General features: G+C 51.6%; 4 protein-coding genes, 1 long non-coding RNA gene and 1 other non-coding gene across 11 annotated transcripts; 3 read left to right on the forward strand and 3 right to left on the reverse strand.

Moving 5' to 3' along the window:
* The first annotated feature begins 23,295 nt into the window (after nucleotides 1–23,295).
* SERHL2 (serine hydrolase like 2) lies at nucleotides 23,296–44,661 on the forward strand. 3 transcript variants are annotated; one of them, XM_020876970.2, is made up of 12 exons: nucleotides 23,301–23,463; nucleotides 24,267–24,416; nucleotides 24,534–24,647; nucleotides 24,981–25,022; nucleotides 25,426–25,445; nucleotides 25,862–25,936; nucleotides 27,578–27,687; nucleotides 28,078–28,157; nucleotides 34,191–34,225; nucleotides 41,384–41,466; nucleotides 43,364–43,460; nucleotides 44,219–44,661. In XM_020876970.2, the coding sequence occupies exons 1-12, from the start codon at nucleotides 23,460–23,462 to the stop codon at nucleotides 44,336–44,338; spliced, it is 930 nt and encodes a 309-aa protein (XP_020732629.2). In that variant the 5' UTR covers nucleotides 23,301–23,459; the 3' UTR covers nucleotides 44,339–44,661. The 3 variants fall into 3 exon arrangements, with proteins under 3 accessions (XP_020732628.2, XP_020732630.2, XP_020732629.2); XM_020876969.2 differs by lacking the exons at nucleotides 43,364–43,460; nucleotides 44,219–44,661 and adding an exon at nucleotides 41,801–43,320 and having other exon boundaries at nucleotides 23,296–23,463; XM_020876971.2 differs by lacking the exons at nucleotides 24,267–24,416; nucleotides 43,364–43,460; nucleotides 44,219–44,661 and adding an exon at nucleotides 41,801–43,320 and having other exon boundaries at nucleotides 23,296–23,463.
* Nucleotides 43,656–52,118, reverse strand: RRP7A (ribosomal RNA processing 7 homolog A). Its single transcript, XM_020876972.2, has 7 exons — nucleotides 52,008–52,118; nucleotides 49,947–50,089; nucleotides 47,478–47,603; nucleotides 46,661–46,778; nucleotides 46,303–46,400; nucleotides 45,819–46,017; nucleotides 43,656–45,112 (listed from the first exon to the last, which is right to left on the reverse strand). Exons 1-7 carry the CDS (start codon nucleotides 52,078–52,080, stop codon nucleotides 45,027–45,029), a joined length of 843 nt encoding a protein of 280 aa, XP_020732631.2. The 5' UTR covers nucleotides 52,081–52,118; the 3' UTR covers nucleotides 43,656–45,026.
* A 3,232-nt stretch (nucleotides 52,119–55,350) lies between these two features.
* POLDIP3 (DNA polymerase delta interacting protein 3) lies at nucleotides 55,351–76,112 on the reverse strand. Of its 2 annotated transcripts, XM_020876992.2 has the most exons (9): nucleotides 75,961–76,112; nucleotides 65,807–66,197; nucleotides 64,968–65,054; nucleotides 63,921–64,016; nucleotides 61,952–62,131; nucleotides 61,274–61,351; nucleotides 59,631–59,760; nucleotides 58,512–58,578; nucleotides 55,351–57,604 (listed from the first exon to the last, which is right to left on the reverse strand). In XM_020876992.2, exons 1-9 carry the CDS (start codon nucleotides 76,017–76,019, stop codon nucleotides 57,427–57,429), a joined length of 1,266 nt encoding a protein of 421 aa, XP_020732651.1. In that variant the 5' UTR covers nucleotides 76,020–76,112; the 3' UTR covers nucleotides 55,351–57,426. The 2 variants fall into 2 exon arrangements, with proteins under 2 accessions (XP_020732651.1, XP_070309556.1); XM_070453455.1 differs by lacking the exon at nucleotides 61,952–62,131.
* Nucleotides 76,113–76,185: 73 nt separating this feature from the next.
* Nucleotides 76,186–79,364, forward strand: LOC139030566 (uncharacterized). 2 transcript variants are annotated; one of them, XR_011482947.1, is made up of 3 exons: nucleotides 76,186–76,391; nucleotides 78,568–78,978; nucleotides 79,093–79,364. It is a non-coding gene; the product is annotated as an uncharacterized lncRNA (long non-coding RNA). The 2 variants fall into 2 exon arrangements; XR_011482946.1 differs by lacking the exon at nucleotides 79,093–79,364 and having other exon boundaries at nucleotides 78,568–79,021.
* On the forward strand, nucleotides 76,402–76,551 carry LOC139030726 (U12 minor spliceosomal RNA). The gene has a single exon (XR_011483131.1). It is a non-coding gene; the product is annotated as a U12 minor spliceosomal RNA (small nuclear RNA).
* CYB5R3 (cytochrome b5 reductase 3) lies at nucleotides 79,302–102,273 on the reverse strand. Of its 2 annotated transcripts, XM_070453456.1 has the most exons (9): nucleotides 102,167–102,273; nucleotides 92,773–92,904; nucleotides 89,325–89,397; nucleotides 88,848–88,954; nucleotides 86,544–86,673; nucleotides 86,008–86,091; nucleotides 85,717–85,802; nucleotides 83,852–83,951; nucleotides 79,302–80,427 (listed from the first exon to the last, which is right to left on the reverse strand). In XM_070453456.1, exons 1-9 carry the CDS (start codon nucleotides 102,185–102,187, stop codon nucleotides 80,255–80,257), a joined length of 906 nt encoding a protein of 301 aa, XP_070309557.1. In that variant the 5' UTR covers nucleotides 102,188–102,273; the 3' UTR covers nucleotides 79,302–80,254. The 2 variants fall into 2 exon arrangements, with proteins under 2 accessions (XP_070309557.1, XP_070309558.1); XM_070453457.1 differs by lacking the exon at nucleotides 92,773–92,904 and having other exon boundaries at nucleotides 102,167–102,202.
* Between the last annotated feature and the right edge of the window lie 21,254 nt (nucleotides 102,274–123,527).

Genomic DNA, 123,527 nt, shown 5'->3' on the forward strand with positions numbered 1-123,527 from the left:
CTGCAGGATGTCTCAGCAGCTAGCGCTGGTCCGTTCCCAGCTTTCGGGTCTTTTCCACTTGCAAATGAACCGCGCCATAAATCCTAGCACAGATAAAGGCATGATTTTCTCAGCAGGGGGATGCGGAACGCTTGGAGACCTATATAATAAGCCTCGATCGGCACCAAGCACTTTCTCTCCCTGTTCGTCCTTGCTGCGCTTTCAGAGGAACAGGGAGGCCCGGCTCTCGCCCGGTTCCAAAGAGACGCTCTGAGACTGCCTCAGGGGCGGGGGTGCCGCTCTGGCACCATCGGAGACAGTGGAATAACTTTGAAATGTCTCTTCCCCCGTGCGCTGCCAAGCAGAAGCCTCAGAACCCTTCTGGGAATTCACTGTACGAGGGAAGAAAACGAGGCCGGGCGGTCGGAGCCACGTGCTCCCCTCTTGGCTCAGCTTCGCCCCGCCCCCGCCCAAGGTCGGTGGCCGCCGCCCGAGGTCTCCGAGGCCGCGCCCGTTCCCAGCGGCTGCGTAGTTGCGGACGCGCTCCTAAACGCAGTCGCTCTCCTCAAAGTCTCACGGCCCCTTCGCTTTTGAAAGCGTCGCTGTTCCTTCCCATTGGTTGAACCGCCCGCCGCAGAGGACGACCGGACAGCTAAGCCCCGGAGAGCCGTCTTCCCTCTTCTTTCTCCCTCTGGACGGACCCGCACCGGTGGCGCAAGCAGAGGACCTGCCCGAGCGATGGGTCGCTACTCTCCGCAAGTCGTTCCCAAGGGAACACCAATTTCCCACGCCTTAAAAATTCCCCTTAGGAAAAAAAATTGTAAAGTCACCGAAGAGTCCAGCCTGCCGGAACGTCAGCGATGGAGAGCTTGAAGTTACGAGCTCTGAACGTACTGCTAACCCCGCAGAGTCCCTCTGATCCCTGCGGGTCAGGAATCCGTGCTGCTCCTAGCGCGGGTGACAGCCGTGTGTGGCAGTTTGGCCCATTTGGCCCACTTGAGGGGAAAGGCCAGTCTGGGTCAGGGAAAGTTATGAATTAGAGCAAGTGTAATAAAAAGTACGCCTTTTAAATGATCTGTTTACAATCTTTATTTATAATTATTCATGCATACTGTAAAGAAAGGGCTTATTAAGGGAAATTTGGGGCAGGCCCCCATCAGTCATACTTGCATGTTTTGGTTTTTGCTATAAATACAGTTGAGGATGTCCCTGATGGTCCAGTGGCTAAGACTCCACACTTCCAAAGCAGGGGGCCTGGATTCGATCCCTGGGCAGGGAACTAGATCCCATATGCTGCAGCTGAGACGCGGCACAGCCAAATAAATAAAAATAAATAAATAAATGTTTAAAAAAACAAACACAGTTGAGGACCAAAGTAAATCATTTATCTTCTGTCACTATGCAGGAGGAATGAAGATGCAGTATTTATCGCCAAAACACTCAAGTAAAGAGAGCTTTTCTTTCATTCACTAAACTTATAAAACAGTATAATAAAACCAATAATATTTAAATTAAAATATAATAAAATATCTGTGAAAACCAGGACCAACTGATCAATTTTTAAAAAAAATCAATATTAGGCTATTTAGAAGCCAATATATCTTTCAGAATATAAAGTTCCTAACACCAGACAATTCATTTTAACCATGACCTTTGACCAGCTCTTACTAAATGTGCTTTGCAGCTAGGACTTTCTAAGAATGTTTAGAACTGGACCTCACTGTTATTCAGAGTTCTTCAGAAAAGTTCACTGAGTCAAAAATTAATTCTGAATTAAGACCAGGACTCTTACCAAGACTAAATTTGAGCTCCCCCCTCAAGTTACAAAATATTTATTAAATGTCTTTAAGGGAAAATCATTAAGTCCACTGAATTATGCATCACAGACAAAACGATATTTGTTTGTTTGTTATTTAAAACATATTCACACACAAAAGGAACATTTTCCAGAATGCTTATGCCTAATAATTGTGCAATTACATTAAATGTGGGCTCAACTGTATAAAATTGTTACCTTCAAAAGACATTTTGGATAAAGATTATGGAATAAGTCATCCCTCAATACCTAACTATCTCCATGGTGCGTTTCTGGTCCCTTTATTTTCTGTGTGGGAAGTTCTTTGGTCAACACCCACTTCACAGACCAAAGGCCTGGAGCAGCAGAGGTCACACTGAGCCCAAGACAGAACTAATCATGAGCTCGTGAGCTGCTCTCTCCCACCGAGAAGCCACAGTCCTCGAGAGCTCCACATCTACCCACTTGTCTGTCTGTAGGACGGCAGATTCTAGATAAGCATGTGAGGTCAGTCATTTCATTCGTGAGCAACTCTTTGTGACCCTGTGGATTATAGCCCGCCAGGCTCCTCTGTCCATGGGATTCCCCAGGCAAGAATACTGGAGTGGGTTGCCATGCCCTCCTCCAGGGGATCTTCCCGACCCAGGGGTCGAACTCAGGTCTCCCGCACTGCAGGCGGATTCTTTACAGTCTGAGCCTCCAGGGAAGCCCAGCAACACTGGAGTCTGTAGTCCATTCCTTCTCCAGGCGAACTTCCAGGCCCAGGAATTGAACTGGGATCTCCGGTGCTGCAGCCGGATCTTTACCAGCTGAGCTACCCGGGAGTAACTAAATGCAAACTTTAAAAAAAATCTGATTTAATGTTTAAAAATGGCAACCCCCTCCAGTATTCTAGACTGGGAAATCCCATGGAGAGAGGAGCCTGGTGGGCTACAATCCATGGGGTCGCAAAGAGTCAGCCACGACTGAGCAACTGAGCACAATAATATCCCATAGAACTACTATTGTATGAAATACAGTTTGGGAAATCATGTTTTCATATAAATCCAATGAGTTTCAAGACTATGAAAATTTCTTCCTTTTCCTCCAAAGTTTAAAAAATCAAGAATACAGTGGGCATGGGACTTCCTAGGTGGTCCAGTGGTTAAGAATCTGCCTTGAGATGCAGGGGATGTGGGTGCCATCCCTGGTCAGGGAACTAAGATGCTGCATGCCGTGGAGCAACCAAGCCTGCTCACTGCAGCTACCGAAGCCTGCACACTCTGGAGCTGTTGTGCTACAACTAGAGAGTCCGTGGGCTACAAGGAAAGATCCTGCTGATGCAACAAAGACCCAACAGTTCAGTTCAGTTCAGTCACTCAGTTGTGTCCACCTCTTTGCGACCCCATGGATTGCAGCACACCAGGCCTCCCTGTCCATCACCAACTCCCAGAGCTTCCTCAAACTCATGTCCATTGAGTTGGTGATGCCATCCAACCATCTCATCCTCTGTCGTCCCCTTCTCTTCCCACGTTCAATCTTTCCCAGCATCAGAGTCTTTTCCAATGAGTTAGTTCTTCACATCAGGTGGCCAAAGTATTGGAGTTTCAGTTTCAGCATCAGTCCTTCCAATGATTATTCAGGACTGATTTCCGTTAGGATTGACTGGTTTGATCTCCTTTCAGTTCATGGGACTCTCAAGAGTCTTCTCCAACACCACAGTTCAAAAGCAACAATTCTTCAGCGCTCAGCTTTCTTTATAGTCCCAACTTTCACATGGAAGAATGCTCAAACTACCGCACAATTGCACTCATCTCACACGTTAGTAAAGTAATGCTCAAAATTCTCCAAGCCAGGCTTCAGCATTTTGTGAACCGTGCATTTCCAGATGTTCAAGCTGGTTTTAGAAAAGGCAGAGGAACCAGAGATCAAATTGCCAACATCCGCTGGATCATCGAAAAAGCAAGAGAGTTTCAGAAAAACATCTATTTCTGCTTTATGGACTATGCCAAAGCCTTTGACTATGTGGATCGCAATTAACTGTGGAAAACTCTGAAGGAGATGGGAATACCAGACCACCTGACCTGTCTCTTGAGAAACCTGTATGCAGTTAAGGAAGCAACAGTTAGAACTGGACATGGAACAACAGACTGGTTCCAAATAGGGAAAGGAGCACGTCAAGGCTGTATATTGTCACCCTGCTTATTTAACTTATATGCAGAGTACATCATGAGGCATGCTGGGCTAGAGGAAGCACAAGATGAAATCAAGATTGCTGGAAGAAATATCAATAACCTCAGATATGCAGATGACACCACCCTCATGGCAGAAAGTGAAGAAGAATTAAGGAGCCTCTTGATCAAAGTGAAAGAAGAGTGTGAAAAAGTTGGCTTAAAGCTCAACATTCAGAAAACTAAGATCATGGCATCCGGTCCCATCACTTCATGGCAAATAGATGGGCAAACAGTGGAAACAGTGTCAGACTTTATTTTTCTGGGCTCCAAAGTCACTGCATATGGTGACTGCAGCCATGAAATTAAAAGACGCTTACTCCTTGGAAGGAAAGTTATGACCAACCTAGACAGCATATTAAAAAGAAGAGACATTACTTTGTCAACAAAGGTCCGTCTACTCAAGGCTATGGTTTTTCCGGTAGTCATGTATGACTGTGAGAGCTGGACTATAAAGAAAGCTGAGCGCCGAAGAATTGAAGCTTTTGAACTGCAGTGTTGGAGAAGACTCTTGAGAGTCCCCTGGACTGCAAGAAGATCCAACCTAGTCCATCCTAAAGGAGATCAGTCCTGGGTGTTCATTGGAAGGACTGATGTTGAAGCTGAAACTCCAATACTTTGGCCACCTGATGTGAAGAGCTGATTCATTTGAAAAGACCCTGATGCTGGGAAAGATTGAGGACAGGAGAATGGGGGATGACAGAGGATGAGATGGCTGGATGGCATCACTGACTCAATGGACATGGGTTTGGGTAGACTCCAGCAGTTGGTGATGGACAGGGAGGCCTGGTGTGCTGCGGTTCATGGGGTCGCAAAGAGTCGGACACGACTGAGTGACTGAACTGAACTTTCACATCCATACATGACTACTGGAAAAGCCACAGCTTTGACTAGGTGGACTTTTGTCAGCAAAGTAACGTCTCTGGTTTTTAATATGCTGTCTAGGTTGGTCATAGCTTTTCTTCCAAGGAGCCTAGCGTCTTTTAATTTCATGACTGCAGTCACCATCTGCAGTGGTTTTGGAGCCCAAGAAAATAAAGTCTGTCACTGTTTCCCATCTATTTGCCATGAAGCAATAGGACTTGATGCCATGATCTTTGCTTTTTGAATGATGAGTTTTAAGCCAGCTTTTTGGTTCTCATCTTCCACTTTCATCAAGAGGCTCTTCATGACCCCTACCATAGTTTGTTCAAACAACAGGGAGGGAACACAGCCCCACCCATCAACAGAAAATTGGATTAAAATTGAGCATGGCCCCGCCCATCAGAACAAGATCCAGTTTCCCCCTGGCAGTCAGTCTCTCCCGTCAGGAAGCTTCTATAAGCCTCTTATCCTTATCTGTCTGAGGACAGACAGAATGAAAATCACAATCACAGGAAACGAATCAAACTGATCACATGGACCACAGCCTTGTTTAACTCAAAGAAAATACGAGCCGTGTCGTGTAGGGTCACCCAAGATGATATAAACAAGTAAAGATGATAAAATAAAGATGATATGAAAATAAATAAAGTCCTTCTTTATGTGTGTGTATATATATATAAAGAATACAGTGGACATAGTCTAGAAGAAAATCTTACAGGCTGAAGTTAGGATGTGTGCATGCTAAGTTGCTTTAGTTGTGTCCGACTCTTTTTTGACCCCATAGACTGTAGCCCACCAGGGTCCTCTGTCCATGGGATTTTCCAGGCAAGAACACTGGAGTGGATTGCCAAGCCCTCCTCCAGGGGATCTTCCTGACCCAGGGATCAAACACAAGTCTCCTGCACTGGCAGGTGGCTTCTTTACCACTAGTGCCATCTGGGAAGCCCCTGAAGTCAGGAGGTCCTGGCAAATCATTTGATTTCTTGTCTCCAGGTCTTGATCTCTTGCTCCCCAAGGCCCAGGTTTCAGCTCACACCAAGATCTGTGACCTGACCTTACACCTCATACCGTGGGCCTCCTCTGCAGCTACAAGGCTGCTCCACATGGGCTCAACACATTTTTGCTAAATGAATCAATGACGCTAAAAATACAAATGATGTGGCGCTGTTGGGAGGAAATAGGAACAGGCATCTCCGTTTAAAGCACTATCAGGAAAGAGGACATTTATTGGGCTTTTAACTTAATCTGGCTTTCCTATCTTTTACCTATGCATTAATATATGTTGTAATTTCCTACTGGGGCTGACTTGCAGAGCTTGCCAGGAGCCAAGAAGAGAGGAATAGTGGGAGGTGAAAAACCCGTACGGTTATCTGTGTGCTTCTACTGACACCAAAGGTTTATCATGAAACTGACACTCCCAGCGCAGTCTCACTTCAGATTGTCGAGTAGACATCTGCTCTTTTTGTGCAAGAAAGGCTCATGAGGACCTGTCAGTAATGGGAAAACGAGATACACCAACTACTGACTGAGTCTTAAATGCAAGTTTTTCCTCTCTCTGTCTGACCTGTGCCTAATTTTGCAGGTATGTATTAGCAGTCAGTTGCTGGTAGCCTCATCCTGCTTAAGTGCCCCTTCTAGGATGCCCCGGCCAGCCTCCTTTTGTTTTTCTTTTTTCCTTTTTTCTTCTTTTTTCAGTGATGGCTGTAGTTTTGGAAGGAAAGGTTGATGATCCTAAATAGATGGTCCTGGTCTTGTCCCTACTTCAGTCCCTAAGGAGGGCTTGTGGCTCAACTTTTAGCAAAATTAACCCCTTTTTCCCTGTATAGCTTTTGAAAAGGCAAGACGGGGATTTTGTGGCTGTTGATGTGTGTGTGTGTATGTGTGCTGTGTGCTTAGAGTCTTTGCAACCCTATGGACTATATGGTCCACCAGGCTTGTCTGTCCATGAGATTTTCCAGGCAAGAATGCTGGAGTGGGTTGCCATTTCCTACTCCAGGTGTTCTTCCTGACCCAGGGATCGAACCCGCATCTCTTTCATCTCCTGCAATGGCAGGCAGACACTGCGCTATCTGGAAAGCCCCAGGTGGCTGCTGGTATGTCTTTCTAATACATACCTGCAAAATTAGACATGTGCTGCAGTTGGAGGCATGTTAACAAGATTTTAGGGACTTCCCTGGTGGCCCAGTGGTTCAGACTCACAGCTTCCACTTCTGGGGTCATAGTTCGACCTCTGATCAGGGAACTAAGATCCCACAAGCCATGCAGTGCAGAAAAAAAAAAAAGATTTTACATTTTAGAGAGTAAAATTCATCCCCAGTCCTACTACACAGTAATCCAGAGCCCTTCCCCAGACATGACAAGCTGCTGTCGAATTTCTTCAAACACCAAGAATCACGTGGAACCTGGCCACGCCTTCAGCTTGCAGGATACCTCACATCAGTGTCCTTGACCCCCTTTCCCTCTCCTAAAAAATCAGCCTCCATTTTTACCTCTGAGGAATGCTAGTTAGTTCATGGTCCAGGAGTCACACAGGCAATCACCCTCGGGGCCCCGGAGGTCTTGGTGAGGAACTAGACTTCACTCTGAGTGACGGGGAAGCTGGTGAAAGATTAAGAGGTGAGGCATAGCTGGCCTCACTTACATTTTAAAAGGATCATTTCATTTCCTCTGGAGACTATTTCCCTAGTACAAGGATGAGAGGATGGCTTGGATCAGAATAGGTGGTGTTGGGTGGAGGAAGAAATGGACCGACTCTGGATTAATTCTGAAGATAAAGTCAGTGGGATTTGCTGATGAACTAGAACACTTTCGCCCAGTTTTTAAATCCTTGCTACTGCCTTATCTACTGTGCCAGGTAGATAAAGTTCTGCTTCCTATGCATTACTCAAGTCAAGACCCATTTTCCTGCCCAAATGTTAAGTGGTCAGGGCAGCCCCGTTGGCTGCCTAGAGACTAGAGACTAGATAGGGACTTCCTCGGTGGTCCAGTGCTTAAGACTCCCACTTCCAGTGCAGGGGCCACGAGTTCAATCCCTGGTTGGAGAACTAAGGTCCCACATGCTGCATGGCACAGCCAAATTTTTAAAAAATAAAATAAAACCCTAGCGGGATGGCCACAATGGAAACACCCATCCAAAGATAAATTATGGTACACCCAGACTCTGAAAACTGACAAAATTGTTAAAAAGAAGGAGGTAGAAATATACAGGCTGATGGGAAAAATGTCTGCCACAGAGACACTGTCAGTAAATGAATAAAGTGCATGAAAATACGTATGTTTTCTATTTTTATTTAAAAAGCATGATCTAGGAGAAAGAAATGGCAACCACTCCAGTATTCTTGCCTGGAAAAGTTCATGGACAGAGGAGCCTGGCAGGCTGCAGTCCATGGGGTTGCATGACTGAGAATGCATGCATGAGGGTGGAAGGAGATGGGTTGGTAGTAATAAATTGGTAGAACTAAAAAAATAAATAAAAATAAAATAAAAAGCATGTGCATGAGCCTAGAACAGAGAGCTGGGAGGATGCATACCACTGTGATCGGTAACTCCCCCAGGTGTAGGAGGGCAGAGGGCGAAAAGGAACATATATACTGCGTTGGTTGCTTTTTTTTTTTAACAATTACTGTGTTCTTTTTATAGTAAAAAATGAGATCTTCCCCCCCTCAACAGGTCCTGTCCAGCTCTTGCAGGAGCTGGAGAAACATCTCTTCCCCTCCCCATACCCTCCACTTCTCGTTATCTCTCCCAATGCCTTGCTCCCTTAGTCCTGCCAGGCAATGCCCTGCCAAGCAATGCCCCTCCAGGCTGCTTCTGGCTCCCGGCTTTTGGCTTCATGCCCTGGACTCCATTAAAGCCTCTTTTCCATCTGGCAGTGCCCACAGTCTGCCATCTGGGGACGGCCCTCACCCCCCAATCCTATCCCACCAGGCTAACCTGACCACCCACTGCTCCTGGGCCCCCTTCTCTAACCTGGCCCCCATGGCCATGTACTGGAAGGTCTAAGACACTGACTCGCTTTGAAGCGCTTCTCTGCTGGGAAACTTCCAAGGTTTCCATTGCCTGTGAAATAAAATCCAAGCGCTCTGGCAGGGCAATAAAGGCCCTTTGCAAAACTTGGCGCAATGTCCCTGCCCACTTGGGGCCATTCTCCTGACTGCCATAACCCAAGCTCAAGTCACACCAAACTGCTCAGGGTTCCAAACATGCCACACCCTGCAGGCCCTGTGGTCCTTATACCTTTGCTCAAGGAGCCTGGGATCAGCTCTGCCCTGGTCTCTATCCTCCACCCGCCCCCTACTGATCCCAGGAAAACAAATGTGTAACTGTCAAAGCCTGTGTAAAAGTCCCCTCCTCCTGGAAGCATTCTCAATCTTACCTTAGTCCTGCAGGAATAGTTACCCTCTGCCTGCTCTGTATGCTGCAGCATTTTGTACATTATAAGGTCAGTCATAGCTCAGGAATCCAAAAAAAAAAAAAATAGCCTGTGGGTCAAATCTGGCCTGCCACTGATTTTTGTATGGCCTGCAAACCAAGTGTGTCTTTTACATTGTAAATGGTGAACAAAAATCAGAAGAAGAACATTTCATGACATATGAAAATTATATGAAATTTAAATTTCAGTCTATAAGTAAATTTGATTGGAACAAAGCCACACTTCTCTACTTAGTTAATGCATGTCCATGGTTGCTTTCCATGCTAAAATGATAGAACTGAATAGACTGTATGACTGCAAAGCCTGACATATTTACTAGCTGGCTATTTTTTGTGCTCTCACCTCATGGCATGTGGGATCTTAAGTTCTCCAACCAAGGATTGAAACCACCTGCCCCAGCAGTGGAAGCATGGAGTCTAAACCACTGGACCACCAAGGGAGTCCCTACCTGGCTTTTTATAGAAAAATTTGCCAACCCCTGGACTGCTCTGTTTATGTATTTATATGTCAATTTTCAATAAGACATTAAACTCATAAAAACAAGAATATGTTGTACTTCCTCGTCTATCAAAAAGATAGCCCTTAATACTACATCCAGCATGTAGCAGAATTTCAGTATTTAGTGAGCAAACGCCTAGCTGTGCTCTCAAAAGGGAGAATATACCAGGTTCCTTATCCATGGAGGAAATGTTACCATAAAACAAAGATTGATGCCAGGTGTCACTGGGATCAGTGGTTAACATTATTTTCATGAAGTGGAGAGAAAATAAAACATGTCAACATCTTGATTCCATTCACAATTATTACAGATTAAGGAAAAAAACAAAGACATAAAACAACAAAAGCAAAGTTGCTTTTCAAGAAAGACTCCCAGGCTCTGTTCATTCCACTGATCTTATTATCCTAACGCAGGCTCTTTTAGTAGGGACTGTAATTATCTAAGACTTTGCTTCAGATACACAGGGCCTCTCCATTTCCTCTCTCGTCACATCCAAAAAGCTGATTAGTTTTCAAAGTTCCCCATAATTTGGTCCTACCCCAACCCATCCAACCCCAAATAGGAATTCTCTCCCCACAAGCAAATTGGGCTCTGTTCTCCCCAAATACCCGTCTCCTGCCAAGGCTATCAACTGAACTCTAAGCATTCTTGAAGACCTACCTCAAGCCCACTCCTCCTTTCTGGAAGATTCTGACTCCTCTAGGTTTCCAGGACATGTATTAAAAACAAAGCAATTACCTGGTTAACATCAAAGTATCCACAAACAATAAATGCTGGAGAGGGTGTGGAGAGAAGGGAAATCTCCTACACTGTTGGTGGGAATGTAAATCGGTACAGCCCCTATGGAGAACAGTATAGAGGTTCTAAACACAGAGCTATCATACGACCCTGCAATTCCACTCCTGGACAAACATCCAGAGGAAAACATATTCTGAAACGATACATGCACCTCAATGTTCACGGCAGCACTGTTAACAACAGCCAAGACATGGAAGCTACCTTAAGTCCGTCGACAGAGGAATGGATAAAGAAGATGCGTGTGTGTGTACAGAATGGAGTATTGTTCAGCAATTAAAGAGAATGGAATAATGCCATTTGCAGCAACATGAACGGACCCAGAGAATGTCACATGAGTGAAGTAAGTGAGACAGAGAAGGAGAAATATTGAAGGATATCCCTTAGAAGTGAAATATAAGAGGAAATGATACACATGAACTTACGAAACAGAGAGAGACTCACAAACTTAGAGAACAATTTTATGGTTGTTGGGGAGAAGGATCGGGGGCAGAGATAGTTGGAGAGTTTGGGATGGACGTGTACACACTGCTACACTTAAAATGGGTTACCAACAAGGACCTACTGTACAGCACATGGAACTCTGCTCAATGCCATGTGGCAGCCTGGGGAGGGGAGTCTTGGGGAGAATGGGTACCTGTGTGTGGATGGCTCAGTCCCTTCGCTGTTCACCTGGAACCATCACAAACTATCAGTTTGCTAACTGGCTATACCTCAACACAAAATAAAAAGTAAACAAAACAATTACTTGTCCTAGAACTCCTGGCACTTAATAGAGTCTGGAAAATCAGTGGCCACAATGGAATTACATATATTTTATATAGTATTATGTACACTGTGTTATATACAATATACTGTATATTCTCTGTGACAGAAAACTTCATGTCACTGTGTTTGTGTATCCTGCATGGGTCAAGACTCTCAGCAAATCCTTGAAGGTTTTTTGAGTTGGGGAGATCAAAAGAGGAGTAGCTGAGATTAAACAAGAACCCCAAAACTGTAATACGTGGAAAACTAAATTCTTTTTTTTTTAAAGTAAATTTTCTAATAGAAAACAACATACGAAGCTAGTGGCAAGTTAGTGGGATCAGCTTGAGGTTCAGGGAATAGGTACATGCCCTCCATTCAGGACGCTCTCTTGTGCCAAAAGAAAGTGTCACACAAGTCTCCAGGCCGGGATGGAAACACGTCCCGCCCGAGAAGGGGTTCTAGAAGGAGGGAGAACGGGGTTTGGAGGGCACGGTGAGGATGAGACACTGTTCTTGTGTGTGTGGGTGTCTCTCTGTCTCTCTCAGAAGCAAATTCGCTCCTGGAAACCATCCAAAGGGCGGGAGGCGGCCGGTACTGGGCGGCAAGAGAATCACATTGAGTCAAGCTTCACTTGGTGGAAAGCGTTTTCCCACCGCCCATCCTGGCCCACAGGATCAGTTAAATACTTGTGTTTCCTCACAACACGGGGGGCTTGGATAAACTTTTCTGGAGCCCACCTGAGAGCCTCTGAGCATCTACTGAAGGGCCACCTTCAACCGAGACTTCCCACAGTCTAAACGGAGACTGAGCTACAGCCTCACCAGACGTGGGAACACCCTGAGACCAGAACAGGAGCCAAGGGTAAAATCAGTAAAAAATTTTACCACCGTGGTAAAATCAGCGGGCGCTCGTCAATGCGCGTGGGTTCGCCCACCACAGGGATCAGAGACAGGATCCAGCCTCTGAGTGCTCCAGCGCACTGTGATGGCGAGATGAATGAGACGGGAGCCAGGCACTTCACGGACCCTCAGTCCCTGTCGAAAGAGAAAAGCCGGAAGGGCTGGGTGGAGCGCCCGTCTCCACCCTGGGGCGCTAGGGAGGGGGCAACCAGACGGGCAGAGTGGGGGAGACTCAGAGACAGGAGGCGGCGCCGAGGCCAAACTTGGCCTCCCTTGAGACGCTGTCCGGGGCCTGCCCTGCTATGCTGGAGGCCAAAATAATTACCACCCTGACCTCCCACAAACTATGTTCCATTTAGTAAACATTAATTTAGGGAAGCCCAGCACTCGCAGCAAGAAAGCAGCCTATGCTTATTGGGAGGAACCACTGTATCGTCATAGCAACCACGGGTTATGCCACCAGTCCCTTTCAACTGAAAGCCTCTTGTCTTAGGTTGGGTGCCCTGGGAAACAGAGCCGGAGTCTCTTACTGGTGCATTCAGAAAGCTAATTGAGCAGCCTCGCAGGAACTGGCCTTTGAGCAAATCAGACAGGCTGGGCAGAAGTTGAACTCTGATGCAGCTGGGAGTCGTTGTTATGTTAGCCTGCCAGGCTCCTCTGTCCATGGAGTTCTCCAGGCAAGAATACTGGAGTGGGTCGCCATGCCCTTCTCCAGGAGATCTTCCCAACCCGGGGATCGAACCTAGGTCTCCCTCTTTGCAGGCAGATTCTTTACCATTTGAGCTACCCGGGAAGCCCTGCTGGGAGCCTCATCTAATTCCACAGGGAGCTCAAGAGCTGGGATGGACTTTCAGAGTGGTCCTGAATCGAGGTAGGGAGCCAAGCTTTTGTACCCCAGCATGAACTGGACGTTAGCAGATGACTACTCCAGGGAGGTCATATCCTTGGGCATGGCAGGTCCTTTCAGTGAAGGGTGCGTCTCAGGGGAGAGCTCAGCTGTGAGCTCTCACAGCTGATGGCTGGAGGAACCCCGGAGGCCTCAGGCCTCGGAGGATGCCAGGCGGGGCACCCAGCACCCCGTCCACTTCTTAAGGGCAGCCTGCTTCCTTCTCTGTTCTCTGCATGTCGGAGTTTTCTTTTCCTGCTCCTGAGGTTGCAAGGATAGATGATAGTCACACCATAGCTCCTAATTTTTCAAAAATGTGTTCCATTCTGAAGACAAGCCTAGACTAAGGCTAGAATATCAAACCCAATTACAGATTTGCGGGGCAGAGGCCTTGGCTCAACTTGGGTCAGGCTGCCCACCCAGTAATTAGCCATGGTCTAATTAGAGTCCAAGATTAGAGTTAGAGGTTAGGGTCCAAGATTCCAACAAGGCTGCCCAGGACCCACCCTGGCGACTGTGTGCATGGGAGGCGGACAGATCTCCCCAACGGAGAATTCTTGTGAATTAGGCATCCATCCAGAGGTAACCACAGCAATGAGTAGGAGCTTCTAGACTGAAGTAACAACATATGCCAAGGCATGGGAGAGTGGAGAGTATGCCATTTCCAAGAGTTCATGCATTTATTCATTTGACAAACATTTACTGAGCACCTGCTATGTACCAGATGTAATTACAGGCTAGAAATACAACTGCGAAGAAACTGGGAAACTGACAACAGAGACGTTAAGCAGCCCTCTCCAGAGCACTTCCCAGCAGTGCTGAATGTAGAACCTACTAGAATAATTCCCCGAGATGTTTCAGTGAAATGTTGATGTATAAAGTAGCAGAGGCCAAACTGACCTTTATCATGGTTGTTGAGCAAAAAGAAAGAAAATCCCACTTCTTCGTTACATGGTAGCAGTTGAAGCATTCTAGTTTGTGTTGCTCTGGTTGCTTAATAAACCATGAAGAGCCTACTTCATTTGACTGTGGAGATCGTGGTGGGCAGGATGCAGGACTCGGGGCACAGGCGTGCCCTGAACCTGGCTGGGGGATGCCAAAACATTAGAACTCTGAGACCACTGCTTCATTTTACAGCAAGAAAATGTGTCCCACACCTGACTTAGAGGAACTAAATGCAGTTGGACTCCCTGTTCTGTGCTCCTTCCATGCCCCAGGGAAGATTTCTTGCTCCTGGGCTCACCTGTCTGACTCTGGCAATTGACAATGGCAGCTGACAATCTGTCAGCCCTCCTCCCTCCCATCCCTCTCCCCAAGCTCTGCCCTGCGGCTTGAGGATAGTGATATTATTGAATGCTGACCCCGTGCCATACATTGGGCTCGAAGCCTTCTCTGTCTTATCTAGTCTACCCTACGAATCAGGTGTTAGAGATTTGCTGGCTTGCTTATCTTCTTTTCCCCTACCTCTTGATAAGACAATCGATTTAATAAAAGATAACCCATACTATCTGAATTTGTATAACAAGAACTTATTCTTCTTGTGATTAAAAAGGTAAAGCAGTTATTCACATGCAAGACCATATATGAGCCTAAGCTGTAATGACATTTTGAAGAAGCAAGGACAACCTAGAATGCAGTTTTCTTAACTGTAACCTTTGGTAAAAAAGAGAAGTCCAAAGTGAGAGGATCTCTGACTGTCTGTCAGGATTGTATTTCCTGGGCAACAGCAAAGATCTGTAGGTAATGCAGTCCTAGGCAACTCAAGCATCTCTGGGTAATGCCTGGCTGATAGCAAGGGTCTCTGGGTAATGCCCGGGTGGCAGCAAGGGTCTCTGGGTAATGCCCGGGTGGCAGCAAGGGTCTCTGGGTACTGTCTGGGTGGCAGCAAGGGTCTCTGGGTCATTTAGTCCTGGGAAATGCAAGGGTCTCTGTGGCAAGTGTTTCTGGGTAACAGCAAGTGTCTACAGGTAATGCAGTCTGTTGCTGATACTGTGATGACACAAATGCCCTGACATGGCTTCGTTTAAACACCCAGAATGTGTTTCTGGCGCATTTGGCTACACCCCCTCTTCCCTGTGGAAGGACTCTATTTGGATCAGCCCCTCACCCATTTTACACTTGTTCACTGTAAGGGTGGGTAATGGGAAGCCTTCTGGAGACATGGCCTCACTGCAGAGGCCCACATGGGCTATCACCCTGTCCCAAAATAAGTGAGCGGGCTCCAGAACAAGAGACGCCTGTGCCTTGTGTATCTAAAACCCCTGTGGGCTTCCTCCAGCTGTGGCCGCCCGAGCTGTGCTTCGCTGGCTGCTCTGGTTGCAGAGCGCGGTCTCCAGGGCACGAGGGCTCAGCAGCTGTGCTGTGCGCTTAGCTGCCATAAGGTGTGCGGAATCCTCAGGGGATCAGGGCAGGCAGATTCTTAACCACTGGACCCCCGGGGAAGACCCTCAAGCTCCTTAAGTTAATCGCATCTGCAAGATCTTTTTGCCATGTAAAGTAACACAACCACAGGCTCCAGATATTAGGACGCAAACATCTTCAGGAGGTTTTTCTTCCTACTACAATGTACTTTATAGATTTTCTTTTTTTGAACTCCTTGTAAAGTGTATTACACTGTCATTCGCTTTTGTGTCTTGCTTCTTTCGCTCACCATTACGTTTGTAACATTCATCCATGGTAATGTGTGTAGCATTTGTCATTGCTATATTGTAGTTCCTCAAATTCATACACCACAATTTATTCATTCATATTCACTGATGGCCACTTAGACCATTCGGCTTTTGAATTTCACAAGCAGTACTATTTGTACACATGCGTCTCCATGGTCAGAATCCTTAGAGTTATCCTGATTCCACCTCTTCCGTCTCCTTCCCACTCTCAACACCCCCAGCCTGCCTGTACTGCCTCCCCATCTAACCCCGCCTGTCATCACCGACTGAGGGCCTCCTGACACGTCTCTCTGCTCTGGCTCCCGGCACAGGGTCTGGGGAAAATCTCCTGCCCACAAAACGTTTCTTTGATGAATCTGAAAACAGAAGTGTTGGGGGCAGATGAACCTTAAGACCCCCTCCAGTTAGACATTCTGGGATAAAGAAAGCAGCTTCCCTTTCTCACCTGAGGCAACAGGAAGACCCTGGTAGTGACAAGGCAGTGCAGTTGGACCACTCTTTGAGCTACCGAGATCTTCTTACTCCTAAGGGTCAGGAGCCTCCACAAGACCCTCCAGCGATGGTTTGCAGACCTCCCCAGCAAACAAAGGGTTAAGGTGGACTCCAGCCTGGCAAGTGGTTGCATACTTTGACTATCACTCCAGAAGGGTGAGTGTGGAAGGAGAGTTAGTTTCACTGAGTCAAGGTCTATTGGTCTGGAAAAAAAAAAAAAACTGTTGGTTTGGATGAGCTCTATTTTATGACTTCTTAATTAATTAATTTTTACAGTAGGTCCTTGTTGGTTATTTTAAATAAGCAGGGACCTCCCTGGTGGATCCGTGGCTGAGAATCTACCTTCCCATGCAGGGTACATGGGTTCAATCCTTGGATGGGGAACTAAGATTCCACAGGACAACTAAGCCCATGTGTCACAAATTGGAGAGAACCCCCTGAATGCTGCAGCTAGAGAAAGCCCAGAAGACTCAAAATAATAATAATAATTAATAAATGTAGCAACATGTCTGTTTTGTGACTTTAAGTTCTAAATGAAATGAAGTGGAACCCGTCCAACATAATAATAAATAAATAAATAGAGCAACATGACTATTTTGTGACTTTTAAGGTCTAAATGAAATGAAGTGAAAATCCCCAATATTAATAATAATAATAAAAATAACAATGTGACTATTTTGTGACTTTTCAAGTCTAAATGGCATGAAGTAAAAAAAATAAATAAACCAAAATAATAATAAATAAATAGAGCAACATGCCTATTTGTAATTTTTAAGGTCTAAATGAAATGAAGATTCCCAATAATAATAATAATAAAAATAACAATGTGACTATTTTGTGACTTTTCAAGTATAAATGGCATGAAGTAAAAAAAATAAACCAAAATAATAATAAATAAATAGAGCAACATGCCTATTTGTAATTTTTAAGGTCTAAATGAAATGAAGATTCCCAATAATAATAATAATAATAATAAATATAGCAATGTATCTATTTTGTGACTTTTCAAGTCTAAGTGAAATGAAGTAAAAAAAAAAACCCAACAAAATAATAAGAAATAAATACAGCAACATGTCTATTTGTAATGTTTAAGGTCTAAATAAAAGGAAATGAAGATCCCCAATAATAATAAAGAAATACAGCAATGTCTATTTTTGGGACTTTCAAGGTCTAAATGAAATGAAGTGAAAACCCAAAGTCCCTGGGCCAAAAGACCTAAAAGGGAAGCTGCGGGTCTTTCGCAGGAGGAACTGGCTGTTTAGTCCCTCAAAGAAGGGGTTTTGTTTGTGGAGGAGAAGCAGAGGGCAGGGCCATCTCCCTCCGTCTCATCAGTCACCTCCGGGCTCTAAGGACACGGGTCAGACCTGGCCTCCGGGCAGAAGTGGGAGGGGAGGCGGAACAGCTGGCCTGGCAGAGAATGCTGAGGTCACTGTGGTTCAGGCCAGGAGGACAGGGCCGGCCCGCAGCCAGCTTGGGCTGAGGACAGCAGGGCACAGACAGCTCTTGTGACTGCGTGGGGTGCAGTGCCAGAGTGCATGGCCAGCCTCGGGGCTGGGTCAGCTGCCCTCGGCCACCTTACTCACCCTGAGGCTGCTTACCCACGGCTGGGCACCCCACCGGGACCCGGCACTCTGGTCCATCAAGCCCCCCTCGCTGAGACCCCAGCACACCAGCTCCCCAGGCCGACCAGCCTGGGCCACTGCCTGTCACTGTTTCAGTTGGCTCTGGTATACCCCCTGTCCCCTAAGTCACCATCTAAGTCCTGAATCCAGGCCCCAACCAAAGAGGATCTGCTCTCCCGAAGCCTCCGGAGTGCGTATCCACTCAGTCCTGCCCTCCCTGTCTGTAGGGGTTGGTGGGGTGGTGGGGGAGAGGGCAGGGGTCTGTCCTGAGGCTGAGCCCTAGCGGGTCACCCTCGGTCAGGGCCCTAGCAACTGGGCATGCGTTTGTGTACAGTGGGACATCTCTAACGGTGTGAAACTAAACTGACCCACAGTGGACTGCGAATAAGATACTAGCAACATCCCCCAGAGCCTGACCCATAAAATTGGACACCAGAGGCCCCGAAAATCCTGGAGCTTCCCATGGGCACTGCATCTGAGAAGCTAAAAAGAAAAGTACAATTCTTCAGGGGCCCTTGCTTCCTGAGGTTATGCACCATTCCTTATTGTTTCCTGTGTTAATTCGTTCAACAAACAAATCCTCAAACTCTTTTCATGTGCCACAGCTGTTCTAGTAACCTACTGCCGTGTAACCGTCTGCACCAAGACAGTGACAAAGGCTTTGCTGGGGATGACTCAAAACTAGAAGAGTAAAAGAAGACTGACCGATTCAACCGATGAATACACTCATAAGTCAAATGGAAGACATTTGGGGAAAACATATGCAACTCACATCACAGAGAAAGAACTAATCTCTCTAATAGTTGAGTTCTAAGAATCTGGGAAAAAGTAGAGAAAGGACATTTAAAAACACAAATGGCCCTGAGGTTCATAAAAAAAAAATCAAGCCCACTTAAACCAAGAGAGAAATTCTAATTATAAGCACCCTGCAATTCAAAAGCTGGCAACTGGCCTCCTCTGTCAAGGCCAGAGGGGAGCAGGCAGGCTTGTCCAGCACAGGTGCAGTGCAGCATGGGACAGTCTGGCAATGTGGAAACATCTAGCAACATCATGGGAAAAGTGGGAAAGATTTGCCAACATGTACATTAAAAAAAAAAAACACACACTGAGGAATACTAAGAAATTAATAGAAGTTTCCTGAATTGAGTGGTAAGAGCGGGTTGGCCAAGGATGGGGTAAAAACAAGATACTCCACTGCATACCTTCTAGGGTGTTCCTTCTTTGAACAACAGGAGTGCCTTGTCGCTTCAAAAAACTTAAATACACATAACTCAATGAGATGGAAAATGCACAATGTCAAATTGTATAGGACATAGCTAAAATCATCTTTAGAAGTGTAAAGCTCTAGGGGATTTCCCTGGTGGTCCAGTGGTTAAGATGCCATGCTTCCACTTTTAGGGGCATGGGTTTGATCCCTGGTCAGGAACTAAGATTCTGTATGCCTTGAGACGCAACTCCCCCCACCCAAAAAAACAAAAAAACGCTTAAAGCTTTAAATTTGGTGAATAGGATACAAGGAAACAAATTTTTTTAAGTTAAAGCAAGTTGGAACAGAGCAAAACAGGCTTGTTAATAAAGGCTGACAACATTTCACAGTGCAACATACTTGCTATTCCCTTATGCATTTAATCATATCTAAATTATAAATCAAGGGTTCTTGTCAGGTTTTTGGTTTTTTAGTGGAACTCTTAAGTTTGGGTATAATTTTAATTCACAGAAAAAACTGCAGAGATAGTACAGAATTTCTTCTATGTCCTTCACCTAGCTCCCTGTGATGTAAACACCTCGAATAACCATGATACAAAGGCAGAAATTAACATTAGGATGTTACTATGAACTAAACTGTAGATTTCAGAGTTTTCTGGTTTTTCCAAGAATGTCCCTTTCCTGTTGCAGGATCCGATCCAGGATACCACACTACATTTACTGTCAGAGATTGCCTTTATTTCGTAAACTTAACCAGGGGAAATTTCCCCTTGCTGATGGACTAGGAACTCCTGGGAACATTTCTGCCTCTTTTAATACCTTCCCGCCTCTCTGGATGTGGACAGCATTCTAACCTGAGGAATGTAACCAAGGTAGTAAGGACACAAGACCTTAAGAATTACTCCCTGACTTCCCCCACTCTGGGCTGTTGCTTTTGTGAGTCCAGGGGGACAGGCTGGGAGGAAATGTTCTTTGTAATTCTCAGCCAATTCAATTGGCAAACGTTGATTGAGCTTCTACTGTGTGCAAGGTGCTCTGGTAGATGCTAAAACGGGAAAACAGAGTTGAGTAAGACCTTTTCTAATTTTAGAAGCTGACATCTAGGGAGTGGACCCAGTTGAATACAACACCATACAGGGGGTGAGAGGTGGTACACCCGCAGCAAAAACAAGAGGGGGGAGATATGCGTCTCACCTGCAAGGACTGAAGAGGGCTTCCTGGAGCAGGTGACTTTCGAACCATGCTTTGAAAGAAGGGTAGGATTTCAATGGCAAGGCAAAAGGGAAGAGTATGCTGGACTGAAGAAATGGGGTAAGCAAAGGCACAGCAGTGAGATAATGTGGGCACAAATAGAGAACCCATAGCCCGGGGTTCCTGGAGCTGGATGTGTGCCCCAAAAGGCAGGAAGACAGGGGACTTCCCTGGTGGTCCAGTGGCTAAGACTCCGGACTCCCAATGAACTCAAGGGGCCTGAGTTCAATCCCTGGTCAGGGAATTAGATCCCAAGTGCTGCAACCAAGAGTCTGCACGCTGCAACAGAAAGATCCTGCATGCCAGCACTTCCCTGGTGTTCCAGTGGTTAAGAATCTGCCCTACAATGCAGGGGACACCAGTTTGATCCCTGGTCTGGGAAGATCCCACGTGTCTCTGGGCAGCAACTGAGGCCGTGTGCCACAACTGGTGAGCCTGTGCTCTGGTACCCAGGAACTGCAACTGCCGCAGCTACTAAAGCCCATGAAGCTGGAGCCTGTGCTCCCCAGTAAGACAAACAATGCAGTGAGAAGCCTCCGCATCACAACTAGAGTGCAGTCCCCACTCTCTGCAACTAGAGCAAGCCCGTGCCCAGCAACTAAGACCCAGCACAGTAAAAAAAAAAAAAGGATCCTGCATGCCACAATTAAGACACAGCACAGTCAAATAAGTAAACATTAAAAAGAAGAAGGGAAGGCGGGCCTCAGGGACAGTCTCCAGTGCTAGGCGGGAGATCTACCTCCCTCCAGCCGGCAGTGATGCCAAAGGTCAGAGCTGCGGCCATAAAGCAGGGGGAGCTGGTGGTGGCAGGACGTGTGAGTTGGAACATGGGGCCTGGACAAAGGAACATGGGGCCTTGTCTTCTTGGGGTGATGGGCACCCAGCCCAGGGGGTCACTGGAATGGGAGGGGTCACAGGCAGGCAGTGAAAGGGTGCTGTGGATCCGGGTCAACATGTGAATGTGAGGATGAGGAAGAGGATGGGGTGGGGTGACTGAGGGGAGCTGACAGAGTTGAGGCAGCGGATGAGGTCTGTGCGGGAAGGGCCGACTGGACTGAGGGGAGCAGAGGGGTGCGTGCATGCTCAGTCGCTTCAGTTACATCTAAACCTTTGGGACCCCATGGACTGCAGACCACCAGGCTCCTCTGTCCATGGGATTCTCCAAGCAAGAATACTGGAGTGGGTTGCCATGCCCTCCTCCAGGGGATCTTCCCGACCTGGGGATCGAACTTGTGTCTGCCTGCGTCTCCTGCATCGCGGGCCGATTCTTTACCCACTGAGCCACCTGGACTAAGAGAATTTGAGGTCAATGTGCTAGCTAGAAAAGTCCCCACTCAGAGGTCAGGCTGGAGCCTGGTGCCAGGTATAAATGTGGCATCATCCATGACAAAGAGCTGGCACTCAGGGCAGTGGAGGAAGGAGACTCTTCACAGGGGCCATGTCCCTCTCCATGGCTTCTATACCTCAGGGTCTGTGACCCCTGCTTAACTCGTCCAGGAGGCCACAGCATTTCTATAACATATGGACACCACCGTGCATGTACCCACTGAGAGATGGTCTTGTCAACCCCAGCTCCCAGCTGACCCCCACCACTTATTAAGGTCCAACCTCCTTAGCTCCACACTCGGCCCCATCCTCACTTTTATGCACACTGTCCAGCCACCAACACCTTTTCCTGCACTGTGACCCGCTGCCAGCATGTCCCCCACCAGCTCTGTCTTCAGAGCCTGGGTCTCTGATCTCCTCCCATACACACACACACACACACACACACACACACACACAGACACACAAACACACACACACACACAAACACACATACACACACACACACACACACACACACACACACACACACACCCCAGGGAGAATTCACGGTACAGGTCTCTCTCTAGCCCTCAGCTGGCTGGATTCTGGGCTCCAGTTAGGGGCTCTGCTGGGCCATGACCCCTCAGGGTCCTAGGCTTTCCAACTAGCAAATGGTGTTAAACAAAGAGGAAGTATTCCCCCTTATTTGTCCTAGACCTGTCACTTTCAGAGGCTCAAAGGATGCAGTTTCGTGCCTTTATTATAGGATTTGGTACCCCAAATATCCCCTTCATGACTTGGAGTTCTTGATCCTCTCCAAGCTCAATGTCATTGTCTATAATCCTTCCTCACCTGGGGGGTTCCTCCATGTTTCCAATTTACACATTCATTGGTTCACTGGTACAACCAATACTAAGGCTGGCTCCTGCCAGACACTTTGAAGACCCCAGAACACCGTGAGAACACAATGGAGGCAGTCCCGCCTTCCAGGAGAACGTTAAGCCACTAAATAAAGAGCCTCCCCACCTTTAGCCCTCCAGTGGGGGTCCGTGAGGACCCAGGGGTGCCCCGATCGCTGGGGCAGCTTCCTGGGCCTTCTCCAGCTCCTGCTCCCGCGCAGGGGTAAGGGTGGTAAGGCATGGCGATAGCGCAAGGATGTGGTCCCATCACCCCCGTGTCAGGGAGAGCTGGATCTGTTACCGGCTACACGGCCCTGGTGCAGCCCAAGATTTTGGAGGTCGTTTGGCTACAGCCCGCGGGCTCCCCAGCCGCTCTGCTCGCAGCTAAGCGCTCAGCCCCCGGTGGGCGCGTGTGGGCTTCCCACGGCAAGGACGATCGGTGGTGACCAGGTCTCGGCAGGAATCCAGCCAGCCCGCCGGAAGTCCTGCACGTGGGGCGGGGGCGGGGCCGACCATTGGTGGGCGGGGCCAAGGGCGGAGGGAAACGGCCGCTGGTGGGCGGGGCGGGGCCGGGCCGGGCCAGGTCATTGGTGAGCGCGGGGGCACTGGTGGGCGGGCTGTGGGAATCTGTCAGTGGTGGGCGGGGCCGAGGGCGGGGCGGGGCAGGCCTTTGGTGGACGGGACTGAGGGCGAGGTGGGAGAACAGACGCTGGTGGGCGGGGGCGGAGCGGGACGGACAGGCCATTTATGGGCGGGGCCGAGGGCAGGTTTGGGGCGAGGACAAATGCTGGTGGGCGGGGCGGGGCCGGCCCCCGAGTAGCCAGAGCCAGAAAGCAGGTGTCTGTTGCCCGGCGCGAGACTTAACTGGAGTGACGGCCTCCGTGAGACCTTGGGACGCGAACGATGGGTGAGGCTCCGCAATCCCGGGCTCCCTAGACCGGAGTGGGATGGGCGAGGCCACCGACCTGCTTGGGACCGCGGAAGCGGGGTGGGCATGCTGCCCTCCCGGCGGTAGCGCGTCCTCGGTCTGCAGCCTGCGGAGCAGGCCCAGCCCCACCGGCGCGAGGGTGGGGCCCCGAGAACGGGTCGCACGTGGTCTCTCAGGATTCCGGGAGCCCCAAGCTAGAGAAGCAAGCTCGCGGGGGCTCTGGGGGCACGCGTGTCTCAGGCCTGGCCAGGAGCGCCTGCGGGTGAAAAGGTCAGCCCTGGCGATGGAGGATGCAGCAGGACCCGAGCGGGCCCGTGCCCCGGGGGTCAGGGCAAGGGGCCTGGGGTCGCGCTGCCCGCTCTGGATCTGCGCTCCACCTGATTGCCTTTGTGTGACCTAGGGCGTGGACTGCACCTCCCTGTGCCTCAGTTTTGGGGTTTGGAAAAAGAGGGCGAGAGTGCTCCAACTTACTGTGAAGATGTGGGGAGATGGGCCACCCCATCGGGCCTTCCGCGAAGACTTAGAAAACCTTGGCCATTGCTTATTACTCTGTTTACTCCAGTTTTACAGGAAAGAAAACTGGCTCAAGAGGTTTTAGTAACTTGCCCCAGGTCGCACAGCCATAAGTTACAGAGCCCAGGCCTAGCTAACCCCCACCCCCAACTTATTCTAGAAAATTCTACGGTGAAACCCTCCCAAGGTTTTTCTTCACCCAGTAGACCCATCTTGCCTCTCCCTCCTCCAGGTAGCCCCACACCCACATCTGGCTCCCTTTATTTCAGGTCTCATCTCAGAGCTGAAGCTTGCTGTTCCTTGGGGCCACATTGCGGCCAAAGCCTGGGGCTCCCATCAAGCCGCCCCTGTTCTCTGCCTTCACGGCTGGCTGGACAATGCCAACTCCTTTGACAGACTCATCCCTCTTCTCCCGAAGGGTAGGCCTGGGGGCTGAAGGGAAGCCAATGGGGTGAGGCAGCAGGTCTGTAGGAGAATCAGGAGTGGGGGAGATGGCTGACCTGGATGCACCCCCTCACCCTCTCCCTCTGTCTCAGACTTTCATTATGTTGCCATGGACTTCGGGGGTCATGGGCTCTCATCCCACTACAGCCAAGGTTTCCCATATTACCATCAAAATTTTGTGAGTGAGGTCCGGAGAGTTGCAGCAGGTAAGCAAGAGACAGAGCCTGTGTGTTTGTCTGTAGGGGTTGGGGGTGGGGTGGAGTAGGGAACTGGGGAGGTGCTCTGCAAGTGGGGTGTTTTGGCCAGGAAGCAACGCTGGCCTGAGAGTGCTTTAGGGTCTGGCCCCAATTCTGCCAGCAACTCATGGGTGACTTTGCGCAAGCTGGAGAAAGCTCGCTTTTTCCCATGAGTTCCAACCCCTCGGTGGCCCTGGGGGCCCTTTCAGGGGGTTTCCTGAGTGGCATCCCAGGGCACAGGGACTGCGAGGCTGAGGGCAGGGGAGGCTGGGCCCACCCCGACCTGGCTCCATGTGTTTTCAGCCCTGAAATGGAACCGGTTTTCCCTCCTGGGCCACAGTTTTGGTGAGTACACTTTGCCAGGATGTGACTGGTCTCAAGCTGTGGGGCTGAGAGGGAGAGGACTAGTACACAGGTACCTTTCTCCTGCACCCCTGGGAACTGCAAGGAGACATAAAGGAGTTCGTTAGACACTGACCTATGGGCACCATGCCCAGTGGCCTCAGGCAACTGGATGGATGGCCGTTGTCTCCTGATTTGAGAAGGGAAAGAGAGTCAGGTCTGATGCAGGGGCCACGTGGCCCCAGAGAGGGAGCCTCAAGTTTGATGGTGAATGCAGAGCCCTGCCTGCTGGTGGGAGACAGGAGCTGGGGGCTCTGGCTGCGGGGAGGTCCACCTCTGGGAAGGAGTCTTGGTAGGACTCTGGGAGAGCTGGGGAGTATTCACCAACTACTCTTTTGTCCCCCAGGTGGCACTGTGGGTGGAATGGTGAGTAGATGGCTTTGCAGTGACCACCTCTGGCCTCTCCTCCCAGTGGGATGGGGAGAGGAGGAAGGGGTAGTGAGTTTCAGGCAGCCCATTAGTGGTTTGTGCCAGCTTCCTTTGGAAGGACCCATGATAATCAGTATTGTAAGGACATTCCTGATGGAGTTAAGTGTTTCCACACTGCCCATCCCCTCTGTCGCAGAGAACCCTGGAGAATCCAGCTGTCACCGGGGTTGATGCTGGGTGTGGACTGTCGGGGGAGGGGAGAGAAAGGTGCCCTGAAAGGGTAGGAGATTCCCGGTGGCCTAGTGGTCAGTACCCTGTCCCCACCCAAGCGCCAGTGTCCCCAGGGGACAGTCTGAGTCCTTCTCCTCCTTCCTCTCCTCTTCATGCTTCCTTTTTTCCGTGTCACATCATAGTTTTCCTGTATCTTCCCCGAGATGGTGGACAAACTCATCTTGCTGGAGGCCTTACCAGTTGTCCTGGACACGAATGTAAGGACGGGTCTTGCGCACCCCGTGTCGCTGGGTACCTGGGTCCCAGGTAGTGTCTTCAGCCCTGCCCCCCTTGGCGGATACCAGGGAGGCAGGAGGAGGTGGCAGACGGTGGATAAGAGAGCTCAGGGTCCCCCCCCGCCCCCGAGGGCAGGGTTGTGCTACCTATTCCCTCGGAGTGGGCAGCAAACAGGGTCACAGGCCTGTGTCATCCTCGGAGGCCCTGCTTGTGGCTTGGAGTCTGCAGAAGGCCAGGTTGATCACAACGGCAGGGGTGGGAGAGGGGAGGAGCAGTGGGCTGAGGAAACCCTAGTTTAATGGGCCCACCTGTACTTAAGTGCCCTCGAGGTGTGCACGCACCGCACAACTGCACACAGGAGGCCTGAGTATGGACTGATGGGCAAAATGTTGACCCCTCTTGCCAGCACCACCAGTGACGACCACCAGGGCTGTCTCTGTATCTGAGTCCTGGCTCTGCTATTTTCCTGCTTTGTGACTCTGGGCAGATCACTTTGCCTCTCTGGGCCTCAGTTTCCTCACCTGTAAAATGAGGAGGTTGGACTAGGGCAGGGGTCCGCAGCCTCTGGGACCTGATGCCAGATGATCTGAGGTGGAGCTGCGGTGGTAATAACAGACATAAAGTGCACAGCACGTGTGAAGCGCTTGACTCATTCCGACACCAGCTCCCCCCCCCGCCCTGGTCCGAGGAAAACTTGTCTTCCCTGAAAACTGGTCCCTGGTACCAGGAAGATTGAGGTTCCCTGGACTAGACGATGAGGAGGCACCCTCCAGCTCTGACCGGAGTCTTTCTGTTCCCGAGGGCTTAGCCTCACACAGCTCCTTCCTCAGTTTCAGTTTTCTTGTCCATAAGATGCCCACAGATTCCTTAAGGGCAAGAATCACAGCTGTCTCTTTACCACCACATGCCCAGTTCCGGCACACAGTAAGTGCTCAATAAGTGTGTTGCGTGAGTGGAGAGCTCGTGGGTTACAGTGAGGATCTCCGAGACCGTGGTAACCTCCACTCTGGCATCCGTGTTGGTTTCACCCACTGAGCTGACAAACCGTGCCCGGGGTGGGGGGAAGGAGGGGCTTCCTCAGGAGTTTCTGGTGACTCTTGGCTCCTCCCTGTCTCCTGCCTCTTCCGGGGGTGGAGGGGGGTGTCGCTTCCCATTGCTGCTCCAGGCAGTGGACCTTGGACGAGGCCAGGCTGTGCTGAGAGTGAGCTGGGCTGGAAATGCCCAGCTACGCCCCGCTGTACTCCCCCAGGCTGTACCCGCTCAGCCAGTTCCTCTCCACCAGGTCGCATGAGAGTGTCAGTTAGAGCAGACGAAACTGCCACTCGATTGGACCCTAATAGTGCACCTTCGCAAAGCACTAGGCGGTTACCAGACTCTCCCTTCCCCTCCGTCTTCAGCCCGACCCCTCCAGCTCTCCCGGGCTGCAGGCTGGGCTGGGTGGCTGTGACCGAGGCGGACCACTTGCTCCGGGTCACAGGGCTGACCGGCAGGGGCTGATCCGGTGCCCTGCCTCTCTCAGGTTCAGAGTCTTCTCAGGCTAAGAGGGTGTGCCGCTGAGTGGAGGGTGGGGCTGGGCGAGGTCCTGGGTCCCGGCCCGCCCAGCAGAACCCATGGGCATTTAGGAGATGGACAACTTGCTGACCTACAAGCGGAGGGCCATAGAGCATGTGCTGCAGGTGGAGGCCTCCAGGAAGCCTGCGCAGGTGGTCAGCCCGGAAGAGATGCTGCAGTGGTGAGTGGCGGGTGGGACCACTGGGCTCAGAGACCTGGGGGAGCTATGGACCACTGCGGGGCCTGAAGGAAGCTCCAGCTCCTAGTCCCAAATCTGCAGCAAGCCGCTTTCTCGTGCGCTCACCTGGCGCTCCTTAGCCACCCCAGCTGGGCCTTTGTCTGCCCTCATTCACCCGACACTGTGGCCGTGCCCTTCGCCCCACCCCTCCACCAGCTCTCTGCCATGCCTGGCACCCACACACACACAGACACAGACACTCACACAACACTGAGGCAAACATCCCCACTGGTACAGGCGCGTGTCCTTGGCGAGTGGCCTTTCCCCACCCTCCTCTCCTTTCGCCTGGCCCCCCACCCCCACCCCAGGCATCCAGTGTCCCCTCTTCCCCAGGTTCCTGAAAAACAACAGCCACGTGGGCGAGGCGTGTGGGAAGCATCTCCTGCAGAGAGGAACCACACAGGTGGCCACGGGTAAGGGACTCGCTCTTCAAGCCTGTCGCTTATGGGCACTGTCCTTTCTGAGGAATGACAGTGGGTAAGCTTTAGTGCTGCTTGCTCTGGACCAGGCGTGATCCTAAGTGCTTTGCAAAAGTACCTCCTTTAATACTCCTACTGACTTATGCGTCCTAAGTTGCTTCAGTCATGTCTGATTCTTTGCAACCCCGTGAACTATAGCCCACCAGGCTCCTCTGTCTGTGGGGTTCTCCAGGCAAGAATACTGGAGTGGGTTGCCATGCCCACTGCCCTATACTCATCCCATTTAAAGCAGGAGAAACGGAGACTCGGAAGGGCCAAGCAGCTTGTGCTAGGTCAGATGGCTGCCACACATCCCGGAAAGCCACATCCTGTGGGGAACTTGGTCAGGGGTCTGGGAGCTCATTGTCGAGGCACAGTGCTGTCCTGCCGACCAGGAATAAACCTGTGCCCCCTGCAGTGGAAGCGTGGTGCCTTAACCACCGAACTGCCAGGGAAGTGCCTGCAGTGCTGCAGTTTTCCTCAGAAGTTGCCAGCCCAACTTAGGTCAAGGGGAATATACCTGAGGGGTCTGCAGCCTGGTCTTGTCTCAGTCACCATCTCTGTCCCTCCCTGCAAATCCATCATGGAGAAGGGAGGCGGAAGGCAGAGGCCTATGGGCTCCAGCTCCCCTGATGGCAGAAGTGGGCTAATCTGGAATAAGATAGGGCACCTGGCGAGGCTGGGGAAGCCGATTAGGGCAGCCCGGGGTCATGTGAGATGGTGAGCAGATGCTGAGCCAGGTGTCAAGGGGGTGGGAGCAGAGGAGAGAGGCATCCTGGGCAGTGGGCAGGCGGCTGGATGGCTGTGTTGGGACAAGCCCCTCCACAGTAGTGTGCCCCTTTGAGGCCCGGGGTTAACCTAAAAGCAGACCAAGCAGCCTCCCAGACCCAACCAGTCAAAGTGACCCTGGGGAGCTGGTGTTCCAGGCTCCTCCTGAGTCCTGACTCCCTGACAGCCCCCCACTGCATTCTGGAGCAGGTCACACCCCCATCATCCAACCCAACCCCCCAGGATGTGTGTTTCTTTCCTAGGGCTGCTGATACAAAGCCCCACAGACGGCACAGCCTACACAGCAGACGTTTATTCTTACAGTTTGAGGCCAGAAGCCAAGATCAGAGTGTTGGCAGGGCTGTGACAGGCCGTCGGAGCCTCTCTCCTGGCTTCTGGTGGCCTCAGGCATTCCTTGGCCCGTGTGTGGCCTCGTCTCTCCCCAAGTCTTCCCAGAGCCTGAGATGAGAGCACTCTAGGAAAAAAAAAAACAGTGTAAGAGGGCCAGAGTTGGGGCCGAGCTTGTCCTTTGCTTTCTTCAATAGAAGGGCCTGGGTGGACCTCGTGGAGAAGGTGACCTCTGAACCCAGTGATGCAGGGAAACCTCCAGGAAAGGCTTGAGGCAGGAGCTTGATTGGGCTTCTGGGAAAAGCAGGAGGCAGCAAGCAGGGTGAGGAGGGAGGCCAGCTCCGATTTTATCTGCCTCTTATCTGCGTTCCTGCCACAGCCCTGGCCCAGGTCTAGAAACAAGCTCAGTTGGCGTGGGGTGGGGAGAGTCCTGCTCGGGGTGGTTTTCATGACCACGGACAGCCCCGGGCGCACTCGGCCGCTGCAGCTCTGACTTGGTCACTAGCTGGGCTGCCCTGGGGCTGCAAGCGTGATTTGCTCTGACTTGTGCACTTGAAGCACAAAAATTTGACCTGAGGGGCATTTTGAATAGGTCGCTTGTATTTAGAATAGAAAGATTGTGTGTGAAAATGGAGAGTTCCAGTTTCTTTTTGTTCATTTATTTGACTATGCCAGGTCTTAGTTGAGGCACGCTGGATGTTTAGTTGTGGCATGAGAACTCTTAGCTGTGGAGTGTGGGATCTAGTTCCCCAACCGAGGATCAAACTGGGGCTCCCTGGCGTTGGGAGCAGAGTCTTAGCCGCTGGGCCATCAGGGACGTTTTCTTTTGAAAAGCGGAAAGACCTGACGACACCTTCCGCATAGGCAACAGCAGCTGGACGGAGACCCCGCTATGTGCTGGTGGGCGCAGCACCCACTCTGCCCAGCTCCTATGGGTGTTTGAGTCTGTGACCTTGGCAGGTCCCAGCAGAGAAAGGGAGTGGTGCGCCGCCTTCCCAACACCTCCTGCGAGCTCTCCAAACGCAGAGATTTCTATGCGGCTTTACCCCACAGGCACGCATCACTGATTGTTAATTCAGCCTCTGCTGCTGCTGCCGCTGCTAGGTCGCTTCAGTCGTGTCCGACTCTGTGCAACATAGACGGCAGCCCACCAGGCTCCGCCGTCCCTGGGATTCTCCTGGCAAGAACACTGGAGTGGGCTGCCATTTCCTTCTCCAATGCAGGAAAGTGAAAAGTGAAAGTGAAGTCTCTCAGTCGTGTCAGACTCTTAGCGACCCCATGGACGGCAGCCCACCAGGCTCCTCTGTCCATGGGATTTTCCAGGCAAGAGTACTGGAGTGGGGTGCCATCGCCTTCTCTAATTCAGCCTCTAGTCCCTCTCTTTTCCCCGAAGGACCAGGGTGGGGCTAAAAGTTCCAACTCCTAATCATGGCTTGATCTTCCTGGTAACCAGCCCCTATCCTAAAGCCTTCCAAGAACCACCCAGGATCACCCCATTTGAACAAAAGACCCGGCTATTGCCCAGGAAATCCCAAGAGATTTAGGAGTTCTGTGTCAGAGACCAAGTGTTGGGACAAAGGATGCCCCTAGCATTTCTCCCGCTTTAGGAAGTGACAGTTTTTAGGAGCTCTGGCCAGGAGCCAAAGAGCAGGACTAAAAACTGTGTTGTATTATATCACCATGGCACAGTCTCAATCTGTTGGCTGTTGCAGGAAAGGGGGGAGTCTAGGGTTCTCATAACGCCTCCTGCCTTCAAAATTATTTTCTTATGAAATGTACATTTCATGCAACTTTCCAGGGATTTCTAAACCCTTGGGGGTGGGGGGGCGTCCCTCACAAGTCAGGGACTGGGCCAGCCTGAGGGGTTCCAGCCGTCAGGCTGAGCTCAACCTCAACCCTCCCTGGTTTCTTCCCAGTAAAACAGATGCTGGCGTCTGCCTCTGTGTGGTTGTTGAGGGAATTAAATGAGGTGAATTGGCACAAAGCCCTGCTCAGGGCTGCTGGCACGTGGTGACTGTGGGATCGGACTCTCACTGAGAGAACACCACACACCAGTCTCTTTCACAACCAGGGATGCTGGGGCCACTTGCTCTTGGACCTGGTACTTGGACTCCGTATTTAAGTGACATCTGCTGTGGCCCACTGGTCTGAGAAACACTGTTCCTGCCCTCACAAAGGTCACTGTCAGAGGAGAGGCAGGCAGAAAAGCAGACAGGTGGAGTGCCCAGGCGGGGCGGGTGTCAGCTGGCAGTGAGGCTTGGAAGAGATGGAAACGACCTCAGGGAGGGACAGGGCCTCAGGGCAGAGAAAACCGCACTGTGGCGTCCCCGGTATCTTGGAGGTCACCCCAACCCCAAGATAAACGCCCCCCTTTTAAGTCTTTTCACATCCTCTGAGCAGCAGAAGCTCAGGCTTGGAGGAGGGAGGAGGGCAGAGAGCCTGGAGGCCAGGGGACCCAGGGGTCAGCTCCAGTCCTGCACACGCAGCGGAGTCGGTCATCTGTGCAGGGAGGTCGTGGCCGGAGCTGAAGGCGGCCCAGAGGCCTTGGCCATGGCTACATCAGACAGCGATGATTTAGTAGCGCAGTGACCAGAGAGTCTTCCAATTACATGCTCCTTCTAAGTATTTTGAGTCACGCATGCCCAAGAACCCCTACCAACAACTAGCTGTGGGACTGCCCTGGTGGGCCAGTGGTTAAGAATCCGCCTGCCAATCAGGGGACACGGGTTCCATCCCTGATCCTGGTAGACTCCACTTGACGAGGGGCAACGGAGCCTGTGAGCCCGCGCTCCTCATCAAGAGAAGCCACGGCAGTGAGAAGCCCACACCACCGCGAAGGGCAGCCCCCGCATCCAGAGAAAGTCAAGTGCACGACGTAGACCCAGCGCAGGCAAAAATCCTTTTGAAAAGTCAGCTGTGGACAGACAAAGAGACCAAATCCCCTTGTCCTCGTGGAAGCTGTGACCTAGTGGAGGAAAGAAACACAGAGGGTAGATGACAGAACACGTTAGAAATTTCTGGGAAGAAGGGAGAGAAATAAATCATCTGCGGTCATGTGTGCAGGGAGGTCAGGTGTGAAGAAAGGTCTCGGAGGCCTGGCTGGGAGCGTGGTGTTTGCGCAAAGGCGTGTGCGAAGGAGACAGCCTTGCTTCTCTCAGGCAGCACGTCTGTGGGGTGACCCATGTCACTGCATTCTCTCCCCTACTCAGGCCCTGCACTATTTAGATCAGGCTGCCTCCAGGCTCTGAGATTCTGTACCCTCCCTGACACCCTAAAGCCCTTTCTTTTTTTTTTTATTTATTTATTTTTATTTTTATTTTAGTATGAAAGAACACATGAAAAAGTGTTTTATTGGTATTAGAGGGTAGTTTTAATATAAGCTAAATACAAATGATTGTTAGATACTCAGTCACTTATCTTGCTGAACAATACGCCAAGATCAACCTTGAAGCATTTATACAAATGAAAATGTTTTCATTTTTAGAATGTCCTCAATTAACGCTAAGGACTCCCTGTACAAATGCAAAAACTTGAACTTATCAATGATCCTTCAAAGTGTTGCACTACTAATAACTGAGCAGTAAAAAAACAAAAAATCTGATTTTAAAATTAAATAGCTCCAGGTAAAAGTATGTAATTTCCCACATCTATTATCTTTGTATTCTTCACAGAGTTCCAAGGCAAAGATTGCTTTTAGCTTTATGCCCTACCAGAGAGGATGACCCATGTGGCTGGCTTATCACGGCCTCTTATCCTTCTTTCCTGAGAGATACTTCACTTCTTTGGGGGGGCGGGGCATAGGAATCAGTTTCCATGGAATTGGGTTATAAAAGGCTGGTTCTGGATAAGAATTCCCACTGTAAATACCTGTTCATTTTTTTTCTGAACCCATTCTTTGTGCTTTTCTTCAGCAGTTATCTTTCTCTTTTTATGTTCTTCCACTTCTTTCTTTTTTTTTCCAGCTGTTGATTTAATTCCTATTGGTCTTGGAGAGTCTCCTAGGCAGGCATGAGGTGGCTGTGGCTCACCCTGGGGACGTGGACACTTGTGACAGAATAGCTGGGAGTGGGCTGATGGCGGCTGCCGTCTTGACTCCTGCAGCCCTTTCTTGAGGGGACATTGCCCAGGCAGGAATTGCTGGGTCATATGTCACTGTTCTAGACTGTGCTTAGTTGCTCAGTTGTGACGGACTCTTTGCAACCCTATGGCCTGTAGCCCACCAGGCTCCTCTGTCCATGAGAATCTCCAGGCAAGAATACTGGAGTAAGTTGCCATTTCCTCCTCCAAGTAAGTTGCCAAGATCTTCCGGGGGATCTTCCCCACCCAGGGATCGAACGCAGGCCTTCCGAATTGCAGACAGATTCTTTACTGTCTGAGCCACACAGGGGATAGGTGGCCCCCATAGAGACCGTGGCAGAGAACCCAGATGGAGCTGGGACCACCCAGGCCTCCCTCCGACACATAACCTTTCTTTTTTGGCTCAATTTCTAACAAGTGATGATGTTCTTCTTAGCTCTTTGGTACTTCTTAGGACATAAAGATCCCACTGAACATTTCGGGGTTCCCAGAGATGAGATTGTGACGCCAGGTGGGTAGTTGTTCCCACCACCAGCACCGTCACTGTGTACTCCCTCCAGGATGGCCTGGAGGCACCTGCATGGACCACTCCAGTCCATGGCAGGGTAGCTATGGGCAAGCTCTGCTCTGAGGAAGCCCGAGAGGGTGCGCAGGGTGGTCCCTGCGAGCCCAGACTGAAGAGGAGATGAGCCCTGGCTGGAAGGACCCAGGGTCCCCGGGGAACCGAGCTGTGTCTCCACCCGCCTCCACTCTCGACCAGCGAGGCTGAGTCCACGTGTCTGTGCTTCCTTTCAGGTGTGTCGCTGAACAGAGATCGGAGGATCATTTTGGTGAGTGCTACTGTCTTCCCAACCCTTCACAGTGCCTGTCAACCTCTTTCCTTTTCTATGGTGGTAAGAGATATGTATGTATGTATACAGCATGATAAATAACCGTTTGCAAACCGTGCATAAGTGCCCTGCTCAGTGGCATTAAATGCGTTCATGACGTCGTGCAGTTGTCACCGCCCCAAAATTGTTCAGTTCAGTCGCTTAGCCGTGTCCGACTCTTTGCGACCCCATGAACCGCAGCACGCCAGGCCTCCCTGTCCATCACCAACTCTCAGAGTTCACCCAAACCCATGTCCATTGAGTCGGTGATGCCATCCAACCATCTCATCCTCTGTCGTTCCCTTCTCTTCCTGCCTTCAATCTTTCCCACCATCAGGGTCTTTTCCAATGAGTCAGCTCTTTGCATCAGGTGGCCAAAGTATTGGAGTTTCAGCTTCAACATCAGTCCTTCCAATGAGCACCCAGAACTGATCTCCTTTAGGATGGACTGGTTGGAGCTCCTTGTAGTCCAAGGGACTCTCAAGAGTCTTCTCCAACACCACAGTTCAAAAGCATCAATCATCATCCCCAATAAAACCTCTGTACCCACTAAACACCAACTCCCCCATCCTCCTCCCCCAGCCCCTGGAAAACACCAGACTGTTTTCTGTCTCTCTCAGTTGACTCCTCTAGGTGCCTCATATAAGTGGGATCACACAATGTGTGACTTTTTGTGTCCAGCTTCTTTCACTTAGATAAATGTTTTCAAGGTTCCCTGGCATTATAGCATGTGTCGTAATTTCATTCCTTTTGTGTCTGAGTAATATCGATTCATGGGGTCGCAAAGAGTCAGACACGACTGAGCGACTGAACTGAACATGGACATGGGCCTCCCTTGGTGGCTTAGCAGTACAGAATCCCCCTGCCAATGCAGGAGACATGGATTCGATCCCTGGGTCGGGAAGATTCCCTGGAGAAGGGAATGGCATTTTTGCTTGGGAAATGCCAGTGGACAGAGGAGCTTGGTGGGCTACAGTCCATGGGATCTTTGCCTGGGAAAGATTTTTTTTTGCCTGGGAAATCCTGTGGGTAGAGGAGCTTGGTGGGCTACAGTCTATATGGGATTGAAAAAAGTCACCACCACTTAGCAGCTAAACAACAATAAAAAATACGGATATACCATTCATCCATGAAGGCAAGGCTTGCTGTTAGAAAGACACTCTACAAAAAAAAAAAAAAAGAAAGACACTCTACACAGACACACACAGACACTGTACACAGACAAACTCTTGTTCTAGGGCTTTTTTTTTTTATTTTAACTGTTCAGGTGTTTACATGTTGTTTAGTCGCGAAGTCATGTCTGCTGCTTTGGGACCCCATGGACTGTAGCCCACCAGGCTCCTCTGTGCATGGGATATTCCAGGCAAGAATACTGGAGTGGGTTGCCAAATGGTGACAAATGCTTAGATGGGTTTGGAATGACTGGAAGGGCAGTAGGAGTTTTGGGGCAAGCCAACCGGCAGCTGGGGAAAGGCATGATCAGAAGTCCCTTAGGACAGGTGGGCCCCAGGAGGGGGTGGAGAAGGGAAGGATGCTCAGGTACTTGTGACCACACAGGTGAGGCCTTGGAGTTGGTTCTGGGCATCTGAGGGGGGTTCCTGCTGGAGGGTTTGAAGACTAAAAGAGGAGAGAGAGAGGGACTGGTTAACAAGAGGCCTTAGAGGACTTCCCTGGCGGTCCAGTGGTTATGACTCTGCACTTGAGGGCTCAGGTTTGAGGCCTCGCTGGGGAAGTTCTGCATGTGGCAGGGTGTGGCCAAAAAACAAGCAAACCAAAGGCCTCAGAAACCGGCAGGCGGTCTGGAGGCCTGCAGGTGTGTGACAGGCGTACTCTAAAAACTCAGTCATCTTCACCAGAGAGGCTGTGTGACCTTGGGCAAGGCACTTACCCTCTCTGAGCCTAAGTTGTCTTGTGTGCAGAAAGAAAATGCATTCACTCGTTTATTCACTCATGCAGCCAGTTGGTGAGCCGCCAGGCGGTGTCAGCCCCTCTGCATGCCTTCCTGGGCTTAGCTGGTGGGAAGACTAGCTAAGGCCACGTGCTGAGTGACCAGGCGCTGTGTTGTCACTTCCGGCGCTCGCAGACATGCTTTTTCTGCAACTGTGTAAAAGAGTAAAATGCTCTACACTGTGAGACGCTCGCACTAGAGGAGGGACGTTCTGGCCCCAGGGAGCCCGCTGAGAGCTGTCCGCCCAGGCCCAGGCATGGACGTGAGGCCTGAACCAGGGCATCAGCCAAGGGGATGGGAGTGTTCGAATTTTGGTTTTGATCCAGCTGTAATTTGTTCTCAAGCATGGAGGGGTTGTTGCTTGTTGTTTAGTCACTCAGTTGAGTCCAACTCATGGACTGTAGCCCGCCAGGCTCCTCTGTCCATAGGGTTTCCCAGGCAGGAATATTGGAGTGGGTTGCTATTTCCTCCTCTAGCAGATCTTCCCAACCCAGGGATCAAACCCAGGTCTCCTACATTGGCAGGCAGGTTCTTTACTGCTGAGACACTGGGGAAGTCCATGGAGGATAAGGGATCCATTTTCATTTCTTTCCCAGAGGAACACCAGTGGGTCCACCGCCAGTTAATCTGGGCTGACCCCACCGCGGGGTTCACTCTCTGTGGCTTGTCTTCTGAGTGCCCGTCCTTGGCGGGTGAGGTAGAGCTTACGGCTTGATCCTAATCATCAGGGTCCTGGAGGCCCTGATGGAGAAGCCTTCCTCCAGGGAGAGTCTCCTGGCTGGCCCCCCGGGCCCGAGTCAGGCCACTGCCCCAGCTGTCCCCCTCCCAGAGCGCAGTTTGGGTTTTTTCCCTTAATTCTGTAGTAGTGCTACCCTTGCCAGTGTATCATTTTTTAGAATATCGATTCACTTTCTTATTTATCTGGCTGCATCGGTTCTTGGCTGCAGCACAAGGAGCCCTCACAGTGTCCTGTGGGCTCCGTCGTTGGGGTGCACGGGCTGAGCTGCTCTGCTGCGTGTCGAGTCTTCGTTTCCCCACCCGGGGTCCAACCTGCATCACCTGCGTTGCAGGGCGGATTCTTAACCGCTGGACCACAGGGAAGTCGGTTTGTTTGTTTTTGAGAGCATTTGGAAATGCCCTTCCAGCCTCGGGGACTGTGCCCACCGTCCCACAGCTGTTCTGCAGGGGGAGCCGTGGTCATCACAGGGCCCAAGAGTGAGTGAGGGCCACCCACAGATGCGAAAACTCCCCTTGGGGCAGAAACTAAATCACCGAAGAGACAAATTCCAGGATGGGCCTGTCCCTGCTCTGTACGTCCCGTCGATCTCTTTGTCCACATCAAGTCACACGTTCTAATTCCCGTTTCTTTCTAATACGTTTTGATAGTAGAACTAGTCCACTCTCCTTGTTCTTTCACACATTTTCTTGCTTTTTCTTGCATAGTCTCCCTTCTGAATGAAGTTTAGAGCCATCAACTTCTGTTAAAAATTATATTGGGATGAGTTTGTGGAATACTTCAGGAATTTAATTATGAAAGTTATGAATGAGGATTTCCCAACTTATAATAAAGGCACCACTTCAGTTCAGTGGGGGGCGGGCAGTGGGTTATCTAGATGGAAAAGTATGACCCTAGGTCCCTGCCTCACACAATATACAAAAAATTAATTCACCATGGATCATAGATCAAATATGAAGAGTGAAACAGTAATGTTCTAGAAGAAAAATTAGGGAGTGGCTTCATGACCTTGAGGTAGACAAATATGTTTTAAGTAGAACAATACACATACACAGACCATGAATCAATGAAAATGTTGATAAATACAGCTTTATTAAAGTTGAGAATTTCTAGGGACTTCCCTGGTGGTCCAGTGGCTAAGACTCTGCATTCCCAATGCAAGGGGCCCAGGTTCGTTCCCTGGTCGGGAACTAGATCCCACATGCTTCAACTAAAGAGCCGGCATGTTGCAACAAAAACCTGGCACAGACAAATAAATAGTTAAAAAAATAAAATAAAATAAATAAAATTTAGAATTTCTATTCATCAAAATAGAATATATTAAAAAAAAAAAAAAAAGGGACTTCTCTGGTGGCTAAGACTTCATTCTCCCAATGCAGGGGTGCTGGGTTTGATGCCTGGTCAGGGAACTGGATCTCACATGCTGCAACTAAGACCCAGTGCGGTCAAATAAATAAACACAAATAAATATTTTTTAAAAAAACAGAATATTAATGAAAAAGGGGACTTCCCTCATGGTCCAGTGGCTAAGACTCTGTGCCCCCAATGCAGAGGGCCCAGGTTCGATCCCTGGTCAGGGAACTAGAGCCCACAACTAAGACACGACAGAGCCAAATAAATAAATATTTAAATACACAGGTTTGCTGATGGACTCTATCTGAAATATGTAAGGAACTCCTAAAAATTAATTAAGATTAGAGGCTGACAACCTCATTTTTAAAAACTGGTGAAAGATTTGAACAGACCCTTTCTGAAAGAGGCCATCCAGATGGCCGATGAGCACATGAACGGTGCTGGATGCCGTCAGTTTTTAGGGCAACGCCAATCAAAGCCCCAGGGAGAGACCTCCACACCCGCCCCAGAGCAGCGAAACCGAAGTCCTGACAGTAAATACCAAGTCTCGGGGATGTGGAGAAAGCAGAACTGTCCCACACTGTGGAAGGATAAGGTGATGTAGCCATTTAGGAAAACCGGCAGTTAACCACTAAAGGAAAATATATGCGAATTCTGTGCCCAGCAACCTCGATCCTAGATATACATCCGGCAACGCTGCATGTTGTGTGCTTCAAAAGACATGGCAACTTGATTCTTAGTAGCCCCAAAGTGGAGATCACTCAAATGTCTACCAACAATAGAATGAATAAACTGTCACACATTCATATGTGAAAAACACACATACAGACCAAAAGAAGCCCAAACCCAAAAAGAACACTGTGACTCCATGTATATGAAGTTCGAACAGCGGCAAAATTGATGTAGGGAGCCGGAGGTCAGAACAGGTGGTGTCCTTGGAGAAGACCCCCAGAGGGATTCGGCTGGCTGCTGAGCAGTTCCAGCCTCCATCTGGGTCACAGTTACATCCTTACGTGACACATGTATCCATGCGTCAGAGGCCATGATGAGGTAACACTCAGGTCTGTGGACTTCACTTTAAGTTACACTTGAAGTGATTGTTATTGTTGAGTTGCTAAGTTGTCCGACTCTTTTGCAGCCCCATGGACTATAGCCCATCAGGCTCCTCTGTCCATGGGATTTTTCAGGCAAGAATTCTGGAGTGGGTTGCCATTTCCTTCTCCAGGTGATCTTCCCATCCCAGGGATCAAACCCACTGAATCTCCTGCATTGGCAGGTGGATTCTTTACTGCTGAGCCACATGGGAAGACCACACTTGAATTATGAAAGAAAAATGTAGATCAAGGAGTGGAAGCAGACTAGGAAAAGAAGGTCAAAGGAGAGATGGAGAAGAAAAGAAAAAAGAAGCCAGAAGGAGATAAGATGTGCCCAGCAGCTATCCTCAAAGGCTTTTTGGAGCCTTCATATTGTTGCCTTTGAGGAAAGCACTGCACAAACCCAGATCTGTGTTGTTTTCACGTCTGGAGACGTGCATGGAGGTGATATCCTCAACGTCTGCCTTGGGGACCTGCCTGTAATTCTGTTGAGTGCCTGCCTGGGACGTCAAGCCAGAGGGTCCCAGTCCTGGTGGGAGAAGCAAGATTAAAATGAGGCTGAGAGACGGAGCACCAAAGAACTGATACTTTTGAGCTGTGGTGTTGGAGAAGACTCGTGAGAGTCCGTTGGATTGCAAGGAGACCCAACCAGTCCATCCTAAAGGACATCAGTCCTGAATATTCATTGGAAGGACTGATGCTGAAGCTGAAACTCCAATATTTTGGCTACCTGATGTGAAGAACTGACTGACTAGAAAAGACCCTGATGCTGGGAAGGATTGAAAGCAGGAGGAGAAGGGGACGACAGAGGATGAGATGGCTGGATGGCATCACCGACTCAATGGACATGAGTTTGGGTAAACTCCGGGAGTTGGTGATGGACAGGAAGGCCTGGTGTGCTGCGGTCCATGGGGTTGCAAAGTGTCGGACAGGACTGAGTGACTGAGCTGACTGAGAGACTGGGGGAACGGGGCGGGGCAGGCGGCAGGATTCCGCCGCCATCTTCTGTCACCGTTTGTTGCTTAGTCCCCAAGTCGAGTCCAGCTCTTTTGTGACCCCAATGGACTGTATATAGCCCGCCAGGCCTCTCTGCCCGTGGAATTCTCCAGGCAAGAATACTGGAGTGGGTTGCCATTTCCCTCTCCAGGGGATCTTTCCAACCCAGGGAAGGGACCCACATCTCCTGCCTCGGCAGATGAATTCCTTACCGCTGAGCCACCTGGGGAGCCAGTCAGCTGCTGACTGTGACACAGTTGCTCTGCCTTTCTGATCCTCCGGGGAGGAGATAAAAGCATGGAGTCATCATAAAAAATAGTCAACATAGTTGACATTATTTTTTCATACTAAGTCCTTAAAATCCCCAGTGGCTCAGATGATAAAGCATCTGCCTGCAATGCGGGAGACCAGGGTTCAATCCCTGGGTTGGGAAGATCTCCTAGAGAAGGAAATGGCAACCCACTCCAGTATTCTTGCCTGGAAAATCCCATGGACAGAGGAGCATGGTAAGCTACAGTCCATGGGGTCACAAAGAGTCGGACACGACTGAACGGCTTCACTTCACTTTCATACTAAGTCTTTAAAATCCAGTGAGACAGCACGTCTCAGGCTGGACGAGCCCCATGCCAAGCCCTCAGTAGCCACGGATGGTTACCGTGTCACGCCTCAGTCCTAAAACCTCAGCCCGAAGTGGCCCAGGTCACTTCTCTGCATGTAGTTTCACGGCCACACCTGGCTGAGGGGGGCCTGGACATGTCGTCTGCCTAGGCAGCCATGAGCCCAGGAGGACGGAGAATGATGATGGGGACAAGAGTCTGCAGTCTGAGGGAGGTGAAGCCTCTGTTGAGGTGGTGATGTGGCTAGGCAGGGGGCTTGGTCCTGGTTGGGTGCCCGAGGGGGGTGTCCGCTGCTCCCAAGAGAGCTGGGTTTCCACCCACAGCAGCGCCTGGGGCCTCATGGCGAAAATTCACTGGGGTTTTTTGTCTCTGCAGCCAGAGTACTGCTTGGATATCATCAGCAGGGAGCTGCTTGTGCAGTATATCAAAAATCTGCAGGCCCGCATCCTGTTAGTCAAGTAAGTCGGGACCAAGAGCCCCAGACAGACCTGAGTTTCAGGAATGCCCAGGTCTCCTGGTATAAGACCACACTGCCATCTTTCCTGGGAGCCGCCCCATGGGTCACTGGTGTGTGGAAGGCAGGCGAGGGGAGGGGGGACGGGAGGAGGGCTCTAGGGGTGGGCAGGGACGGCACCACACCTTTCCACAGGTGTCTGTGTCTGGGGGACAGAGGGACCGGCAGTCAGTACTGCCTGGCCCCGTCCTCCCAAACCCTCCAGCCACACCAGGCCCCGTGCATCCCCAAGCCAGCCCCACGCCTCCATCTGCTGTCCTTTCCTCTCCCATCCTCAGCCAGAGGCCATCTGCTGCCTCCGGGCTCCACAGCCCATTGAACATCCTTTCTGGGGGGGCTCAGGTGCCACCCCCGCTCCACTGCATTCATCCTGGACCTGGGACCTGGCAGGAACCGTGCCTTCCAGGGACACGTCTGCTGAGCACAGGGGTTCAGAAGGCAGGGACTCACGGGGGCAAATCCCAACCCCAGGGAGGGACGCTGCACACCCTCTGGGACATCTAGACTTCACAAGTGAGTGACGAGCGCTGCTGAGGGTATGGAGGAGCTAAACTAGAACCCTGCCAGGCTGCTGTGCATTGTAAAACGGCGCAGCCATTTTGGCAAGGTCTGGCAGTTCTTCAAGCCCTGGAATCACCATGTGACCCAGCAGTTCCACTCCTCAGTGTGATCCCAGCGTCTGTCCACACCACAGGGAGTGCTGGTGGCTCACAGCGGTGTCCTTCGTGACAGAATGAACCGAGTGTCGGAGGCAACTCCGATGCCCTTCAGCTCACTGACAAGCAAATAGGCTCCATCCACACGATGGACTGTTTTCAGCAATAAGATGGAGTGACGCAGTGACACTGCAACAGGGAGGAACCTTGAAAACATTAGACTCATTGAAAGAAGCCGGTCAGGAAAGTCCACATACTGTGTGATCCCATTCACTTGCAAGTCCACATCCAGCATGTGCTCAGTCGTGTCCAACTCTTTGCGACCCTGTGGACTGTAGCCCTCCAGGCTCCTCTGTCCACAGCCATTTCCCAGGCAAGGATACTGGAGTGGGTTGCCTTTTCCTCCTCCAGGGGATCTTCCCAACCCAGGGATCAAACCTACATCTCCTGCCTCTCCTGCCTCACAGGCAAATTCTTTATCGCTTGAGTCATTGGGGAAATGTAGAGGCAAGGCCAGCTGGTGGTTGTGTAAGACCTGGAGCTGTGTGCGCAAACTACAGGTTTAGGATTTTGTTGAGGTGACGGTGGTAGTGATGGTTGTGGTTAATTGCTTAAGTCATGTCCGATTGTTGTGACCCTGTGGACTGTAGCCCACCAGGCTCCTCTGTCCATGGGATTTCCCAGGCAAGGATACTGGAGTGGGCTGCCATTTCCTCCTCCAGGGGATCTTCCTGACCTAGGAACTGGACCTCCTGCATTGCAGGATCCCCTATGGTTCAGTTGAGATGATAAATTGGATCTAAAATTGACTGTAGTGATGGTTGCTCACCTCTGAATGTACCAAAATCCATGGAACTGTACATTTTAAATGGGTGAAATTAACTCAATAAAGCTGTTAAAAAAAGAGAAAGCATACACTCGGAAGCCTGTTCAGATCCTGGCTCCACCCTTCAGTGGCTGTGACCCTGGGAAGGTCCCAAGATGAATCTTGTGCAGGCCTTACTGAGCTGAGGGCCAGTGGGGACTGAGTGCCTCAGCCCTGAACTAAATCTGGGCTCGAAGGGCCGGGAGGTGGGAAGGTCAGAGGGATGCCTGGGCTTGGGCTGGTCTCAGAGCCTAGAGCCCAGGGCGGAGGCAGGGCATGCAGGGATTGGTCCCAGGTGAACCTCCCTTCTCATCTTCCAGAGCAACCGAAGGATATTATGCTGTGAGGAGAGAGAATGATGCCAACAGGGAGTCCATAATGTTCGTGACCAGCTCACTTAAGTCTGTCCTGAAAGAGGTGGGTGTCCAGGGCTCAGGGCAGCTGGGGTCGGGAGGGGCTGCCAGGCTGCCCTGGGCTCCACCTCTCCATCTCTTTTCTCACACTGGGACCCCTGCTCTGGGCCCAGGTCGAACAGGTAACCCCAGGAGCTACCAGGCCTCATGTTCCACTGTGGTCCCTGGAATCACACATAACTCAGCACAGAAAGCAGGCTTTTCATTGGCAGAATCTCCTGGTTTTATTGTCCTCCCGTAATCCTGGGCCACACCCAACTGAGTGTTGCTACAATTTCCTAGGGTCTCATGGGAACATGAGTTGGAGGGCTGGGATGGGCGCTGTGACTCTGATGTTTGCCTGGGCTCCTGGGAGCACCTGGCATTTTAGGAGCATCACCCACCACAGACAGCTGACCCTGGGGCCTCAGCAGACGGCCAGGCAGCGTCCAGCGTCTTCCTTCCTGCCCTGTGGGCCTTTCTCCCGGGCAGGCTGGAAAGGCTCTGCTTGCTCTTTCTTCAAGTGAATATTAGCTGATGACCAGACCCAGGACTGGACTGCTGGCCCCTCCCCAGCTGAGCTCTACAACCTCAGCTCGGAGTGGCCTAGAACCCTAGGGCTGGGCACTTCCCTCCCAGGAAGGCCTTTCCCACCGGCTCAGAGCCAGGCCCGACTACCCCCTCCCCTGACTGACGAGGGCCGGCAAAGCTGTGGACACACAGAACCGCTGGGAGGCGGCCCTCCACTGGGTCACCTCATCCCACGTCCCCTCCCCTCCCCAGAGGTTCCAGTACGTGGAAGTCCCGGGCAATCACTACGTCCACATGAACCAACCCCAGCTCGTGGCTGATGTCATCAGCTCCTTTTTACAGAGCAAGGAGAGGAGCCCCGCCCCCCTGTAGCCCGGGGCCTGGGGCCACAGCCACCTGCTTCAGCACTGGACTCCCAGCTCCCGAGCCCAGGCCAGCGTGCTGGGGACCAGGGCCCTGGTCCCGAAGACCAGCACGGCCAGAGCGAGCGCTATGGCAGAGCTGGGGGTGGGGGTGCAGAGGGGTGTAAGATTCTGACTGCAATATCTGTGACTTCCGGAGGCGGGGAGAGGGGACGGTGTCTGTTTTGTGACTGGGCAGCAGGTGTGTATGTGGCCTGGGATAGCCCAGCTGGCTTTTGTAGTCCTTTCTTGCCACCCAGCTGGATGAAAAATAAAAACGTTCTTGTATTCTCACTGCTTGTGAGGCCGTCTCACTGCCCACAGGGGCTTCTCCATCAGGAGGAAGGGGCGAACACAGCGGACAGTCAGCCCGGAGACGAGAGTTCGGAGCCAGGCCAGGGACGGGACCAAGAACAGGGAAGGGGCTAGCTCCAGGCCAGGGGCTTCTGGAGGCCAAGTCCTCGCTCCAGGCCCCAGGACGGCCGAAGCACACGGGAGCCGATGGGCGACTCTGTCCTTCACCCCACCCCGTGGGCTCAGGTCTCTGGGGTTTCACACGGGCCCCTCGGCCTGGCACAGCCATTGAGACAGGTATTCCAGGACCCCGGGTCCAGCCGGGCACCACCTGGCTCCTCGGGGCCCGTGGGGGCGGGCAAGGCTCAGTAGGGTCGGAACTTGCGCTGGGCCCGCATCAGCTCGATTCTCTGCTTGTCCTCCTCGAACTTCTTGCGCAGCTGCGCGAGATCTGGGGAGAGGGCAGGAGGGGATACAGGGCCGGGGTCAGACAGCAGGCCGGGTGGGAGCTATGCCCCACGGCCCCCACTTGAAAGGACAGCGGCTCTTGCCCTCAGCCCCCACTCCCCACTGGGTGGGCGTTCAGCACGGCCTCCCCCATCGCCCCTGTGCTGGGAAACGGGATGGATGCTACCAGGAAATGGAACTGGGCCGTAACCCAGTCAGAGGGCACAGGCTGAAGTGGAGAAGATGGCATGCCTGAGGTTTCAGACAAACTTTATCAGGTCAACGGGGCTTCCCTGGTGGCCCAAGGATTAAGAATCCACCTTGCAATGTTGGGGACTCGAGTTCAATCCCTGGTCTGGGGACTCAGATCCCACACGCAACATGGCCATTAAGCCCTCATGCCACAACTACCCGAGTCCAGGCACCTCAACTAGAGACCCACGCATCACAATTAAGAGCCTGCTCACTGCAATTAAGACCCAACAAAGACAAATAATTAAAAGAAAAAAAAACACCTGTTATCCCCCCTACCCCCAACAGGCACCCCAAGGTGAAGCAAGGCTTTGGGGGTGCTGGGAGACCCCCGGGACCCCTCTCCCAGCCTAACAGACTAGGGAGCTCTGCGTGGCTGGGGCTGGCAGAGTGGCCACAAGACCACAGCGAGGCACGCAGGCAGGGGGGTGAAGGACAGGGCCCTGGGGCGCCCTTACGCTCCATCTTGGTCTCGCGGTGCTGCCAGGCATAGAAGTTGAGCAGCTCCTTGCGGGCGCGCTTCCGCCTTTCCCGCTCCAGCACCCGCAGGCTGGCTGCCTCCGTCCTTGGGAGCACTGGCCGGCGGCCCCGGCGGGTCACCTTCACCCAGCCCTCGTCGTCCGGAACGCCTTCCTCCTCCTTGGCCTTGGCCTCCTCCTGCAGGGAACAGGGCCCGGTGACGGGCGGGCTCCTGGGAGCCACCCTGCGGCCCCAGGAGCCCCTCGCTGCCTCCTCTCGGCTCTCTTCTCCCACGCCTGGCACCACCCTGGCACCTCGGGCCCCGGCTGCTCCCTCTGCGCCCAGCACCATGTGCCCTCACGCCGCTCCCCTACAGCCCTGACCGCCCGCCCCACCAGAGACCATTTCCCCTGAGAGGACGGTTTCAGACTGGATGTTACCAGCTGGGGGCCCAGCCAGCCACCGCCCATGCGGAAGCCCCACCTCCGCTATCTTCCGGTCGTAAGTCTCCATGAAGGCGTCCACCTCCACCCTCAGGGCCTCGGGGTCCGGCACTGAGTCCGTGTAGTCTCGGATCCACTCTGAGGAAGAAGGGGCGAGGAAGATGGGGATTCCTAGGCCCGTCGCTCAGGGGCCCCCAGGACATGGCAGCCGGGCAGGGTCTCCTCGCCCAGCTGCCAGGATGCTGACGGGTGGGCCCGGGTTCGCGGCTGAGGAAGAGTCCGGGGCGGCGAGCGGGTGCCCTCACCCCTGCCCACCCTGAGGGCCTCCCACCCCCACCCTCGGGGCCAGGCCGCACGGGCAGGCGCTGCCCTCCCCGCCCCAGGGCCCCGGTACTGACTGAGGACGCCGCTCCTCACAGGGTGGCTCTCAGTGGAGACCAGCAGGGGGCCCTTCAGGGCCAGGGTGGCCGACACGCCGCCGGGCTTCTGGAACAGCACGTAGGCCACCTGGAAGCCCTGCAGGAGGAGAGGTGTCAGCGGCCGGAGGCTTCCCCAGGGGCGCCTCACCCCAGGGCCCCCCTACCCGCCATCAGCCTGACTTTGTCGCAGGACCAGGGGGAGAAGGGCTGTTCTTACCCGGGGGTGGGGCACCCACACTCCTAGCTACACAACTTCTGCTAAGAGTGACCCGATGCCACGTCTTCACCAGGGAGTGCTGGACCCTGGGGGTCCCTGTTCCACTTGTGGGAGGGACTCAGGGGAGGGTGTGCTCTCCCGGGGCCAGGGGTGGACGGACAGATGGGGCAGGGGGCGCCCGCTAGTGCAAAGTCCCCTCAACAGGAGGAGGTGTGGGCTGCCGGAAGCAGAGAAGGGAGACCAGGGTGACCGAGCCTAAGGAAGAATCGACTTCCGCGGGGTGAAGCCAGCGATGGGGGTGCTTCGGGAGGTCCCTCTGGCAGGAAGCTGAGATATCTCTGAGCTTCTCCCCAAGACAAATGCAAAGAGCCGGATGGGAAGCTCCAGGCCGTGGCAAATCCCGGTGGAGGCCGCTCAGCTGACAGGCCTCCTAGACCACACAGGTCTGGACGGGCCTGACCACAGGCAACCCCTGAAGTGCCGCGGCCACCCCGGACGCCACGTTCCCCCACACGCTGGGGACGCCGCTCGGGTCCCACCCACACCCTCACTGGCCCGGCCCGGGTCCTGCAGGCTTACGGGAACTGGTTTGGGGTGAAAGAACTTCGATGGGGGCTCCTTTGGGCTCTCAGCAAGCTCCGGCTTCTCCTGTAACTCCACCGACTGGACGGGCCCGCAGGGGGACAGGAGGCGGGACAGGCACTCCTGCCGGGTGGAGAAAAGTGCAGAGTGAGCCTCCTGCCACACCGGAGCCTCGGAGTCCAGCCTGGGGGGGGCGCGCATAGAGGGCCTGGGCACGCCACCCCCTCCTCAACACTGAGGTCACAACCCCAGACCCCCACGGCCTGAGGGGACCACCTTTTTTTTTTTTTAAATTAGTTGGAGGCTAATTACTTTACAATATTTTAGTGGTTTTTGCCATACATTGACATGAGTCAGCCATGGATTTACATGTGTTCCCCATCCCGATCCCCTCTCCCACCTCTCTCCATCCCATCCCTCTGGGTCTTCCCAGTGCACCAGCCCCGAGCACTTGTCTCATGCATCCAACCTGGGCTGGTGATCTGTTTCACCCTTGATAACAAACACGTTTCGATGCTGTTCTCGCCAAACATCCCACCCTTGCCTTCTCCCAGAGTCCAGAAGTCTGTTCTGTACATCTGTGTCTCTTTTTCTGTTTTGCATATAGGGTTATCGTTACCATCTTTCTAAATCCCATATATATGCGTTAGTATGGGACTACCTTTTTTGACTTTGTGTTCAAAGCTGTGGGTAAAAAGGGACTCGTGAGGGAGGAGACAGAGGGGAGACAGAATTCAGGTATAATTTTTTGGCTTTACCACCGGACCCTGCTGGAGCATGTGCCTAGGGTATGCTCTGTCTGTTCCAGAAAGGGACTGCTCCCTTTGAAAGACCATCTGGCTGAAAGTTCTCTCTTCCCCTGTCAATTTCTCTGAAGGATCTCCAAAGAAGGAGTGGGTTCTCAACTTTTCTTTTTCCCACTATTACAAGAATGCATGCATGCTAAGTCACTTCAGTCGTGTCTGACTCTTTGCGACCTCATGGACTGTAGCCCACCAGGCTCCTCTGTCCATGGGATTCTCCAGGCAAGAATACTGGAGTGGGTTGCCATTTCCTACTCCAGGGGACCTTCCCGACCCAGGGATCGAACCTGAGTCTCTAAAAGAATAGGTGGGGATGTTTTTAGTCGTATTCTGATTTTATAAGACAACCAATTAAGTTTTACTACCTGAATCAGCCATTTAGAAATAACTACACCTACCCTGCTGGAATCAGGATGGTGGCTACCCTTGGCAGGAGGAAGGGGCGCAGGGGGATTTCTGGGCCGTGGGTGATGCTGTGTTCCAGTCTGGGCGCTGATGACACAGACTGGCTCAATCTGTGAAGTGCTCGAGCGCTACACTTGGGCTCAGGTGCTTCTCTGTTCATACACTAGTCTCAGGAAACGTTAAAGACGACATCCTCCCCTCTCACTGTTTCTCTCTTTAGCTGCAGAGGAATCTTTTAGAAATTAATATTTCTTTTCTGAAAAAAAATTCATCGAAAATCCAGCAATTCCTTTAGTTTCTTTTCTGTAAACTAAAGAAATACTTTTGTGAAGGAAAAAAAAAAAGTAATAGACATGTCTGCACAGTAGTGCATGGTTGCTAAGTCACCTTAGTCATATTCAACTTTTTGCAACCGTATGGACTGTAGCCCACCAGGCTCCTCTGTCCATGGAATTCTCCAGACTAGGATACTGGAGTCGGTGCCATGTCCTCCTCCAGGGGATCTTCCTGGAGGGATTGAACCCTCGTCTCTTATGTCTCCTGCACTGGCAGATGGGTTCTTTAACACTAGCGCCTCCTGGGAAATCTCTGCACAGTAGACTCAGAGGTAATTTTATTTTCTCCTGCTTTTCTTATTTTGTTACTATGGACACGTATCAATTTAAAAACAAAAGAATGTTTATGTTGTCAGACTTCACACAAGTAGTTAGCACAACCTTCACAATACTCAAGAAAAAATGTTTGAGAACAAGTGTCTGCCTGGAAGAGGGCCTGACAACCCACTCCAGTATTCTTGCCTGGAGAATTCCAAGGACAGAGGAGCCTGGAGGGCTACTGTCCACGGGGTTGCAGAGTAGGACACGACTGAACAACTAACACTTTCACGTGTCTCTGTCTTTGGGTGGAATTATGCTTGGCAGACATAGTTATGCAACAACTGCTTTAGGCAACAGAACACTTCAGCTGTACTATAACACTACCTGCAATGGACATGTATCAATTTTATAATCAGGGGAAAAAACATGTAACTCAAGCAATTCTGGGTAACGTATAAAAAGCTATGGGCTCCCTAGAGAATTATATTTAAAAAAGCACACCTTTAAAAAGCCAACTTCCTGTCACAAGAGATGCAGACTTCGTGACACCGCCCCTCGGGGCTTCAGGTAGCTGCTTGCCTCTCACCACTGAGGACTGAGGGGTGGGGGGCCCACAGGTGCCCCTGCCCCAGGCCCAGGTTCCCTCCCAGACACCCAGTTACCTCTGTGCAGTATGGGGGCACGTTGAGGACAAAAAGGGTCCGCTTCTGAGGCCAGGAAGACCTGGTGCCTCCTCGAACCTTGTGCTCTCTCACATAGAGGTAATGAGAAGACTGCTGCTTTTCAGAGAATTTTATCGGAATGGCTGGAAGGAACACGGGGACGGGGAGGGATGACACAGGAGTCAGGTTCAGGCTGTCCCTTTCTAGTCCTGTGTGCCTGTCTGTCCGTCCACCCACCCATCCATCCTTCACTGAGCTCTTCTCCTAGGCAAGGCCTGTGCAAGATGCTTGTGCAGGCTACGCGGCGGAACGAACATCATCTGCGCAGGAGGGGCTCCAATGCCGGCAATAGAGAGAATGTAAATGGGATGTGAAAGAAGAGAGTTCAAACTCTGCTGCTCTGGGGGTAAACCTCAAATCCTTACCACGGTCCCCCGTGTAGCCTCTCTTCACCCCATCTTCCCCTCTCCAACCCACATGCATCCTCTCTGTTGCTCCAATCAGCCAGGGCCTCACCCATGCTGTTCTGAAACATCAACCCGCCTCCTTCCATCCATTGTCAGGTTTTCACTTCCTCAGGAGAACCTTACATACCAGGTTAGATCTATCTGCTTTGTGCCTTCTTAACATCTCTCTCGGTCTCTAAGTCCCTTGGTGTGTGATGATTTGGATAATCGCTAGCATTCCCATAAACTTTAATCCTCAGAAAAGCTAAGGACTGTTCTTTCTTTCTCACCACCTTCTTTAGGGCACAGAGAGGATCCAGAGGATCCAGGTGCAAGCCCTGCACTCAGGAAGCTCACGTGGTAAAGTGAGAAGACAGAACAAGTCAGCATGTAACAAGGTGGTATCAAATAGGAAGGAAACACAGAGTGAAGTAGAGCGGGCTGATGGGGGGCAGAGGCCTTTCGGGACCACCTCTTTGGGGAAGTAACATTAAAGCTTCCACCAGGGGCTTCCCTCTTGGCTCAGTGGTGAAGAATACACCTGCCAACGCAGGAGACTCAGGTTGGATCCCGGATCTGGGAAGATGCCACATGCCACAGCGCAACGAAGCCTGTGCACCACAACTACTGACTCTGTGCTCTAGAGCCCGGGAGCGGCAACTGCTGAAGCCTGCATGCCCTACCTAGATAGAGCCCATGCTCCACAAAAGAAACCACTGCAATGAGAAGCGCATTGCAACCAGAGAGCAGCCCCACTCCTGGCAACTAGAGAAAAGCCCGAGCAGCAACCAAGACCCCGCACAGCCAAAAATAAACAAACAGAATTCCAAACAGGAAGGAAACACACAGAGTGAAGTAGTGCAGGGTAATGGGTGACACAGGCCTTTAGACAGGCATCTATCAGGACCACCTCTTTGAGGAAATAACATAAAAGCTTCGACTGAAATGACACGAAGCCCTGTAACAGGGCAGAGCTGTCTGAGGAACTCAGAGGAAAAAGACAATAAGTACAAAAACTCTGTGGGAGTAAACAGCTTGTTGTCTTGGAGAAAACAGAAAGACAGAGCTGTAGGTTAGCTAGAACCAGGATAGGACAGATGTGAAGTCTGGATTTTGTTTTACGTGCTAACTTTAGTCACTGAACAGGGTTCTGCGGGGATGGGCGTGTGAGGCAAGATCTGAGTTAAGTCTGACTTTAGAAAGAACATTCTGGCACCTGGGTGAAAAACAGAAGGCAGGAGAACCAGTGAGGAGGGCACATAACAGGCGAGGTGAGCGCTGAGGGGGCTGGACCAGGAATTGCAACGAGGGGCTAATAAGTGGATGGGTGTATCTCGGCGGGGCGGAGAATGTAGACGGACACAGGTTCGCCCTGGAAAGTGTAGCGGCGGGTTCACTCAAGGAAAGCGTTGGCCAAACTAGGGTCGTCCCGAGCCAAGTGAAGCCAGACGGTAAGGGGGACCGCGTGAGCTGAGGGGGCCGGGGCTTCAGAACCTTCTGGGGCTCACGTCCAAGCGTGCGACTGCTCCTCGAGGTCCTGAGCCTCTGCCGACCCCTCAGCCTCTTCCTGGAGCAGCCTGGCCGCTCCCCGGCCTCGCGCCCCGCACCCCCTCACCTGAGTAGCCGGGCAGGATTGGAACCCCGGACTCAGACTCCCGCGCCACACGCTTTCTTCTGCGCGCCACCATCTTGCCGACCGGAAGCTGCGGGGGATGCTGGGAGTTGTAGTTGGTAGCCGTTTCCGTGACGACGGCGCCGCCTGGGGCCCCGCCCTCTCGGTTCCAGGCCCGCCTCTTGCAGTCCGTATTACCCAGCCTGTCCACTCCCGCGGTCCTCCCAGGGCCCAACCTTCAGTTCAGTCCAGTTCAGTCGCTCAGTCGTGTCCGACTCTTTGCGACTCGATGGTCTGCAGCACGCCAGGTCTCTCTGTCCATCACCAACCTTCATATGCTTGGAATGAAGAATTAAAGTACATACAGTATGTATATGTAAAACAATACATAAATATGTAAACATTATTTTATGTAAATATTATGTAAATATATATTTTTAAAAGTTACCACAGTATACTGTTATTTTATCAGTGTTGTTATTTCTAACTGCAGAAACATTCCTTCTCTAGATATCCCTTAGCCCTTTCCCATTTATAATTGTTTTAAATATTTCCTTTACATTCATTGAGAACATGTTATTATTTTTGCTAACCACTAGGCCACCAGAGAACTCCCAACAGTCGTTATTTCTTCGACTTTTACTTTTCTCTTTCTGGGACTCATGATACAGATTTTAGACTTTTTGTTACAGTACCATAGGCCCTCAAAGTCCTTCATTATTTTTAAGTCTGTTTTTCCTTATTGTTCAGATTGGGTAGTTTCTGTTGTTTTGGCTTCAAGTTCAGATTCTTCTCCATTGCTTTTGGGGCGGGGGGGGGGGGGGGTCAGGAGGGGGAGAATGGTACTTGTACTTCTCAACTTTATTTGTCTGCCCTGTGCGGCTTGTAGGATCTTAGTTCCCTAAGCAGAAATCAAGTCCATGGCTCCAGCAGTGAGGGCAAAGTCCTAACCACTGGACCACCAGGGGATTTGGTGTATTTTTCAACTTGAAATGGTTCTTCTCTACCTTTGAAACCAACTTGAAATGGTTTTCCATTTCTTTACTTCAATTGTTTGAAGTTCAAATATTTCTTCAATTGTTTCCTTATCAGTAACTTAACATCTCTGTCATCATGGAGTTAACATCCATTGTCTTTTCTCCTTCAGGGTGAAATTTTCCTGATCTTGATCAGACTCTTGACTGAAACAGGCATTAAGAAAGCTCTGGGTCTTATTTAAATGTTACAGCACACCTCCTCTAATGGGCACAGAAAGGAACTGCTTCATTACTATCAGGTTATGGGTGGCAGTGAGCTGCATCATCCCACCACCCTCTGCTAATACCCTGGTTGGGAGGACCTGGGGTGGGGGGGGCAGCTCCCATTTCTCCTCCTGTGGCCTCCACTGACACCAGCCCCGTTTGGCCTTCTCTGACTCCACTCCTGCACATTTGGGGGTGCCCCCAATACAGCCTACTGAGCGAGGACACATGTCTAGGACTCAACTTGTCATTTACCAATGAAGGTGAGGCTCCAGTTTTTCCTGTGGTGTTTCACTACTAGTTTTGTCTTGTTAAGCTATCCCTTTTCGGGTCCTCACTTGGGTTTTTTGGTTGGTCTGCTTATTCAGCACCCAGCTTGGCACATATGAAACAAAAAGGAAACCCAGGGAACTCAATGCTGGTCATGCACTGGGGCCCCAGCCAGTCTTTTTTCTCTCCACCTTTCAGTCTTATGTTTTACATAAAATATCCAAAGTTGTATTTAGTGGAAAGGATAGGGATAAAATACTTCGATTCCATCTTCCCATAAAAGAATGTAAAATAGTGCAGCCACTGTGGAATTCAAAATGGTTAAGTCTTCAAAAAATTAAAAATAGAACTGCCACATGATCCAGCAATTCCTCTTCTGGGTATACACCCAAAGAGTTGAAAACAGAGTCTTGAAGAGATATTTGTACATTCACGTTCATAGCATTATTCACAATCGCTAAAACATGGAAGCAACCCAAGTGTCCACCAGATGGATAAGCAAAATATGGTATATGCACATAGCGGAGTATTATTCAGCCTTAAAAAGAAATGACACATGCTACAACATGGATGAACCTTGAGGACATTATGCTAAGTCGAAGTTCAGTTCAGTTGCTCAGTCATGTCCCAACTCTTTACAACTCCATGGACAGGGAAGCCTGGAGCACGCCAGGCTTCCCTGTCCATCACCAGCTCCCGGAGCTTTCTCAAACTCATGTCCATCAAGTTGATGATGCCATCCAATCATCTCATCCTCTGTTGTCCCCTTCTCCTCCCAATTTCAATCTTTCCCAGCACCAGGGTCTTTTCAAATGAATCAGTTTCTTCACATCAGATGGCCCAAGTATTGGAGTTTCAGCTTCAACATCAGTCCTTCCAATGAATACTAAGGACTGATTTCCTTTAGGATGGACTGGTTGGATCTCCGCGCAGTCCAAGGGACTCTCAAGAGTCTTCTCCAATACCACAGTTCAAAAGCATCAGTTCTTCGGCGCTCAGCTTTATGGTCCAACTCTCACATCCATACATGACTATTGGAAAAACCATTGCTTTGACTATACGGACCTTTGTTGGCAAAGTAATGATTCTGCTTTTTAATATGCTGTCTAGGTTTGTCATAGCTTTTCTTCCAAGGAGCAAGCGTCTTTTAAATTTCATAGCTGCAGTCACCATCTGCAGTGATTTTGGAGCCCAAGAAAATAAAGTCACAGAAAGACAAATATTCTATGATTCCACCTTCATGAGTAGTTAAAATCATGAAGACAGGATGTAGACGAGTAGTTGCCAGGGGCTGGGGTTTGAAGGAAACAGTTTCAGCTCCACAAGATGAAAAAGCTCTGGAGATGGATGGTGGTGGTGGTTGTACAACTCTGAATGTATTTAACATCACTGAACTGTAAACTTAAAAGTAGTTAACATGATAAACTTTATATTTTAACACAAAATAAAAAAACCTACCAACAACTCATTTTTTTCTAGTGCATAGTTGATCTAAGAGGTAAATTTTACCCATAAGTGTAACTTCAACACATAGACTCCCCTGTTCCCTATGAATAGACCTAACTATGTTCGAATTGACCATGCTTACACTCAGTGAGGCACTTTAGGGCCAGGAGGTACTAAGTTCTTATGCTAGGTCTTTCCCAGACATTCATGCTCATATTCTCTCAACTGTGGAGACCAAAGTTCAAAGAGTCCTGTGAGGAACTGTCTGAAGGTCATAGCTGGTGAGCAGCAAAGCAGAGGCAAATCTGTTTTCTGGTGCCAAATTCCAAGAGGCCCCTTAACATAATTTTTTTTTTTTAACATAATTTTTAAGAAATGACAGCTCAAAGTAGGAATAACAAATGTTTATTCAGAAATGGGTAAGTAACACATAATCTCCTCCATCCCTTAATGCCTCTTCCTCTCCTTTTGGAAAAAAAAAAAAAAAGAGACAGACGGGGAATGCAGGGGAGTGGGAGGTGGCGAGGGACCCAAGGACTGGCCCACCACCGTCTCTTCTGTTTCCCATGACGACACCTGCGGAACAGGGGGCAACACTGGCCGGCAATGGACCCCATGGCTACCCACAGGACAAGGTCTAGAGGGCCAGTGGGAGGATAAAGGCATACAGGCAACGTAGTTAACTTCCCTACTGAACGCAGAGTCCAAACAGTGATCTGACTGTCTCCAGACCCGAGAAGCCAGCTCCTAGTGTCTTATGGACACTCTCTGGGGTCAAGAAAGGGAAAGTGTAGGAGGAATGTCTTCTAGCTGATGAAGAGAACTTAGTTTGCACCCATTCAAAGAGGGAGAAGGGAACAAAAGCAGCCTTCTTCAAAGTACTGGAAAGTGGACCACCATCAGGCACGTTCCCTGGACTTCCCAGGCCTGGGCAACCTCAGAGCTGGAGGACTGAGCTGAGTTCAAACCCTAGGTCGTTGCTACTTGATCTAACTCTGTGGAAATGTGAGTTTCCAGGTTTTCTTCACGGGACTGGCCCCAAGTAGGCCACGAGAGACTCTGTCTCAGGCCCCCCTTACACTTTCTAGGCTTGTGCCTTTCACATTATTTACTTACAGAATCTTGCTCCCCAAGACTTGCCAGCTCTGTTAAGCTGGATTCCCTCTACAGTTCCACCAAACCAGCAAGAAACTGAGGATGAACGCCCCTGGAATAATGCTGTCCTGGTGTATTCAGGGATGCCCCTTTGGTTCTAGAGTTGTGCCCCCAATGCCTGGAACCACGCTGAGGGAACAACCTGTCCACTTGCCTGAAAGGCTGCTCTGCTCTCTCAACTCCTCCCCAATGCCCCCTGCTCCCCTCCCACCTGTCAAGGCAGGAAAATGCCCCCCTGGTCAGGATGGATGGGTTGCTCACAGTAGTGGAGACAGTGCCCCCTGGTGGCTGCTGGGCATTTGCCACCTCTCAGCATCCCTGACTATCGCATGAACCGGAGGCCAGGAAAAAAACATGTTGGAGCAAGCCATCTCCTATTCAAATAACCCCCAAGGTCCTCAGTGTCACAGAACAGGAGGCAGACCCTTTGAAAACCCAACTAGCAGAGAGCTGGCATTTGCACCAAAACCAAGTGTGACAAGTGCTAGGCTGGGTGAGAAATGGGGGACTAACAAGGCAGCCCCGCCCAGCAGTGACACTCAGAAGGTCAAGAGAGCTGGGCTGGGCCACTCGGCACAACTCAGGGGAAGGGGAAATGTGAGCTCGAGAATTTACTCTGGGTCAAGTGAGACAGTAGGGTGCCCCAAACCAAGAGCTAGGGTACAGTCTTCCTAGCAGAGCAGTAGCCTCACCCTGCCCTTGCCACAGGGCTCTCTCCAGAAAGCATTGGTCTGAAGCCAACTGCGGGGAGAGGACAAGGAGCCCGTGACCTGATCCCCACCTAGGCCATCTCCACTGACCAGTAGAGTGAGTGGCAGAGCTTTTGAGCCAATGTGGTTCCTATTAGGATGGCAGGGGCTTCCATCCCCTACTTTGTTTGAAAAGTTTTAAAAAGAGAAAGGGGAGTCAAACTCTCACCCTGAAGAAAGCAGTATCCTTCAAACAGCCCCTGCCCTGCATTCTATGGGGCCACAAGAAGGCCAGCCAGAGAATTTAGGGCACCATTTCCAGATTTTAAAAAATCTATCTGGGGCTGAGTTTAGGGGGAAACTTTCTGAACAACACAAGTCTACCTTGGTGATGAGGTGGAGAGAGAAGAAACGTACTACAGGAAATGTTAACATACAGAAGAGCACAAGGCAGAACACAACACAGAAAGGCGGGTACCGTCCAGCGAGGAGGCTTTCTACCCCCAGTGACCCTTCCTGCACTCGGGGGCCCCCAGCCAATGGCCCATTGGTCACAACCTTTGTTTAGGGAAACAGAGCCACCCTCCTCTGCCCCCGTGTCTGGCTGTCTCGCTCCCCCGCTCAAAGTTTGATTTTGAATTCTGTGGGCTGTGTGGTCACAGAGGCCCCTGATGACTTGAAAAGCGCCTTCAGGATGGTGTCAGGATCCACTTCGGCTGGAGGGTTGGATGAGGCAGCAGAATTCACTCTGCGAGGCAGCTCACTCTCCTTTTTCACTGAGGGGCTATCACTCAGCCGTCTGTAGAGACCAGAGAAGAGTCAAAATCCTCGTCGGGTCCCCTTTCAGTGAAGGGTCCCACCATTAGCTGGAGATCTGTTATAAGCTAGGCACCAAACATAATGCTTTCCATACCCTTTTACCCCATTTCTTATAGCAAACTTAACCATTCTTTAAATTTGCTAAGAAAGTCAAGATGCAGCCTACTAAGATCTGGAGTTTTAAGTTTAAGCCTCAAGAATAGCCAAACACACAGCATATCACACATTCTGAAAAGTCCAGTAGATTTTACTGGGTCTAGCCCAGTGGTTCCCAAATCCACTAGGTCATAAAACCCTCATTTTTCAGAATACAACTTAATCCTGGAACACAGTTTAAGAAACTTATTTAAACCACACAATTCAATATTGAGGGTTCAAGCTGCAGTCTTTATTCTCCCTGAGTCTCTGTCTCCTCCTCAAAAGGACCTTCTTTTACATATCAGTCTAGACATTTTCTGCATCTCAGGCTTCAAGAAGTCCTCAGTCCTGGGCCAGGCATGTACACTGGGTGTGTAACAAAACAAGGGGGAGCACCCAACACAGTCCCCATCAGAGTCAATCATGAGGAGGTGGGTTTTCTGCTCATCTGACGATGCACACCCAATCGTGCCAACAGGGACACAACCAGCCTGCTCTCTACTTTCTAAATTATAAGTCAGGGAATGAGGTTAAGTTAGCCCCTGTGGGGTCAATCTCCTGAAGAAATGATGTAACAACCCACTCTGTACAAATTTAAGTTTCCTAGTCGGCTGCCTGCTCTCAGAGCAGAGGAAATGGAATGGAGCTGTGATGCAGGCATTTCACCCCTCTGAACAGAGATGATCATGCCCAGTAAGCAAGCAGCAAAGCCCCACATGGCCCCCAGCACCTCTGCCTTTGGAACTTACAGCAGGATGGGCTGGTCTGAGGTGATAACGTTCCCATTCATGTGGAGGTTGCACTTCATTGGTTGCCCTGAAAAACCAAAAAAGAAAAAGCTCTGCCATGAGCCCTCAGCTCCTCACATGGAAGGAAAGGGACTGCCACTTTCATTACCAGGAGGCAAAGCACCCACCGCTGGCAGCTCTGTTTCACAGCCAGTGCTGGGGCTGTCAGGTCTCAGCAAAGCCCAGAGACAATGAGGGTTATGAGGCCCACGAAACTCTGGTAATGACAGTGTCAAGAAGCAAACTGGCAAAAGACCCTTCTTCATGCAAGAGGAGACCAGAATCAAAGTAAGGGAGAAAGTAAACACAGCATGAAACAACCCAAACTGGTTGTGAAACAAGTAGAAAGGGGAAATGTTCATGGTACAAAATTAAGTGAAAAAAAATTCCAAAGTGTATATTCAGATTTCTACTTTGTCCATGAAAGATTAACCTCACAAGTACCAGACTCTCACTTTGCATTTTATGTAGTAAGTATAACAATAACAGCACAAAAAAGGGGAAAGTGGGAATAGAGCCTTATTAGAGTAACATTTCTAAACTTCACTGTAGCTACATTAATATTAATCTGAAATAGACTCTGATAACCTACAATATATACTATAAATCCTTGAGCAACTGTTAAGAAAAGTGACTCAAAAAATACAGTGGAAAAAATCATTAAAGGAACTAAAATGCTACACTAAAAAATACTTATATAATGCAAAAAAGGCCACATAAAATGTAAATGGATTAAATAATACAATCAAAAGGCTGTGATAACCAACAAGGATCTACTGCATAGCATAGCACAGGGAACTTCTCAGTATTCTGTAATGACCTTTAAGGGATAAGAATCTGAAAAAAAGATATATATAACTGAATCACTGTGCTGTACATCTGAAACTAACACAGCATTGTAAATCAACCACACTTCAACTAAAAATAAAACATCACTGCTTGTTTTTAGTACACAGGAGGCCCTGGAGAGTTTAAGGCACTAGGATGTCCACCCACTCGTCCCAGAAGAGGGCTTCTCCCGAAGGCCTGCTGTGTGTGGCAAAGAGCATCGAGGTGAGGAGGCTGCTTTCTCTGACTTACCATCCAGACACCGGTTATTATACTTCTTATATGCGGTGATGGCATCGTCCTTCTTCACAAACACCACCTCTGCTACCCCAGGATGGACCAGTCGAGCTCGCTTCAGGGCTCCACAAACACAAAAAAGCTCCTATGAAGAGCAAGAGGGCTTGAGTTGGGGAAGAATTTCACGCGGTCGTCCTCCCTGCCTGCAATTCACATACTTCAGACAGGGCTCTGGGTTGACAGGTGGCTTCACTCTGATTGAACATGCCAAGCAGCCAAGATTTCAGGAAGGCTCCATGTCAGGTAGTATTCCTGGGACATCCAGAGGCCTCAACCTGGGGCCAGATGAGGGAACGAGTTGTGCTGGGCTCATAAGCCTAGGATCCCTATGATTCCAAGTCAACTCCAAAGTCCTCCTGCCTCAGTGCCCACTTCCTTAACAAGGATAATGGAATATGGAATTGCTGTCAAGAGTGCTGTGTCATGAAAATGGATGGACATGTAGGCTCCACTGGATGTCCACATGGATGTACAAACAGTGACTAATATATCACCCGGGAATCAGTCAGAAACACAAATTCCACAGTTCAATGCAGGGTGACCAATCATCCTGGTTGGCTAGATTGAGGGGTTTCAACTGAAACCATTTTCAAGGCAGTGCTTTGTACACGTGTCGTCATCATCCTTTACTCCAATTCCTCATTTCTCAGATGAAGAGACTGAAGTCAGAGAGGGAACACAGCATGGATACAGACTGCAAAGGCTAACAACCATACCATTTCTTCACCTGCAACTGCCTTCACAAGGTTGTAATGAGGACAAAGAGAAGATTTGTGAAAAGGTCGTTGAAATGATTTCCAACGATAAAAGGGAAAATGGTACATATCAAAACCAAGACACAAAACTGAATACTAAGTATGATCCTAATTTTATTATTGTCTTTAAAGATCTACTTTAGGCTATGCTGTGCAGCATGTGGGATCTTAGTTTTCCAAGCAGGGACTGAACCCAGGCCCCAGCAGTGAAAATTCCGAGTCCTAATCACTGGCCACCAGGGAATTCCCCTGGCTCTAGTTTACAGGCTATGAGGAAAAGGAGTTAACGTATCTGGCCTGTCTGCTCTCCCTTGGAAGGACTGCTTCCAAGGTTGACCCTTAGCTCGTGTCTGGGATCTTGGATTCTGGGAGGGCTCTCATCACTGTAACCAGTAAGAGTGGTACCCTGTGCCTAAACTGTGCCAACAATGTGGTTCATGCCAAACACTTGACTTCCTTCTGTGTGTGGAATTTTGGTATGTGGCAGAGGGTGCATATGTGATTAGTCCCTGAGAAAAACTCTGGGGACTGAGTCTGTAATGAGATTCCCTGGTTTTACACATGTCTTTACAACTGATTGTTGGGGGAGTAAGTACATTCTGTGTGACTCCCCTAGGAGAGGACTCCAGAAGTTTGAGTCTGCTTTCCTCTAGCTTTTCATCCACAAGTTGTCTCCCTCTGCTGATTTTGCTTTGTATTCTGTAATGCATCTCAGCCCTGACACAACTCTATGCTAAGTCCTGTGAGTCCTCTTAGACAATCAGCTAACCTGGAGGTGGTCTTGGGGACCCTTGGAACAGAAGTGGCTTGAGATCTGAAATTCTGGCAGGCCACAGTACTCACAACAATGTCCTCCTCGGTGACTCGAGGGTGCAGATTATTCACGGTCATCTTGGTGCCTTCCAAAGGACTGAGGACAGGCTGCCACAGATAGAAGAACATTACCAGAAGTTACCAGACAACAGAACGTTACCAGAGAACCGCTGTGCTCGAACAGCAGAACTCACTTCGGCAAACGACCAGGAAGGCCCAGAGGAAACCTCTATGGAGGGTTTCCTATCACAGCTGGGCCCCTCTAATCATGTCCCCGTCACCTTATGCTACAGAATGGAACCTCTCATGTTTCCCAAATATTCCAGGCCCTTTCAGGCCTGAACCTCTGCACAGAATGCCACTCATGTTTCAAGACCCATCTGGCTCAGATGCACCTTCTCCTTAAAGCCTTCCTCTATTTCCCCAGCGGAATGAGATGTTCTTCCATCAGTGCTCTGGCAGCCCTCTGCTGTCCCACAGACACAGTGCTCTGTCTGCAGCTCTGTTCTCCCTACTTGCTTGCCTGTGGGCTCTCTGAGGGCGGGGGCTACTGGATCTTGGTTTGCTCATTTGTAAAACACGGGTGGCAACACCTACCTCACAGATGCAGAGGTCCTCCCATTGAGGACCCAACGGGATGCACACTGCCCACCCAGCTCAGGCTAACTCTAGACTAGTGTGAACACTTCTCCTTCGCCTTCACCTCACCTCTGCAGGCGGCAGCTCTTTGGGGGGCTCCTCCTTGTTCACTAATGTCCGGGACATGTTGGTCAAGGCTTTTGTCCGAACAGAGGAGGAGAGAGCAGGAGCAGTGTACGCATCATTCTGAACCACTTTGGTGAGAGGAAGGGCCTTGGACATGGAGAGCTTGGAACTGCTCACCCCGGCCTAAACAAAGAGGCAGACAGGAATCTGAGAAGCCAGGGACCCAGATACCCTAGGGGACTGACGATCCCCAATCTCAAGGCCTCCTACCTCCCCAGTTCCATTACTGATCTAAAGCCAGAAAGGTATCAGCTGCCAGGGAAGGGACAGAAGAGAAAAGCAGACTGTACACGTGCTCACAGAAGCCACGTTCCAGTGTCAGGAGCACTTGGCAAGGAGCATCCCGGCAGTTCCCGAACAGGAGCCACAGTTCAGCCATACCATTTAGAATTGGTTTTACAGTTTGGAAGTTAGTCAGAGTCCAAAAGCTTGGAGACAAGTTCATTCCCAGATATGCTTCTATCACCATGGGCTGGATGGGACTAGGAAGTCACTCTTAAGAAGGACCAGACCCCAGCTTTTTGGTCCCTGTTCTGGTCATATAGAGGAACCACAAGTAGCTCACCTTTGCAACTCCCAGACGGTCAGGTGCATGCTAGCAGAGTCAGCACGTGCAAACCAACAGAAACCGTTCCCTCCTTCCCTCCCCTGCTACCCTTAACTGGGCAAGTGATCCCTTAGAAATATAAACCAGCACACCGCCTGGTTTTAATGTGTCTGGAGAAAAAAAATGCATGAGGCAGAAGTGGTTAGTGGTCTGGTTGACTGAGGACAGTGTCTACCAGCCACTGATTCATGGAGAAAGAAGGAATGCAGCGGCCAGAGAGACAGATGATGGAACAGGGTTAATTCACCAACCCAGGTGACTCAGTGTGGACCCCACACTTCTCAAGCTGTTTCCTGAGTCTCAAGACCCAGCAGAATGCAGTGGTTAAAACGTGGCCTGGGAGCCAGATTGCTGAGGCTTAAATCCTAGATCCACTACTTACAAGCTGAGCAGATTTACTTAACCTCTCTGTGTCTAACTCCTAGTCCATAAAATAGGGGTAGTAACAGTTCTCATCTCACAGGGTGGGGAGAAAGGGAACTCTTAAATAAGTTAATATAAACAGATTTTTCCAATTAGGGTTAGCCACTAACTGAGTTAGCTGACAGCCCGCCTGGTAACAGACACAAGCACTCTAATGACTAGAAAGGCTCAGCCCCTTTGTAACAAACTGGCATCATTCAGCTTCATATTTCAAAGTTAAAAGCTTCAAGGGTAACCGGAAATTGGTCCACATATTCAGTGCAGTGGCTAAAACTGAGTCTTTGGGTGCCTGAAGACCAAAGGCACTTAGCTTGGGTACCCACTCGCTTCCTATGTGTGATTTGGTCGCATGCACTGAGCCGAGCAGTGCAGAGTTCCCTGATGTTCCCAGATATACCGCTTTCTTTCCCTCTCTGCATGGCAGAACATCCATCAAACTTTCCCTCCACGCAGGCAGCACCTGGTGGAGCTTTCAGGAAAGGTTCAGTTTATTCTTGCTAACACACCAACCAAGGGAATCCAGATTCAAGAATGGGGCCAGAGCTGATGACCACAGAAGAAAGGGAACCAGCAGAATGTCCTGCCCTAAAGGAAATAAAATGTGATTCTGTCCTGTGGGATCACTCACATTTCCCTGAAGTCTCCAAACACAGCAATTGGGAACTAGAGCCTGCACTTCACTGTCTGTCGGGTCTTGAACAAGTCTGTAGACATGCTAAGCCTCAGTATTCATAAAAACCAGGGGTTGGATTAGTTCCGGTTCTGATAATCTTAGGACCCAAATGAGGAAATATTTCCGAATTGAAAGATCCTACTCTCCATCACGTCTCCCATGTACCTGATCAGACATATAGAGTGTAAGAAGAATGTAAGATAACATACCATGTGGTGGAGAAAGCTGCTTGAGGCTGCAAATTTCATCTGTTTAGTAGGAATGGGAGCTATAACATCGTCGTCATCATCCAGATCATATAAATTCTGAAAATAAAGAAATACATGCTAATGTAGCATGCAGGCTCTCAGCAGACATTTGGAGTAAGGACAGCAGGGAGATGAGAGCTGGAATTAAGTGAGGTGGAGGGAGAAGTGGGTACATATGGAGTGCCTGGGCAAACTGGCCTGGGTGACTGTAGCTCAGTTCTGGCAGGCTCCCTGCCCATGAGAGCCGAATGCAAATGCTATGAAATTTCAGGTACATCAGAAGTACCTTTCTACAAGTGGGCAATATCTATTACGATCCCTAAAATGCCTGTTTATATCCTTTGGTTAGAAAGTCTGTGCTGGGCAATCTGGTCTATAGAAATAAACTCAAACTGTAGAAAGAGCTTTATCCTCCAAGATGTTCAGAGAAGGATGTCTAACAGTGAAAATTACAGGAAAATAGTTGAAATTAACTAAATGTCTATTCAATGGATCAAGCAGTTATTAAAATGTTTACAGTAAATGTGCATTACAGAAAAATGCTTGAGTTATAAAGTGAAAATAGAACAATATCAAACTGGATAATTACATAATCACAACTACAACTATGCATTAAATAAATAATAATCTCTCTCTCTCACACACACACACAAGAAAAACATAGGAAGAATTCAGGGCAGAATTTCAACAGGGCTCGTTATGGAGAGCCACAGCGTAAGAACTACCCCCACCCACCGCTCAATCTTTCTGTTTTGCTAATTTTCTACAGTAAACACACACTACTTTTACTTTAAAAAAATAAAAAGATTTTCAAGTTGCCTCTCTGCTTCCATGCATTTAAGAAATTTCTTCTTAAAACTCATAAACTGCAAAACATGTCAACCTCCAACTCTTCAAATTGGAACCCTGGGCCAGGCCTCAGTTAATCCACTTGGAAGACCACATCAAAACACACACTTGTGTGCAGTCTCTCTCTCTCTCTCACACACACACACACACACACCCCACCTGTTTGGCCTGGTGGTTATTGACGACATTGATCCTCATTCCAGCAGGATGAGCATGAATTGGTGCCATGGCCTTCTGCTGTGGAACCTAGAAACACCCAGTGGTCACAATCCATCCCACTTGGCCTACATGCGTTCTCTACAAGTAGGGGATAAATGAACTTTAAATATGGTGGGCACTCAGTTTTGGTCTGTGGGAAAAGGCCCTACAGAGTGCTTCATTCGCAAAGCAGGAAAGCGACAGGAAGACTCACCATCCCAGAGATCATGTAACAATGCACCTGCAGGGCTCAATGAACCTGGCTTAATAAATGTTCACTGCTTCAGTAGTTCCTATTACCAAAGTTGCTGTGAAGATTAGATGGTACTGTTTCCACTCCCTTTGGGGCAATGGCTCTGCAGGTGGCCAGGACCCTGCACTAAGAGCCAGGTCTGACCGGGCTTCCATCCTGTTGCTTCCACTGACCAGCTGTGTAGCTGCACACAATGATTCACATCTTTGAGACTGAGATTCTTCTATTATAAACTGTGGTAATAACTGGGGTTGCATGAGGAATAAATATTCAGTGCCTGCACATAGCACTAGCTCAACAAATATCTGTCCTCTCTTCTCTTCCCTCTACCACTAATTCACCTGGAAAGTCACTTAATTTCTCTGGACAAATCCCCACCACCCCGCCCATTTTCTTTTACATGAAAACTGAGACGATATCTTGCCTCCACATATGGTTACTCTTCAAACAGTTGGGGGGACTGTCATTTTGCTTAAACACACCTGGCCTCTGCCTGATTCCAGTTGTTACTGGTTTAGAGGAGTTTTTGGCAGGAGTCTCAACCTACCTGGATGGTTTTAGTGAGTTTCAGAGCAGGGGTCACTGCTCCAATGGGTGGGCTCATGAAGGCAGCAGGGGAATTCCGCTTCAAGCTGATTTTCTCCCGGGCATCAGCGACCTGGTGGGGCTTCTGGGGCACTGTGCTCTGTTGCTTGCGCGAGTTCAGCATCTCTCTGGCATCCTGCACTTTCCCTTTGATCCGGAACCGAGCATCTTTCTGCAAAAGCTTTTCCCTGGCATCCTTGACTCCCAGCTTGAGGCGGGCATCTGAGAGACCAATTTTCTGCCGGGCATCAAACCTTTGCTGGAAGGTGGCTGTGCGTGCTGGCTGGCTAAGAAGGCTCTGTTGGATCCCAACACGAGATCGGACACCTCCCACTCCTGGTCTGGCATTGAGCCTGCAAATAAAAACTGCAATATTAAGAAGATCTGGATATCAACAGTAGCCTGTGGTAGTAGTAGAGTTGTGGTAATACTGGGAACAAAGGAGGTCCTGGAGAAACCAGAAAGCTGCTTCTACTTAGAGGAAACAATTAAGTCTATACAGAGACTTCCTTCATAGTTTTATGCCTTTTAAGTCTGCATGGTAAACAAAGTAAGGGAGGAGGGCCTGGTGGTTTCTATTATTAGGCAAGACTGCTTTACACCCCAGACCAGGTGTTTTGAGACAGTATCATGGACAATAACCTCTAGATAATACCAAATAAAAAAGGCATATTTCCCAGATATCATAACCCCACACAGCCAAAGAGTAACTTCAGTTTCTAAAATTCTTTCATATCCTTGCTCTCCATCAGCCCTCTCAACACCCTGTGAAGCGAGCAGTATTATGCCCACTTTACAGTGGAAGACACAGGCCTAGAGAGGTTCAATGGTCAACAAAGGGTGTCCAGCTGGCCTATGACAGTCTCGTGCCTCCAGGGCAGGTAGACACCCCCAATGGGCTGGGACCAAGAAAGTCAACACAGGGGTCTGTCTCGGAGTCTGATGTCTAATAAAGCCATAAAGACTTGGAAGAAAAGAAAAATAATCACTCTGTCTGAACTGTTTCTATTCATAACATTGTGACTTCAAATGTGTAGGTTTTTCCCTCATGCCAACCAATTCTCCAACTCTCGAGACACGAACTGGGTGTCTGACAGCCCAATTCTGACACTGCCTACCTAGAGCTGGCACAGACTCCACCGGTTAAAGGCTCAGTCCCACAAGGCGGCCCTCACTTCAGAGAACAATTTCAAGTCCTAGGCTTCCTATTCATTTGACAACAGGTTATAAAATGGAGGGTTCACAGGACCTTCCCTCCAAGTTAGATAATTTGCTAGGGTAGCTCACAGGACTCCAGAAAACACTTTATTTATTATTATTACCAATTTATTACAAACAATACAACTCAAGAACAGCCAAATAGAAGAGATGTATAAGGCATGGTATGGAGAAAAGGTATGCTAACACCACCCTCCTGGTACATGGATGTGTTCACCAACCCAAAATTTCTTCAAACTCAACTGTATAAGGGTTTCTATGGAGTCCATTACCTAGCATAATTGATCAAATGACTGGCCACAGATGATAATCGCTTAATCTCTAGATCCTCTTTTTTCCCTGGAGGTCCAGGGCAAAGAGTGGGGGTTGCAAGTGGGGTTGCAAGTTCCAACAAGCTAAGCAGGTCTCCATCTTTCTGGAGGCCAGCCTCTGTCCTGAAGCGATCAAGGGGCCCACTGAGAGCTGCCTCGTTAGAACAAAAGATACTCCTAACAACCTTACCACTCAGGAAATTCCAAGGGTTTCAGAAACTGTCTGCCAGGGACAAAGACCAAATATATATTTTTATTACACTCTGAAACAACAAAAACATCAAGTTCAGAAACTTAAAATTGAAAAGGAACAAAACTCCATTACACAAGCCCCATTCTCCTCTGGGGCTCCTTGCTGGCTCTTCAGTGATGTGAGAGGAAACAGAAGAGCCCTTCAAGTCCAACCCTTAAAGTCCTCCCTGGGGTCTGTGGGCTTCTGCTTTGCCCCACCGCCCGCCCCACCACAAAGCCTCCAGCTACACAGACGCTCCCTCCTGCAGCAGGTGCCCTGCCTGGGGAACACAGACTCCCACGGCAGCATCTGGTTTTTGGGAAACCTTCTCTGATCCTTCCAGGACAGCCCTCCTTTGTGCCTATTATCATGACCGTTTGTGTTGTTTTTTTTTTCTCTCCCCACCCTGGAATGGGAGGGAAGGGGCAGATGGGGATCACTCCTGTTTTCAGAGCCCCGTGCTTTGTTAAGTGTTGCTAAGACCTGGCTCAGCATCAGAAACGTCTAAGGAGCTTCTTAAAATACAACTCTCTTTTAAAAAAAAAAAAAGCAAGAAGGAAACAAAAAGATACAGCTCTCCAAACCCCACTGCAGAGCTACTGAGTCCAAACGTGAGTAAAGGCCTGGGCACGTGCACGCTTTACTCCACAGGTGACCCTGGAGTACAGCAGGGCTGAGAATCTCTGACCTGGGGTTTATGTCAAACTGCTGAATAAACAAGTTCCTGTATCATGTCCCACATCATAGCCCACGCCTCCCAGGAGGCATTCTTCATCACTGGCAAGCCTCTGAGCTCTCCTACTGCTTCATTCTTCCTCAGCTGGAAGCTGGACTGAGACTGTTTCTCAGCTCTTCTGCTAACAGCAGGAGCACACCCAAAGGTAAGTCTTCCTAGCACCAGTAAAAGAAAATCTGGACCTTCAAATTATCCTAAGCACAGCGGAAAAATACCTGCTGCCTCTGCGAGGCCAGAGCCAGACCTAAGTCAGTGATGCACAGTACCATTTTTCTTTGAAAACTGACAAATTTAGGATTTAAGTACTTTCCAGTGGGTTTACACAAAAAACAGGTGGGAGAGTGGAAGCGGTCATTTATAGAATCAATCACATTAGGCTGAAGGTGGGTGGGACTGCTTGTGCATCCCTGCTCTATTTTCCCATGTAGTCTCTGGGAGACTGAGGTGCTAGAAAAAGCAAGGCCCAAAGGAATGAGGTGTTTAGGGAGACCAGTAAACACAATCAGGGAGAGGGAAACAGCTGTGTGCAGCAGGAGCATCTATTCATCCCTGAACTGGGCTACCCTAGGCTTTGTAGCCGGTGAAGCCACAGGAAATAGTGAGGCTGTGCTCTGTGGTGACCACAGAAACCTGTAGCTACAGAGGGGCCCATGGTATTTACGGAGAAACTTCGTAACAAAGCCTTGTCCCCAGGACCAACTGGCAGGTAAGGCCTCCACTAAGGTTTGCTTGTTGTTGTTTTTTTTTTTTTTTTAATGCTTTCAACTCCCTGTATCTGTTGATGATGCCCATCAAAGAAAAGCAACAGGCTGTAGGTTCAGACCAGGGGCTACTACTGAAAGTCTACTCATAAAATGGGGGAAAAGATTTAGATCAACATTTACAGGCACATCCAGATGAAACCCGAGTTAGTGGAAAGCATTCCAGATGAAATTCCTCACTCATCAAGCACTGGAACCCTCTGAAGGCAGAGGCCTTGGGTACCAAAAGGAGCACAGTGAGGAACAGGACGCCAAACTACGGGGTGGGGTGGGGTGGAGCGGATGGGACATACAGAGCAATAAATAATCAGCATGCTCCCACTCTAGGAGAGGAAGGACCACGGTCTGTGGGCGGACTTCCAAGATTTCTGGAAAGAGTAGTGTCAAAGGACATCCTAGGCAGACCAAATATGGAAAGCATCCCCAACAGCCCAGGGCTTGCAGCTTCTTTGCTCTTGGAGCCCTCAAAGCACTGGACAAAGCTTCTATCAAAGCACTTACCATGCAGCATCACAATGATTTGTTTACAAGCCTGCAACTCCCACAGGACTAAGAGCTTCTGAGGGTAGATCCTAGGTATCCTCCTCCACATCAATACTGCCCCAGGGGAATGACAAAGGCTCTAAGAGCTCTGTCGGGGACCCCACAGGGCTTCTATTTTACCTTCTCCTTTTAGGCTCGCCATCTCTGAGATTATCTGCCATCAGTTCCATCTTAGAAGGGAGAAACCAAATCAAAGAGCACAGTCTTTTCAATAACAGATTTCAAGCTTCCCTCTTTCCTACTCCAAGCCTCAGGGGAGTTCAGATGGGAGAAAGGATGGCTGCCCTGGAAGGGATTCTCCTAGAGAAGACTGCCTCTGCAAAGGCAGTCTTCCACCAGTCCTCAACAACTGGCCCAGTGCCCTAGGATCCTGGCCACCAATTGCTCTCTCAGCTGAGAGAGGGCACCCGCAGAGCCATGACACATAGGCCCCTCTGGCCCTTACCCCAAAAATGGACCCACAAGGATCTTGCAAAACTGCAGGAGCTTCAGGAAAGGCCTTCTAGAAGAGAAAGCAGCTGGTCTCTGACTGAGTGGACATTACAAAGGGAACCAAGCTACATAAACACTGACAATGAAGGCATCACTGATGACCAGGTCCACCACACAGGAGGGGTCAGACACATCCACATTCAAATGTCAGCAGGTCCTGAATGAAAATTTCCTATCTTCATATGTCTTCTCCCATCACCAGGGTACCCCTACCAAAGGCTCCTATATTTATAACTATAGGAAGTGAGCTGATCTTATCATGTAATACACCATGATCGTCAGTTCAGTTCAGTTGCTCAGTCGTGTCCCACTCTTTGCGACCCCATGGACTGCAGCACGCCAGGCCTCCCTGTTCATCACCAGCTCCTGGAGCTTGCTCAAACCCATGTTCACTGAGTTGGTGATGCTATCCAACCATCTCATCCTCTGTTGTCTCCTTTTCTCCTGCCTTCAATCTTTCCCAGCATAAGGGTCTTTTCCAATGAGTCAGTTCTTCACATCAGGTGGCCAAATGATCTTACCATAGGGTAAAACTGGGCAAATCTAGACCCTATGGCATAAACTATGCTTTCAAAAAAATCTAGTTACCCAATTTCACCATTCAATCAATTAAGCATTACTGCCAAAAAAAGAAACAAAGGAAAAGAGAAACCTATTGAAAGCAACTATTTTGAATAATTAAAGGAACAATGAGATTGTTGAAAACAAAATTCATATCCCTGGACAAAAAATGAGGAGAGGGGCAGATTCAAAAGTTTTCTGGTTCATTCCAATTGGGTCTGAACAGTACACCTCCGAAGTAGGAGGAGCAAGGGAGATTAGGTTTCTGCAGCCTTAATTTACTCATATTCCTCAACAATTTCCCTTCTCTGATAAGCTGTAATGGCTGTTTGAAATGTCAGTACCAAGAATTCACAGGAGTTTATGCTTGATAAGCAATGTCTACTATGGGCACATAAGGGGCAACTGGCTACCACAGTTTATGAAAAGATTTTACAATGAAGGCACTCTCAACTAATCATTTTGAGCACTTAACTGCAGATTTATAAACTTTGACATACCTCCTTTAACCCTCACAACTCTGAGAATTAGATTATTATCCACATTTTATAGATGGGGAAACTGAGATTCAAGTAGAGTAACATTTCAAATCATAGAGCTATAATGTGATTTGAACTTCACTATACCTAATTAAGGGTTTCTTTGGTGGCTCAGTCAGTAAAGAATCTGCCTACAATGCAGGAGATACTAATTTGATCCCTGGGCCCCCTGGAAAAGGAAATGGCAACTCACTCCAGTATTCTTGCCTGGGAAATCCAATGGACAGAGGAGCCTGGTGGGCTACAGTCCAGGGGGTCCCAAGAGTCGGACATAGCTTAGCGACAAAACCACAACCACCACTACCACCACCACACCTAGTTAAAATACCAATAAATCAAGCATGGGTCAAAAACAAAGAACAAAACTAGAAAAGTTAAGGAAGGGTGAATACTATCCTCAAACGAAGAAAAAAATGAAGACTCCAATTACATCCAGGGACACAGTGCACCCTCTAGTGACCAGAGGGTGAACACACACACTAAGGATGGTGGACTCACCAGAGACCCACACACCATACTGCTTGTCTGGCAAGAAAAACCACCATGATGGTCCACGCTGGTATTTTATCTACTTGAACAGCACAAAAGGTAAATTTTCAGGAGGGAGGTGATACAGTTGTGGATGTAGGAGCCTAAGTAAGCTACTTTCCCTCAATTACATATATTCGGTTCCCTGGTTACATCACTTCTTTCAACTCCTTTCATGAGCAGCTTTAGGGGGTTTCAGTGTTCAGGATTTTTCTAATCACTGCTCCTCTCCCTGCATGAGAAGTCAGCTATTCATCCCAGCAGGCAGCGGTACTGCTTATATGGCAGGCATTAGTCATCAGGAACTTTTCAAATAAACACTCCTGCTAGGAGCAGGTCTCTAATAAAACATAGAGCCAATTCTGTTCCCCTCCTGGCTCCAATAACTGATAAGCACTCCCTAAAAAAAGTGCAACCCCCCAGTGGAACCCCCAGTCTGTCTCCCACTGACTGCAGTCTCCCTTCCCACTGCAGACTATCTGATGTTCCTGAACACATTCTGGGTTTTTGGCCTCAGTAAATGTTTGGGAGGGGGAGAGAGGAAGGTTTTGAGCAAATCTCTTTACTGCCCTGCCTCATGATACCTGTAACAGTGCAACTCTGCACTGCTTCCAGGCACTCACCAGGTCCTAGGAAGAGTGGTGTGGGCAAGAGAGCAGACACTTACTGGAGCCTGAGCCCTCTTCCTCAGAAACCCCCTCCACTGGAACCTGGCAGACACATGACCAGGGAAGGTCTGTCTGGGGCTAGGAATGCCTCACCCTCTTGGATCTGCCTGTGGAGGGCACAATGGCCCCTGGCTCTGGACAGATGTACAGTCCAAAGGATTTGGAGGGACCCTAAATTGTTCAAAGTGGGTTTTAACCCATGGGGTCTCTAGAATGTGTGTGTTGAGGTCATCTTAGAAAATAGAGTTTAGTTCTAACAATTACTGAGGGTCAATTCTGAACTATGTGCTTTAGAAACACAAGAAAAAACAAGGCAGGACCCCCTTACCTTTATGCAAATGTTTCATTTTAAATTACAATTCTTCCCTTCCAAGCTAATGTAACAACTCATTTCCCTCCTCTTTATTTTAGGTCTAATTTCTTTTACCTTATTTCAATAAGGAAACCAGCAGACTACTGGGAGCAGTGCCCTGGTCTGAACTGGAAAATTCCCTAACCTCCTCTCCCCACAGCTTCAAGGATTCTCCACATATATATCTAGCTCAGAGCCACTCACCTCCAGCACACTCTAGGCCCAACTTCCCCGCTAAGACTGCCTGTCACCATCTACCTGCATGGAAGCAGTGACAGCTATCCTCCGAGGGCTGAACTAAGCAAACCAAAGAGGAGGGTGCCTTGACTAACCAATTACATCCAAAGGAAGAAACTGACAAGAGAGGCAGGCCCACACTGCAGCTGGCGCCCAGTGCTACCGGAGACTCATCTATGGGTCTTGAACAACCAAAATCACTAGAGATATGCTGTGTGAGAGGAAGGATAGCACCTCACCACAGCCTGGATGAAGTATTATAAAATAATTCCCCACTTTCTCGAATCTCCTATTAATCAAAGAACTTTCTGGTGATTGATTAAGGGCTAAATAATAATGATGTTACATATGACACCTTTCTTGACTTACACTGTACAATGAACACAAAACAGAATGGTTGTTCTGAAGAACAAGCACATTCCACGACTTTTGAGAAGGGGGTTATTTACACTTGCAGAGGCTCAGTCCTTTGCTATTTCCTTTAAGAAGAGGAAAGAAGTTTTCTGAGATAGTCACGGGCTCTTCCTAAACTATTAAGCACAAAGTTCTCTCTGCAACATCCCTACACTACACCAAGGTGCCAGTAAGGAGATTTCTTCTAAGAAGCAAGTAGAACGGCATTTTTTTACTGTAGGAAATGCCATTTGTTCAGACCTTTCACAGTTCTTGACAAGAACCCTAACCCCCTCACCCCCTATCTAGTTTTTCTCTGTTGGCTGTGCAAGCAAAATGGAGTTTCCAGTAAGTTTAATCCAAACCCAGCATGTGGTCCAGTTTCTTTCACACTGTCTCTTGGCCTGCATTTCCCCCAATTCAATCTTCACATAATAGCAATGCAATATTCTCACACTGAAGACTGGATATTACTTCTTTCCCTAAAAGCCTTCATTAACAATAATGATGAGAGCTAACATCTACTGGGCACTTAGTACCGATTAGATGCTTTCTGAAGTACTTTAGATACATTAATTCACTTAGTCCTGACAATACCCAGTAAATATTATCCATGTTTTACAGATAAGAAAAGAGAGGCATGGCAAGGTTAAGTAACTTTCATATGGCAAGTGGGATTGAAACTTGGCAGTCTGACTCTAGGACCCCAATGCTTACTTATTATGTCCCCTAGAGGAGGGATTTGGGCTTCTACTCCTTTAAAGCCATCCGCTGAACACTTACTATCTGACACAAACTTTAAAACATACACTCTTAGGGACCAGGTCTGCCTAGCTGCAGAGTCTCCACTCTTGTCATGGATCCACACATCCTCCCTTCCCTGCAGTCCCATCCAAGGCCTAACACAAGACACTGCACACATCAACATCAACTGCAGGTACAGACTGCCTGCAGTCAGGAACTATGGGGAGAGTCTGCAGGAAGCCCAGGTCCTGGGAAGCTGGCTTCCTCAGCAACTGTCCAGCAAACCTGTGAAACTTGGATGGGCTTAGAAGTGACCAGAGGACCCAGTACCAATTACATGCCAGTTACTAGAGGGCAGACCTAAAAGAGGGCTTCCCAGGTGGCGCAGTGGTAAAAAATCTGCTGGCCAATGCAGGGGACACAAGAGATGCGAGTTCAATCCCTGGGAGGGGAAGAAGCCCTGGAGAAGGAAGTGGCAACACACTCCAATACTCTTGCCTGGAAAATCCCACGGACCAGAGGAGCCTGGCAGGATATAGTCTATGGGGTCGCCAAGAATCGCACACGACACAACCACAAGGATAGAGGAAATTAATGATGCGTGCCTATTATGAACCAGAAACCTCGTGAAGGGCTGGCTGGGGAATTAGGCGGGGGCGGGAGCAGTTGTGGTGGATGTGTGTGTGCAGGTTGAGGGTGAGGGATACCTTACACAATGAAAAGAATCAATTTTCCAGCCACGGGCACACAGGCGGTATTAATAAACATCTGCCGGGTGAACGACTGTCTGAGAAAACATCCTTCTTTACAGCCTGGCTTCTCCACAAGGACATCTGAACTAATCTAACGCGTGCTAGAAAACCACTGGCCCAGGTTTCCCATCTCTTTCACACAGATGAACTGGAGCCCCTGTTGAGTCTGGAAATGACTACCATTATTTTGAGTGTCCAGAGGAAGTTTGGGTCACAGAACTGCAAACCAGCTCCGCGACTCTTTACCCCGACACTGAACAGGGTTCTCAGAGTCATCAAGAAACGGCCGGCCTCCAGCCCCATCCCGCCAGTTTGTCTTGCCCAAGCCTGAGGCCAACTCTCAGAGCGCACTCGGCCCCGCTCTGAGCTCTCCGCGGCCGTGGGCCAATTCCACCTCAAGCCCCTCATTTGGAAAACATTAATAGCTGGCTGACAGGACTGCGAGCCGGCGGCAAAGCGACCCCCGAGAACCTGAAATGCTTCACAAAAGGCCGCGAGTGTGAACAGCGGGGAGCCGGGAGAAGAATTTGAAAATTTTAAAGGTCTGGCTTTGAGTCGCGGTTTCGGTAGGAATTCAGACCCGGAGTCTGAGCAAGTCACTTCCCCGAGAAACTCCAGTCGTCCTAACTCGAAGGCCGCGCTGAGACCCTGGCGCCGCGCCCGTCTACTCAGAGGAGGAGGGGGGTGCGCCGGGGAGACCCTCAGGACCCCAGGCAGGCCGCGGGGCAACGTGTCCCGTCCGCGGCCGCAGCTCCGCCCTCGGCGGGCCGCCCCTCGGGCCGCTCGCACAAGCCCAGCAGCCCTACCCCTTCATCAGCGGCGGCCCCACCAGCCTCCTCCGGCCAGCCGGAGGGACTGCGCCTGCAGCCAGTGGGGAGTCGGGCGACCTGGCCCGAGGCGGCGACGGCGGCCGGGCCAATGAGGAGCGCGGCTGAGGTAGGGGGCGGGCGCAGACCGGCCCTCCGCGTAGCTCCCGGGCCGCTCCCTCCTCCGCCCCAAGCCCCGCTAAGACCAGGACCCCGAAACCCGAAGGGGAAAAGGCCACTCACCGCCCCTTCGCTGCAGCTCCTCGCTTTCGGATGAGCTCATCCAGAGAGATGTCGGCCATCTTGCACCGCCGAGCGAGCCGAGAGCAGCTTAGGTTCCCTCAACCTTCGAGCCCGCCCCTTCGGCCGCTGTGGAGCGACTAGCGGCTTCCGGCGTTCGGTAGATGAACTCTCGCGACAGTTCAGACTGAGAAAGGAACCGGAAGGGGCGGGGCTCTCCCCGTGAACCTTTGCGAACCGGTTGCTTATCTGCATATTGTGGCCCTGCCGTTCCCCCTCTCTCACAACAAAAAAATAGTAAAATGAAAAGCGACACAAAACAATGAAATGAATAAGGCAACCTTCACCGAACAAAGTGCGGCCTTCAACGTTCCACTTTTATACTCACCGTATTGCTAATGAGAATGGGATTCATTACCTAGGAAGTAAGACAGGTACGTCTTTATGCCTTAAACTTATGAGTAAGGAAAATAACGATTCGGGGTGACGCCCGAATCCTCACTGCTAATGTGAGACGAATTTTTGAGCGGGTAAAGGTTGCCCCTAAGGTGACCCGCCTACTTTGCGGGATGCCTGGGAGTCGCGATCTGCCCGTCCCCCTTTTACTTTAAAAAATAGAACAGTTTGGGTGTGTATAATACGGGATTAAAGTCGAAAGTAATCATTGTGGTATGTTTGTTACGGATTAAGTTTACAGCGGCCAATTTGCTCCTGTTTTTAAAAGGCGATTGCGTGGGCAGCTGACATTTTTAACGTTAGCTATTTGTGTTTGAGTACAGCGCATGGGGTCAGGGGTCAAACAGCTGCCAGTCTCATGTGTCACACTTCCAGGCTGTATAATCTTCAGAAGCCAGCCGTTTTTCTTCATGTGTATGTTTGTACCTGTGTCTTGCTGGTCTGTAGTGTGAAAGGGGGGCAAACAACACAGGCTTTTGCGACTTAAGTGGGCAACATGTGGAACTACCTTTTCATTGAACCTCCTGCACTGACCCTGGCATGAGATGGGTATTCAGTCGTATCTGAGGAGTTAATGAAACCTGGGTTCCTTGTGGCTCAGACGGTAAAGAATCTGCGTATAATGCCAGAGACGCGGGTTCAGTTCAGTCTCTGTTTGGGTTGGGAAGCCCCCGTGGAGGAGGGAGAGCAAGGCAACCCACTCTAGCATTCTTGCCCGGAGAATCTCAAGGACAGAGGAGCCTGGTGGGCCGCAGTCCATGGAGTCGCAGAGTCGGACACGACTGAGACATTAACACACACAATCAATGGAAAATACAGGCAATGCCTTGAGCACAGTGCCAAGCACGGATTAAGTACCCTATGAGTCACTACTGTTAATCTTTTCTAAGTCCTGCCAGTGGAGTTAGTTACTCTTGACAGAGCACCACAACACAATAAAAAATCCGGCATCGGAAGGTCACTGGAAAAACGAGCTGGTGAAGCCGGAGGGGGTCTGAGATTGGGCTTCAGACGGAGGGGGAAAATCCAGGTCGCCTCTGCACTGCCGAAACTGGATGCCGGCCCCCTAAACTACTACAGTAGGGTCCTTAACTGATACCGTATCTGTGACAGTGAGCAGGATGGCCCTCCACCAGGGAGATTTCGCAACTCGGGTCGCACTTGGCGGCTCCGGCGGCGGGGATCTGGTCACGTGAAGGGTGCACGGGGTGGGGCGTCCCGCTGGCCCTCCCATGCCCCAGACGTTTGGGGCCGGAGGCGCCGGTTACGATTCTCTGGGCCGGGGTTTCTCTCCGTTTCTTGTACGAACACGCAGGACTTTTTGTCCGGTGAGAATACACATGGATTGCCAGCAGTGCAACTGCGCTGTAGCCAAAGGTACTGGGTCCTGCCTTCCTGGGAGACTAAGCAAGGATTGGGCCTGGGCCTGGGAGAACTGCATCGGGGAGGCAGAGCCCGGGAGGCGAGACTGCGCTGGGCGGAGCCCCTGTGTCTGGGCACAGGCCGGTGCTTCCTCCGGGGCCTGCGCCCAGCACTGACATGCTGAAATGTGCATCACTTTATACATTCCTTTCTTTTCTTATGGCCCAAGGGCATGTGAGATCTTCGTTCCCCGACCAGAGATGAAACTTGTTACCCGCTGCAGTGGAAGCACTAAGTCTTAACCTGGATCGCCTCCTTTGCTTTTTTTTTTTTTTTTTGCTTTTATAATATAGTTGGAGCTTTGCGTTTATTTCTTAAAAATTCTGTATGGGTAGGTGATATCTATCACCCTGTGAATTCACCTCAGGTGAGTAAAGGGGCTGTTAAAAGTGGAAGTTGCTCAGTCGGGGTCGGACTCTTTGCAACCCCATGGACTATAGCCTGCCAGTCTCCTCTGTCCAAGGGATTCTCCAGGCAGGAATACTGGAGTGAGTTGCCATGCCTTTCTCCAGGGGATCTTCCTGACCCAGGGATCAAACCCAGGTCTCCTGCGTTGCAGGCAGATTCTTTACCTGGACCCTCAATGAAGGAACTCCCTTCTCTACCTGTAGCCTCCACAGGACACCTGCCTCACCTCGGGCCACCCCCCCCACCCTGAAAGCCACTCACTGCCCTCAGCCTCAGTCTCTCTGTGGGAGAGGGGGGCTACTAACTTCTTTCTACTTCTTTCAGGGTGTCCAGAGGAGAGTGTACAATGGAAAAGATGGGTCACATGGGGTTGTCTGAAGTTAGGACGGGGGACACCTTCTGACACGGCGGAGATGATCTGTGCAAGACTGGGTGTGACAGATGCTGAACTCCCAGTGTCCACACTGTTTTCCAGGAGTCTATCCTAAAAGAAACCACCAGAGAGGAGGCTGAAGATAGCCACTCTTATTGACAAATCCACAAACTGGAAGCAGCCCAACTGTCCAACAGCAGGGATCTGCTACCAAAAAGCCATGATCCAGCAGGCCTATGGCAAGTTTCTGACCACAGAGGGAAAGCATACCTGCCATTAGGGCAAGCAGCGGCCGCACAGTGGACTGTGTGGTTTCATCTAAGTTCTAAGTGTTTGCCTCTGGATGTCCGCTATTTTCCTGGGTATAGTTTTTATTTTTCCTGCATATATATTTTTTCCTGTGAATATTTCTTTTCCTGTGTATATTTTTCTGTACTCTCCACAAATTTTCTTTCTCTTTTTTGGCCATGCTGCAGGGCCTGTGGAATCTTAGTTCCCTGACCAGGGCTAGAACCCGTGCCCCCTGCAGCGGAAGCACGGAGTGGACAAACAGTCAAGGAGTTCCCCAGAGTTCTACTACAAACACAAACAAACCTCAGAAAGAAATGCCAGGTCTTGCACAGCCCCTTCCCCACCCCCAGCCCCAACAACGTAGAACACAGAGCCTCTAGGAGTTCCAAAAGGGTTCAAACTAGCAAAGTTTTACTTCAATGTTATGTTTGCTCATAAATGATTCTGAAAAAGCCAATATGCAAGAGGCTAACACGCTGTGTCTAAGGCAACATCGAGGCCACTGTGAATGTCCTTCAGACAAGGGGCTCTGCTCAAAATCTCCCTGACTTGGGGCAGGGGCAGCAGGGGGCTCTGGGACGGATGAGTAAACGCACACCATCTCAGCTCTGCCCTCAGGGCTGGCTGCCCGGGACGCTAAGGCAGTCGATGGGAGGTGGACTGCTTGGAACTTCCAAAGCTGTCCGAATGTCGGGGTGTTTTTGCTGAGGTTTTGGGAGGGCCCATGTGCCAGCTGGAAGGGCCCTTGGCCAGCCCCCTCCTCCCACACCAGCCCCAGGGACAGCCTACCTCCCTGCTGGGCCCTGGGTGGATGGGGGCAACCTCTCACCCCAGCAGCCCCTGCCAAGCGGACTTACTGGTGTCAGCTACCACGTAGTATCAGGTGTGGAAGTCTGGCCATGGCCCTGAAGCAGGCAGGGGCGGCAGGCGAGGGTCTGAGGCTGGGGGTGAGGGCCTGGGACCTGTAGCTAAGGGATGCCTGTACATTTCTGCTTATTTCCAAGGTGTGGGATGCTCTGGGGAGGTTGGGGAGTGTGGTACTGGCAGCCTCTGCCTAGTAGTGTGTGTGTTGGGGTGGGGGGGAAGGGCAGGAACATCTCCAGCGAGGCCTAGACAGGGATCTGCCTTAAAGGTGGCAACAGCGGCGCACCTGTAACAGACACCTGCTCCCAGGGGGCCCCTTAGGGGCCAGCCCAGCGGGGTGACCCCCCAGGCACGGGCAGGCCAGGCTGAACCCGGCCACAGCAGGAGACACAGGGCGGGTGGTGGTAACGGACAGCGGCAGGAGGGGTGGGTGCGGCCAGGGCACAATGAGAGCGGGCAGGCCTGGCGGCCAGGGCCCGTCCATCAGAAGGCGAAGCAGCGCTCCTTGGGGTGGCCCACGCGGTCCAGGTTGGGCAGGCAGGCGTACTGGATCATGGGGGGCGGTCCGCACATCAGCACCAGTGGTTCCTCCTCCGGGGGCGGCAGGTGGTCCCGGATCATCTCCTCGTTCACGAAGCCCTGGCTGTAGTCCCAGGCTGAGGGGCAGGAGACCAGGTGAGCCCAAGGGTGGCCGTGTGACCGACCACCAACTGCCCACCGCCCCCTCCTCCGTGCCGAAGCTATTGTGCCCATGAATTCCTCCTTTCAACAAACACGTTAGAATGGAGCAGACCTCAGCCCTGATTCCCTGCCCCTGTGCCTGGCTCACCTGGACCACAAATGCAAGCCTGTCGAGGTTCCCTAACCACACTTTACAGTTTGCAAAGCCTTTCATTTCTACTTGCCTCTTGTGTGACCCTCGTGGATGGACAGGGCGGGACCTACTGATCCCATTTTACAGATGTGGAATATGAGCCCAGAGGACCCAGAATTGAGTTGTCTCAGGTCACACAGCAAGGCATGGACAGAGCTGGGACATCAACCCCAGGTCCCAGAGGTCCCCCCAGCCAGTGCTCAGTGCCAGGCTGGTCAGGGTGACACTGCCTACCCCACCACCACCTTGCTACCTAAGAATCCCATGCCTACTGTCTGACTCTTCCCTCCGTTGGGCGTCAGCCCACGAGGAGCCATGTCTGATCCACAGCTGTAGTCCCAGTGCCTAGATAGCCGAGCACATAGTAGTAGCTCAATAAATAATGAAAAAAGGAATGTGTCCCAAATAAGCATTAGATGCTTTTGAACTGTGGTGTTGGAGGAGACTCTTGAGAGTCCCTTGGACTGCAAGGAGATCCGACCAGTCTATCCTAAAGGAAATCAGTCCTGAATATTCATTGGAATATATTCACCTGAAGCTGAAACTCCAATACTTTGGCCATCTGATGCGAAGAAATGACTCACTGGAAAAGACCCTGAGGCTGGGAAAGACTGAAGGCAGGAGAAGGGGACGACAGAGGATGAGATGGTTGGATGGCATCACCAACTCAAAGGACATGGGTTTGGGTGGACCCTGGGAGTTGGTGATGGACAGGGAGGCCTGGCGTGCTTCTCTCCATGGGGTCGCAGAGTCGGACACGACTGAGCGACTGAACTGAACTGAACTGAGCCAGAAAACAGCAAGGCCAGGATACAGGCTAAAGTTCCAGATGCAGGGTCCTCAAAAGAGCAGCCTCAGCTCCTCGAGTCCTGCTTGCTTCCCTGTCTTGCACACGCACACGCGCAGTTGTGTCTCCAGGTTTCACCTGAGATCCAGAGCTGCCTTTTATTCCTCCCAGTGCCTGCCGGTGCCCATGGTGAGAACCCGGCACCCCGGGGCCGGCAGGACTCTAGTCCCACACGGACCCTCAGGACTGACCTGCTGATGGGGGCTGCTCAGGGACAGGGGACCAGCCGGTCCTGGTGCGCGGCTCCCTGCCCCCATCATCTGTCCTGCCCAACAATGTGACCCCCTTTTGCAGATGTGTGAGGAGCGACCCAGTCTGAAGCTCACCTTGCTCTGCAGTTCTTCAATGGCCAATGGGGACAAACACTGCTTGGGGACTGAGGGCACATGCTGGCCCCTCAAGTGACCCCTGTGCCGAGCAGCTCAGCAGGATCTCAACCCCAGAGGGACCCGCCAGATACTTGCCACCTGCCGCATGCTCCCTCCCCTCTGAGAAGCCACCGTCAGCCACCTCCTGATGCCACAGTAGGGGCCTGACCCCAGGCCAGCCTCAGAGCCCCGGCCAACGAGTGGGGGGCCTACCCAGGCCAGCCCTCTGGTTTGGCTCCGGCGAGACAGCAGGCTGAGGGCCGTGCGAGCAACACTGCTTCTATCAGAGCAGCAGCGTCCACCAGGCCCGCCTGAGGCTGGGGGATGGGTCCTGTTCCCTGAGTACCTCCAGCTCCAAACATCCACTTATCTGGCTTCTCTCTGTCCTTCACAATCTGGAAGAACCTCACTAAAGCCTTTGACACCAACAGAAACGCAGCTGCGGAAGTCCAAGGTCACGCTGAGGTTAAGCAGCCTTGTCTAGATGGACACTGCCCCATGTCACACCGTGCACGCTCGACGAGGGGGAGGTCCCTTGGGGGAGGGGTAGCAAGTCAGTCTCAGCTGGTCCTGGATGAGGAAGCCTCCCCTGTGCTGAGATACGGGGTATATTCTCTACCGCACGGGCACCGTGCTCAGTAACTGGCTGCTGGGAAGCTCAGAGGGATATGCATGATCAGTCCTGGTAAGGGTGCACCACCGCCCATGCTCCTGTACAAACCTCACTCTAGATTCCATTTTATGGGTCTGCCCTTGGTTTTTTCTTTCACTCCCACTTTCCATTGGTACCACTCTGACTCACTCCACAAAGTCTCCCTAAACTGCCTAAAATCCCTCTGGAATGGGGCAAGATGTAGGCAGGTAGATCACATTTTATCAACAGATCTCAAAGTACTTTGTAAAAAAACTTCATGGGATTAAACCCTATTTGCTAGTGTATGAAATGTACAGGTGTATAAGAGACATCTCAGTTTGACAAGGATTCTTTTTAGATAAGTCTTTCTCTTTACATGTAAACTGAAGGAGCCTGTGTGGGGGAAACACAATCAGCGGGCCCCCGGCTCCACAATCGCCACGCTGGCCTGGTACCGTGTTCTTTTTCAGCATCTACCTTTTCCAGTTTATACCTGATGGTACAGCAGCCCTCCAACTACTACAGGGTAATAATAAATGTAAGTGCAAAATACCAGAAAACTACCCAACTGTGTCTCTTCCTGGCCCGGACTACTTGGCTCCTCTTAAAACTCCCCAGAAAAAAAAAAAAAAAACTGTCCCCAGGAGGAGGCACTTTGGTTCCAGCGTTGCCAGGTGCCACCACCAGAGGGCAGTGTCCACGAACAGTGCATTCAGTCATCTTTTTCAGTTGATTCTTTGCGACCCCATGGACTGTAGCCCTCCAGGCTCCTCTGTCCATGGGATTCTCCAGGCAAGAAAGAATACTGGAGTGGGTTGCCATGCCCTTCTCCAACTAACAGCGCGGCCGGGCCTTTCGCTGGCAGGAGACTGGAGCGGGTCTAGCTCCCAGAGGACAACCTTGTTTCTAGTCTGGGGGCAGCCTTCACTCCCTGCCTCCTATATGTCCTTGGCAAACAGCCCCAGCACCTGGACAGGTGGAGTGAAGGGAGCTGTACATTAGTGCGGCCCACCTCCCAGGGCTGATGACTGCACTGTGTGTGGAAACGATCACCCTTCGTCCCCAGCACCAGCCACAGCTCAAGGGGAGAATGCTGGCCTTCTGTGTCCAGCAGTGCAGGCAGGGGGAGGCCTAGGGCTCCATAAGAGGTGGACACGAGTTCAAGTCCCAGCTCTGGGGTTTTCTCGCTGTGCGCTGCGGGGCACTTACCTCCCCTCTCTGATCGCTCTTTTAACCACCCTCCTCTCACCGGGCAAGGGAGCCCACGCGGACAGAAGGCTCCACCTGGCAGAGGGCTCGCAGCAGCGGCGGGCGTGGGCCAGTGCCCCCACCCCAGCCGGCCCGCCCAGGCCCTCACCTTCAGGGGCTTTGTCCACCGTGTACCAGAGCTTGAAGCGCGCAGAGTGCTCAGTCCTCAGTTCCTCCAGCTCAGGCCGCAGCAGGATGTCTTTCTCAGTCTGCGGGGGGCAGACAGGGCCCAGTGGTCAGGAGGGACAGCGACAGGGACTGTCTTTGGAGACCCTCGTCATCCCGCCCACCCATGGGCCACACGCTTGGCAAAGCTTCCAGGGAAAGTCTAAGTCTTTTCATGTTCTGGCATCTTAGGCTGCATCAATAGGTCCGTAATTTAGGAAATATAGATGGGAGCCCCCAAATCACACAACCCGCAACCGTGCCCACGTCGATGCCTCTGCTTGGCCTGCAGCTCCCCAGCTTCACCCCCGCTGATTTCACTCAGCCAGCCCCAAGTGGCCCTGTGGAGTTCAGCTTGTGTCACCTCTTCCGGGAAGCCTTCCTAGACCCCCGGGGAGTGTTAGCAATCCACTCCAGAAACATGCCCTCTTTCCATTCCTAAGCACAGACTTTGCCTGGAATGTCTGCAGGTCACTCGCAGACCTGGCTCCTCCGGTCAGCGGGCGGTATGACGGACTCACAGGACTGTTGTGAAACTGGGCCAAAGAGCTCTGTCAACCAGCAAAGGTCACCTGCTCACCGACCTCTCCTGAGCCCCCCACTGGGACAGGCAGGCAACAGGAGAGGCATGGAAATTGTTCTGAACATCCTCCTTTGTGAACATCTCTCTGACCATCCTCAGTGCCCTGTCAACTCCTTAGGATCAACTTGAGGAAGTGGAGTCCAGGGCAGAAAATTCCACATGGTTAGGGCGTTCGATACAAGCCGCTGCTTTATTCCCCACGTAGGTTACAACCAACACAGAGGCCAGCAGGGAGTCCTCGGGTCCCCGAGGTCCCTGAGCTGGCGGCGTTGGGATTGGGTTTGGACCTGGGCACTCACCACCAAGCTGAGTGCAGCCCATTCTCTCACCACACCAGCCAGCCTGGAATTTCTGGCTCTTTCCACCCACCCTGGGCCTGGTCAAGGCCGCACTGGTTGACCTCAGGGCAGTTTTCTGCAGCTGTGTGGGAGTCCAGGGACCGCAGGCGAACTTTTCCCTCCAGGCTCAGCGTCCTCACAGATGGACGGGGCAGAGCCTAGGGCAGACGGACCCGGAGGCAGGCTGACCTGAACCGTATCTGAGAGGTGCGGGGGGCCTGGTGAAAGCCCCCACACAGGCAGGAGGTGTCCCATCTGAGCCTCCCCACAAAGGGGCCTCACTGCAAAATCCAAATATTCAGTCATGAAACGCTGAGCCTGGAGAGATCCTCGTGATGACCTGCCTTCATCAGCTCATTCCTCAGGGAGACGGGGAAGCTCAGAGAGGGAGAATGACTTGTCCAAGGCCACACAGCAGGCCAGGGCAGGCAGGCAAGTGACAGGCATGGGGAGGAGGACATGTGCTCGGGAGCCAGAGTGCCCAGGTCCAAACCCGATCCCAACGCTGCCAGCTCAGGGACCTCGTGCAGGTGTGTCCTCTGCACCGCATCTATGCAGACGCACCCTCAGGCTCTTCCCACGTCCCTGCCAAGTCCCAAATTCCACGTGCGGTGAAGGGAGCGCTGAGGTGCCGAGGAAGCGGCCAGGGGAGCCAGTCCTGGTGTGGGGGTGCTCCAGGGGCCTCACCCCCACCACCGAAGCGGCCAGCTTGGGTCAGACGCTCTAGCTCTGCCCGACCTCACCAGCTGCTGCAAGGCCGCTGTGCACAGAAGACTCAGCACACCTTGCAGCCACCCTGAGCATCTCCGCAGTGCCTCGCAGCCCCCTGAGCAGTGCCTGCCTGGCACCCCACCCTCGGGCCTGCAGACCTCAGGACCACCCGCTGACCTGGTTGGCAAAGAGCAGGTGGCACACGGTGTGGTCATCAGGGTCCTTCATGATGGCGCGGATCACCTGCAGCATCGGGGTGATGCCTGCAAACAAACCACCCCCGCACGCGGTGTGAGCGCCTGCTGCCTACACACAGCGCCAGGCAGATGCCCGGGGAGGTGCCAGCCAGGACAACCCTGACCTCAGGCAGCTCCCGGGTGCTCATAACCTGTGCGGCGTCCCACACCCTGCCCCCAACTCGAGACCTCCGTCCCCCAGGGACTCAGGCGGGGCTCCAGGTCCACCTACCCGTTCCTCCCGCGATCATGCCCACAGACTTCACCGTCTTGATGACAGGGTCGGACTTCTTGTCTGGACGGATGGCAAACTTTCCTGGGGAGAGCAGACAGGATGAGGCCCAGCTTTCAAACACACCATGCTCGGGGGTCAGACAGGCTGAGACCCTGTCCCCATCTCGAGGGTTTGGGTGTGGCGACCACCATACCCGCCCCAGCCCGTCAGGTGAAGGGGATGGGAAGGGGGGACTAGGACCAGCTCAAGTGCCAAGACGAGCAGGAGGCTGGAGAAGCAGGGGATCCCAGCTCAGCCCTCCCCTGGTTTGTTTCCAGCCTAACAAAGCTAGTCTGTGAGCTGGATGTGCCTCCCAAGGCTGGTCTGCAACTCCTGCGCTGGCCACCTTGACCCCTAGCAGCTGGGGAAACTGAGGCCCCGGAGAGGAGGTGGCCTGCCCTCCAGGAGTCACCCCTCCAGGCAGCAGCAGGGGCGGGACCTGCACCAGTATCCACCGCACCCGCCAGGTGCTTGGGAAGTCCAACCCAGATCACCTTTGCCCTGGTAGACCAGCAGCCCGTTGGGGCCCCGGAACTCAATTGTGTCGCCAATCTTCATGCTTTCCAGGTACTGGGACATCTTCCCTCCAGCGGGAAACTTGGGATGCGTGTCTTTGAAGTAAACCTGCAAGACACACGCACCGTCCTCAGCCCCCGTCCCCAGGATGCCGGGGAGAGCTCTGGGCACACTGGGAAGACCCTCTTCTGGGGTCTTCTGCGGCCGCGTCTGGCCTGCTCACTCGGTGCTGCTCCCACCCATCGAAACTTACCTATCTGTGTCCCGTCCACCCCCGGGGCCTGCCTTCCCCGTAACGTCCCCTTGGAGGGCAAAGCAGCAGCCCGGTGTCCACAGCAGCTGACCCGAGGGCCTGATGTATAACGTTCTGCCAAGACCTGTGTCTGTGACCCCTCCGGGCAGGAGATTCCCACGGCTGTCAGCCCAGGGCAGGCCCTGCTGGTGGATGTTCAGTTCTTTCCGCTTTGTGCTGCCATGAAAACGTCACTCTTGGAACAACTTCCTTCTCTGTGCCTTTTGGGATTTCAGCTTTGGGAAAAAGGGATGCAGCTTCGACTCTCGACAAAGAGATGGGCAGACGGAGGAGCAGCTCCAGGGAAGAGGGGGCTACACTGGGGGAATTGTGCTGGGCCTTGAAGGGCAAGCAGGAACAACAGGCAGAGAGGGGGCAGGGGCAGGGTGTGCCAAGGCCAGGGGCCTCACACGGCTTGCAGCCTCGGGGGTGGGGAGGGGAGAACGTGTGGCTGCAGGACAGTGGGTGTGTCTGTGTGTCTGGGGTTGGGGAGGAGAGTGGGCAAGCCCACTGTGTGCCAGGCCAGCGTTCTGACTTTTAGCGAGGGTGAACCAAGGGGGCCACGAGGTCTCCAAGCCAGGAAGGACCTGGTCCTCGTGAGCGTTTCATCCTCTACTTGAATTCCACCCCCCCCCCAACACCTCCTCCACATCCAGCTGGGGTGAGTTCAGCAAGAAGAGATGCATGAACCCTCACCACCTTCCCGTTTCTTCTGGACAAAGCCCCCCTTCCTGCAGGGCCTCCAAGGTTCTGCCCGGCCCCGCTGACCTCTCCCCTTCTTGACCCTCAAGTCCTCAAGCCTCCTCTTGACCCCAGGGCCTTTGCACCGGGAGGGTCCTTTCCCTCCGTCTCCACCTGCTCGCCTCACGGTTGCCTGCTCGGGCCAGGGGGTGGGAAGCACAGCTGTCATCACCCCGACCCAGCTCTGGTGTCCGTCCCCTGGACAAACACTGACCTCTGTGTGCCCACCTGTTCAGTGTCCACTCTCCAGCCAAAGACAGGCTCCCAAGGCCCGGTGGGCTGGGCACCCAGTGTGCGGTCTGCGTGACACCGAGTGAAGAAGGGACCCAGGCCAGAGCCGGGACTGCCAGGCTACTCCCTTCCTGCCCTCACAGACCCAGCGCCCGGCCCGGGACCCTGAAACCCCCGGGGCTGAAGCTGCGGCCCAGCAGGGGTCTGTTTCTGCACCCTCCACCCTGGGGTCCAGTGAGGGGGCCTGGGGCCTGCACAGAGGCGTTGGGACAATAAGCCTGGTGCCCGGGGGGGTTCTGAACGAGGGTGGCTGTGGGTGGGGGTGTGGTTTGGGCCTTGACTAGGGAAGGTGTCTAACACCCCACACCCACCAGCAGCTCTGGCAGCTTCCTGCTTTTGGGGTGTGTAATCAGAGAAAGTGACTCACTGCCGTAAAGCTTGTGTTTCTAACTTTCACAAAAATGTGCTGGCTTAGAGGCATCACTTCTCCTTCCACGTGTCTTGGTTTTTAAGAGCCTTTCTGGGTGGTCTGTGTCTCTCTGGTCTGTTGCATCTAACGGCTGTATCTTCCCCGTGGTGTGCACCCAGCCCCTGACTGGTGGGGGATCCCAGAGAGCCCCTCACCCCAGCGCCCAGACAAGGGCCCACGAAACCCACACTGCAGCCCCAGTGGGCCTCTGGGGTGCTTCTCCAGGGTGAGCGGGCACCCAGCTCCCCAAGCTTCCCCATCTGTGATGGGAAGGCAGGCCCTGTGTGAGCTGGTGGGCCTGCCTGCTTCCCCTCCACAGACCGTCTGTCCTGGTTTGAAGACACTGACCCCGAACCAGCCCCCCTGCCATCCACTGAGACCGCCAATGCTCGGCTTGTGCTGAGAACCACAGGGTGCCCCTCACTCCGAGATTGGGCTCAGTGAGCACAGGGCCCGCAGAGGCCAGACTCGGGCGCGTGGGCCTCGTAGAGACCTGGGCTGCCATGTGGTCACCCCCACCCCACCCAGCTCTGGGTCCCAGGGCCTCACCTTGATGACCAGGTCCACAAAGCCCTTGTCGTCATCGCTGGAGACGGGTGTGTAGGGCCGAATGACCAGGTTCCCGTCGATTCGAGCCGAGAGGTAGATGTGCTGGCCTGCAGGGCGGTAGGGGTGAGTCTAGGCCGGGGACCATCCCTGCAGTGTCCCCTGGGTCTTGTCAACCCACTTCCCTGCGCGCTATCCAGCATCCACAGCCTAGACTGACCCTGGCTCCCACTGTACCCTTCACCACCTCCCACCCCAGGGACTCCCATCACATCCCAGCTCTCTGCCTTTGCTCCTGCTGGGGCCACTGCCAGGAACACTGGGGTATTTTGCCCTCTCCTTCTGATACTCACCCTTGAAGGCCCGATGGCTAACACCTCCTTGAAGCCCTCCCTGCTCTCACTGAAATGCAAAGCCCCGCCCTGTCTCCCTTTCCAGCACTGGCTGGCTCCATGTGGGCTGGATCAGGGCTGCACTCACCGACTGGGAGGCCCAGGATGTGCTCGGGCGAGGGCAGCGCGAAGCGGAACCGCCGGGTGTCATGGCTGATGACCTGCAAGGAGGCCGAGCCGCTGGATGGCACCCAGGTCAGAGGGGCCACCAGACCCAGAGCCCCCACCCTGCCCCAGCACCAGGGTGTCACTAAGAGGTGACATTGACAGGTGGACACACGCCCCGCACACACGTGTGTGAGTGAGGACACAGAGGTAAGCAACGCTGCAAGTGCTCTGTTCTCGTTGGCGCGGAGAAGGGCAGGGACCCGCAGGAGCGAGCTCCAGATCCCAAAGGGAGGCTGCCAAATGGCCCACAAAATTCCAGGGCTTCCAGGGGCAGGAGGGAAGGACCCACCTCTGCCATAGCTTGAGAAGTGTCCTGTCCTGGGGTGGCGGGAAGAGCTTGGCTGCAGAGTGGGGGAGGGCTGAGACAAGGCTCCATGTGACTCTTGGGCCCGAGAGAGGGGCTCCAGAAGCCACTAAACTAAAAGCCCCCAAAGGCAGGATGGCATGACTGTGGCGGGGCTACAGAGGGCAGGAGGCATGGCAGCCTCACGGCCTGGGAGGTGGACGTGGCCATGTGCACCCAGGGTGTGGTCAATGGGCAAAGGCCATTTCCCCTCCAAGGTGGGGCAGAGGCGGCTTAGGACCAAGGCTGGGCCGAGGATGGGGCCTGATCTTAACAGAGGCCAGGGAGGCAAGCATCCCACAGTGTCAGAGCTAGGACGTGAACCCAGTGTCCAGACCCTGACTGGGCTCCAGAAGGCCCCTGGGGGATCTCCCCTGCACCAGGCGCTGCAGGACGGTGGTTGCAGAAGGGCTGTTAGATAGAAAGGCAGCTAGTGGTCCAGCACTTGTGTTCACGCTCACATGAGGCAAGGTCCAGTGATGGACAGTGCTACCACCCAGGGAGGGTCAAGAGACCTCTCCAAAGGGCCAGAGCATCACTGGAGTGAGCAAGCTGGGGCAGGAGGCCTGGATCTCAGGAAAGACAGTGCCCAGCCCCCACTCAGGATGCAGGGCTTGTTGGCAGCCGGCGGGTCTCTCTGCCCCACAGTCCAGCTGCAAACAGAAGCCCAAGGCCTCCCGCAAGTGGATTCCAGGATTATCAAGCAGTCCTGGGGTTCGAGGTCAGAAACCCACATGCCAGACATTTTTGGAGGAAGAACAGAAATGAGGCAAAGACGCTGATGATTACTGTGTTCAACAATCTCCAGCCCAGGACAGCAAAAGTCACAAGGCTAATGTCTGTGAGGGCTTGGCACGCTGCTGCTTCCAGGAAGCTGCTGGCCAAGACAAGCCGGGCAGTGGACTCTTAGAGCTCAGGGTGACCCTGCCCACCACCTGGAACAGGGCAGCTGGGACCCCTCCCTGCACCACAGCAAGTAGCAAGAGCAAGTCCACCTGCTGACCCTGCAAAGCCACCAGGAGGCTACAACGGAGGAGGGTAACTGATAGAACATTCGCCACCTGCTCAATCGAAGGGGCCTGGAGGGTCCACTGTGGACATCCCTGTGACAAAAGACCAGAGAGTCGTCAAACAGAATGAATCGGCTTTGGGTTAGACCTGAAAAGGTGTCTGTGCTGTGTGTGAAAGTGAAAGTGTTAGTCGCTCAGTTGTGTCTGACTCTTTGTGACCCCATGGACTGTAGCACGCCAGGCTCCTCTGTCCATGGGATTCTCCAGGCAAGAACACTGGAGTGGGTTGCCATTTCCTCCTCCAGCGGATCTTCCCGACCCAGGGATCGAGTCCACATCTCCTGCATTGCAGGTAGATTCTTTACCGTCTGAGCCCCCAGGGAAGTCCATGTTGCACAGCCAGGTAAAAACATCAGGTTATTTAAAAAGAGAAACTAAGGATACACATACCTGAACGTCCACATGTCATGTATGTAACAAATGTGACACCAGAAAAGGCTCACGATGACCCGGGAATGGGACCCTCTGCACAGGGGTCATGGTGGGGGAGGGGAACATTCACAGCTCGAGAACAGAGCATGTATAAATCTGCGCCTTTCTTTTATAAAAGCACAATTTTTATAGTGAGCACATGTAAATCATATGCTACTTCTGGGTTTAAAAAACAGTAACAAGGGCGTTCTCTGGTGGCCTAGTGGTTAGAATTCTGGGCTTTCAGTTCCATGGCCAGGGTTCAATCCCTGGTCGGGAAACTAAGATCCCACAAGCCACGTGGTGAAAAAAAACAAGGAAAAAGAACTTTATGAAAGGAGAAGGATTCAAAACATTGTGGTTTTATTTTAGTAAGAAAAAACTGTGTATATAAGCCTGGTCTTATCTGGGAAGTGGTCTTTTTTTTTTTTTGGCCTCTTTCTGGTTTCCGACTTCTGAGAACTCCTGGTACAGCCACGGTCACAGGCGCTCCAGCTCTAACGTGGAGCCCAGCGCAGAGACCAGAGCCCAGGGTTCAGGCTGGCAGCAGGTGACTGGCTTTCTCCGCCCCGTGACTCAGGCCTCCCTGCCACACCCCTCTGAGGCAGCTGCCTGTGGCCAGAAATAGCACGGCGGAGGGGCTCTGGTGGGGGAGAGGGAGGCGGCCTTACAGGGTGGGCGGCGGGGCAAAGATGGGGAGAGGACAGTTAGAAATCAAAACCACAACTGGAGGTTTGAAGACGGAAAAGCATCGGAGGGGAAGAGCAGGAGTGAGCCTGCCGGAGGTGCAGACCGAGCCACGTGTGAGATCACGGGAACACGCGGGGAAGCAGGACTCCAGGGGCCCTGAGTGTGTGGGCCTGGGAGTGAGGGTAGGAGAAGGGAGGGAACCTTGTCTTTGAGGAAGGGGCTCTGGGATGCGGCACCTCGGATGACCACGGGGCCTAGGCCTCAGTCCCAACCCAGCCCTAATTCACAAAGTGACTCCTCTCTTGCCCTCTGTTTTCACATCTGTTAAATGGGTACCTGGACCCAAAAGTCCTTACAGTATCCCTCCCACTCTGATTTTCTGTGGGATAGTAAGTATGATTCAGAGAACCTGCTCTGTGATCAAAGACCCGGGCTCAAATCCCTCGGTAATTTACTGGTAGCCTTAGAAATGGACATGCATGCATGCATGCCAAGTCACTTCAGTCATGTCCAACTCTGTGACCCCACAGACTGTAGCCTGCCAGGCTCCTCTGTCCATGGGGTTCTCCAGGCAAGAATACTGGAGTGGGTTGCCAGGCCCTCCTCCAGGGGATTGAACCCACATCTCTTATGTCTCCTGCACTGGCAAGCAGGTTCTTTATCACTAGTGCCACCTGGGAAGACCTTAGAAATGGACATCACCTCACTTTCCCCATCTGTAAAATGGGCAAATAATGGGATCTACTTCAAGAGGGGCCGTGCCCTGAGCACACGGTAGATGCCCACGAAATGCTGTGATGCTGAGAAGGAAAGAGAGGTGCCCGTGCCCCATGACCCTCGGGCCCCGCACTGACCTCCTTGTCAATCAGCCGCAGCGGGTATTTGATGTCTGGATTCTCAAGCGTGATGGCCGGGGTGGAGCGCCGGAACAGCTTCATGAGCAGGCTATACACGAACCAGACTGGGGAGAGGACCACGTGGCCCAACTGAAATGACAGGGCAGACCCAAGAGGTCAGCTTGGCCCCGCAGAGGGCCTGCCCCCTGCCCTTCCCCCAAACACACCAGTTGGTCCACACCTCCGGACCGCTCCTCTGCCAGGAACACCCTCTCCCCAGTTCACCCGGGACCCTGGCACCATCTTGGTGCCAGCTGGGAGACGCTATTAATACAAAACTCAAACTCATGAAACCCATCACTGTGTTACTGAGTCACTGGAAAAGCTCCATTTCCCCTGAGGAACAGGGACAAAGAAAGCTATGTAACCGAGCATGTGGCCCTTTTCACTTTGGCTGCCAGGAAGCTCAGCACAAAGTTCTCAAGTACCTGTGCTTAACCTTGAAGAGCCCCCCTCCTCCCTCCTCAAGTCAATCTCCCTGACCCCATTAAGTGATGCCAAGTGCTAGTTCTCTACAGACAAGCCCCTGAGCCCTGGGGTTCTGCCTTCAGGTGTGAGGGGCAGCCGGGGCGCTGAGCTGGATGCTGGGAAGATCTGCTCCTTGCTGGCTGGGTGACCCTGGGCACATCCTTTCCCCGACTCCAAACTGAACTGTGATCTGCAAGGTCCCTGAAGCTCTCCGCACCGTGCTGAGCCCCACACGGGGGTTAACCTCACGATGACCCTGAAGAAGGTGCTAACATCACTGCCGCCTTACAGACAAGGGAACGGCTCAGAGAGGCGAAGCAACTCACCCACAGGCACACAGCTGGCAGGCGGGGAGCGTGAATTCAAGCCTGAGTCCACCTGCCCCCCCAGCCGTGCTCTTAAAACATCAGTCCTCACCCTCAACATCACACTCACCCTGCTATGTGGCTCTAAGAGGCTCTTCCTTGCCAGCCCCCGTACCCCCTGCCCCGTACTCTCAGCCTCACAAAGACCCTCAGAGGTGGTCTGAATACTTTGAAAACAGAGAAAACTCAAATCACATGGCCATATAAAACTGCTTAGGTTTTACCTGGAGAGGACATCCTTGCAAAGAAAGGCAACTAGCCTGCTGCTCTTTCTAGCTATGTTTGTCCCTGGGAAGGAAACCCACTGAGCCTCTCTGCTCTGCTTCTCCATCTGTGAAATGGGGATCAGAAACCACACTGCCTGGTTGTCAAGATGGAAATCAGCCATGGAAAACGGCTAACCCAGGCTGTCCCCCAGCAGGCATGTGACCTCACTGGGCATGTATGTGGGTGCAGCGGCTACCCAGGGCCATCCGGAAGTCGTGTCCTGGGCAGCCTACACAAACTGGACCACAAGCGAGACCCAAGGAGAAGACAAGAACAGCCTCAAGACCGCTCAGACCAACCCTGCAGGAGAGAAGCTGGCAGACCCACCCTGACCAGCGAGCAGCACAGGAAAGGGCCAGTCAACACCAGGCAACTCCTGACATGGCGCGAGGGGCCAGCACCGCCCTGTGCCTTCTTCAGGACCAGCCTCTGACACGAGGAAACACCGAGGGGCCGTCCTCGGGGACCACTGGCACGACGCTTCAAAGATATTAAAGCCACGAGAAACGAAGGCTGAGCAACAGGTTCCAGATTAAAGGAGGCTCTGGTGGGTTGCAGGGTGGCCCCCAAAAGACCCGTCCACCCAGATCCAGGGGATGGAAAAAGAGGTTTTGCAGCTGTAATTAAACCAAGGAGGACTTCCCTGGTGGTACAGTGGATGAGAATCTGCCTGCCGATGCAGGGGACACGGGTTCGAGCCCTTGTCAGGGAACTAAGATTCCACATGTCTCAGGGTAACGAAAGCCCAAACGCCACAAATACTGAGCCTGTGCCCTAGAGCCCACAAGCTGCACCTACTGGAGTCCCTGCACCGCACACCTAGAGCCCGTCTCCACGATGAGAGAAGCCGCCGCAGTGAGAAGCCTGGGCACCTCAGCGAAGAGGAGCCCCGCTTGCCACGACAAGAGAAAGCTCTCACAGCCACGAAGACCCAGTGCCACCGAAATTAATTAACTGGGAAAAAAAAACAAACTAAGGATCTGGACGTGAGATCCTTTTGGATTCTGCCTGTAGGCCCCAAATCCCATGACAAGTTCCTTCTAAGAGAGAAGATTCAGGGGAGAGGGTTGCATGGAGGAGGAAAGGTCCCTCCCCTCAGCCTCCAGAGTGCACCCTGCAATACCCCCATTTCAGACTTTGGGCCTCCGGAGTGTGAGAGAAGGAATTTCCATCGCTTTATGCCACCCAGTTTGTGACAATTTATATGCAGTCATAGGAAATGGAGACAGGGAAGTCCCGTACCTACAAACAAGTTCCGTCCCAAGAGCACTTTTGTTAAGTCCAGTTTGTTCTTAAGTCTGACACAGGCACCCAATTCGCACAACCAGCTATGTAGTACTCTATTCTAATAGGCTTATAATACTTCTCACGCAAATGACACACAAACAAAAAATGAAGACAACAGTTTTTAATCTTACAGTAGAGTACAGTGGTCCAGGACAACAGCTGGCAGACGGCTTGGCATTGAGTCAACAGACAAGGAGAGTTATGGACTGGAGGCGGGAGAAGAGGTGGGAGACGGCAGAACTGAAGGATTCAGCAAGAGGAGACGGAGGCCGAGCAAGATAAGGTGATTGCATTCACGCCTCACGTTGATGGAACACAAGTTCCATCTCTGAAAGTTTGCAACTTGAAGGTTCGTGTGTAAGGGACGTACTCTACACCCCTGTGTTTTCTGCGAAAACCTCCACTTCCCCCGAGGGACGGGACGAGGTTCGTGGGGAGGAGACCTACTGTACAGAGGCCAAAGGGACAGAAAAACTGAATGCAATGTGTGGTTTTGAATTTGATTCTGGGCCACGGGGGAAGAAAAACAACGCAGCTGTGAAGGCCAATCCTGAGACGACTGGCGGAATGTGCACTAAGGCCCAGGGATTAGACAATAGCACTGTATGTTTCTGATTTGATCATCGCCCTGCAGTTATGCAGAAGAAAGTCCTTGTTCTTAGGAGACAGACACAAGGATTTAGAGGCAAAGAATTAACATAATGTCATTTACTCTCAAACGGGTTAAAATACACACATACAATAATAAATACAGCAAATGTTAACATCTGGTATATTTTGGTCAAGAGTATATAACGGCTCTTTTATGCATTCTTCCAAACTTACTGTAGGTTTGAAATTATTTCAAAATAAAAAGTGAAGAAGGGAGTCCATACTGGCAGTTCAAACAGCGAGGTCAAGAACCGAAAGTACTCCCAAAACACTGGTTCTCAAGAAAACGGCCTCACAGCTTGTTCACTTGTCCTCCCCAGGGTACCTCCCTGAGTTTAGTTCTCACGGTAGACGACTGTACGGATTCTTCTCATCACACCCGCACGAGATCCCCTTTTTCCTTGGCTGCCAGGAAGCTCACAGCCAAGTTCCTTGCCTGCAGGGAGGCCTCTCTGCTTCCTCTGCAGACCTCTTGAGAAGATCCTCCCCTCTCTAGGCCGAGCCTCACTGCTCCCTCCCTTCCTGGAAGCCCTGCCAGTACCTGAGGCCTCTCTGAACCTTGGTGTTCTTATCTGTGGAAAGAGGTCAGGGCCACTGACTGGCCTGCCACCCAGGGGAGCTGGGACATGAGATGAGGTAGGGGGCTGAGGTCACGGAGGGGTCTATAACCTGCGGAATGTGGGCACGTGTGCGTGCGTGCGTGTACACACACACACAGGAGCTTTCTCTACCACCCTCATGGGGCCCCCAACACAAGCGAAGGAAGAACACAGGTACCCGGATTCCACACCAGGCCTGGCCCTGCCCCCCAAACCGGCCCAGCGGCTTCAAGTTGCGCAGCTGCAGCTCTGGTTACAGGCCTTTTGTTGGGCTCAGAACTCCATCGACTGCCTCTCCGGCAGACAGGCCTCATCCCACGGGGGCCCCTGGTCTGTACCAGTGGGTGTAAAGGGAAGGCCCGATGGAGCTGGCCCCAGCACACACACTCCCCAGCCCCTGGCCTGCCCAGGGCCACACACAGGGTCTCTGGCCTCCTGCTCACTGACCCAGCACCTACCATGTCCTGACCACCACGAGCTATTTCTCCCACACTGAATTTCATTTAGGGCCCACTGGGGGGACTTCCCTGGCAGTCCAGTGGCTAAGACTCCTCGCTCCCAATGCAGGGGGTCCAGGTTCAATCCCTGGTCGGGGAACTAGATCCCATGTGCCACAACTAAGACCAGACACAGCCAAATAAATCAATGAATAAAATAAGTATCGAAAAAAAGGCCCGTTGGCAGCCCAGGACTCCAGGGTCAGGAGACCCAGGTTTGAGACCCAGCTCAGGACTTCAGCAGAGAACCTGCACCTTTCCAGGCTCCACCTTCCTCAGGAAGGTCCCACCTAAGGCTGGGGGGGACTCGAGGCTGGAAAAGGCCATGCACAGAGCACACGTGGCCCCGAGCTGGCACTGCTCCACGAGTGGGCTGTGAATCCTCTGAGCTAATCCTCACTTCAACCGCAGGCTGCAGCACCGTGACTATCATCCAGTTAAGAATAAGGAAAGTCTGTCCTCAAGGGACCACGCTCAAAACAAGTGAGACTGCTGTCCCCATTTTTCAGAAAGGTTAAGTGACTTGCCCAAGGCCATGAAACCCAGTCCTGTGTAGTCTGGTTCTTCTGGAGGCTCCTCCCAAGACAGATACCCTGGAGCCCATAGCCCAAATCCCTGGCTCCACCAAAATCCCATCTCCTACCTCCCACAGCCAGGCCCCAGCTGCTCCCCCTGACCCCCAAACACCCCCCACCACAGCTCCCCACTGCCTACACTCAAGGTCCCTACCAGCCGGTCACCAGCCTTTTTTGCCTCAGGCCTCTGCACACTCTTCCCTCATCCAACCAGCAGATTCCTTTCCTATTTAGCTTCCAAGAGTCCGGCTCAAACCTCAAATCTCACCTGCCTGGCCCCTCCCTGGCTAATCAAGTCCTTAACAGACTTCCGGAGCCCCTACTGCCCTCTGCCAACTCCCCGCGGATGAGGGTGGGGCACTCTGATGATTCCTCTGCTCCAGGCCCCTTCCACGTCTATCAGGGAAGGCACATCCACCGGGAACATTGTTTAGGAAAAAAATTGAGCCAAGTTACATTTGCAGGAAATCACTATTGTTGGCAGCCCTGGAAATAAACTTAAATGACATTAAGTGCCAAGTGGAGCTGTGCTCCCTGGAGTTTTACTTCCTCCCAGCACAGCTGTCTAGGTGCATGCACCGCCAGGTTGGATAACTAAGATCTCTGGCTGGCAGGTAAAGAATCTGCCCGTGGTGCAGGGGACCCAGGTTCGATCCCTGGCTTGGGAAGATCCCCGGAGAAGGAAATGGCAACCCACTCCAGTATTCTTGCCTGGAGAATTTCATGGACCAGAGAAGCCTGGCGGGCTTCCGTGGGGTCACAAAGAGTCAGACTGAGTGACTCACACACACCCCTGGCCTGCAGTTTGCTGCGCAGTCTGCAAAGCACCTTCCTCTGTGTTTCCTCATTGACCCTCAGCTGTGGGAGACGGTCCAGCTGCCTTCCTCATCGGCTCGGCGAGGCCCAGGGTAGAGTCTGGGCTCTGGTTCCCCAATTTCTGTCTCTCCCCTCCAATCTCTCACCTGCCGCAAATGCCAACCCAGGGCAGGTGCTGAGCCATGAAAAAGGCTCATTCGTCAACAGCTCTGAAGGCGAGCCCTCAACACTGACTGTGGCCCTCCCACAGAACTTGCACATTCCAGGCACGAGCTCCGTGTGCCCTGGATGCCAGTCTGGGGCTCACACGGCTGGGCCAGCTCCCCACGCGCGATCACAATGCAGAATGGCAGACACAGGAGGCGAGGGCCCTGGTGTCTCACCTCCAGCAGTCGGAGCAGAGGCCTGGTAAACATCTGTGCGTAAATTCACGCAGGGCAAGCACCAGCGCCTACCCTGCAGTCTGATTTCTCGTACTTTGAATGTTTCAGTAACCAGGACAAGGGACCAGATGCCCCCAGGGGGAGGGTGGGAATCGGCCCTCCACCAGGCACTGGCCAGATGGGTGGGTCCTGAATTCCTGGCTCTTTCCACATCTGCCAGACACACCTGCCTCCCAGAGGTGGGGCGGGGCTGGAGCCGCTGCTGGAAGGGGCTGACCCGGGATGGATGGGTAAACATCAGCGGCCTTTCCTCCAGTCCCCGCACCTGGCCGCCCCGCGTGAGCACGGGTCCTTGAGCCCAGCACGCGGGGACTACGGCCACCCTACTTCAGTGAGGACACTGAGGCAGGGTGAGAACTGGCGGCCAGTTCGGTCTGTGCCCTGAGCCCTGCGGACAGTGTGGCCACCGAAGAGACCAGGGGTGGACTCTGCACAAACTCCTTTCTAAAGGGCAGCTGTGGGCAGACTCTTGCCGTCAGTCGGTCCTTCAGGACCCAAACCCCAGTGGGCACAGCTGGCGGAGAAAAGGGTGCCGTGGAAAGGTCAAAGCTTTGTGTCTGGGAAATCGGAGGCTTCACCAGACTCACAAGGGGCTGGGACGCCCTGCCACCCCTGCAAACAGTGGGCAGAGTAAACAGGACAGACGAGGCTACGGCCCCACCCCAGCTCCTGAGTGCACTGCACACACGCGCGCACACGCACACCACCTCCCCCCACCCACCCGGGGGACCAGGGGACAGCTGCCTCCCAGGCCTTAACCTGGCGCCCCAAAGGTCACACTCTGCCCACCAGGGAACCCACCTGCCTTTCCCCGCCTCTGATAACATAGGACGGGGAGAGGAAAATGGGGTGCCAGGGTGTCTCCAGGAAGCCCCCAGCCTGCCCAACAGAGCAGAGAGGCTGGGTAGCCATGCCACCCTTAGGTGGCACCCTGCCAGCTGCTCCCCCCGGGAATTCCCCCCACGCCACCCCGGGACCTTGCCATCCTCTCTACCCAGGTCAGATCCCAGCGGGCAAAGGGACCTGCCAGCACCTCCACCTGGCAGGCGTGTTCCTCCCCAGGTGCCAGCCCCCTGTGCTGAGGCTTACCTGCCTGCTGCCCGCCCGCCAGCTGTCTGGCTGGGATCTGGGCATTCACCTCCCTCATAACCCCCTTCTCAGGAAGGAGGAGGGAGCAGAGGAAGTCCTGCAGCGAAGGGCTCCTGGCTCAGGGCTTGGGGTGAAGGGAACACAGGAGGAGGGGCGGGTGCAGACCGATCCGCCCTCCACAAGGGAGACCCAGCCCTGCTGCCCAGGGGCGGGGGGGCTGGGACCACAGACTAGGCACAGAGCTGCCAGGGCAGGAGAAAGCCTTGGACTCTACCTGTGGTCCTGTCCGGGTCCACTGAGCACTCACGTCTGTGCTGGGGGCAGGGGAGTCAGGGTTGGGGCTGGCCAGCTAAGCCCCCCAGCATGTACCCCAGGCGGCTGGCAGACTCCAGAGCTAACCACTCTTCCGTGAGTGGGAGGAGGCCTCTTGCAGGGCCTGCACATCCCAGATAAGAAGTCTGGTGCCCCGAGCCCAAGCGGGCCTCCTGCAGACTGCGTGGAGCCTCTGTGCCAGGAGGCAGGACTGGGGTCTGCTCTGGGTATTCTGGGCCAAGTGGGGACCCCAAAAGGGCCCACAAGGAAGACGCCATCCCACCACCCCTTGGACAGAGGAGGCTCAGGAGTTGGGGCAGGTCTCCTGATGCTCACATGGGGCTCTGTCCCTCATGGAGGGGCTACGAGGGATCCTTGGCAACTCGGCAAAAATACTGAGCAGCCACGTCCCAGGGTGAGCGCCTAGTCACTCAGTCGTGTCTGACTCTGTGACCCTGTGCACTGCAGCCTGCCAGGCTCCTCTGTCCGTGGGATTCTCCAGGCAAGAGTACTGGAGTGGGTTGCCATGCCCTCCTCCAGGGGATCTTCCTAATCCAGGGATGGAACCCAGGTCTCCTGCATTGCAGGCGGATTCTTTACTATCTGAGCCACGAGGAAAGCCCATCGAAGGGACGCAGAGCCAAAGCCAGGCAACGTGGATGGCCAGAAGGTGAGAAGCCCTGTGGGAAACACAGCACCGGGTGGGAGGTGTCTGGGCTGGGGGGTGGGAGGCTGAGCGGTGAGGGAGGAAAACCATTTCTGGGAACAAGGTCAGGATGTTCCACTGAGCTGGGGTGATGCCCCCAGGCTTGCCTTGAGCAAAGCTGCCCCTCCGCCTGAATGGCCCCCAGGGTCCCAGGCTGGGCCACTCACCCAGGAGCAAACTGGCCAGGCCAGGAGGCTTTTTGCCTCATCCCCAAGGGGGAGCCGCACAGAGCCGGAGGGCGGAGGTGGGGGAGGAGGCCAAGCAAGAGGTTCTGGGCCTCGGGCTCCCCGAGAACCCCAGCCAGCCCCAGGGACCAGTGAGGGGGCGGACCTGGCCACAGCTTCCAGGGGGAACACAGGCCACCCACCCCCACTGCGGCTTGAGGAATCCCAAAGGAGGCAGCCCTGGGCCCGGCCAACGTGACAGCATGACAGTGGACTTTGCGGCCGCAGGAGTTCAGACTCAGCCAGCTGGGCAGGAGGCCAAGGCCCCGGCGGCATTTTCTTCATCTGTAAAATGGGGCCTCGCCAGTTTGTTGGGTTAGGAGAAAACGAGAGCCCAGGGTGCAGCCCAGGACAGGGCTTGGGGGTGGTGGGTGGTAAAAAAAAACACAACACTCCTTGATCCAGCAACATCGCACGTGTGCACACACACACCCACTCCACACGCACGCACGCGCAGGTACGCACCTGTTCACACTGCCGCACACATGCACACTCACTCAGCGTCCCCAAACACCGAAACACACCCCTAAACCCACGGCTGCACATGCAGACACGGCGCACCACACCGCGGTCTCACAATCTCACACGCGCACAGAAGCGACCGTTCACACTTCACACGTGTTCACACTCATGAACTCACAGGCGGGGTCACCAGTCTCTTTCATCGCCCCCACCCCGCACTCTCCCACCCCTGGCGCGCACACCCGCACTCCTGGGCCCGGCAGAGGGGCGGGGCTCCCCCGGAACGCTCGGCCACCCCCGCCACCCCAACCCCGGCTCCGGGCGACGCCCCTCGGCCGGGAGGGCAGGCCGGAGGGCAGGAGCCCGGGGCCTTAGTCACGGCCGCCAGGGGACGGCCGGGGCGCGGCGGGCAGGGCGGGGCCGGGTGGGGTCCTGCGCCTCACTTCCGAGCCGGGCGCCCCCCCGCCCCCGCCCCCGCCCCCGAGGCCGGCCGCAGTCGTCGCTGCCCGGGATGGAGGCCCGGCGCCCGCGGCTCCAGTCCGCAGCGATGACCCCCGGCCCGCGGCGGCCGGCGCCCCGCTCCCCGCCTACCGTGCTCAGCTGGGCCCCCATGTTGGCGCCGCGCTGCGCTCGCTCCGCCGCCGACACCGCCGCGCCCCGGGCCAGCCCGCGGCCGCGTCACGCCGGAGGAGGGGCGCGCCGAGCTCGGCCCAGTGGCGGCGCGGCGGGGGCGGGAGGCCGGCCTCCAGGCCCCGCCCCGCCCCGCCCCGCCCCGCCCGCTTCCGTCTGCGGCCAGAATATACCGGGAGAGGGGCCGGCGGAACGCGTGGCCGGCCGGCGCTTTCGGCCACCGCCCCCACCAAAACCCACCCACCGACCCTCTGTGTGGCCTCCAGTAGGTCGCTGGCGGCCTCTGGGCCTCGTTGGCCGTCCCCAAAGGGGAGAAGATGGCGCCCCCACCCCAACTGTTGGTCTCTAAAATAAAATCCGGAAACTGTGGCTTCCCAGGCCGGCAGGAGGAAGCCCCCGCTTGGCCGGACTTCTGATCGCACTCCTGAGCCCCCTCAGGGCCTTCTCGTTCCTCAGACTGGCTGGCTCCCACCTCCAGGCCTTTTTCTCTCCCTGGAAGACCATCCCCACTTGCCTCAGGGTCAGTCCCGCCTTATTGCTTGGGCATCAAGTCAGATGTTCCCTCCTCAGTAAGACCTGCCCTGACCCGCCCGCCCCCTGCAGGCCGCCCCTGGTGGTCTTCCCAGCACTTAGCATTGAGCTGAAGTCATCCTGTGTGTTTCCTCAAGGGTGGCCTGCCCCTTGTCCTACCCCATCACAGTGAACTCTGGGCTGCCTGCATGCCTGGAGCCGGAGTGAGTGATAGTTGTGAGTGATAGTTGCTCGGTCATGCCTGACTCTTTGCACCGCCGTGGACTGCAGCCTGACAAGCTCCTCTGTTCATGGAATTCTCCAGGCAAGATTACTGGAGCGGGTTGCCATAGCACAGAGCATATGGTAGCAAAGGGGGGCGGGGTGGGGTGGGGGCAGAAAAAAAGTGAAAGAGTTCTGTTAGTCGCTCAGTCCTGTCCTTCTCTTTGTGACCCCCTCCCCCCACCATGGGCTGTAGCCCACCAGGCTCCTCTGTCCATAGGGATTCTCCAGGCGAGAATGCTGGAATGGGTAGCCATTCCCTTTTCCAGGGGGTCTTCCTAACCCAGGGATCTAACGCACATCTCCCACATTTGCAGGCAGATTCTTTACTGTCTGAGCCACCTAGGAAGCCCAGTTGCATATAGTTGGTGCTCAATAAATACTTGTTTACTGAGTGACTTAAAAACAGGCAGTGGGCACCTGTTCTGGATAAACCCATGCCGGCCCCACGGGGCTCTCTAGCCTTGCTCTTCTGGAATGGTCTTGGACCGGAACGTGAGCTCCTGGTACTGCGACCAGCAGCCTGCGGCAGGCAGTGTGTTCCTGCAGTGTGGAGCTGGCCAGGCAGAGGACAGCTGGGCCCGCCCGGCAGAAGGAGCTGGGCAGAGCCTGGGGAAGAGGTGGACAGACGCAGGGTCAGCAAGACCAGAGGGGCTGAGACAGTGGGACCTGGAGGCACTGGTGTAATGTGAGGTCAGGGTGAGGCAGTGTGGGGACCCAGGTGGAGGGAACTGGGATGGAGGGGGTTGTGGGGAGCCCTGGAAGATTTAGGCAGGTGGGGGAGAGACCAGCTGGTTTTGAAAGGGGAAACTGGGACTTCCCTGGTGGTCCAGTGGTTAGGAGTTCGCCTGCCAATGCAGGCTACACAGGTTCAATTCCTGGTTAGTCTGGGAAGAGTCCATAATGCGATGGAGCAACTAAGCCCATGAGCCACAACTACCGAGGCTGCATGCTGCAACGACTGAAGTCCCTGCGCCTAGAGCCCGTGCTCCACAACAAGAAAAGCCACTGCAATGAGAAGCCCACACCACCCGCAAACAGAGAAAGCCGGCACTCAGCAACGAAGACCCAGCACAGTCAAAAATACATAAATGAATGAGTAAATCATTTTCAAGAATAGAACACTGGGCACAGCATGGTGAGAGAGACAGGGAGAGAGACGTCTTACCGCAGAACACACGGGTAAACGTCACCGCAGATCAGTTAGGTGTTCTTTCAGTTTTGAGGATCACAGTTTTTGTATTACAGATAGGAAAGCATGACAGCATGTGTGCAGCCGGTAAGTTCCCAGGGCTAGGTGCCTCCTAGGCTATCCACGGCACAGGTACCCTCTCCAGAGCCACCTTCCACGGAGGCCGGGAGGGCAGCAGGTCACCCCCAACCTCTGTGTCTCCCCCAGTCACTTCGAATTTTCTGCCTGTTTTTTGTCACACCTGGACCGATGACGGCTCTGGCAAATGTGGATATGTGGTGCTGGGTTTTCTTCTCCTTGTGTAATTTGGAGGTGACTAAGTCGGCTTTCTCCTTTTAATCATTCTCTCACAAGCCGTGAAGTATTCCCACAGGGCTTTCCTCTAAAGACTCATCACCTAATGGCATTAAATCAACAAAACTTAAATCCTATTTGAATCAAAGCTATAGACACTAGTCCAACGAAAAAATCCTACAGAGTTACAATTAAGATTGAGTCTCTTTTTCTGTCTTATCAGTTCAGTTCAGTTCAGTCGCCCAGTCGTGTCCGACTCTGCAACCCCATGAATCGCAGCACGCCAGGCCTCCCTGTCCATCACCAACTCCCGGAGTCTACTCAAACCCATGTCCATCGAGTCAGTAATGCCATCCAGCCATCTCATCCTCTGTCGTCCCCTTCTCCTCCTGCCCCCAGTCCTTCCCAACATTAGGGTCTTTTCCAATGAGTCAACTCTTCGCATGAGCTGGCCAAAGTATTGGAGTTTCAGCTTCAACATCAGTCCTTCCAATGAACACCCAGGACTGATCTCCTTTAGGATGGACTTGTTGGATCTTCTTGAAGTCCAAGGGACTCTCAAGAGTCTTCTCCAAAACTATAGTTCAAAAGCATCAATTCTTCGGTGCTCAGCTTTCTTCACCATCCAACTCTCACATCCATACATGACTACTGGAAAAAACATAGCCTTGACTAGACGGACATTTGTTGGCAAAGTAATGTCCCTGCTTTTAAATATGCTATCCAGGTTGGTCATAACTTTCCTTCCAAGGAGTAAGCGTCTTTTAATTTCATGGCTGCAATCACCATCTGCAGTGATTTCAAAGCCCAGAAAAATAAAGTCTGACACTGTTTCCACTGTCTCCCCATCTATTTCCCATGAAGTGCTGGGACCAGATGCCATGATCTTAGTTTTCTGAATGTTGAGCTTTAAGCCAACTTTTTCACTCTCCTCCTTAACTTTCATCAAGAGGTTTTTAAATTCCTCTTCACTTTCTGCCATAAGGGTGGTATCATCTGCATATCTGAGCTTATTGATATTTCTCCCGGCAATCTTGATTCCAGCTTGTGCTTCCTCCAGCCCAGCGTTCCTCATGATGTACTCTGCATATAAGTTAAATAAGCAGGGTGACAATATACAGCCTTGTATACTCTATACTCCTTTTCCTATTTGGAACCAGTCTGTTGTTCCATGTCCAGTTCTAACTGTTGCTTCCTGACCTGCATACAGGTTTCTCAAGAGACAGGTCAGATGGTCTGGTATTCCCATCTCTTTAAGAATTTTCCACAGTTTATTGTGATCCACACAGTCAAAGGCTTTGGCATAGTCATAAAGCAGAAATAGATGTTTTTCTGGAACTTTCTTGCTTTTTCCATGATCCAGTGGATGTTGGCAATTTGATCTCTGGTTCCTCTGCCTTTTCTAAAACCAGCTTGAACATCTGGAATTTCACAATTCACGTATAGCTGAAGCCTGGCTTCTGTCTTATATTCTCACTTAAATTACTATATGCACTTGTAGACTCAAAAAGGAAATAGCCTCCCTCTTAAAGTTATCATTGCTGTGGTTGCCTCTCTTAAGGTCATATTAACTGCCCATTTCTTTTCCTGTTTATCTTTTTGAGCCTTTTCATAATTATTTTGATATATAAAATTTACACGATAACAATCAATATAAATTATTGAAGCATTTTGCTTTCACCACAGTAAAACCTGTTGTGTTTACACCTCACCCCACTGACACACTTCTATGTGTAAAGTGCAAAAGGGGATTTCACTTCTGCTTACATCTGAAGGCTTCTCTAGAAAGAAACACGCATGCCAGGCTTGGCCTCGCAGGCGGGAGTTGTGGGCCAGTTTCTTTGTAGGGTTACAGGGTAAATTTCTCCCCAGACTCCAAAGGGCCTGTTCACCTCTTGCTTGACTGTAGGGAGGACTCAGTGGCAGAATGTTGGCAAGTGAGAGGGAGCGATGAGAAGAACAAGGGGTGACCTTGATCAGGTGGCCCACCCCTACTCTGGGGACGCGAACCCAGTGGGGCAGGTTCGGCAGCCAATTCACTATGTGACCACAGGCCAAGACCTTTCTCTCTCTGGGCAAGGGCTCCTTCTGATATTTTATTCTGGGTGGGCGTTTCTTCAGGCTTTTTCAAATTTTGTTTTATTTATTTATTTTGGCTGCACTGGGTCTTTATTGCTGCACGTGGACTTTGTCTAGTTGAGGCGAATGGGAACTACTCTTCGTTGTCATGTGCAAGCTTTTCACTGCAGCAGCTTCTTTTGCTGTGGAGCACAAAGGGCAAGCTGGCTTCCGTAGTTGTGGCACGCTGGCTTAGTTGCCCCGGGGCATGTAAAATCTTCCCAGACCAGGGATCAAACCCGTGTCCCCTGTGTTTTAACCATTGGGCCACCAGGGAAGTCCTCCTTCAGGCTTTGTATTTGGAAAAATGTCCAATGTACAGAGAAGTTGCAAGAACAATACGGTAAAGTGGTCAGATTCACCAACTGTTATCATATGGTTTTTCCAGTAGTCATATGGATGTGAGAGCTGGTCTGTAAAGACTGATCACCAAAGAATCGATGCTTTCAAACTGTGGTGCTGGAGAAGACTCTTGAGAGTCCCTTGGACTGCAAGGAGATCCAACCAGTCCATTCTAAAGGAAATCAGCCCTGAATATTCACTGGAAGGACTGTTGTGAAGCTAAAGCTCCAATACTTTGGCCACTTGAGTCGAAGATCTGGCTCAGTGGAAAAGACCCTGATGCTGAGAAAGATTGAGGGCAGGAAAAGAAAGGGGTGACAGGTAAGATGGTTGGCTGCCATCACTGACTCAATGGATATGAATTTGAGCAAACCCCAGGAGATAGCGGTGGACAGAGGAGCCTGGTGTGCTACAGTCCACAGGGTCACAAAGAGTCGGACACAGCTTAGCAAGTGAATGACAACATTTGACGTATTCCTTCTTTCTTCCCTATCTATCTGTTAGCTTTGGCTCAACCATGGAGAGTTAGTTGCAGATAAATGGCCCTTCACCTCTGAACCATTCACCACACATCTCCCAAGAATGAGGCCATTCTCCTACATACCACTATGCAAGCATCAAATTCAGGGAATGTAATGCTGAAACAACACAATTATCTTATCTCCAGTCTACATTCCACTTGTCCCAGTTGCTCCATAATGTCCTTGCTAGCCATTGTTTTTTCTGGTCCAGGCTCTAACCCCAGGTCAGGCTTGGCGTTTACTTGGCAGATGTCTTTAGTCTCCTTTAACCAGTGGACAGATTGGATCACAGGGCAGGTGACGAGTCTGTTGGCGCCTGCCTGGTCTCCCTATTGTAAAGGTAACTTTTCCTTTGATACCGTGTGAATGTCCTAATTCCCAACAAACATTCATCCAATGGTTTTAGCATCTGTTGATGATCTTTGTCTGTAACAATTCTCATTAAGGTGGTTTAATTGGTTTACAAGCTTGTTGTTTAGTTGCTAAATCATGTCCAACTCTTTGCAACCCCATGGACTGTAGCGCACCAGGCTTCTCTGTCCATGGGATTCTCCAGGCAAGAATACTGGAGTGGGTTGCCATTTCCTCCTCTAGGGGATCTTCCCTATCCAGGGATTGAACCCATGACTCCTGCTTGGCAGATGTATTCTTGACCACTGAGCCACCTGTTAAGCCAGGTTTACAAAGTACTTTAGGGGGAAAAAAAGAAAGGACCTTTGTCTTAGTCATTCCTCAAGGCCCTTCATTGAGCCAAAGAACAGAAACTCTCACAAGCCTGTTTGCCTTTGGGGTAGGCTGAGAATCCCCTGCTCTACTCAAGTCTCAGATCCTTAGGAGAGGCGGGAAAACAGGGCTGAGAAACCATGAGTTTCTTTTTGTATAGGAGGAACCTTTTATATAGGAGGAAACTAGGTCCAGAGAGAGGAGAGAAGTGGGAAGCTGTGGAATAATTCCTCCCAAGGGTCTCTGGGCTCCCATCCCTTCCATGGACCAAGGCAGGAGTCTGGGAAGGAGGCTTTCAGGCCAACTGTGGGGCAGAGCATCGGGGTCCAGGTTGGGGCTATCCAACCCCTGCCAGCGCCCTGGTCTCTGTTACCTGTGTAGGACCTAGGTTGCCAGATTTGGCAAATAAAAATTCAGGATGCCCAATTAGATTCAATTTAGGCTAAAGGATGAGTCATTCTTTAGTTCAAGTATTCCAAGATATTGCACTTAAACATGAAGTGAAAGTCGCTCAGTAGTGTCCGACTCGTTTGAGACCTCATGGACTGCAGCCCACCAGGCTCCTCTGTCCCTGGGATTCTCCAGGTAAGAATACTGGAGTGGGTTGCCATTTCCTACTCCAGGGGACCTTCCCAACCCAGGGATCGAACCTGAGTCTCTTATGTCTCCTGCATTGGCAGGTGGGTTCTTTACCACTAGCACCACCTGGGAAGCCTTAAATATACCTATACATGCCTATGCATTTAAACATACCTATATTTAAAAAAATTAAACTAAAACCTCAAGATGTCCAGGGTGTTTGGACTGACATTAGGGTTGCTAGGTAAAACATGGGACACAGTTCAAATTTAATTTCAGAGAAACAATGGATGATTTTTTCACCTGGGTATGGGGAATTTAAAAAATATATGGCCCACATGGGACTTCCCTGGTGGTCCATTGGTTAAAACTCCAGGCTTCAGCTGCAGGGGACATGGGTTGACCCCTGGTTGGATAACTAAGGTTTCACATGCCGGGCGGAATGGCCACATACATAAATAAATAATGTGTGGCACATAGAGCTGATTCACCTAGTTACACAGCAGAGAGTAATACAACATTGGAAAGCAGCTATACCTCAATTTAAAAAGAAAGAAAGAAAATCGTCAGGAAGAAATCAGAGTCAAAAGCACTTTCAAGGAACTTCCCCGGTGGCCCAGGGGTTAGGAATCTGCCTTGAAATGCTGGGGACGCAGGTCCAATCCCTGGTTGGGAAACTAAGACTTCACATGCTGTGAGGGAGCAAGCCTGCATGCCACGGCTGCACACCACACGCTGCAGTGAAAGATCCCACCTGCTGTAACGGAGACCCGAGAAAGCCAAATAAAAGTTTTTCTTTTTCTTTTTTTAAAAAAAGCACATTCAAAAGGGGCAGAGGGTGATCTCATAAATTCTGGTAAAATAAATAAGTTTTTAAAATGCATAGCATGTGTTACCACGTTTAGGAAATGAGGCAGGTAAAGTAAGTGGGGACTTGAATGCTGGGCTGAGCTGCGCTTCTGATAGTAGCTGACAGCTTTGAAAGAAGGGATGAAAGCTTGGAGGTCCACTGCCAAACAATTCTAGAAAGTTCTCTGGCTATGGAGCATGGGCAGAGGGGAGCCAAACTAAAGGCCAGGGACCAGTGGGGGGAGACTGCAGTGGCCGGTGACATGCTATGAGGCTCAGGCCAGTGGTCAGGGGATGCAGAGAGCATTCAGGAGGCAGGACTGATGGGGCCTGAGGCCCCCCAGCTGGGGTGAGTAGGCAGGAGGCTTCTGGCCTGGCATGGGAGCGGGGCACATTTCGGGGGGACTTTGGGAGGGGGCGGGGAAAGTCTGAGAGGCAGTAGAGACCAGACTCTGAATTTCAAAAGGAGGAGAGAGTGGCCGGGCGACAGGGAAGGAGGGACACGAGGCTGGGGCAGGTGGGGGACTGTGGAGTGACTGCCCAGGAGGCATTTCTGCCTGAAGTATTCCCCCACCACATTTCTGCTGTAGGAGGAGCTGGCAGGACCTAAGGGCCCTGGGAGAGGAGGGCTGTGTCTCCTGGCTCCTGGAGGCGGGAGCGGGTGCAACCAGAACCAGCCTCACCACCCGCCTGCCTGCACTCCGAGCTGAGTGTCTGGAGAGACTGGGGAGATGATATGTTGGGAGAGGATGTATTAATCCCCTTGCGCATTTGCAATCCAAAGAGAACGTGCATGCTCAGTCGCTCAGTTGTGTCCAACTCTTTGCGACCCCAGGGAATGTAGCCCACCAGGATCCTCTGTCCATGGAAATAGTTCATTTTTTTAAAAAAGAAGAAGGGGCAGTAGGGACTGGAATCGCTTTTTAGCCAGTGACTGAGGCTTTACTGGTAGAATTAAGCACCTGCTCAGGCTGCGAACGGGCTTCAGCGGGGAGTGGGCGCTGGGAGCGGAGGGCGGCTCCGGTGTCACCAAGCCTGTCCTGCGGAGGCCTTTCTGGAAGCCACACAGTCTGCTCTGGTGCAGAACCTGTGCCAGCGGAGCTGGAATGTTGATGCAACAGGAACTGGTGCCCTGCGTGCGCTGTGGCAACCGCGCCAAGTTCTCCAGAGGGATTCACAACACAAGCCCGGCCGGCAGGATCCCAAACCCCATGGAGCCAGTGGCGTCTGGCCAGCACCCCTGGGCCAGCGAGGCTGAGACTGAGTCATCAGGGCATCCTGTCCCCATCTTACGGAGGAGAGGCCGTGGCTCAGAGAGGGAGGAGCCGGCCCAAAGTCACAAAGCTGGCGAGGGCTGGGAATGCAGTTTGAACCCAGGTCTGTTGGCTTCTGAAACTCAGCTCTCCCCGTATCCTCCTGCCCCCGGAATCAGGCATCTGTTTTCCTATTCCCTGCTGGCCTGAGCCACCTTCCGGAGAAGGTCAGAGACTGACTAGGGGGTGAGGGGGTCTGTGTCGCTTCCTCCAAAGATTGCCTTCTCCAGATCAGAGATTTTCAAATCTTGACTCTTGCTGTGTGACCTTGGGCAGATTCCTCTCCTTTCTGGGCCTCAGTTTTATCGGCTGTAAAGTGAGGGATTATCTAGAATCTAGTAGAATCCAATAGAGCAAAGGTGGCAAATTGTTGGCCGAAGGTTGGCATCCTGCCCGTGTAAGAGTCTGTTCTGGGTTTGAGCTTCATTTGAGTCAATTGCCAAGTTAGGATTTCTGGCTTCTTGTGACAAATCTGAGGCTCCTGCCACACCAGCTCCCAGCTGCAGGCCTTGCAGGTGCTGCGGTCGCAGCCTCTAGTGCTGCTCATTCTAAGATCCTCTCAAGGTGCTCGCACAGTGTAATTTCCATAGTCTTTGCTTCCGGGGAAGCGGGAGACGGGTTCTAGGCATAGCTCAGCTCCCAATCATCTGTCTCATCTTGAGCCAGTCACCAGCCCTCTCCAGGTCACAACTGTGAACGGGGTGACACACCCATCTCAAAAGTCTGTGGGGAGGATGGACTGAGATGTCAGCTGTCAACCTGCTATACAAAACCAGTTCTATGGACAGGTGGAAATTAGAAGCAGCATTACCTGAATGTTTATGTTATGCTGAATGCTAGGCTGAGGAATCACACCTGAATGCGGCTTCGTCCCCAGAGACACACAGAAGGACCGAGCTGAGAACAGTGGGGAGGAACCCCGGGTCTGGGTCTTTCACTTATGAGTGAAATCAAGGGAGACCTCATCGAGGAGGTGACATTGAGCTGCCGCCGCCAGATTCATTCATTCATTTCTCATATCTTTTTTTGGGTGGGGGGAGCTATGCTGTGTGGCTTACAGGATCTTAGTTCCTGATCAGAGATTGAACCCATGCCTTCGGCCGCAAAAGCATGGAGCTTTGGGGCCACTGTACCATCAGGGAATTCCCTCATTCCCCGTATCTTTACTGAGTCCCTTCTCTGTTCCAGGCACTATTCTAGATGCTGGAGCAGTGAGCAAGACAGACAGAAGTGCCTTGGAAGAGCTGACATTGGGGGTAGGTGGAGAGTAAATAAAAAATAATTTTTAAAAATAGACATGTGACTTCACTGGGAAAAGGAACAGCAGACCAGAGTCGCAGGGACACATGTGGTAGTGGGGGAGTTGCTGTTTCATTTAGGAGCCAGGGAGGCCTTCCAGAGGTGATGCTATTAAAGCAGAGTCCTGCAGGAAGTCAACAAGCAAGCCCTGCGGATAACGGTGAGAACTGCAAATGCAAATGCCCTGAGGCAGGAGGGTGTTCGGCTCCTTTAAGAAGCAGCAATGATGTCAGTTTGTTCCTAGACTGTGAAGCCAGCTTTGACCACTTGGCCCAGCCATGTCTGCCAGTCTTCTCCCTATAAAGGTCTTTTTTCCACCCTCTTTGTATTTAATGTCATCCATGGGGTGCTCTTTGGAGACTGTGATTGCATGATTTGACTTAATCCTCATAGCAACCCTAAAGCAGTTTGAAAACATGTCTGTACAAGTGCTCAGGGCTGGTGCACTGGGAAGACCCAGAGGGATGGGATGGAGAGGGAGGCGGGAGGGGGGATCGGGATGGGGAACACATGTAAATCCATGGCTGATTCATGTCAATGTATGGCAAAAACCACTACAATATTGTAAAGTAATTAGCCTCCAACTAATAAAAATAAATGGAAAAAAAAATAAAACATGTCTGTAAATTCTTTGACTTTCAATCCATGGGAGTCTGTGTCCCCTCCCCTTGAATCTGGGTTCTGTGACTTCTTGACCAATAGAAGCTCTGTTGACTGAGTGACCCGCTGCCACTGTGGTGGGGGCCAGACCATAAGAGATTGGTGGTTTCCACTTCCTGTCTCTTGGGATGCTTGCTCTTTTTTGAGATTCTTATCGCGGTATAGTTGATTTACAACACTGTGTTAATTTTAGGTGTACAGCAAATTGAATTTATTATACGTACACACACGTTCACTCTTTTTTAGATTCTTTGCCCATGTAGACTATTACAGAGTATTAAGTAGAGTTCCCTGTGCTACACAGTAGGTCCTGATTAGTTATAAATTTTATATATAATTGTGTGTTTTTGTCAATCCCAATCTTCCAATATATCCCCCACCCCACCCACTAGGGAGCTAGCTCTTGAAACCCGGCCTCCATGCTGTGAGAAAGCCCAAGCAATCCATAGAGAGGTCCGTGTAGAGAAGAACCGAGGTCTCTGACCCCCAGCGCAGCTGAGCTCCCCAGCCAACAGTCAACACCAATTTGCCAGCCATGTGAGTGTGTCATCCCGGAAGCAGGTCCTCCAACCCCTCCTCCCCCAACTAAGCACCCCAGCTGACACCTTGTGGAGCAGATGAAGCCATACCCCCCACAAGCTCCGCTCAAATTTCACAACCGTAAGCAAATTAAAAGACTATTGTTGGGCTTCCGTGGTGGCTCAGTGGTAAAGAATCTACTGCCAATGCAGGAGACATGGATTTGACCTCTGATCCGTGAAGACCCCATATGCTAAGCCCACACGTCACGACTCCTGAGGCCTGTGCACCTAGAGCCCATGATCAGAAACAAGAGAAACCATTGGAATGAGAAGCCTGAAGACTGCAGCGAAGAGCAGCCCCTGCTTGCCACAACTAGAGACCGACCACACACAACAGCAAAGACCCAGCACAGCCAAGTACAATCAATTAATAAATTAAAAAACCAAAAACACTGTGATTTTGTGCAAACCAAGGGGGAAGGGGGCCAGCTCCTGGTGCCAGGAACTTTGCCTGTGTGGAGCAATTGGATCCGAGACGTTGATTGGGGCTCTGCTTTCTCTAATTTCCCCTGTATTTTTCTCCTTCTCTTTCCATGTGCTCACTGCCCCAGGGGAAAGGCCAGGAGAGCAGAAAGCCAGCAGTCTGGGCCAGGGGGAGGGTTCCCGGCATGGACAGGGCTCCCTGAGGACACGTGCAGGAGGGAAGGCTCCCAGCCCTGCCTGGAGAGATGGACCCAGGGCTGGACCAAGAGGGGAGAGGCTAAGAGAGAATGCAGATCCTGGGGCCGAGGGGTCTGCGTCCAGCACTGGTGCTGGTCCAGGGACGCCTTGTGTAAGTTAGGGAAAGGTGCCTCTCTGGGAAAGTCCCCTACCTCGGCCCCACGCTGGGATCCAGGGCTTGGTGAGTGACCACACTGGGTGTTGAGCTGGGTTTCCGCTCCCACCTCCGCTGGGTTCCCACACAACAAGATAAGATGGCTCTGACTGCACCTGCTTCCTGGTGGGCTATATCGCTATAGCGCAGGGGTCCTCCTGGTGTACATGGGCCACCGGGACCCAGGCACTCTCCCCAGAGAAGCCTCTTGGACACACGGAGGTGGGGAAGAAGCAAAGAGCTGCTCGGTTTCAGCCCCCCATGCTGATTGGTGAAGACAGGTGACCAGCAGAAGCCTCTGAGGACCGGTGACCAAGGCAAGCCCCACCCAATCACTCATCTGAAACTTCTTCCCTCCCTTCCTTCCTTTCTTATCTTCTTCAGATTGTTCAACCTTTGCCTATTGGGAGCTCTTTCAGTTGGCCCATGTCCTTTTAACACGTATACATGTTTGTATGTGTGTGTTTGAGTCTTTGCCTAGTTTCTGGCATTACAAAGTGCTCTAGGCTCATTCTGTATAAGAAAGTAGGACAGTGCTAAGTCATGTCCGACTCTTGCGATCCTATGAACTGTGGCTTGCCAGGCTCCTCTATCCATGGGATTCTCCAGGCAAGAATACTGAAGTGGGTTGCCATTTCCTTCTCCAGGGGAAATTCCCTACCCAAAAGTTGAACCCAGGTCTCCCGTGTTGCAGGCAGATGCTTTACCAACTGAGCTACACAGGAAGCCCAGACAAGCCCAGACATTCTGTATAATCCCTGCCCTAGTTCTAGGATCAGGCATTTCTCCAAGGAGACCAGGTTCCTTTTGTTGGAGAATGGCATTAGAAGCCAAGATCTGGCTGCGTGATACTCCATTGTATGGATAAATACTTTATTTATCCATCCATCTATTTATGGATATTTAAGCTGTTTCCCACTTATTGGCTATTATGAGTAATGCTACTATGAACAGCATTTGTGTACAAATTTTTCTGCGGGCATGTTTCTCCTGGTGGCATACCTAGGAGTAGAGTTCCTGGGTCATATAATTCTATGTTTATCTTACTGAGGAACCACCAGTTTGCTAAAGCATTTTCCATAACCAGTTTGCTAAAGCATTTTCCGTAACCACCAGCAGTGTAGGAGGGTTCCAATTTCTCCATGTTCTCACCAATGCTTGTTATCATCTGTCTTTTCGATTATAGCCATTCTCATGGGTATGATGTGGTATTGACTTGTATTTCCCTAGGAGCTGATGATCTCAAGGGCCTCTTTTTATACGCTTGTTGGGCTTTTGTGTACCTTGGAGAAATGTCCATTCAGACCCTATGGGTGGTGTTGTGTTTGACTCTTTGCAATCCCACACTCTATAGCCCGCCAGGCTCCTCTCTCCATGGGATTCTCCAGGCAAGAATCCTGGAGTGGGCTGCCATTTCCTTCTCCAGAGGATGTTCCCAACCCAGGGATTGAACCTGTGTCTCTTGCATTGCAGGCAGATTTTTTACCGCATGAGCTACAGGGAATTGCCCACTGTTAACTGTGTTGTCTCAATCACTGCTTTTGGGCACCCCTTCAATTTGGGGCGTGAGGAGACGGCCTCTTTGGCTTCACCCAGTCCTGACCTTAGTTTTAAAGAAACGAATGGGGGTTAGTGGACTTGAGTGAGGGGGCATCTCATCCATTCCCATAGGTTTTGGTCACCAGATGTGGGATGAGAATAGGGCAGCCACAAGGATGAGGAGTCCCAACTCCAGGGGGGTGGATGCCCCAATGTGTGTGGGGAGGAGGTGCTGGAGGGCTCACTTGGCCCATAGAAAGGGAGTGGGAACTATCAGGGCATCTGGGCTTGAAGAGCTGAGACAAAACAGGCACAACCTGCTGGCTTCTCTGGCACCCCTGTCCCTCCATGCCTGCAGGTCACCCCCAGCTGAGCCAGCTCCAGGATGTCTGTCCCCAAACCGGTTTGTGCCTGTTGAGTCCTTTCCACTGTAACCCTTCAAGTAATTCAGTGTCACATGAGCTGCTGAAACCTGAGGGCTAACAGAAGGATTGTGGGGGTTTCTGTGGAAACAAATTGAATCCCATGGAAAAGTCTGACACAGGCAACTTGCATTAAAAGTTTCTGCAGGATGGGAGATTCCCTGCTGGCCCAGTGGTTAAGACTCCATGCTTTCACTGCAGAGGGCATGGGTTCGAACCCTGCTTGGGGAACGAAGCCCTGCATGCTGCATGGTGCAGCCAAAAAAAAAAAAAAACCCTCCAAATTAGGTGGGTGAAATGACTGCTTAATTCTGCACTCAGATGGTTTCTTAAATCTCTGAAGATTCGAGCTCTCCCTGGGAGCCAAGCCTGGAGTCCCAGATACTGCCTGGTGGGGGTTATTGTTGTTTAGCCACTCTGTCCTGTCTGACCCTTTTGCAACCCCATGGACTGTAGCCCACCAGGCACCTCTGTCCATGGGATTTCCCAGGCAAGAATACTGGAATGGGTAGTCATTTCCTTCTCCAGAGGACCTTCCTGACCCAGGGGTCGAACCCGCATCTCCTGCACTGGCAGGCAAATTCTTGACCACGGAGTCACCAGGGAAACCTGACCTGGTGGGGGTGGGTAACACCAAAGCAAGGGCCTGTCTCCAGGGCAGCTCCAACCTCCAGAGACGTCTGGGGTCCTCATCAACAAATTCCGAGGGGATGTCCACTCACAGCAGTTAAGGCAAGCTGCTTAAGGCACGCGTGCGCCTCTGAGTCCGCGAGCTCCTTCACTAACTGACCGTCCCCGTCCCACCAGGGAGAAGAGGGGGCCTGACCACGTGACGGCATTCTGTGTGGGGAGACGCCGGGACAGACCCAGGGTCCGGGAGAGGAGAGGAGCTCGGTGGCGGCCGGGTTTCAGTCTCAGCTTGCCCACCGCGTCCCTGGGCCCACACTGCAGCCCTGGGCGGGCTACAGACAGAGTTAACAGCCCGGTTTCCCGGGGCCATGACACGCCCACAGCAGGGCGGGAGCGGCCCCACGGCTGGTGTGTGGCCTGGCATTTGGGGCTCTTTTATGCTTCTGGCTCTGGCTCCAACCTCGTGGGGACAAGCACGGCATAAAGAAATGAGTCCAGGCTTTCCTGGTGGTCCAGTGGTTAAGAATCCGCCTGCCGGTGCAGAGGACACGGGTTCGACTCCTGGTCCGGGAGGATCCCACCTAACTAAGCTCGTGTGCCACAACTTCTAAGCCCAAGTGCTGCAGCCAATGAAGCCCACTCGCCCTGGAGCCCAGACTCTGCAACGAAGAGCAGACCCCACTTGCCGCAACTAGAGAAAGCCCGTGCGCAGCAACAAAGACCCAGTCCAACCAAAAATAAATAACGAAATAAAATTTTTTAAAAATTTAGAAATGAGTCCAGAAAGAGCCCAGGGGTATGGGTCCTCCAGGAGACGGTCTCCAGGATTCAGAGCCTCAGTACAACTGGGGCTTGGATACAGGAAAGAACTAGGTCTGGCATCCAACAGACCCGGGTTCAAGGCCTGGCCCCTCCATGCACTAGCTGCGTGGCCAGGCTGGTGTCTCCCCCACTGCCGCATGGAGACAACGACACACGCATCCTCTGTGGGACACCCCTCCTGTGGGTCTGCGCTCTCTCCTCCACCGGGGCTGCCTCTCAGGAGCCCAGTGCTTTGGCGACAGAACTGCTGCTCAGGCCCCTGACTGTTAACTGGGTTGTCTTAATCACTGCTTTTGGGCGCCCCTTCATTTTGGGCCCTGAGGAGACAGCTTCTCTGGCTTCATCCAGTCCTGACCTTAGTTTTAAAGAAATGAATGGGCTTTGCCATCCCAGCCCCCAAGTCCAGGTACCAGCCAAGGTGTGGGCTCCTGGCCCCATGAGAAGGGGCCCAGGCTCTGGGATGCCAGGTGTGGGCAATGGGAGAAAGAGGGAAGCACATTCCCACCCAAAGGGCTTTCACTGTCACAGTCACTTCACCGCTTCAGGCCTCAGTTTCCTCATCTGTGCAAGGGGACGATACCTCCTACCTGGTGGTATCATGGCTCAGAAGAGCACACCTCCCATTTCCCAAACTCCAGCCATCCCAGGGCCTGTGACAGGTTTGTTCCCCTGAGCCCCACCTCCTCTGTTAAGTCCTTAAATCGATTCGCTTTTTTCCTTAAAAAAGAAACTATATCATCACAAGTAGAGGACAAGGATCCCTTGTCAGAAATAGAAAGTAACCATAAAGATAAGCACAGCGGAGATTATGGGACCACATTCGAGCTGGGATGTGTGCTGGGATGACCAGAGGCCCAAGGGGGCCCGCTGTCCCCTGGACAGAAGGTGCTCAGAGGCGGCCAGGTGTCCTCGCCCTGAACTGAGCTTTCTCCTCCACAGAAGGTGGGAAGACTTGAAAAGGTAGGCGCTTTCTATCCACGACAGTCCACATCAGTTAACGCCTGCCACAACTTGTTGTTCACTCAGTCGTGTCTGACTCTTTGCGACCCCATGGACTGCAGCACGCCAGGCTTCCCTGTCCATCACCAACTCCCAGAGTTGGCTCAAACTCATGTCCATTGAGTTGGTGATGCCATCCAACCATCTCATCCTCTGTCGTCCTTTTCTCCTCCTGCCTTCAATCTTGCCCATCATCAAGGTCTTTTCCAATGAGTCGGCTCTTCGCATCAGGAGGCAAAAGTACTGGAGCTTCAGCTTCAGCATCAGTCCTTCCAATGAATATTCAGGACTGATTTCCTTTAGAATGGACTGGTTGGATCTCCTTGCTGTCCAAGGGACTCTCAAGAGTCTTCTCCAACACCACAGTTCAAAAGCATCAATTCTTTGGTGCTAGCCTTCTTTATGGTCCAACTCTCACCTCCACACATGACTACTGGAAAAATCATAGCTTTGATTATACGGACCTTTGTCAGCAAAGTGATTTCTCTGCTTTTTAATACACAGTTTAGGTTTTGACTCAAGGACCCCTTGGCCCCAGTGGGCGAGTCCCTCTATGTAAACTAAGGTGTGTCCTCTGTGTAAACTAAGACCTGGCTGCTCTGGGTTCTTGGTCAGTTGTTCGGGGTCTGGTTAATTGAAAGTCAAGCCCCATAGCCCACCCCTGCTGGGAATGCCAGGGGCAGAGGGCCCCAGGGCAGCATCCCTGAGGTTTGGTCCTGCAGAGCCCTGTCCTGTCCAGACGCATTTCTTTACCCCAGGGGACCTCATGCTATTGCTGCACCCCGCACACTGCAGGAGGCCCCCGCGGGCCTGCCTTCGGGAGCCGCAGGGATGGGGTGCAGGCCCAGAAACAGGTGTGACAGAGGGAGATGGCGGAGGGGGGTGCCAAGGAGGAGGGAAGGACAGGCAGCTCCCGCGAGCCGTGAGCAGCCCCGGGAGGTCACCTGCGTGGGCCCTCGGCTTTAAGGCAAAGATGGAGAAGGAAAGGGAGGAGAAAAGGGGAGAAGAAAAAGGAGTTCTGATGATGGAGGAAGTGAGGGGGCAGGGCCCAGGGCCTGGCTGGCCCGGTGAGAGGCCAGCGATGGAGCCAGACCGCCCGCGTCTTTATGTGTGACCTTGATCAGCACAGGCCAGGCCTCTCGCACTCAGGGCTGGGGAGGGCGAGCAAAAGATGTCACCCGGGGCGTCTCCCTCGGCCCCTGGGCCAGCGTGGAGGAGGAGCCGGTGAGCGGAAGCAATAGGGAGCGGGGGACCCAGAGCGCTCTGCAAGGCTCCCTTCACAACCTTGTTATCCGGCGCCCCCAGGTGGAAAATATGAGAATGACAGGGAATCCTGAAATAAATGAGAGAAAAGCAGCATTGCCCTCCCTTCCCCCGCGGGACAGCCACAGGCAACCCCATCTGAATCCCGTCTCCACCTCTTACCTGTTCTGGGTTTTAGGCAGGCCACTGGAATTCTCAGCTTTGTCACTTGTAAAGTGGGATTCAATCCCAGGAGGTTATCAGCTAATTGGCTATCCCTCCCCGCCTCCCCGACGCCGTGTTTTCACTGGTGTGAACAGGAATGCAAAGCTGAGCTTTCAGGTCCCAGAAAGTCTGCAGCAGGCTGGACTTCTAAACCCCTGCCGCCACCCTCCCTGAATAACCCCAGGTAAGGACTGTGTAAGTCCTATGTGAAGAAAGATTTAAATAAAAAGACAGGCTTTATTCTTGAATGAGAAATCTAGTCAACATCATGAAAATGCCTTTTTTTTTTTTCTGAATTACTTATTTAGAAAATCCAAACAGGATATTTAAAAATTAATCAAATGACTTATCTAGAGGAGTAAATGTGTGAAAATAGCTAGGAAAATCCTGAAAAGGAAGAGTAATGAGGAAGGACTGACTCTATTCGCTATTAAAAGATGTGATGCTTGTTATCATTTTCCACAGCAACTGAGCACTTAATGTTTCAGGCCCTTTTCCAAGGGCTTTATAAAGACAGAAGCATTTGATCTCCATTACAACACTTGGCGAAGTAGGGGCTTAATACATGGACCCTGTTCTCCCACAAAGGATCAGATCCACTGAGAGGAAGACAAGGAAGTCAGGGATCGATATGCCCTTATTTCACCGATAGAAGCTGGATTAGAGCCCAAGGCAGAGGCGGGGGCAACAATGGGCTTCTTTTTTCTTTAGTATTTATTTATTTGACTGCTCTGGGCCTTAGTCTTGAGATATGGGATCTAGTTCCCTGGTCGGGGACTGAACTCAGGCAGCATTGGGAGCATGGAATCTCAGCCACTCGATCACCAGGGAAGTCTCGGCGTTTTTCTTTTCTTTTTTTTTCCTGTGGCGGGTGTTTGCTGCTGTGCGTGCATCTCCTCTAGTTGTGGCACGTGGGGGCCACTCTTCTTTCAGGTGCTCAGGCTTCTCATTGTGGAGGCTTGTCTTGTGGAGCAGGGGCTCTAGGGCCTGTGGGCTCACTAGTTGCAGCCCCTGGGCTCGGGAGCGCAGGCTGAATGGTTGTGGCACATGGGCTCAGTTGCTCCACGGCATGTGAAATCTTCCCAGATCAGAACCCGTGTCTCTTGCATGGACAGGCGAATTCTGTACCACTGAGCCACCATGGGCTTTTTAAAGTAGAACTCCAAAAAAAGAATAAATAAATAAATAAAGTAGAACTCCATCAAGGGAATGAACAGACAAGTCAGACACTGGGAGAAAATATTTGAAAAACACATATCTGATAACTTACATGCAAAATATACAAAGAACTCTTCTAACTCAGCAATGAGAAAAAAAAAAGAATGACCCAGTTTAAAATGGGCAAAAGATGGAGGCAGACACCTCACCAAAGAAGATATACACATAGCACATAAGCATAGGAAAAGATGGCAATATAATCCATATTAGGCAATTGCAGATTAAAATAGAGAGATACTACTGCATGCCTATTAAAATCCAATGGCTCAAATCCAAAAAACTGAAAAACAAAACAAAACCCACAGCTCCAAATAACCAACGTGGAAGTGGAGCAACAGGAAGTCTCATTCATCGCTGGTAGAAATGCAAAACAACCCCTTTGGAAGACAGCTTGGCGGTTTCTTACAGGGCTAAACAGCCTTACTATATGATCCAGCAATCACACTCCAAGGTATTTACTCAAAGGACTTGAAAACTTATGTGCTGGGAGCCAACACACGAGACCCTACCCATGACAAGGTCATGAGGGAGAAAACCTGATGGGCAAGGTGGATCAGGTTTTCAGGGGTTTCGAAAAGCTGCCCCCAGCGGTCACCTTAAAGATGATATCTGTCTTTCTGATGCCTGCCTCAATAGACTACTCCCTAATTTCTATGACACAGGCAGAAGGCCTTCCCCGATCTCTTTCCAAATAAGAATCAATTTAGAACTTTAATCAATAAGTTTCCCAGGTGGTAGTATTTTATGAGATTATCGAGGGTGAAAGGAGTGTTTTAATTTTAACTCCTTTGCTGGTATTTTAGTTTGTTTGGCAAATGCATTTATGCCCTTGGTACTAATATGCATGATTGCTTATAATATCCTAGTCATAAAATAACTTAAAGAACCTGATCATATAAAAGCCCTAATAGACATATAGCATTTTTGAGTGGTGAAGGAGTCCTATTAGAAAACATAAGAAAAATTATTCTAAAGGTGGTTATTGAGTTGGCGTTTGCTTGCTGTGTTTTGCTTGCTGTGTTTTTGCTTTTAATGTGCTAAGGTTGTGTTATAGAAACCATTGTTAATATAGTTAAAGATCTAGAGAAATAAGAACTTAGCCCTAGTGTGGTAACAATGAAATGGTTGTTAATTGTCAGCCAGGAGTGCTAGGCAGGGGCTGCCTCACCAAAGTCGCAGAGTCAGTCTGGGGTAAACTTCTTAGATAAATGCAACTGACAACTTCTGCAGAAGGACTAATTTTTACGTTAACAAGGTTATACTTCTACTCTGTACTGTTGCCCTGTGAGACTGCTACCTTTCAGTTAAGGTCACCACAAAAACAGAAAATAGGTTTACATTCACCTGACTTGCATAAAATGTTAATAGGCCCCAAGGCCAGAAGATAATGTACAAGACCCTCATAAACAAAGAAGTATGCAGAAAACACCCTGGTTTCATGAAGAACAAGCTGATGTAATGTTAAACTATCTTCCCCTTAGAAATGTACTAACTTAGGGTATAAAAGCCACGGTAAAAAATAAAGCATTGCCAGACTCTGCCAGACTCTGCACCCCCCCCGTCTGGTCACTCTCTCTCTCTCTCTCTCTCTCTCTTTCTCCCTCGCAGACTTAGCCCTATCAAGGCTGGTCTCACGTGTCTTCTATCTCTTGCCGACGCTGTTCATCCTGAGGGTACCCCCTGGATCCTGCCGAGGCTGGACCCCGGCACTTATGTCCACACAAAAATATACATGTGGATATTTATAGCAGTGTTATGATTTCATAATTTATTAAATGATTATTAATCATTCAATAGTCAAATGATTATTAAATTATTAATGTTAAATGATTAATTTCATAATGTTTTCATGATTGCTGAAACCTAAAAAGCAGCCATGACATCCTTCCATAGGTGAATGGATAGTGAAATATACATCCATAAAGTGGAATATCATTCAGCACTGAAATGAAATGTGGCTATCAAGCCACCAAAAAGATGTCAAGTAACTTCAAACTATCAATTAGTTAAAAAGGTCAGTCTGGAAAGGCTATTTACTGCATGATTCCAGCTATATGACATTCTGGAAAAGGCAAAACTATACAGACAGTAAAAAGATCAATGCCTAGGGTCCTAGGGGAGTAGGGAGAAGGATGAACAGTGGATGTT

This window comes from Odocoileus virginianus, chromosome 23 (genome assembly GCF_023699985.2).
Source record: "Odocoileus virginianus isolate 20LAN1187 ecotype Illinois chromosome 23, Ovbor_1.2, whole genome shotgun sequence".
Lineage (NCBI taxonomy): Eukaryota > Metazoa > Chordata > Mammalia > Artiodactyla > Cervidae > Odocoileus > Odocoileus virginianus.

What these genes read in the sequence shown, in the direction of transcription:
- SERHL2 (XM_020876969.2), top strand. An exon ending in CCTCCTGGGCCACAGTTTTG is followed by an intron (nt 25,023 to 25,425) that starts GTGAGTACACTT and finishes TTTGTCCCCCAG; the next exon opens with GTGGCACTGTGGGTGGAATG. An exon ending in GTGGCACTGTGGGTGGAATG is followed by an intron (nt 25,446 to 25,861) that starts GTGAGTAGATGG and finishes GTCACATCATAG; the next exon opens with TTTTCCTGTATCTTCCCCGA.
- RRP7A (XM_020876972.2), bottom strand. Translation starts at nt 52,080, where the DNA reads ATGGTGGCGCGCAGAAGAAAGCGTGTGGCGCGGGAGTCTGAGTCCGGG. An exon ending in TTCACCCCAAACCAGTTCCC is followed by an intron (nt 46,779 to 47,477) that starts GTAAGCCTGCAG and finishes CTCCTCCTGCAG; the next exon opens with GGCTTCCAGGTGGCCTACGT. An exon ending in ACGACCGGAAGATAGCGGAG is followed by an intron (nt 46,018 to 46,302) that starts GTGGGGCTTCCG and finishes TGTTCCCTGCAG; the next exon opens with GAGGAGGCCAAGGCCAAGGA.
- POLDIP3 (XM_020876992.2), bottom strand. Translation starts at nt 76,019, where the DNA reads ATGGCCGACATCTCTCTGGATGAGCTCATCCGAAAGCGAGGAGCTGCA. An exon ending in GGAGCTGCAGCGAAGGGGCG is followed by an intron (nt 66,198 to 75,960) that starts GTGAGTGGCCTT and finishes TTTTATTTGCAG; the next exon opens with GCTCAATGCCAGACCAGGAG. An exon ending in AACTCACTAAAACCATCCAG is followed by an intron (nt 65,055 to 65,806) that starts GTAGGTTGAGAC and finishes GGGTGTTTCTAG; the next exon opens with GTTCCACAGCAGAAGGCCAT.
- CYB5R3 (XM_070453456.1), bottom strand. Translation starts at nt 102,187, where the DNA reads ATGGGGGCCCAGCTGAGCACG. An exon ending in CATGATCGCGGGAGGAACGG is followed by an intron (nt 85,803 to 86,007) that starts GTAGGTGGACCT and finishes GTTTGTTTGCAG; the next exon opens with GCATCACCCCGATGCTGCAG. An exon ending in GGTGGACAAAGCCCCTGAAG is followed by an intron (nt 80,428 to 83,851) that starts GTGAGGGCCTGG and finishes CCTGCCCCTCAG; the next exon opens with CCTGGGACTACAGCCAGGGC.